Source organism: Pituophis catenifer, unplaced genomic scaffold, assembly GCF_029215685.1.
Source record: "Pituophis catenifer annectens isolate HBS135680 unplaced genomic scaffold, rPitCat1.0.hap2 SCAF_3, whole genome shotgun sequence".
Taxonomy (NCBI): Eukaryota; Metazoa; Chordata; class Lepidosauria; order Squamata; family Colubridae; genus Pituophis; species Pituophis catenifer.
Window position 1 is genome coordinate 167,939,326 of NW_027256883.1, and position 144,179 is coordinate 168,083,504.

The 144,179-nt window shown below is 38.0% G+C and overlaps 3 protein-coding genes across 4 annotated transcripts in view; all 3 read right to left on the reverse strand.

The window, feature by feature from the left end:
- Positions 1-37,388: 37,388 nt before the first annotated feature.
- On the reverse strand, positions 37,389-110,704 carry TFEB (transcription factor EB). Of its 2 annotated transcripts, none has more exons than XM_070939731.1 (10): positions 110,554-110,704; positions 59,208-59,323; positions 46,952-47,196; positions 46,075-46,323; positions 45,479-45,559; positions 44,959-45,079; positions 44,713-44,769; positions 42,053-42,128; positions 39,836-39,983; positions 37,389-38,348 (listed from the first exon to the last, which is right to left on the reverse strand). In XM_070939731.1, exons 3-10 carry the CDS (start codon positions 47,147-47,149, stop codon positions 37,896-37,898), a joined length of 1,383 nt encoding a protein of 460 aa, XP_070795832.1. In that variant the 5' UTR covers positions 47,150-47,196; positions 59,208-59,323; positions 110,554-110,704; the 3' UTR covers positions 37,389-37,895. The 2 variants fall into 2 exon arrangements, with proteins under 2 accessions (XP_070795832.1, XP_070795831.1); XM_070939730.1 differs by having other exon boundaries at positions 110,465-110,704.
- A 5,371-nt stretch (positions 110,705-116,075) lies between these two features.
- Positions 116,076-127,719, reverse strand: LOC139314180 (pepsin B-like). The gene is made up of 9 exons (XM_070939732.1): positions 127,661-127,719; positions 127,243-127,396; positions 125,953-126,070; positions 124,871-124,992; positions 122,754-122,944; positions 119,337-119,459; positions 117,581-117,722; positions 116,907-117,005; positions 116,076-116,228 (listed from the first exon to the last, which is right to left on the reverse strand). Exons 1-9 carry the CDS (start codon positions 127,717-127,719, stop codon positions 116,076-116,078), a joined length of 1,161 nt encoding a protein of 386 aa, XP_070795833.1.
- A 14,791-nt stretch (positions 127,720-142,510) lies between these two features.
- Positions 142,511-144,179, reverse strand: part of LOC139314181 (pepsin B-like) — a 9,423-nt gene continuing 7,754 nt past the window's right edge. Inside the window, exons 7-10 of the mRNA XM_070939734.1 lie at positions 143,641-143,782; positions 143,539-143,544; positions 142,966-143,058; positions 142,511-142,663 (exon numbers count right to left, since the gene is read on the reverse strand). Coding sequence (XP_070795835.1) covers positions 142,511-142,663; positions 142,966-143,058; positions 143,539-143,544; positions 143,641-143,782 — 394 coding nt within the window. The remainder of the gene's footprint in view (positions 142,664-142,965; positions 143,059-143,538; positions 143,545-143,640; positions 143,783-144,179) is intronic.

Below are 144,179 nucleotides of genomic sequence, written 5' to 3' on the forward strand. Positions count from 1 at the left end.
AAACACATCCTTGTGGGATACAATTAATTCTATGCCAGTAGTCCATTATTCAGAACACTTATACTATGGTCTCAGAAATTAATTCTCCTGTATCATGGATAAAGACGACCATTTCCTGTCCTCTTTAAAGACCAGTAGAATGAATGAGAACAGCTATCATGTCTTGAGCTTCCTTCCCAAATAGCTGATGTAATATGGTTGAAGTTGTTCTCTGCAATTTCATTTATCCCTCTATGGATTAGCAATGAACATTAGAAGCATTATTAAAACACTTATTTAAATATTCTTTTTATTCTTCCCCCTCCTTTTTAGAGGAACACTTCTAAATGTTCTTAATTATTTTTTTTTAAAAAACAGTTGTTTGTGTGTTTTACTCTTAACAAGCTTAATATTGGATTACAGAATTATCACTTTGGATTCTTTAGTCTGTGGAAATTCTAATGAAGCAATTCTAAAATATTCTCTTTTAGCACAAAGTTAATGTAGCAAGAAAAATTGTATTCTTATTAATGAAGGAATCACAATGCTGTTATCTTGAATACATTTGCCTTACTGCTAAGTACTGCAGTTCATGGGCATTTGATTCTATTGTCTATAAACTTAATTTTTTCTTCATATATGGATACCTGCCCAACTGCAGCTAAATAGTTCATGCATCTACCAGAATAGGTTCCAGTCTATGTAAAATATATTATATATAGATAGTCATTAAGTTGATGTAGATTTCTTTTGCTACCATAGACTAATTTGGCTGCTTTTCTGGAATTAAAAAATAATGCTTTTGATTTATTGATACATTGCTAGTATAAATCAGGAACTTCAGACAAAGATCAACCTTTTTCTAGTGGTTCTTCCAAACAATTTTAATTCCATTTTCTATTTTTCTTCTAGTCCAGCATTTTTATTAAATATTTTATATGTGCATTAAATATAGAAATGGACAGTATGTATACTTAATGCACTCATTTCCAAATTTGAACCATTTTGTTGGTCCATATTTTTTAAAAATTTTTTGCTTCCTAATCATTCTAAAAGTTATTCACTAGATAGTTGAGTTGTTTGGTACACCTATATTTTCAAGGGCTTTCCACAATTTATGGTGACCTACATAGTCAAAATGGGGACATAGTGGCTCAGTGGCTAAAATGCTGAGCTTGTCGATCAGAAGGTCGGCAGTTCAGCGGTTCAAATCCCTAGTGCCACGTAACGGAGTGAGCTCCCGTTACTTGTCCCAGCTTCTGACAACCTAGCAGTTTGAAAGCACGTAAAAAATGCAAGTAGAAAAATAGGGACCACTTTGGTGGGAAGGTAACAGTGTTCTGTGCGCCTTTGGCATTTATTCATGCCGACCACATGACCACAGAGACGTCTTCGGATGGTGCTGGCTCTTCGGCTTAGAAACGGAGATGAGCACCGCCCCTAGAGCCAGAAACAACTAGCATGCATGTGCGGGGGAACCTTTACCTTTACATAGTCAAAAGCTTTTATGTAATTAAATAAGCAAACATAGACTTCTTTGACATTACATTATTTGTGAAAAGTTATCAATATGATCTCGAGTACTCCTGCCTCTTATGAATCCAGCTTGTATATCTGGCAATTCTCATTCTATGCAAAATTATAGTCTAGATTGCACAATATTGTGCATTCTTTTAGGAGCATGAAACACAAGTGCTTTTAGCACAGGACAGTCCGTTTTTAATTTTAAAATGAAATTTGACTTTTCCAGTTCTTTGATGACTGCCATGTTTTCCATACCTGCTTACAGAATCACATGTAGAATTTCACTGCTTCATTGAAGTGCTGACAATCAATCATCTTATAAGATTCCAAACAATTCTTGTAGCTTTGTTCAGCAATGCTTTCTAAAATGCACTTATTTCATTCCCTAGAAATCTGTCTCTAGCTCAGTGAAACATTTGTAAATATTACTGATTATGGGACTTGTTTATTTACAGTTCTTTCATATATTTGTACATCTTCCATATTTTGTCTTCAGGATGAAATGTGCTCATCTTTGCATAATAAATTCACTTGATTTCTGGAATATTTTAAAATATATTTTCCTTTCTATATAAATTGTTATCCTTAATTTCTTTCAAACTGCATTGTTTAGATACTAATCCTTGTCTATATTTGCTCTTCTGGAACTCGGTTTTTAGTTGAAACAATTTCCTTTTCCCTGTAGCTTTTTATATGCCATTCTTCAGCTATTTTCAACATGTCACCAATTGCCATTTGTGTGTGGGAGTGTTGGATTTTGTTTGTTTTGGTTTGTTTGACAATTGGAGGCATTATAGTTTACTTTTTCTTTAATCATGTCACAAATCTCAGTCCAGAAACTTCAGGCATTCTAATTATTAAATCTAATCCTTTAAATCTATACTTTATAAAGAACTTAAGTCCTGTTAGTGTGATAACTTTATTTTTATTAGTTTTGATTGTAAATTACAAAATGGAAATTTTGTCACTTGAGATTTCAGGCAGTTGAGACAGATAATACTTGACTGCTCAGCTGAGATCCTAGGATGAGAACTAACTAAGAGAATGGAGCCACTGCAGGAATGTCCTATGAGAAGTGTCATATCTCATAGCAAAGTGTAGTTAAATCCTCTCCTATCCTGCTATGGTTCTCCACCTCCAAAATTGGCTACCAGAATTGGTTCCAATGTTCCTGGCTCAAAGCTTTATATACAACTTTGTGAAACCATGGTATATAAGGAGTTAACTGCTGTAAAACACATGTATGCAAGCACTGCACAGGAAAACATAGCAGAGCTATGAGTAAGAAAATGATAGAAATAGAAAAAATCAATCAATCATTATCATTCCGAGTTTGATCAAACAGTTAATCCTAACCCAGATCAGAAATGCAAAGGAAGTGTAAAATCTGGAACATAGTAGCTGAGGTCTGTTGGTTTTAGAAAGAGTTAATTAAAAGGGGATAGTATCCAGGCTGCATGGAGAACACCTGGGGGGGGGTTTAATTGGCCAGCTTGCCAAATTATGAATTTACTTTGTTATGTTGCTAAATCATAATCCTGTATTAATTAATTAATTAATTAATTAATTAGCAGCTGGAAAGTGTTCTAAACACCTTCTTCTGGTAGGCTGCCAACAGCTCTGTAGAATGGGAAGTCTCCTGAGCTAGAGCTCATCTTTCTGAATGGAAACCTTCAAACCAGCAGTAGCCAGGCTGAGGAGTATTAGATGGAGAGAGGAGGAGCAGCAACAGTCAGGGTAGGGCCTTTCTGAAGAGGGATTTACCAGCCCTATTGTTCTGAGAGCCTCTCTGCTACAAGAGGCCCTTCAGTTAAAAAGGCAACAGGAGGAGTGGGGCGGGAGAAGCGTGGTTTTCCTAATTAACAATTAGCACAGAGTGTGCTGCTAATTATGTGGTTCCGTGTAATTAAGAAGCTAATTAGTGCAGTGTCAATTAAGATTTAATTAGCACCCTTGTCAAAAATACTTGAAAGAGCAGTTTATATACAAGTACTTCAATATTTCAATAGCCATGATCTCCCTGGCGCAGGGAAACAATCTTCTGGCTAACCTCTGATTTGAGTATATGAGCAGCTCTCCAGAGTTTATTGATATTGTCCTCTAAAACTGCTGCTTGTATCTCTGTAACAGACACTTTTATTGATTCTGCAAGAAGCCTGCTCTCTGATGTGCTGAACAGTCGAGGCATAATTCCACTGACACGTCCGTTTTCCCACGACAGATGGCATTAGTAGAATGAGGTTTTCATGGGGTAATTGTTCTGATACAGTCTTGGTTTGCAGAGCCTGGAGGTGGGGCAGGGAAAACAGAGGGCTGTCCAAATTTTGCTTCTCAGAAAGCTCTGGCTGACAACACACCAAGACAATTGGAGGAATGCCAAACACTGACATCAAAAAGAGTGCGTAACAGCTAAGGGATGGTGCTGCATAAGTTGAGGCGGGCTCTGTTGTAGCTCATGTTGACAGGAATCCCTGTATGACAGCATTCCTGTTTCTGTAATGGAAATGGCTGGGAGCTTTGTTGTTGTTGTAGAGTAGCAGGGGGAGGAAGGAAGAAAAGAAAGTTCAATGTACTGATTCAGCACTTGGTCCATATCTTGAGATTTCCCTAAGCCAATTTGTCACTTTCTGAAAGAGTGAATGTTCAAGCTCTTTGTCCACAGAAAATCCTTTAAAGAAAAAGAGAAATGCAATCTCTTTGAAGATAGAGATAGGAGAATTCAATTCTAGCACATCCTATAAGGGAGGGACTGCCTTGCTCTGGAGAAATTAAGCCTGCAGTTTCCGATCTGGTACTGAACCAAACTAGATGGCTTTGATTCCATTAGTTCTGTACTAAATTTAAAGATTGGATTTTCTTGGATAAAAAATATTGGGACTTATAAGTAAACACGGAACACAAACTGGACTATAAATACAGTAACTTCAGAATTTATTTAGATGGTTAGTGGAGTTTACTAAGAAGTAACTTCGTCTTCAATTTCCCTGCTTGATACTGCAGAAGCTCTTATTGAAGCTGTACATGTATAACTTTAAAAACCATGATAACATGCAGATACAAAGCAAGCTGTTAAAATGATGCCTGGGAATCACAGCTTTGTAAATGTTGGGACAAAAATGTTTGTGATGATCAATCATGGATGAGCATGCCTTCACTTTTATGTCATGCCCTCTGCATAAAACATAGAAAGATCCCCTCATCCTCTGAAAGGTGGGACCTTTGAAGTGTGGACAATCAATTGCAATTCAATCAAAAAATTCAGTCAATGACTGGTAGCAATAGGGAGCACTTAGAGCAGCATCTGTTGTCACCATGTGCTGCAGAGTCTCAAAAGTGAAAGTGACACTTTAGCAGGTTCATCTTTTCTGCAAACGTGCATGTTCTAAATGTTTCAGACCTGTAGATCTTATCTTAAAGGCACAGACGCCTGAAATAACTTTTTTCAGCTGGCTAAAGTTTGCTAATCTAAAATAAACTTGGTTGTGCCAGTGCCAGTCTTTGCAAAAAGATCTTCTGGCCCCAAATGCATTGGGCCTTAAATACATTTTAAGTACCTTGAGGACCACTCCTCCATCTTTCTTAGCTTATATGTCTACATATTCATTTAGGACCAAATAATAAGTACACAAATGAAAAATAAAATAAGATATTCTCTTTCTTTTATCAATACTTGCCCTAGATGTCATCCACAACTTATGTCAGCTAAATTTGTATTGTTACCTGAGAGACATTGAAAGTAGGGAAGTTGTATCCTGCCTAGAAATTGTTACTTAAAGCATGTTTTACTTTTTTTTGTTAAAACTAGTTTTGGTTTATATTGCCCCAGCTTGGCTGTCCATAGCAAGCCATAGTGATGTCAAAATTGTAACATCTGTGTTATGGTGTCATTGTGACAGTAATTATGTACGTCTCTCATGATGTCTAACACAAGTAGGTAAATAGTCATATCATTTCACTCAAGACACATTTATTGTCGTGCCATCCACCTTTCAATAGTGACTTCTGAGCATTAAGGAGCAGCAATATATTCCTCCTTCTAACCTCTAGTTAACCATTTCCAGCTCTGCCTTTTCTCCCAATAAATATGCAAGCCTTCATTTACGGGAAATACTCTGGAAAAGATATTAAAAAAATGAAAGTATGATTGGGAATTACTAGTTAATGCAAGACAAAGCAAAGCAATTAAAAGAAAACAATACACATTTTTAAATATATTAGAAGCGTGAAACTCATCAGGGAGATCAGCACCTTCAGTTGTATAATCATAAGTTTTGCAAAATTGGCCTGCAGAAAAACCAGGCTCGGAATTAGAGTTGCAGAAAATCTCTCCCAAAGGGGATGAGTATAGATTAGTCAAGAAATTGAGTTAGGTGGAACACAATACCATCTATAACAATATAGAGAAGGGATTGGTTTAGGTGAAATGTGGAACAATTTTTTTCAGTGACTGTAATACATGTTAGCTTGGTTTATGTATTGTCTGAAAGACAAAAAGTGGGAAAAGCCATTTTGGCTAAACCAATATGTATACTGCAGCCAATCTATCTTTCCATTTGCTACAAAGAGAGCAAAAATACAAATAACAATTAACAACAAATGGATAAGGAGTAAATTATATTAGAGATAACTTTAAAAAAAGCTCTAGGAAAACAGCTAGAGTGCAAAAGAAATGCTGTTATTGCCATTGTTCATTGTATAGGATAGGAAAAAGAAAAGAATAAAAAAAGTAGACAAGTGAACTTTCAGCTTTTGATCAATAGTTTTGTCCTCCTATTTTATAATCAAGACTTCTTTCCCTCTCTTGGCTCATTTCTCTCTCTGAATTGTAACTTTTCAGGTTATCTTTTTGGAACATCTGATCTTTCAGTATCCAAAACAAGATGTTCTTATGAAAAGCGGAGTGAAAGAAGAGGACAACAGATGTTACCAACTATCCATGCAGAGTCCCATTTCTGTGAAGCCTAAAGACAACTTGGATGAGAAGTCAACATCAAGTTCCAAAGCTGAATTGATCTATGGGACAAGTCCAGGAAACCTGCTGCTTAAGGGATGTTGAATGGAACAAGGGCTAGTCCAAGATGCCATAGAACAAGGGATTTCTTCCCCCTCTTTCCCCCTCCTCCAATGTATGTGACTGAGCCGCCTGTTCTCCCACAACAGCTGCCAAAATACAGCAAGACAGGGTATAATTACAGACACTTACTGTGGCCATTACACCACCGGCACGGGCTGCGCAAAGTGACACACGACCCGTCAACTCCTTATTCACGCCATTAAGGAGACTCATTAGCATCTTCACTCAGAAGCAAAATTACCCTCACTGCTCATTTCAAGATGTCATAAATTTTAATTTAGGACCCAAAGATAGCACAATGGGAACAAGCAAGCTCTCTCTCACACACACAGCCATGTAGGCAGGAAGAGGGAGAGGCCAAGGGATGGGAAGGAAGAACAGAATTATGTGCAGAAAGATGGTGGGCTTTGTCTTGAGGAGATGAAATGAAGGAAGGATAGTTTAAAGTGAGTTAGGTGGAAGTGTTATGTCTATCCCAACACAGATAAAAACTCATAAGGCACTGCAGTTGTGCTTAGTAAGGATTTGTACCTCATATTTTGCATAAAACTTTGCAGATGAAGCTCTAGGAATCAAGGTTGCCCTTAAATGTCAGATGATTGACACAAGCCATCCTTAAGAGGCCAGAAACTATACTCTAATAATTTGTGCCTGAATCTTTCACTATATGAAGCATATGTACCCAAGATTGCTCATCATATGAAATTTTCATTTAATAATTTACAATGAATAAAGCTTTTTTACTCACCATGAATTTTAAGAGTAATACTGTAAAAATACAACCTGGTTCTGTGACCACTTAACCTTGATATACAAACACCATGTTTAATAAATATCTAGATTTGGCTAGACTACAAACATTATTTCTTCGTCATCAGAATTTTTCCATCACATTTCTTGTACTGTCTCTCTTTCTCTGGTCCAGTTAGCAAAAGATATCTCCTTGTCATTTTGGATACTAGTCTTATACAGTTGAATGAACGTGGAGGCTACCAGAGCAGCCCATTGGATATTGTTAATAATTTTACCCAGATGACTAGAAAAGATAAGATATTTACTATGTTATAGAACATAGAAGTCGAAACAAGTGCTGAAAGAGCACTTTATAAATAGCTCTTCAAGATTAACTATCCTATAACCTAGTATCCCCCTAATGTGTTGAGGCTATAGCTTCCAAAAATGTTAGTCGCACTAAAATCTGGAGTCCAAAAATCTGGAGGGCATCTGGTTGAAGAAGACAGTTTAATATCATTCATGTTAATACCATAATGATCTTGCAGTACTTTTTCACTTCCCCTATTGAATTAGTTTTAAAGTGAAAAGTGTAGTTAAGGAATTGGGCTTTCCTATTAATATAGTGCATATTTAAGAATCAAATCTAATTAAGTCATTAAGCTGAAACATTAAAGTTGAAGCTCATTGAGTGTGATTGCAGAATCAAGAACCATTTATGTGATTTCCATCTATATAGCCTGTCATTTGAAATCCAGTTATATAAATATCCAAAATAAGCTTCCAGCCACATTGTATTTGCTTACACAATTTATTTAAGATATTAATTCAATATCTGTTTATGATCAACTTTGAAACTAATTCATTAAGTGATATTGAATTCAATAGGATGTATTTCTAAGTAGCAATGTAGAACTGCTATATCTACAAAGCAATTTTGCAATTCAGTCTCTATCCTATGAAAGTTGTATGAAGAAGGTGGAATGTTGCTGTTATAAACCACTAATTACCTTTATGTGTCTGTTATAAAAAGGAAAAAAAAACTGCACAATATTAAGAAAAACCTTGAATGATGGAATAAGAAAAAAGTACAGCATAAGAAATATTGCAAGACAGAATACAGAAAGAGTGTGTGTAGAAAGTATTTACAAATGGGAAGGGAGATTTCACTTATTCTTACAATGATGCCATTTGTATCTTCAGAAAGTATTTTACACAGCAGTCTTCACAACTTCAAAAGTCTCCAATCAGTAATCATTTTTGCTGTCAGTCACAAAACAATCCTTGTTAATTTGTGCCTATTGTGCATTTAAAAATGGCTAAGCATCATATCTATTTTCCATTTTCCTCTTGTAAAATTATGGCTTTTTCCTTGTTAATAAAGAGGAACACCAGTAAATATTTCAAAGAAAGACAAGTTACATTGTATATGTCCGTAACCAGTCTTCTCATCCATTAGCAGATTCTTGAGAGAGCAATATCACTTGATAAGACATTTCTTTGCTTTTCAAACATATGTTTGAAAAATATTTATGATGAAGCGTTGCTAGAAAACTATTAAAATATGAAAATCTGACTGCCTTTGGATGTTCTTAAAAAACTTAGGGTCAGATCCAGTAAGGTCAGATCCTCTCAGTACCTGGATGGAAGACTACTGAGAAATCCCGAGGCTGTAGGCTAGACTCAGCAGCTGATAAACTTCCCAGGGAGAAAGCAGTGGTAAGCCATTTTCATGTCACTAGCCAAGTATGTGTCCATTGAGTCATTAGAAAATACCTCATCTTGAAGGAGAACTTACTATACTGACTACTCTGTGTGAAGAAATTGTTTGATGATTTAGTGCCTAGAATGCTAGGTTAGAATAAGTCTTCGGAGAAAGGCGGCATACAAGTTGAACAAATAAATAAATAAATAAATAAATGCTCTATATATTGCTAGGATGGTGAGCTAGTAGGTTAGGAGGTTCCTCCTAATGAGCATTCCTGTGTGCCTGTTGAATGTGATGCAACTAGATAGTTGATAAGTGCTTCACTGAAACGTGTGAAATTTTGTACTTTAATCAGCCATAGACCTTCAGTATTGTGCCACCTATATAAAGCTTCTATTTGATAGGTGGGTTGTCTAATGAGGCAATCGATTAGAACTCCTAACCCCCCACTTCCATGAATATTTGAATATTCATGAATTATAAGACATGCCCCTATTTTATCCCCATAAACCAGCACCTTCAGGACAGAGTACAATTACAAGCTCTTAAACTCTTATTAACTTCCATGGATTTATGATTAATGAGTTCAAATATAGAAATCGTTCTCTCTTTCTTTCTTTCTTTCTTTCTTTCTTTCTTTCTTTCTTTCTTTCTTTCTTTCTTTCTTTCTTTCTTTCTTAGAAAGCTTTATGAAAAAGCAACTCCAATTACAGTAGCTAAGAGATTTCCAGCATACTCCGCTACTTACAAGTATATATCTCTAGAAAGATTATGTTAAGTTTTAGTATACAAAGTTATAATTAATTTCACTGGCTTCTTGGATTAACTGAGCCTATAAATTCAGTCTGGCTTGGGCAAACACAAACTAATGCCAGGAAACATTGTGATACAAGCCATTTTGGTTTTAAGCATTTTCCTAGGTTTGTATAGTGGTTTAGAGTTGTATCCTACAGATAACAACATCATAATTAATGTTGAATGTATTAATTGCATATATGATATCCTTCTTAAAATATTTTGCCTCTCCCTTTTAAAGAGAAGACTATGTGAGGATATAAGTAACCCCCTTTTGAAAGGATTTCCTATCAAAGCTCAATTTCATGGTCACAGAGGAAATGAGGGTGATACACCAATTTCAGTAAAATGTTGCTTAAGTAAGACAAGCATCATTGCATTGTGGTCCCAGGGTATAAACTGCTAAAATGTGAATGCAACAGACAACCCCATGCTACCAGTCTTATTGACCTTGATGACCATACTATTTTGCTTTGAGTCAGCTGAAGATGCTGGATTGAAGGAGCAACAACCTGAAATAGGTACTTCGCTTAAGTCATTCCATGCCCAATGAGATCAAATCACTCTGGATGCAATTCTGAAACCATTCATTTCAAGGCAGTCCTGCATTCTTCAAGGAACCACCTTAATAGTCCCAGAAGCATTAAGCTTTCATATATAAATTAACAAGTTGCAAAGTGGAATTTCTCTTGAAACTTCACAATTTGTTTTTTTAAAAAAGAGGATGCTAGCAGTGAGAGAGAAATTGGACCTGGAAGACTCTCAGCCTGACTTATGGTCATGAGGGGCTAAGGTGAGATCAAGCAGAGCATATGGAGATATATAAATCATCATAAATATGAAGAGAAGACATTAATAAGATTCTGCAATATTAGAAAAATCGAATTGGATTGCAAAGTTTAAAATCAAAATGCAATCAAATATGTTTTCTTATGAATATTCCTTACTAAAATGCACCTTAATTAGTTCAGTTGTTGGATTTATCAATTACACACACATTTTTACTGCTTTGAAATCCATGCTTTGTAGATATGTGTAGATATGTAGATGTAAGGATTGCAACCTTAGTTAATAATCAGATAAAGCACATGTTAATATGTAGGTCTAAGAATTAAATATATAATTGTCTGTTGAAGCTAATAAATGGAGACAGTCTCAAAACAGACTTTAATTCTTATAGTGATGATGGTTTTGGTTTTTTATAAGTTTCTGCTTTCTACAGCTCAAAAATGCTTATATTGGGATTCTATGCAAATTATTCCAATGTAATCAATGAAAAGGGAGCGGTTTAATAAACCAAAACTTCAGTAAAAGTTTGAGTCCTGGGCTTGTCAGGAAGCCTAAAGGATTGGTCTAGGCTCTCCCTTTATTGGACATTATCTGCCACATGTGTATGAACTTACATACAGACATGTATGTATTATAATGTCTATATACAGTATCCATTTCTGATTAAGGCATTAATGTGCACACAGACACATTTCATAATGAGCTTTTGACCCACATAGTGATGGAAACAATGGCCTTTGCTTTGCATGGGCTTTGGTGCAATAATCATAATACTTTGCCAAAGAGCAGAAAGAAATAGATCCAGGAAGGCAGGGAGTGCATGGCCTTGAAATACAGTAAGTTTTTAAAGGAAAGAAAAGGCTCCATTATTCTTGCATTAAAGTGCCTCTCTCCCCCTTCCTCCCTCTCTCTGTCAGTCTCTTGCTCACTTGCTGACTCCCCCAGCCTCTCCGAAGACAGATCGCTCCCTTAATCACTCTGGAAAAGAACCCCAAGCCGATATAATATTATAATTAATTAATTCACTAAAAAGGTATTAAATTTCTTTTCCCCCCTGGATATTATCTGAATTCATTGACCTTTAGAAAAATCACCCTCTAATTGTAACCAGGTTCAAGTGCATTTCCAGCCTGTCCCTTTTACATTAATAATATCTTCCAGGACTCCGCTATGCTACTTAAATATTGTATAAATTTCAGTGCCCCCTTAAAAAGGGGAGCGAGAGAGAGAGAGAAAAGGCATGAAATGAAAACTCTGAGAGGTCTAAAATGGCTCTTGAATAGGGGAGGATTTGAGTTCAAACTGAGATTATATATAAGGATAGAAATGTGAACTGTGAACTCCAACATATATATCAAGGATAAAAAGACAGAGAAAGCATCCCCAGCAAGTTAAAACCCAAATTACCTAAAGCTAAACTGAATTTTCTAGACCCAGTTTCCAAGTTTTTAAGAACATGATGGCTCAAAAGAGAAACATCTTCACAGGTCTTATATGGCAAAACTAGATAGGTAACCTGAAGCACCATCAATTCCTTCTTCTTTACTTCTTCCCCCACCCCCTGATTAATTGTTGTTGTTCAAGATGAATACTCCAGGTTTTTACATTTCTCATTGCTCTAAAATTGAAAGCCCATTCTAGAATCATACAAGCAAAGATTTCTCTTTGAAAAACAAAGGCAATCTGAAAGCAGCATTACTTCATGTACCTGAAGAGTCATATGTGTCTTAAAGAGAAATGGAAGAACTACAGATTTCTAGGAGATACAAGCTGTTTTATGGTGAATATGGTGATAGGAAGAAGGGAGACCAGGTACCCTGATATGATAAAATATGTTTCTTCAGATAACTTAAGTCCAAGCTATCTAGCATATTACAGATAAAACTAGCATAGTATTGACTCTAGCCAAATAATATATTGTAAAAATGGTGGGATAATATCATGTTCTAGTACTAGTTTTGCAAAAATAAAAATCTTTTTTTAAAATCTTTAGAAAGCACTGGTTCAAACTCCCCCACCCAAATATTTATTTTATTTATTTTTATTTTTATTTGATTTATATGCCGCCCTTCTCCGAAGACTCAGGGCGGCTTACAATGTGCTCAGCAATATAACTGTTATGACTATCTTACAATTTAGTAATTCCATAGGTAGCTACTAAATCCATCCAGTAATCAAGAAAGCCAAACAAGGGACTTACTGGGAGTCCAATATTTCTAAAGGTAGGCCTTCACTTTATAAAAATATTCATGAAGTAGAAGTTTGATTTCCTCTTTAAATTTAAGACATTGATTTCCTCATTTAAATTTTAATTTACAATATATTCAGTAATATACATTTATTGCCTGCATACTATGAAATGGGACAACTAATGTTTCTGGGGAGAATGTTATGGTATGTGACACTGTATTGTTGGCAGGATCTTCACAGAGATAAAAATATAACAATCCCATGTTCCAAATGAACAGCCATCTTCCTCTCCCCCATTTTGAGAACTATCTAATGTAATCTGTTCTTCTCACAGATTTCTTACTTCAAAAATGTCCACCTCACCCCTGAAAATATTGTTTTTTGATGTTAATATTTGAACTCATTTAGAGTAATTATACTTTCTCTAGGGTATATGTGATCTGATCTGAACCATTCAAAGTTTTCTCCAGTGTCTCTTGGTCATCTGATTTTCAGTGAAATATCTATGAGCTCTATTGGAAATGCTTTTAAATACCAAAGATGGAAAATCAATATGGTAAATTTTTGGCATAACTTTTTTGGTGTAACTTTTGCAAGAGTATAAGAATGATCACAAAAAATGGATCTAATCTTATTGTTTTTAGATAAATTTCTGTCAATTAAATTTACATGAAAATATATTTTCCATCTTTTAAATTTTGAACTGGCCTCTTTCTATATTCCAGGAACCTGTACATAGGAACCTTCTATATACAGGAACCTGTAACCTTCAATAGGTGAACTCTGCTGCTTCCACAACAGTTTTAGAACTAATAAGTGATTATATATTTCTCAAGTCAACCAAAAGATAATATTGAGGATACTTATTTATCAGGACAAAAGAAGCTATGAAGTAGAAACAACAGTTTGCTGCTTTAGCATTTTGGAGCCAAATATTACAGTTTATTACTTAATCCCATTTCCATACGCCACTAAAACCCAGGTACAAACCAGATATCCAGTTTCAAATCCTTCTAACTGCACTACGTATAGAATTTAAAATAAATTATAGGGTATCAGAGTAGTTCCGCCTATTCTTGTTACAGCTGATTATAGTTGGCCAACATCAGAATCTAATATATGATTAGAACTCTTTCCAAACCTTGGCCTGCAAACCTACTACAAATCATGGTTATGAATTATGGTTTGAGAGCATTCTTGGTTATCAGTAATCTTTCTTGGCTCAAGATAAGGAAAAATTACAGCTAAGAAAAACAAAAAAGAATGAAAAAAATTGTTTAGTGAGAGAGAAAGAGAAACTGAGAGAAGGCACTCTATAACCATGTTTCATCTTGAACATTGTTCTATCATCTAAAATAAGCCATTTGGTCTTTTTCAAATACTCTTTTAGGAATATAATTATTCTAACTGCAAGTCTTTCAAAAGTTTATCCTATGAAGATAGGTCATGCTCTTTAGATTACAGATATGCTATAGATATCCAGGTCCTTATACTACACCGAGGACACTGTCCTTTCAGCAGGATGTTCTAGTTTCCATCTAAGCCAGGGATGTCAAACTCGCAGCCCACAGGCCGGATGTATCATGGCTGGCCATGCCCATGCCTGGTTTAGCGAAGGGGAGGGAAGTTGCAATACATCACGTGACAACGACATGGCGACGCGAGTTTGATACCCCTGATTAGGCCTTTTAGAGAACTTGTCAGGCTGTTTTAGAAAAAAAAAAAAAGCATCTTCTTTGGCATGTAATCCATGACATAGAATGCAGAGTAATCTTGTTTTTCTCTCTGTAGAATGCAGAGCGAATAAAAGTCTGAAACATTTCTACTGGCATTATATTCCTTGAGGAAAAAAAAATAGTTCTTTGCTATGCTTCATCCTATCACAGGTAGGATGTCTTATTGTCTTTCTCATTCCCAAATATAATTTGGCAAATAGTTGCCTTTACTGAAAATCTTCAAGCCCTCAAGATTCTTAGACTTTCTTTGAAAAAAAATATTTGAAATGTAAGGATGGTGCTTTCTCACTGACAGAAGTCAGTTGAACATTCCCCATTATCTGATTGCCTATAAATATGGAAGCTGCAATACCAAACTGAAATCTGAAGGAAATTCACTCACACAAGTGGTCTTCTGCTATGCGAAAGCAACCTTCTTCCTCTCCCTACAACCCTCAAAAGAGGCCAGATGCATCATTAGATGGAACAGAGCAGCTACCTGGAGCAGATACTGACCCAAGGACTAGTAGTTAAATGTTGGAAAGTGCAGAGCTATGGGAATAATACAGCTCATCTTATACCCTCAAAATTGCTTGTGCCCCTTGGCTTCAGTAAAGGATGTTCTCCCAAGTCAATAATGAAGTAAATTGTATGTTGGGCTGAATCTACTTTTTGTTACACATCCAAGCTTTCATGTCAGTAAATCTGTCTCAATTCATTAAGTAAGCAAGTGCAAAATTCTGGCTGTTTTTTCCTGACCTACTTTTTAAAAGTATTAATCATTCACATTTTGTAATTGAAATTCATATAATTAAGAACCATGTCCAGATTGCCACTAATGCAAATCCACTAAATCTGTCAGATACAAATGTCTCTGCAACCATTCAGTTCAGCTATGATAGCAGTTACTTAGTTAAGAATCAATCAAGACACTGTGTCTCCTCACTTTATTTTTCTAGTAACTATCTGGCTCTCTCTTGTGGCCATGGAAGTTCCATACAACCTTCCCTTCAACATCAACTTTCATTGGGGTTGATGAGTAGAATAAGAAAAAAAAAAAGTACAATCTATTTTTTTTCAATTTACTTCTATGTTCCTATGTGTAACTGTGGAAGCCGATCCTCCCAGAAAAGAAGCAATCCTATTTGGGACTATGATCATAATAAAATGACTTTGATTAAGTTAATCACTTTTTTCACAAGTTTTGCTTAAATCACAGATGGCTGATATGGTCATCTCCCCTGTTAACTTCATCTAGTCATGCTAACTGAGCTTATCTCAATGAGTATTAAGCTATTACAATCAAACTATTTGCTACATACAAAATGTGAAAAAGTAATCTGCAGAACATTTTAGAACTGAAAAGACTAGTTTGGAATGGGGGCGGTTGGAAGTAGAAAACTTACACAGAAAAGTAATATTATTTTTTCCATTTGTTAATTACATTAAATCTTTCTCTTCTTCTTTGTGTGCAGCCATTTTAAATAATGGGTTTTAATTTGTAATTGATACATCATGCAGCTGACAAGGCACTTAAATTTATATTGTGTGATGTCATTAATGTCAATATAAATCATTTACATAATGATGTAATTACACCAGTGATGTGATGCAAACGACATAATTTGCATCATTTGTATAACATTGCACAAATATCATCAATCGCCACAAATGATACATTTTTAGATTTAATGGAGATTGAGAAGTAACAAATCCAATTCCCCTAGTTAATCTATTAAATAGTTTACAGTAAATCATTCTGAGGGCAACATTTAGGAACAAATCATTTTAAGATTTGTAGTCAGAGGGGCAACTTTCAGGAAAATTGTGCATAACTACATTTTTCTTTAAATAATTATCATAAGTCACATACATTTAATATGAAAATTCAACATCATATACTGTACCTCTCAATAAGATTTGCAAATGAACCTTTCTCTCTTCCCTGTAAAATGACAAAAAAAAAATGATTTATGGGGAAAGATTTATAATTCAACTAAAATGTTTTTGATAAATTTACCCAGCACTATTGTTTGAATGGTATCCAATATGATGTGGCTATGGGCAGCAAATGAAATTCCTGAACATTCTTTTCAAAAAATATAAATATTAATTTAGTCAACTTCATGGTTTTCATATATCTACCCGGGGATGATAATTCCCATGTAGCAATTCTTAGTGTCATAGGTTGTTGGCTTATTCTGCAGAGTTAATAATGAACTCAACCCCAGGTAATGTTACCTGGCTTTTTATATCCTGCTTAGAGCTTTGACACAAATTTCCCCTCCTTGGGTGACTTGTATTCTGTAATCAACGGCCCTTCCAAACCTCATCCTTTGTGACCACTGTTGAACTGAAGGAAACCCCCTTTCGTCCTCTGTTTCTCCCTTCTGATCGCAAAGGAACGTTAGACTAGTCTTTTGCATTTCTGAGTTGGTTCTATTAATTGGAAGGAGGGTTAAGAATTTGCAAGGTCGTTTCAATCTACATCTGACCTTCAGAGTAATCCTTTATACCCACACCAGAGCATGTCATTAAAATGAGGCCCTCTACCATCTCCCAGCATTCTTTTATTCTCTCCTTGTGCACATTAATTGCTCATAAGTTGATTTGATCTCCCTATTCTGCAAGAAGTAAATTGGCCTCTTATTTCACCATTTTCATCCTGTTTTCTTAATTAGGCCCTTAAAAATCTCTAGGGCCTCAGCCAGGCCGCAGGCCTCATCCTGGGAATAAATTTTGATCTCTGCCTGATAAAGAGTGAGCAAACCCTGAGATTGAACAATGTCATTCTTTCCCTCCTCCCCTTCTTACTATTCTCCTGACATGAAAAGGCTATCAGTTTTTCCTCTGTGTTAATATAGGAAATAATTCACACTTCAGGCGTTGTTCTCTATTTAGTGTTCACTCTCCCCAGATAAATCAAATCAGGATGAGGGTTTTTTTTAAGTGTCTGAACACACACTCTCTCCCTCTTTCACTCTCTTTTTCTTTAATAAAGTTTCAAGATAGTCTGGGTAATTTTTTTACCCTTATCCTAGTGAATCTGTTTTGGAAGCTTGCCGACTTTTTATAAGAATAAGACACAGTTCACTGAACATTTTCTGCTTTTCCCAAATGGTTATATATGGTATAGGAATATCCCATAGTGACAATTTTGTGAAATAAAAAACAGAGTAATAAAAAGAGAGAGAGAGAATAAGTTTTAGCCTATGAATTTCAACAATTTGTCATTGTATCCCCATTAAAATAGAAATATATCAATTTAATATAATATACTTCCCATATATAATTTTTCCCAAGGAAATCTTTAATAAATAAGAAATTTAGTCCAGAGTCCATAGTATCTTCAATAAAAAAAAAAACAAGGAGCTTTTCATCTCAATAGTATTCCATCAAATTAAAACATTTTAAAACCTGATGCCTGGATTACACCTCCTATTGTCCGCAAATTAAAAAGGTGAAGTAGCAAATATTGACTGCTTCATATATCAGTGGTGGTGACATCACAATTCTGATGAAAAGCTACTACAGCAAAAACAAAAATGTTGGGAAAATAAAGTGCAGTCATAGCACTTATACTACCCATTCTTAAATGCTTTTATCCCAACTGGAATAATTGGCCGTAGGACTCCTGTTCTTCCTCTTCCCTGTTAAGAAATATTGTGATGGTGTGAGATCCATACATGGCTTCTCCACTATTTCTCTGAACTGTTAGTGTCAGATGTAAACCCAGTACATTCCCTGAGGGTTTAATTACAATACTGAGCAATTAATTAGAGGATTGTTACTGGGGGAAAAAGTTGTTGTCATGACTACAGCATCCAGGGCACTTCCACACCACCAGCATTTTCATTCCCCAATTTATCAGAAGCACTTTGAAGGCGATCTGTTACAGTCTTCACTTAGGTGGCCTTGAAAAGCTGAGAACAAGGAGCGAGAAATCACTGTCCTGCCCTGAGTTGCTGTAGGTCCTGCAGTTACAAAGATCCCCCCGGTTCTACACAAAAGGCAAAGAAAAAGAGGAGGGAACCATATGGCACTCTGGAGGGTGGTTGTTCCTCCAGGAAAGAGAAGGGAGAAACTAACAAAACACTTGTCAATTTCATCCCTGCTCTTTTGGTCCAAAATAAGGAGAGCTGCAAAGCTGCCAATGTCAAGCAAGCATTCCCCTTATAGGAGCAAAAGCTATAGGAGAAGAAAGAGGAGCAAGAGATCAGGAAGAGGAGCAAGAGTTCCCTCCAGTGGGGAAACTGAAACACAGTGTTTCCAAAACAAACAAACATCCCCAAATCTAACATTGCCACAGCTACAACTGTAGTGTAGCTGATTCAGAAATAAATCTGATATTGCTGATGATGTGGGAATACAGAGCTATGGGTCAGCTTTCAGACTGGTGCTGATTCTATCTATACACTAATAAAATTCTTGTTGTTATAACCTTTACCTGAGCAAAAGGTGCATTATAGGGCAACACTTTTTCAACATAGGTATTTGAAATGAGCTAATTTACAGAATGTCCAAAATCCAAGACCCATGTCTCCCAATGCAAATTGAGACGGTTGTGGCTGCTTCAGGGTAACGGCTGCTGCTGCATTGCTAGGCTACTTGCTGTGATCATGTGATCTTCACTTTCAACATTCTGTGACGGTTTCCAGCCAAGTAGTAGGTCAATCATCAGTAACTGAGTGTAAACATGCTTGGGATAAACACATGTCCATCACTCAACAAAAATTTAAAATTAAAATTGAAATAAATAAAAAGTAATAATTACAAATTATAAATACATAATTTTTTTAAAAAAATCAAAGGACAAAACTGATGGATCACAAAGTCTTTTTCTGACATCAGTTTTCTATGTTTCTAAAATCCTGAGTGATTTCTGGTACCTCTGTGGAAGGTTTGGCAGCTAAATTGCATCCTTTGACCCTTAAGCACGGGATATCTCTGACAAAGTAGATGTCAGGTAGAGAACTAGCTACTTGATATCCATGAGAAAATTTCACAAAATCAAGAACTATAAAGTAGAAAGTTTGAAACTGTCCATCCACAATTGCTTTAACAGCAGACATTAATGGCAGATGGAATAAGTATATTAATCATCTTCCCTGCACTGATTATTGTATTTCTAAGTAAATTACAGTAATTATTTCTAAGTTGACATAGTACAATATAAACTAGCATTTGTAAATATTATGCCAAGCGGTTGTCTTTTTCTCTTGTTTGTCAATGTATAAATGATCAACTTACATAGCTGTCAAACTATCCTTCACAGTAACTTCCCTAATATCCACTGCCAAATCTCACAAAAAGGATAATCAAGGTGTGTTTAATCAGTTCTGTCCAGTCTTAAGAAGTGTCCTCATTCAATTCCTCATTCAATAGATATTTGAGATGTTAGTCCTGATGTACATGGAGTGTGATGTGATTAGCTTCTATTCTAATAATTCTGATAATTCTAATAAAGTGTAAGTTGATATACTTACACAAGTATATCAACTAAGGACATGAGAAGTATGTTCCATATGCAGAAGGGAGTTGATGAGAATATCCCAATGTCTTTTGCAGATAGTGGCCTCAGATACTTTGCTCAAGTGAAAGCAAAAGTTCTTCTCCAAAAGTCCGACATAATGTATCTGAAGTAGGATAATTTGAACCTGAATTTATTCAAAAATCCATGTGTTTGTTTTCTTGGTTATCCATGGTATTCTCAGGAGTCTTCTAGGCATCAAGGTCAAATACATCCATTCTCTGCCTATCCTCTTTCTTCAAAGTCGGCATAGCAGGGTGGTGTTACAAATGGTGTAATGTAATAGGTAATATGTTGGACTAGGATCCAGAAGATTTCAGAATTAAATCCAGCCTCAGCCACAAAAGCTCACTGGATAACTTTGGGACATTCAGTCCAGCCTACCTCACATTGTTATGGGTAAAAACTGGAGGACTACACTATAGGTGGTACTATACATTCCTGAAGGAAAAGCAGTACATAAATATAACACATAATACAGAGATAAATCTATACCAGAGAAACTTCAGGAACAGTCCTAATATCATTGTTATTTCAATGTTGTTTTTTCAACCCATTGCTCACCTATTGTCTACTACTTATGGGTTTTCCATTAGCTCCTTTGGCCTAATCTAACACACGGTCCTTTTGATATTCTCAAATCAGGTGTGTATTTAAGTTATATAAAAACGAACAATATTCAGTGCATACTATTTTCCTTTTTTAGGGTTAGTATATGAAAATGATGTTTTCCTCTCGTTACAGAATTTAAAATTTAAAAAGGAATTTCTAGGTCTCACTTTTTTCTTAGAGCATGGCATCAGCCAATGTTACAATATTACAATCCAATTATTCCAATTTATCTAGATGTAAAGTGACTAGAGCATAAATAGATCCTTTTAGAACTTCACAGAGTCCCAGGTCACTTCAGGCTTTGAGTTCCTCCACCATGTCTATTAAAAGAAATGGTCTTACACAGAATAACATAAGAAATCAGAAAGAGGAAATGTCTAATATGAGACCCACCTGAGTTTGAGGTCCAGGACAAACCTTCCTCCTGGCCTTCTTTCTCACTGGCTCTCAGTATGAATTTCTGGACAAGATCTTGCTTCTCCAGGCAAGGGTGCATTGGTGATCCCAAGACAATGAGAAAAACATCCATGCATAGCCTCTTGGTTTAGGCTGAAGGAAGAGTGATTATAGAGCAGAAGGTTTTTTGAATAGTTCCCTCCTTAGCTATCAAACCCTTCCCCATTTTGGTATCCTATGCATGGCAATATGCTGAATATCCCCTTAATTAGAAAAGGAAGAACTGTAATATTCATCCTGTCTCAGCAGAAATCTGTATGATTTGAAAGACTTCCTACAATATTCAGAAGGTTTTGGCAAGAAGGAATACCTAGCGGGGCCATTTAGAGCTACAATAGTCAAAGCTTTCATTGCATTTAAAATAATTTATAATTATTCCTCAGGAACACCTGTATCTGTGATTATTGTAAGATAGTATAAAGTAATGCTCTTAATACACACTTTCAATCCCCACCCCCGTAATTTAACTGTCAGTATATCCGGAAGCATGCATTGTATCTTTCATGAGAATCTTCTCTTCTTCTCTCTTTCTCTCCCACAGTGAAATCACCTTACCTTTAAAAAAGGGGGTAAAATTATATCCTTGGAAATATTTGGAAGAATCTGATATGTTCAAGCTGAAGAGGAAAATTAAGGGAGACATCATAGCAGTCTTCAAGTATCTGAAACCTGTCTTCAGAAGATGGAACAGACTTATTCCCTGTTTCTCCAGAGTTTGACTAGAATTAAATTTCAGCTAATCATTAGTCTTATTCAGATATTACAGGTATTAATCACTGTAAGTGTGTTCAAATTAAGCATTACCCCTGCTGACATCATTCCAGCAATATCAGACACCTGTACACATCCATAAGTGCTATCCAGATGACAACAAGAAGAAAACATTTTTGTGCAGTTTGCATGCATCTTGGTTTCCACTTGAGTCAGAATCTTAATAAAAGAACTTCGAATTCATAGTATGCACCTAATACAGGTTCACTCTTTATAAAGCCACAGAGATGGTAAGGCAATCTCAACTGATCAAAGCAAAACAGAACAATCATACACGTGAAAAGTTAGCTCTAGCAGACAGATGTTCTGAATATGGAGTTGCTTAAAAGAAGCTGACTGGCTAAGTATCTTCAGAGAAAAGTGACCAATTCTTTCCCATTTTGTGTGAATGCGAGTGCTCATTAGTATTTTAATAATACAGTAGTGGCCAAAATTATGGAAACCTTTTGGGAAAAGTGTATTTTTGAGGTTTGATGGCTAATAACACCACTTTTTTGGAGTTTCAAGATAATCATATTCCACTGCTGGAATGGCCTGGGAATAGCCCAGACCTTAACCCAATTGAAAATCTACAGAGCCAACTAAAGAAACTTGTTAGTCAGAAGCGACCCAGCAATAAAACCCAGTTAATAGAAACAATCATTCAATTTTGGTTTCACATTATAACAGCTGCAGAACTAAAAGACTTGGTTCACTCCATGGGAAGACGTTGTAAGGCCGTAATTCATGCTAAAGGTTACCCAACTAAGTATTAACTGACGTGATAATTTTCGTGGATCTCATTTTTTCTATGGTAATAATTTTTATATATCTTGTTTTTTCTATGTTTTCACTTTTCTTATTTATACTGTAACTGCTATTCTAATAGCAAATCCTTCATAAAAGTTATTACATTACATTCTTGATTAAATTATCTTTCCATTGATATATAATTTTATGGTACTACTCCCAAAAAGGTGGTGTTATTAGTTAGTTTTAGAAAATACAATCCCACAATTTTGGCCACTAATGTATTTAGTAATATTTTCCCACAATATATGATTTGTCCTGAGCAGTAATACTGGCAATCCTGTTTTTAAAAAATCATTCCCAAAGTTAGTGAAACATTCATGTATAAATCTACTAGGTGGGAGTCTGCTTTTACAGAGATAACCAGATTAAATTGATCTTTTTCAAATATTTGCAATAATAGCAGCTAGAGTTTATAGAATAAAAATTAATAAATATTCCCCACCATATTCTGAACCTATTTTGCTTTAAACAGTTCAGATTGCCTTACCATCTCTGTGGCTTTGTAAAGAGTGAACTTGTATTAGCTGCATACTTTCAGCAAACACTCTGACTTTTAATGAACACATTACCCTAACAGAGTTTTTCTACAATTCTGAATTTTTTGCTGGAACTATTGATTGTTTAATAGTTAATGCCATAAAGTTGGTGTCAACTCCTGGTGAATATATAGATTTTCTCATAACGATCTGTCTCTAACCTGGTCCTTCCAATGTGCACCCTTCACCAGTGTAAGTCCATTCACCTTGCTATAGTTGTCCACTTCCGCGCTTTCCTTCCACTTTCCCAGCATTAGTTCCCCCTCCAGAGAGGTAGATCTTCATCTAATATTTTATTTTTATTGATTAAATTTATTCACTGCCCATCTCGTTTCAAAGCAATTATGGGCTAATATGTCCAAAGTAGTATATAATTATATACTTATATAATATATAATTTGAGCCACATAAATCATATCTCTTTGACATATTTATAAATATAGTTAGTTTCTTTCCTTCTGACATACAGCAAATAATTAATTAATTAATTGCTGTACTCTCTTTGTGGTCATATAAAAGCAAGTAAAGAGTCTCTTCTTTGTACCATACTACAATATTACTAAATATGTATAATAATATATATATAGCACAAGGAAACAGTTTTCTTTTATTTTTCTTACTGAAAATAAGAATTTTATTTTATCATTATCTTTATAGAATGGACTAACTCCTTCTTAGAGTTAGTCTTTGACAGTTTGGATGTGATAGAGTCTGCCATAAGTATTTGCTCATTTGTGTGAGTCTGGTGGGAAGAAATGACTCAGAATGATGCGTTTAACATTGCTTGAGCTGGGTAAGTAGTGAAAAATCTTTCAAATCAATTTTTCTGCTTTTGTGGTTTGGGAGCTAAGATAGGGAGGTCACAATAAGTTTGCAGTTGTTCCATCTATGGACATTCTGATGGATTTCTAGGAGTACTTTTTCTATACCACACAGAAGTAGTTGGCTGTCCAGGTGCCTTATTGACATCATGGGACAGGCTACCATAATTCCAACATGGCCAGCTTCTACTGCCATTTTAATCCCCTTAATTGCCATGGGGGATTTGCAGATCAAGGGCTTTTCGAAAGTTGGAGGAAACTGCAATGTCTCTTAGCTGTTGCATATAAAGACCAGAGTTTTGCAGAAAAAGGAAGACCTCGTGAAAAGATTGAATGAGTAGTTGGGAGGGGGGAGGTTAGGAGACTTGTTCCAGGGTGATTTGGGCTGAGTATTTTGGGAGACAGGGAGGAGGTCTGTCTTGTTACCGGGTTCTTTGTGTCATAATTTTTTAAATGAAAGGGGTCCTGAAGCTGTAAATTTGTTACTTACATTTTTTGTTGACTTTGTGGAAGGAAGATAGGAAACAATCCTCATCTGTTCACCTGTTTTGTTGGATTTATGGATCCCAATATCATTACTGGGGCTGGCCCAGATTCTTTTCTAGCCTCTGTGTGGCATTTTTGGGCCATAAGATTAAACCAAAAGAGATAAGACCTGTCACAAGATGAGGGCTTATTTCAGAAGTTGCTACTTTTTCACCATCTTAGTTCCCCATCTCCACAACCACCTCTTTGTTTGGCATCTTGCCTTGCCTTTTGGGCTTTCCAGCTTTTCTTCTTTATTACTCAATATTTATCTTTTCTTTCCATGCTTGCCTCTATCTCTGCTGTTAACAACTGCTTTACATAATTAGCTAAGTCAGCAGCTGTGATCCCTGTCCTCTGCTGAGCAGTTCACTAAATTGCATCCTTATTTTCCATCAGGTTCAGAGATTATGAACATAATCAATGGCTACTGGTTTGGAAAGTTATATATTACTACTAGTATCCAAGTTATTATTTCTCTAGATGTAAGGTACCAGGGAACACAATAAGAGGGATACTAAAGTAATTACATCCGTGTGAACTTCTTCACAAGTGCTTGGAACATAATAAGAAGGCTACTAATGTAATTTACTGTAAAATGTTTGGTTTACCATAATTGGAGGAAAATTGTAAATCTTTGGTCTTATTTAGCAGGGCTTTTTAAATATACTTATGTTAGCTGGAGAATGTTGTGGATTGTATGATGACATCATAGCCCATGTACTAAATTACCTGCTAGAGGCAAAGCTTACATGACCCCCATCATCACCCTTACCATGGGATGTTGACACTAGCTATCCCTTAGTGACATCGTATTTTAATTTGCTCCTAAAATAGATTAAGCACCCGTTGAAATGGGCCATTACTGAGTGCTTCTCTCGGTCCCGATTTCCTGCTGCTGAAGTTGCAGTGCATGTATTAATGGGGAACTTCTATCTTCAAGCAGTGAGTGTCATTGTAGTTGCATGTTGTTGTATCTTGTTTTATGAGTAATGTGGCCACTTGTAGAGATGTCACACATTCACTGTCTTGCAGTTCCTGCTATTCTAATGTGACAGGCTGAATGCACCATTGAACAAAAGCAATGAGGTACAGAAGCTTAACACTAGGAGCAGACAGAAAAATGCTTGAAATGCAGTTTCTTTTAGCTTTCTTTGAGGAGGGAGATTTGCATAACAATAGAACCTTGTTGGACAGGGTGATGCATCCTAGTTTTTCACCAGTTGCTGAGCAATAAATAGCTCAGGCATTTCTGGGCTAATTTGTTGACCAATAACTTGAAATTATGATTGACTATCAGTTTTCAGCCTGCACTGCAGACTTGAAGAATTAAACAAGGTCATTCCCATAGCATTCTCATAATTTAAGGAATCAGGACTTCAAGCCTGATTTCATTTCAATTGTAAGATCACAAGATTTCATTCCAGTTGTCTGGAATGCCCCAGAGTTTCTATTATATTTTGGAATTGTTTTTATTTGTTCTGGTCTCTAGTCTTTGATTGTAATAAACTTAATTTGATTTTGAATTCATCCTTAAACTGATATACTGTACTAGTTAACATTGATTGGTATGATGCTTTCAAAAACTCCTCACAATCAATCATGCCAGTAAGTGCTTCCTAAACTAGTATCTTCTGGTCTGTATTTTAGATTATACTCAACTGAAAAGCTCTAGACCAGGGATGTCAAACTCATGTCGTCACGGCAGCATCACATGATGTATCGGGATTTTTCCCCCCATCGCTAAACCAGGTATGGGCGTGGCTAGCACGTGACGCATCTGGCCCCCGGGCCAGGAGTTTGACAGCCCTGCTCTAGACAGAAACACAGTAAGCAACACTTTTCTACATGGGGCTCCCCTTGAAGAGCACTCGGAGGCTCCAACTGGTCCAGAATGCAGCCGCGCGGGTGGTTATGGGCGCACCTAGTTACGCCCATGTAACACCTCTCCTGCATGAGCTGCACTGGCTCCCAGTGGTCTTCCGAGTGCAATTCAAGGTGTTGGTTACCACCTTTAAAGCGCTCCATGGTATAGGACCAGGGTATCTATGGGACTGCCTTCTGCCACCAACAGCCTCCCACCGACCAGTTCGCTCCCACAGAGAGGGACTCCTCAGGGTACCGTCAGCCAAGTTATGTCGGCTGGCGACACCCAGGAGGAGAGCCTTCTCTGTCGGAGTTCCTGCCCTTTGGAATGAATTGCCCCCGGACATTCGTAACATCTCTGACCTCCGGGTCTTCAGCTGTGCCCTCAAGATCCTACTGTTCCAACAGGCGGGGCTGTCTAACTGAATGATTTTAAATTGGGTTTTAATTTTGGGTTTTAAAATTCGGCCAAAACTATTTAATGATTTTAATTAATTTTAACCATGGTATCTGTATATTTATGTTTTAACTCTGGCTGTACACCACCCCGAGTCCTTTGGGAGAAGGGCGGTATATAAATAAAATGATGATGATGATGATGATGATGATGATGATGATGATGATGATGATGATGCAATTGGCTTTAATTAGCTTACTCCAAAAAAGTACCTATAAGCTTGCAGCCACAGCTTGATCATTTCATATGAAATATGATATTCAGATTCATTCATTCATTCATTCATTCATTCATTCATTCATTCATTCACTCTGAGGTGGGATAGCTTATAAATTAAATTTGTCAATTAATATAATATTGCAAAAGACCAAAAGACCAAAGTCTGGCTTCCAGCCTATAAAATTTTCTCTGGAAACAATCTAATTAAATCCAATAGGACTTACTTTTAAGTAAACATAAAGTGTATGGAATTACTAACCTAAATCACCCTTCAGCTATTTTTCTTAAGGTTGTATTTGGTTAATTATTGATCATTCTGATAGTTGCCTCCCCATTCCGACCCTTATATTAACTTCTGTGGGATTTGGATTTATCTTTAAAATGTTAAAAGGGGAAAAATAGAAACTCATAGGCTAAATAAGCAACCTGTAATAAAGCAGTTTCAATACTTGTTTGCGCTTCTTTCTTTTTGGAAGTACAAGGAATGCAAGTACTAGTATGTTAATTTGATACGCTGTGCAGAAGATTCAGTTCAGCAAAATTATACTGAAATGTGGATAAAGGAAAATTCTGAGCTTGAAACCAGATGGCAAATAAAAACTCCTGGATACCATGCCAACAGCACCATCTGGTGCTCTTAGTCCATAAGCACAATTTGCTTAAAGCATATAAACCCATGCTAATTTCGAGATTTTCCAAGAAAAATATTCAGTTATGGCATCAATAAAGACAGCAACACTTTCCAAATTATTTCACATTGCAGATCTACTTGTCTCTCCTCCCACGTTATCACAGGCTGGGTTCCCTCTCCCCCATCTCATCTGATCAAGTAACAGGAAGGATTTTTAAATGTCCTCTTTTTTATGCACACACTTGCTTATTAACTATTTGTAAACAAACACGTGCAGCATGGAGGATTTATGAAACTAAATCATGAGCATAAAGGAAAATTTGCTACTATAAAGGTAACTAACAGACCAAAAGCAGGCATTTGTTTTTTGCTTGGTTGGTTCACTCCAACTATTCATTAAGGCTGCATTACTATTACTATTAGTCTTCTCACCGTTCCTATCACCCATCTTCTCCCACTTATGACTGCATGACTGCAACTTTCTTGCTTGTATCCTTACGATTTATATTGATATTGTTTCCTGATTGCTTATTTGTACCCTATGACTATCATTAAGTGTTGTACCTTATGATTCTTGACGAATGTATCTTGTCTTTTTATGTACACTGAGAGCATATGCACTAAAGACAAATTCCTTGTGTGTCCAATCACACTTGGCCAATAAAGAATTCTATTCTATTCTATTCTATTCTATTCTATTCTATTCTATTCTATTCTATTCTATTCTATTCTATTCTATTCTATTCTATTCTATTCTATGGTTGGTGAAGAAAAAACTTACGCCAACTGGATTAGCACCATAAATAAATTGAGAAAATTGATGATCCAGAGGATTGGTATATGTAAAGAGGCCCTCTTTAAGGCACTACCCTTCTATACTGTAAGTTATGCCTCATGTATCCTTCAAAATATGGCATTTGCCAATTTTTTGTTATATAATAACCCTAGAAAGCATATTCACAATGCAAATGTTCTGATCGTGGAATTCCCTTCCTGTTCATTTATAATGGGCACCACATTTAAGCATTTTTAGTATCTACACAAATATGTCTGTTTTTTTTTATTTTGACTGAGCTTATTATTGTTTCATTTTATGCAGTTCTTTCATGGTTATAACAATCCTGTTTTGGTGTTCTATTTTATTGATGTTATTGTTGTTTTATAGTTTTACAGCTTTATCTTTCAGCAAAACCAAACTAAAATGTTATAAATCAATAAAGTGATAAAAGTGGTGATAAAGTTCTTGAGATTGGAAGAGCACTTAACAAAGGTTGAATCCTGCCAAGATAGTCCAGTCCTCTTGAGTTTAAAAAAACGTCTGAATTGGGCTTCACCAGATCTGGTGACAGTAGTATTTAATTATTTGTTGTGTGAAGAAACACCTTTTATCAGTTCTGAATTTCTCCATTTAGTTTCAATAGGTACTGGTGTAACTTCTTGTATCTAGATCTAAGTTTTAAAACTTCTCTGTACATAAAATTCCCTTATACCATATACTTCAATCTTATTACATTTTGTCCATCTTCATTTCAAGCTCAAAATTCCCAGGTGATGTTGTCTTTCTTTATGGAGCAGCTGCTTTAGTACCCTAATCATTTTGGCTTATTATGTAGGGCATATTATGCATCTTTTTGATGCAGCACTTGATGAGCAACCCTGTAAACAGCACTTTCAAAGCAATCCCACATAATTATGTAAGAGTAATTCTATATTGACTGTTGATTTGTAATTCCCTTTCTAATGATTTCTTTCTTATTTGCCTGCACAAATAAGCATTTGTTTGTATTTCCTTGCACTGAACTGCATTTGCCATTTTAAGGCACATTCACTCAATATAAAGAAGATATTTTGGGAGCTTTTAATCATAGAGTTAAATAAGATTTGTGGTTCAGAAATACAGGTGTGACAGAGGGAAGCTGGACACACCTGTCCTGTATTCATATACTGCATGGTCAAATACCCCTCCCTCCTCTTTCCCCTCCTCTTCCTTGAGGAGGACCTTTGTCAATTGCTTGCTTCCTGCTATTCCATCAATTATAAGCCAAATATTGGGAGAGAAACCACAAGCATTTTGCTCAGTATTGTAGGCTAGATCAAAAGAAGAACATCTGGAGGTTCTTCTTCTCCCTGAAAGCTCATTGCAGGTCATTGGTTTCCAGCTGCTATTAACAGTGAGCTGAATCAGTCTGATCAGTTGGTGGTCCTGGAAAATGGAAAGAGGGGAACTCCCAGCACAGCTACCATTTGAAAGGTGACTCAAGGTAGATTTACCAAGTTTTTTTTAAATTTGTTAGATTTGAAGTGAAGGTTTTTATTTATCTCTGCAGCACCCACCCTTTGAGATTGGGCTAAGAGAGTGATGAGTTCAAAGTCATCTACTTTTCATGGTTATGGCTGCATTTGAATCAGGGTTCCCCTAAACCAGGGGTGTCAAACTGGATTTATTCGAGGGCCGGATCAGCATTGTAGTTGTCCTCTGTGGGCCAGCTGGGACAGATGGCCTCCTGCACATTCTGCTGGCCAAAACAGAGCATGGGGGGACAGCCCCCCCCAGTGCCCTGGTTTGGCCAGTAGAGGCACCGCAGGCCAGTCCTTTGCTATTTCCAGGCCGGCCACATAAGTCAGATCTAAGCACCCTGTGGGCCGAATCTGGCCCGCAAGTCTTGAGTTTGACACCCCTGCCCTAAACCAAGCCCAATTTTTAACCACTATAACAGTTACAGGTATAAAGGACTTTTTTTCTCTTGCTTTAGTTTTTTAAAATGATTCTCACTTTGCCACTTAATGTAAGAAGACCATCTTAATTATTGTCTCCTTGAGTTTGACTTTGAGGAGACAAAGAGATACACATGCACAGCAATAGGATGTGATTAACTCTAAAATTGAAAATGATACATTTATCCTAAATCTTTGAACCACAATCTAATCTACCCTTCTCCTTAGGGTTTATATAATGTTGAAATATTTTCCAATTGAAAAATACTGAAAGTAGATCAGGATATTTGTATGTTTTTTTTTTTTTCATTAGGTAAAGTATGTAGTTTGATAAGTGTCAAAAAAATCAGGAGAAGTACAGTATTTTAAAGCAAAAGATGCTTGCTGTAATAGGAACATTCTATACTTTCAAACAACAGAGTGGTTCTCATATCTTTTCTCTGGCCAAAATGAGCTCATTGTTCAAGTATTGCTTTTTCCTAAAATAGCAGCATTTAGGGATAACAATATAGTTCTTTTCAGGGTTTATTACAAATAATACCATTTTTCTCTTCCACGTTATTTTTATGACAAGTAAAGAAAACCGAAATCATTGGAAAGATATGTTTACAAAAGGTACCATTTTCCTCACACCACATGGGGCATTATTTTTCAGTGGTTAGGGTTAGGTTAAGAAGCAAATTTATAACAGAAGTGGTATTAATGCATTAATGAGCTCTTCCAACTCCAAAACAGGCAAATAATATATCAACTGATATTAAATAAATAAATTTAATGATTGTTTCCCCTCTGTTCCAGTCCATTACTTTAAACATTTATTTATAAAACAGTAGTAAGATTTCAGAATCAGAGCACAGTGCATTTTTCTTTTCCTTTTTCTTAAAGTAACTTTTTTTTTAACAATGATAAAAAGTATGATTAATTCTCATATAAGGATTCCCCGCCTCCCAGTTCTCAAAGTGAAAAATATTCTCCCCACTCCAGTTAGGATCTGCACACAATATGCATGTCATCCATTTATATTAAACCCTTGTGATTTCTAACACAACAACAGTATATACTCAAAGTATATACTTCCTTATGGTGCATGCTATCTTAGTGCTATGGGAAGAGAACATACAAATCTTTGACCTAGGTTTCAATGTTTTCTTTCACAAATTATATCACTTTTATGACTTGTACATGGAGGAGTTACAAACAGTTTTTAATCCTGAGGAAAACAAGTGTTTTAAGGCTTTCTGAACAACAAATCTTGGAAATCAGTGATACATACTGCACAATACATGTCTACATAATTACATAATGTAACTGAAGAAGCACCTCATGTCTATGTACTACTAAAACTCTTGTGTCTGCTTGTATGTAACTTCCAATTGGGCAAAATTGGGACATATAGGGCCACAATTATTGAACCAAGGTAATTCAAATGGGTTAATTTACAGAATGCCAGGACTCATGACTACTGTTGGAATGAAATTTGGGGGGGACTTGTGGCTACTTCAGTGCCACTATCCTTCTGATCACACTTAGGAGAAACTTGTAAATTGTATGGTACAAGGGAAGATGAGAGGGCTGGATCCCCACCCTCTTTCCCACCTCCCTCTAGTCCCTGCACCCAGTTAGCTGGTAGCAAGGACCAACAGGCAAGTGGCAATTGGCTGCTTTGGAACCCAGGCTAAACTTTGAAATTTCTTAATAGGAGTTGGCAGCAAAGGAAGGAGGAGGGAGTGATTTAGATCAGAAGTCTCCAACCATGACAACTTTAAGCCTGGTGGACTTCAACTCCCAGAATTCTGGGGAATTCTGGGAGTTGAAGCCCTCCAGCCTTAAAGTTGCCACAGTCAGAGACCCCTGATTTAGATGCTGCTGGCAAGATAGGGCTGACTGGGAGGCACTGACGATCAAAAGGGGAGCCCTCTTCCTCTCTAGAGGGAGGGAACCCTTGGGGATGTGCTGGGATGGGGAGCAGAGATGCAGGTTTCCTCATGGTCTGAATCTCCTTTTGTTATCCCTTCCCCTCTCCCTCCCCACAAAGTGGCAGGCAATTCTGAGGGTCAGCCAAGGAGAAGGAGAAGTGATTTCCAGCTTCTCACAACATCAGTGGAGAAACTGGCAGGAAGTTGGAAATCTCTCCCGTTTCCTCTGCTTTTCTGCCCATCCATGGTCATACTGTTTCTCTGTTTAGGTAAACAAGCATCTCTGAAAGGATGACCCAATGCATCATGAAATATTTGCAGAAATCCCAAACCACTTTCAATGAATTATTCATTTTTCTTATTCAGTTTTTTTTAAAGAAATACTGTCTGATATGAATTAGAAGTACAACAATATATCTTTTAGTACATTCCTTGTATGAAAAAATATTCTAGTACAAATTCACACATTCGGTGTTGTTTATGATGATTGAAGTGACTGAAATATGCATTAGGTGATTACATAACACTAATTCTAAACTTCTGTTATCCTGCATAAATTAATTTACTTTCATAGGCAGTGGGCACAAGGTTCCAAGGATGTCCTACACCGTACATAAGCACTAAACAGATCCATCCAATTTGCCATACATTTTGTTATAAAAATGGCGCTATTTGTCTATTTCCTCTCTAGCTCAAGACTACACAAACGCAGCCTCTCAGAGGATCTACAGTGAATTTATAGAATGACCATAATCCTTCCATGGGCACTTCATATAAATGTATAGCAGAATTTCTATGAGATATACTTTTAAATACCTGTTTCTGTTAGCACACAATGGAACATGGAGATCCTGGTACTGACAGCCTAGAATGCCATCTATTATCCTTTTTTTATGATTCCATGAATGATAAAATACATATATAAATATAATACTCTATCACTGGAAGTTTTCAAAAAGAGACCGAAATGGTATAGAATCTCCTGCTTGAACAGTGGGTTGGGCTAGAAATCTCAATGGTCCCTTCCATCTCTGTTATTTTGATTCTGATATTTCCTTATACAGTAATGAACTTCCAATTATGCCACCACTGATATCATGGTGGAAAACAATCTAAAATCAAATTGGATTTGGTGCCACATGACTGAATAAGTGTCTTCATATATGACTAAAATCATTACCAGTCCAACCTCTAAACTCCTTCCTAAAGTCTTCCTTAATAGAAAGGGGAAGTAGTAGTCCTGTGGAGTTCTTGGTGCTATACAGTAAGAAACAGTCTTATTGTGTAGAGTAACTAAAATGCTTTTTAGAAGATGGGGTGGCTGCAAATGTATGTGCAGACCTTAAGGAAGAAAAATATACTAAAATGGGAAATAACAATGAGGTATAGAGAGGAATATGCTGGCAAGAGATGCCTATAATACGTATGCAAGCTTCTCCAAACTGCTTGCTGTAGTCATACTGGATGAGAATTGAAGGATTTCTTAACTTAGCATAACCTGAAGACATCATACTGAGGAAGGCTGCATGACTGCCACAATATACCAAAGGAAAATTCCTCCACAGAGTAAAGTTGTACCTTATCTAAAATCTATTGATCAAAGTCTCTGGACTTCTATGTGTATCCCATTCATTGCTTTCTCAGTTACCAAAGATTCTGAAACATCACATGAAGGCGTATTTCATATATGGCCACATAGAAACATGGGCTTCCTAGCCTTAAGTATTCTGGGTTAAAACTAAAGTACATTAGAAAAGAAATAACAGAGCAAATGGCAATCTTGCATAACTTTATAGAAAATGCTTTGGCATAAAAGGCTTAAATATTTTCACAACACAGATATTTTAATGCAAAATTATCACTGATACTATCCAAACCCATAGAACTGAAAATATTCTAGTCATATGGGTCATCAAGCCCTCTCTTAAATTATGTTATTGGCAAAACTCAGCAGGTATTCCTCAATTGAAATGATAGGCTCTCTTCTCTAATCTCCCTGACCTGCATGTAATGTGTTAAAAACATAGAAAACTGATGGCAGAGAAAGACCTAGTGGTCCATCGAGTCTGCCCCTTTTTTATTTTTGTCAGATGATGGACATGTGTTTATCCCAACCATGTTTAAAATCAGCTACTGATAACTGGCCCACTACCTCCCCTGGAAGTTGGTTCCAAGCTTCCACTACTCTTTCTATGACTACTTTCTAACATTACATTTGAACTTCCATCCTGTCAGTGTCAGTGTTTGTGACTGCTATATGAAAGCTGCTTGCAACCACCAAACAAGCATATATTAGATTTTATTTACAATGGAATTAGTGACAATTGATTCTGCAGTGTCTTTTCCTAGCTGATAGAATTTGGTTAATTTGCAAGATGAAGATAATGTTTTCATTTCTTTGGAGGCTATATAATTTTTCTGCTGCACTTATGTATTTATCTAAATATCTAGGTCTCCATCCATCCCTAAAAACTAGACATATATATTTAGATGAGAATGCACATGTTGGAGATACAGAGCAGGGATTGTACAAATTCCAAAGAATAAAATAATAATAAACTGAATAGTTGGATAAAAATGCAAAATCCAGTGTATATATCTGGCTGTGTGACCAACCATAATAATAATATTAAAAGTCTTTAAAAAAAAGAAACTTGGTTTTCCTATTATACTGTTCCTTCTTGAATCAAAGTATCCACTCTCTTTATTTCTATTAAATGCAGATCAACACATCCTCGCTATTAAGAAACAAAAGAACTGCTACAGTTGCAATAATGACTTTAAAAAAAAGTCAGTGAGAAATTTTTGATAGCAAAAAGTATACTAAAAAGCTACAAATACCACATTCTAGGAGACAGAATACACTGGGATTGTTAGACTAGGAGTTTTTCTAGGAACAAATCCATATAGTATCTTGTTTGGGTGCAAGCATAGCATTAGCCCAATAAGGGATACCAATCTAACAAACCAAAGAAATATAGGTTAGGACTATTTTTATTGCCAGACCTTTTATAACGGAATCTTGCAAGTCTGAATGTGTTTCCTCTCCCTCACTTTATCTTCAGGTGAACTAATGAGGGTCTTGTCTAAGATACTTTCTCAAGATTTCTTAGCCCAAGCTCAAGCCCCACTTACTTTTGTAGCAGTTCTTCCTTCCTCCTTTCCTTCAACACCTCTACATTCCCTGTGGCCTCTACAGGTAGCTCACTAATCATGCCAACAGTCTAGCTCAAGGGTATATAGTACCCCAAGTTTGCATTGATGGATGGTATCTCCTGCTATTAACACAAAGATTTGCATTTTCAGGGTAACCGGGAAGGAGGGATAATATTGGTGTCTCCTAAGCTTTGGCATCCTTGGCCAGTGCCTACTTGGCCTTAGCCTAAAGCCCATAGCCCATCCTTGGCCAGTGCCTACTTGGCCTTAGCCTAAAGCTCATAGTACATATGTCACTATCTGGGTCTCACTGTTCACCTGAGGGTGAGGCAATCTGAAGATGACTTTAGCTACTCCATTCTGAAGATTATGTTCTCCATTCTATTCTGCTTCTGAATACTATGTGAAAGTATACATGATACACACGACATCTTAGAAGTGCAACTGAAATGATCCTCCACTTGTATTTCTATAGCCTGCCTGCCTCGGAAGGAATTCTGTTTCCAGTGATTTTTGGTCTTAGGAGACCTGGCTTCTAACATAATTAGTTAGATAGTATGCAACTCCTATACCAATCCCTATAACAAAATACCTTACTCAAACTTTAAGGTTTCAACAGCATTGGCCCAATAGTTGCACAATCTGGGCAATCACTCGATGGCAGCCAAGCAATACAAAAATTCTTTACTATTGTCATCTAGTGGTTGATAGTTGAACCATCCATCCATAATTTCAAGAAATATAGAAATGTTCATTCAGTCAAGAGTGTGGTGAAAAAGAAAAGGGGGGGGGGGGTTGGAAATCAGCACATGGAGTAATCAGAATATTGTGCATGCCAAGTGGAGGGTGTTTCTCATTTGATGAAAATGGTCAGGGCTGGAATATCAAGAACCATTGATCACAGTCTTTAGAACAAACTGATGTATTTCAGCACTGCAGCACAGAACTGTTCTGTATGCAGTATAAGGGTATGCTGTGGGGACAGCAAGAATTAAGGCAGCAAGATTTACTGCTGGCTTTGCTACAAATGAAAGGGCAAAGCAGCGGTGTGGATGTGGCCTAGGTCTCACCTGCTTTGATTTATACTGGATCTCCAGTCCTATTACAAGATAAATTTATTTGGAAATAGTGGTAATGAAACCTAGGCTCTTATGCATGCATCCTTTGTGTTTTACTACTGAGCTATGGCTGCTCTACTTTAAATAATCATATTAAGTGGACTTTAGACTTAAAGTATACATTCATCTATGTTTCTCCATAGCCCTAAATTCAGAAACAAAATAATAAGACTCTAAATCATACAAGCTGGAAGCTTAAGAGGAACAGAATAGACTAACAAGCTTAATATAAATCAAATAATATCACTTGATACTTCTCAAACACAAAAACACTACCAACCTATCAGACCACCCACTTCTTCCACTCAAATGCAAAAAACAACAAAAAGAGAAGTAAAATCTAGTTCAAATTAGCAAAACAATTTGCCCAGTCTCATGGATGACTGGTGGCAGTCATCCAGATGCTCATACATTTCTATTCCTGTATGGCCATTAAACTGTCAAGGATTGATAACCGAAAAAGATTCAGAAAAACGGAGAGGCCCAAGCCAAAATTTAGGTAAAAACTATCAAGGTCTAACAAAGTGCAAGTCATTAATTAAAGCTGTTGTATCCCAGCCTTAATTGAAACTGAAAACATTAAAAATGTTCTGTGAATGTTATTACAGTCTTCCTTTCTCAAAGGATTAAAAATCACCATCCATCATTACTCAGAGTTAACTAGTGACATCCCCCATCCCATTAAAGAACATATTGAGTGTTCCTGTTCAATACAAAAAAGAACTCCAGTATGAAAGTACACCTGAAGAAGACATTCGCACTGGCCGGTTGATAATAGATCAAAAGGTGGGAACAGACGCAGTTGACCTTAAGTTATTTATTGGACATTCAAATACCAAATCTTGATTAAAGCTGCTTGTCAAAAAGGGCGCACAGCTACCTGGATGTCCAGAGTGGTTCATAATCATATTGTTGTGAAAATGTTCTAACTGACTTTTGGGGCTGGAGTATGAAGAGCACAGGGCACAGGAGAGGTCTGCAGGAATCAGACTGACCATATTCATCGTGCAGTTATGGAAGATGAGGACAGATTGTTCATTTTTGGCAAATCAAGCCAGAGGAGAAAGTGAGGGATTAACATTTCAAGAACTATGGACAAACCTTTGTGCTAAGGGTTCTCCCATTCCCACCAAACCATTTCTGATTCAGGATCCATTTCTTATTAGCCTCATAAGTCTTTGAGGAATTCTAAACAGGTAAGTCAAATGAAGAATTTTCACTTCACAAATAAACAATTTTGAATTCCTAATATGCCTGGAAGGCTTCTGTCACAGCATATCAGTGTCTTCCATGCTGAAGCTGCTTCTCCGACTGCTAGCCTTTGAAGCCTCTGGGGACACAGTGGAAAACAGGGGGTCAGAAGCCACAGGAAGCATAGTATCCTCCATTAGCATCAAGTCTAACTCCTTCTTGGACAAGGAGGGGAAAGAGACATTTTGGCTAGGGTCCAGCGGGTCATGGAAACCTCTACAACTGTCGTCAAAGCTCAGGCTATGGGTAAAGTCCAGCTGATGATAAGGAGACTGAGGAGGAGGAGGAGCAAAGTGAGGCAGGTGCTGAGTTTCCTGTTCAGCTTGGAGTTGTGGTTGCTGTAAGAGCTCTGCTGTCCCCTCCTCTCCAGAAGTTTCTTGCTTCACGATATGCTGAGCTAGTTCAGCCATGTTTGTGCCAGAAGGTGAAGTGGTTGGTAACCCATGGACTCGAGCTTGCATCTCCAGTTCCTTGAGGACAAAGCACCAAAATAATGAATCTTACAAAATAAAAACATAGGATGTATAATCACAGCCACCATCACACCCCTGCTCTGTTCTACCGTGAATACACAACAGTGTGCAATAAATAATAATGCTATGATTGATGCTTGGGAACCTTCTACACTGGGTAAGTATAGTCTGATCAATAAACAACAGTCTTTACCTCCATATGGCAAATGCAAATTTTACAATACATACAGCTACATTAGTTTTTCCATTTTTTATTTTATTTTTCCAGTCTAACAAAAAATTGAAAAGAATTTATGTAAAGGGTCTAAGACTCAGTTTGTCAGCAGGATAATTCTCCAAAACCAGAATGGGACAAGATCAAATTCAGTAGACAGAGAGAAGCTGAAAGAAGAAAGACTAAATTCAAAACATCAAGATCTAGATTATAGTTGTAGAGGAGGGAAAATCCAAAGAAAACCCCCAGTGCTTCCTTATGGAAGAGACAGTTGGACAGTAATCAAGAATGTTGCCAACTTTTCCGTTTTTAAGTCTCCCTCCCTTCTGATCACCTGAACTAGAGTGAAGGTTCTGGGAAGGAGCTGGGAAGAAAATTCAGAAGCCATACTCTGTATCTCTTCCTTACTGGTTTCGTTTTGCATTTGGATTTATAAATGCTCTAAGTATTCATTTTAAGTGCTTTCCTGCACCAAGTGGAGTAAAGCATGGATAGGCAACTTTCTAAATTCAGAAACCATAACTAATTTCTCAACAGGTGAAAGCACCAAAAGTGGAATAGCTGATATACTTATCAACCATTTTTTGGTGTTTTCCTTAATTTTTAATATTAACCCTGAGTGGCAAATTGTCCCATTTCCAGTCTTCCATTCAGTTATGCAGTCTTCCACACAATCTCCACCCATTTGATGATCAAAGAGGCACAGTTTAACAGTGCAATTTCAAACTATTTGGAGTGGGTATGCTGAAAGAAATTTGTCTTCCAGATCATCTCACTTTTATTTCCACTTTTATTTTTGAGAACAAAACAAAAACGCTCATACTTTTTAGCTCATTTTCAGATGCTAGGGAACTGAAAATAGGGCACTTGGAACCACGTATAGCCCAGAGTCTGCCCACCCCTGAAGTTCAGGATAGAAAAAGAAAATGAAGCATTTCCATAAACTATTTTTCAACAAAACTATCTTGGATGCCACATCGCCATGTGAGAGCAGTGTTGGATTGAAAAAGAACACATGGTATGACTTTCACGCAATCACTGGATTCCATCAGTGAGCACACCGAAATGACTATTACTGTAAGAATGGGCTTTGTAGCCCATGTTTTGAATCTCTTCTATGTTTTTCCCTAGCATGACAACATGAATGAAGCAAGACTTTCAAATAGTAGAATTAAGCTAATCTATTTTCAGTGAGATAATTAAAGAAAGCAGTTTCTACAAGCACATAAAAATACTGCAGGTAGTAAAAAGTACAAGACATGGGGTTTACCTGTATACGAAGCCAAAGCTGTTTGTTAGCCATTTCCAGACGCCGAGAATGATTCTCAAGATCTCGTGATCTCTGCAAATCTTTCTGCATCCTTCTGATGTAATCAACAGAGGCTTTCAGGATTGTCCCTTTGTTCCAGCGCACATCTCTGGAATAAAGCATAAGAAAAAACTGTTGCCATGCCAAAAGATTACTTCCAGAGTTAGAAAAACTCTTGCTCATAATCTGTTTAATTTTTTGTTTGAGATTTTCAAACAAATGGACAAAGCAGCCAGTAGTTCAAGACACTATATAGAATTTATTACACTTTCTATGGCCAAATGATTTGACTTCTCTAGATCAGATATGCCACCTCCCCAATTGCTGGACTTTTAAGCTGCTTTATCAGCTTGGGTGGATGAAGCAATCTCTCAGAAAACAAAGCAAGATTGGTACCAAAAAATGTATCTAATTGTAATACAGTTTGGAGATGTCATATGGAACTCATAGGAACCAATAAACAATGTTCATAGCACTAACATTTCCAGAAGAAATTAAGCTGTGCCAATAACCAGCCATATTGCATATTTATTTGAATCACAGAACAATTTTTTTCTCCATCAGAACACACTGAAGGGCTAAAGCATCTACGTCTCTCATGATATGCACAAAGCAACTAGACAGCACTCATGGAAGCTAAAATCAAAATATATTTTTTTAAAATTGCCTCTTGTAGCTAGATATTTCGTAAAATATGGCAGTCTTGCAAGATTTTAGCATTTTTAAAATTCATTCATTCATTCACAATCAGTGGTGTGTACCACCTGCAAGTTTTGCCATAGCATTATTGACTACATTATTTTTCTATTTCAACATGGCTTTCTTTTTCTAGAGTGCCAGATAATTTTTAAATGTCTTTTCCAACATTATCAATTAGTACAGATTCAACTCTTCTCTGGCTATCAGGTCCTTGCTCGGAAACACTCTTTCCTCACCCAGCCTCTCCAGATGTTTTGGGATTACAACTCCAGGGTTCCCAACCAGTGTGCTTTTTGGCAATCACAGTTCCTCATTCTGGCTACAAACATTAGGGGTTGGCAAATGGCAGCCACAATCTATCCAGACTGAAGCAGGGTCATGTCACATAAATTGTGAAAAATTAGGTGGTTTACTTCACTGAAGCAATCAGTCCTTTGTTTTATACATATTTAAAAATCTAAACATAGCCATTGCAACTGCCTACTAAAGCTTGACGGTCTGTTTTCAAAAGTCAGTCCTGACAGATAAATAAATCCCATTCAGAGGAGCATATAAATTTCAAAGATTATAGTCTAAATTTTGAGTATAATATTACACTGAAGAAATTAAACAGAAGTTGTTTCATACAGATAATACATGATAGGACTTATTTTGTGGAGGAGGACTAATGTTCCTTTTATCTAAAATTCATATGAGGTGTCATCTTGATCACATGCTATTTTCAACCGAACCCTCTTGTTGAAATCTGAATGTAGCCTGTTGTGTTAGTTTGTTTATAAGCTTTCCATAGCAAAGAGCTCTGGTGTGTGAAGTATGAAGGAGCAGCTTTCACTCCTCACTCAGCCAATGGCTATTTAAGGGAGCACAACACTGGAGCTCCTTTCTGATGCTATTCTTATACAGCCTTGCTCCCTTGGTGCTATTTTGGCATTTTACAGCATTGTTACTCAGAACTCATTCTATCTATGCTCAGTGCAAAGGCTTATACCTCACTACAAAATGGGGGGGATTCAAATCACAGGGTGTGCAGGCATGAGGGAAAAACAGATTAGCCATATCTGTGGTTTCCTTCAAAATGGCTTTTCTTTTGCATTTTGTTTCTCTCCAACTGCAGCTCTTCGGTATAGAGCCTACTGGTGTAAAATAGCTTTAGAAACAGGGTGCTGCAGGGATTTTTTTTCCTGGAAGAAAGAGTAGATGCAGGGTAGAAGGTCAGCCTTCCCACTTATATTATCCCCCCGAGGTATTGACAGGGACAATAAAAAGGCAGGGATTTGATTTGGAGAATTTTTCATTTGAAATTTAAAGATGTTTTGTGTGGATTTTTTTAAAGGCAGAAATAAAATATAGTTTTCAACACAGCAAACATGAGAAATAATTTCCCATCCAACTTGTACTCTGGTTGCCTATTTCTCAATTTGGACTCTTGTCTCTCTTTAAGAGGCAACAGGAAAATATGAACCATTGACTAGAACTTACAGATCACTAGCTTTTGGAATCAGCATCCCTAATTCCTTAATACGATCATTAATGTTGAATCTTCGTCTTCTTTCAACTTAGAACAGAAAGAGAGAAAAAAATCCTATATAAGATATTAAACATTATAAAAAATATCAACTTTGTTCATCAAAAACAAGTATAAAGAAGGTAAAATAAATAATGATTAATCAAATAACTTAGAAAAGTCTGTGCCTGTAGCAACCACTTTTTCATTTTTATTTTTATTTTTTGCACCAAAGACAAATTCTTTGTGTCCAATCACACTTGGCCAATAAAGAATTCTATTCTATTCTATTCTATTCTATTCTAAACATTTTTCACACACATATATCACTTTTTAAATCAGTTTTCTCCATAATTTCATTTTGAACCTTTTTATTTTAAATTTCTCCCAAAATTCTCTGGCCTTTTGAGCAATATATAATCAAAAGTTGAAGATCCCTCTCCATTCCAACAGTCTGCTTCCTTTCTGCCTTGATTCAAGAAGTATTTAAAAATTAATATGCACACTACATTCTGTTGTCCATCTCTGTTTTCAGTCTTTTTCCTTAGTTTTATGATACCAACCGTTGATACATTGAGTTTTTTGATAAACCATTGTGTTTAATGATTTCATGTATTTTCCTTTGTATTTCAGTTATCAGAGTTGATTGAACTTCTGAGTAGATACCGGAATACATACAATATATATATGATGTTTTATAATAGACATCATTCCAAATGACGCATTTTCTGTATATTCTAATACAGAATTCTCTTTTTAAATGATTCATGTTGTGGTTTTAAAAACTTAGTATTAAGAATAATTTACACACTCAGGTAAAAACATTAAGTATATCCTTCTAACAATATGCAGAAATAACTATATATTTTTATGATTAAATCATCAAAGGTAAATGACCATTTACAAACAACTTAGATTTTTGATACTATATTTAAATATAATGAAAGCTTCTGAGTGATGCCAGCATTGTGTTCTTCAAGACATGTTTAGCATTAAGGATCAACTCAAATCTATCTTTCAATAGTTTTCTAATAAAAGTCATGCTTAAGTGAGGTCATTTCCACCATGTTCCTGCAACATAGCATTAAACCTCAGGAATGTCAACCTCACACTACTTTGGGATAGTCAGGCTCTGCAATATGACTGCAAACATCTGTAAAAGAACTAAAGATGTATCAACACCTTGCGCTAACTGATTTCTAGCTATCCATCCTGAGTTCTCTGTTCCATTAGACTTTTAAAAATAAAATGTTTTTAAAACACAAAACACAAAACGTTAAAACACAAAAATGTTAAAAACAAATGCCTCTTTTAATCAAAATGTTAATCTAATTAAAGAGAAAACAAACAAAACCTTAAAAAGAAACAAGTAGCATACTGAATCATCTGAGTAATGGAACTGAAATACTCTTTGGTCAGGGGTGAAATCCAGCACGTTCTGGAGAACTGGTAGCGGAAATTTTGAGTAGTTCGGAGAACCGGAAAATACCACCTCTGGCTGGCCCCGGAGTGAGGTGGGAATGGAGATTTTGCAATATCCTTCCCCTGGAGTGGGGTGGGAATGGAGATTTTGCAGTATCCTTCCCCTGCCACACCCACAGAACCGGTAGGGAAAAATTTTGGATTTCACCCGTCTTTGGTTCTAATACTCATTAGGGTGCACCCTATGTGCTCATTTGGGTGAGGTCCGCACGTTTGTGTGTGTAAGTACAAGGATGTAGTACATGAACTCCAGTACAAAAAAGAAAGGGTTTTGATATAATAGGAGAGCACAAGTGAATGGGGTAGGGGGAGGTCAAGTATTAGCAAAAAGAATGGAAGTACCTTGAGATATGTAATTTCTGGATATGTGCATAAAATAATTTATCTGAATTCTGACTAGAATGTCTATGCTAATTGTGCTCATTTTTGGTCTGCTGCTAATTTTGTAAATACCAAATATTACAAAAGCGTTGTAATAAACAGCAAGAAATTTTTCTTCTAAAGAAAAACAAAGTTGGATTTTTGCTGTAATCTTTTTATTACCAGCTAGTAATATAATAAGGAATCTCAGCAGAGATTAGGTCACTTCCCCACACATGCCCAGAAAAGAAAGGAAGGGTTCTTCATTTAATCCAAGGGCAGCAATATACTACAGTATTGTTTTATTTTTTACTATTTTCAATTTGTAATCATATTATCCTCCAACAAGAGGATGGTTTTTAAAATTAAATTTAATAAAACTATATGTGACTGCATTTTTCCTGACCAAGGCAGCACAATTACATGAATTGATATATTACATAAAAACCCCTCCTCTCCCTTGAAGGAAAACAAAACCAAAAAGGACATTTTAAGGGGGGGGGGAGAAATTTATGAATCAATCAGATAGTGAAGCAAAACAAATGATAAAATCAGTTGTATTAAAACATGGTTTGCAGAGGGTAGTAAATCAGCTTCACAGGCATTTCAATGACCATTGACTGTAGCTGATCTCTTTACATTCTCTGCATCAGAATAATAAATGGAGCACACTCATGCTTGTGCATAAAAATACTGTTTCTAAATCACTGACCACAAATTAGATCAACAAAAGGGCTAATGAGATATAGCAGAATGCATTTCAGCCACATGGTTTTAAGCAGCCTCTGCTTACTTAGATTATGATTGTCCTTCTTCTGGCGTTCCTTAGCCAAGGCACGGCTCTCGGCATCTAAAGATAACACAACAAGCTGTTATGAAAAGCAGTGGGCCAACCAGAACAAGTTTCATTTTATAAACACATACATACATGTGTATATATAGATTTGTTGCTGACCTATAGTCTGAGGCTAAGCAAGCACTAAAAATTGCCCTGACCATTTGGACATATGCACGCTGGCCACACAACCTGCCATCTTACCTGTAAGCTCTCTCTTTTGAGTGAGATCAGCAGGGCAGGAGCTGCTGGTAATGCCCACCACAGAAGGAGTCATCTGGAGGTCACTGTTATAGACATTCATATGGCTGCTGGACAGAGGCAACTGAAAAACAAAGGAAGGGAGACAAATGCACATTTATTTTAACACAGAAAATAGAGGATAAGAAAGTATCGGCCAATAGAGGACAGGAATATCCTGTGGCTTTTAGCACTTCACCGCTCTTCCCAGCCATGTATCTCCCATTCATTATATGCAGGTGGCTCAAATATTTACACCGTATGTGTGTCATCTAACAATGTTATGAAAATAGGTTTTACTATTTTAAAATGTTTGCATTCATAAATATTACTATTGGTCTCCTATAAAACAGTGTTTTATTTCCAAATTAATTATTTGGAAAGAAAGGAAGGATAGATGCAACCACTTTATGTCAGCTGTTTTATTCCTTCTCCCACGACCATTCTTTGCCTAGAAACACGTTTTTTTTAAAGGCATACTCACAGTATTGGGCATATGAATTTCTGGATTAAGACACCCCACAGTAGTTGTCAGCTGCATGATATCTTCAATGACATCATCTATCTAAAATAGGGACAAAAAGGCTATTAGACATAGATTTTTTAATGCATTTTGAGGGGGGGTTTCAAAAATGTATATAAATTTACAGACATGGAAATGTAAGATTGATTGATTGATTGATTGATTTGAATAGATGACACTTGATTCCAACTGACTCAGGGCTGCTCACCTCTAAGAACCGACCCCAAGCGTCTCTGATGGACTTGCTACGTCAGAGTCCAAATCAGAATGGATTTGTTGTTGCTTGAGCAACTTTAACTGACTAAGGCTTCAGCTGAATCACCCAAACTCCAAGTTCTCTCTGATAGTTTCCTGCAACAGAAGTGTGATGCAAAACACCACCTTTCATTGTGTAGCCCCCCCCCCAAGTTACATAATCAAAGAATCATGAGGTTGAATTACAGCTGGACTTTTCCACTTCAGATTACAGGATGAGGGTAAAGAACTTGAGTGCTTCCTAACCACAGTTTTAACCCAGCCTCTTCAACAATTCCTGTGTCCCCAAAGAACTTACAAACCTCTCTCTCTGGATTGGAGCTGATATTAAGCATTGCCATTGGACTGTTTGGAGTGCTGTTGCCTGCAGAAGAGGGCATGGCATGGCATGGTCTCACCCCAGGGGAGGCTGAAGGAGGCGGCTTGGGAGAAGGAGCACCAAGTAGCGGTGCAAACTTGTTCCCGTAAGTTTCAGACAGATATTCTTGGACCTTCTTGTCTCGTGACCTTTGGATATGGTACGTGGTAGGATTCTCTAAGAAGGACTGAACCTAAAAAGTATTGGAGAAATAGAAGAGCTATCATATAAAGGTAAACATAATTTTCAAATATATACATCTTCAGAAAGAAATAGACTGCGTTCATACTAAAAAAAATTCCATAAAATTAGTTATCCATAATATCACAGCCCCAGACCTGATGGCAATGCCAGATTTTCATTTCTTCAATCAAAGTTTGATTTCTGGAATGGAGTGGTTCCAGGGCAGGTGCTATGACACAGAAGGTCATTCTCAGGGACCCAGAAGATGTCTCTGCTGTTGGAGCTAATAGGCTGGCTAGGCACCATTAGGAAGAGATAGCCCCATAAATAGCCATGAAGAGCTTTTAAGGTAACTATCAGCACCTTGAATTGCACCTGGAAGCATTTAAACATACACAAATGCCTAATTCAAATGAAGGGACTTGCTGATTTTTCAATGTATTTTTCCAATTGATATATCAGATATATTGGTAAACTCACTCAATAGTGAGATGGGAGGCATATAAATGTAATAAATAAATAAAAAATAAACAGGCAAGCAAGCCAGCCATTCATTTCTTGCAACATAACAGTTTAAACAGATATCCTATTTGCCTCCCTCATTCTCCATTACCAAAGTTTTATTCACACGACTGTACCTTTAAGACTTCTCCTGGCACAGATGGTGGTGATTGGAAATGAACTGGTGTGTTGATGGCTGGGGTTGGAGCCATTGGCATTTGTTGCTGTTGCTGCATGTAATGCATCATTGTCTGCTGCTGTATGCGCTCCCGTTGTTCCTCCTGTTGTACTTGCTCTCGCATAAGCTGCATCCGCAAACCAATGCGAGATGCCATGGCTGATATTTGGGATGTGTCAAAGTTTGTTAGGGATACCTAAAGCCCTAAGAAGAAAACAAAGGGTTGAGGCTCATAGATTTAGCATTAAATGCTAGCTTTTGATCACTTGTACAAGGGATTAAAACTTGTCTAATGGCAGCAAATCTCTCAACATTAAGAACCTTCTATAATCAGTCTAGTAGAATAAGTGACTTACAACCTGTTATTTTGCATATCTTTTTTTTACATCTAGTTCAGACTTCCCAGCTCTTAGATCTCCAATTCCCAGAACTCTCAATTAGCAAGCTGAAGGACGCTTTTGCTTTTGAAATTGATATAAACTACCCACAACAAATTACAATTTGTTTCCACCAATATTTCCCAAATGTTAAAATACAAAAACACTTGTGTTCCTTTTCGCACTTTCCTGAGCTTTCGTTGCATCAGTTTTCAAATTAAGGAGAAAAAGGCAAAACAGAAATATGTACAAAAATATGTACATATGCTTGATCATATGTTTTTTCAATTTGTTTTTAATGCATTTGTAATCTTTAAGCAAGTGATTATTCATTAATATTAATGGGAGGTTTTGTGCATAAACAGTATGCATTTCTGTGTGTACTTTTTGAGTTACAAGCAGGATCTTAAAAATCTAAAAAGTGCAAATGCTGGTGCAAAAATGACTCCACAAACTGCTTTGAAAGGGCACATGTATATAAATAATGTATATAAATTTCTCTTCCAAAAATTGGTCCTCTAATATGATAGCATAACTTTCTTAAAAAAATTACTTTTTTAATTACATATACTTTTCATTTGTTATCTTTGTTCCTTGTGTAAGAAATTGTATTTATTTGTTAGATTTATATTTGCCTTGTGTCAAAGAGTTCAGGACAATATACATAGCACTTCCTCCTTCCATTTTTTCCCAACAATAATCTTGTGAGGTAGGCTGGGCTTGAAGAGAGTGAGTGGCCCAGCCACTCAAGAAGTTTCTGTGACTGAGAGTGAATTTGAACCTTTGATTCTCTGGGGCTAATCCAAAATCCCAAAACTATAACCCTCCTTAATCACTTACTTTCATTTTAAAAGGACGGGGGAGAATTTCAGATCAAAGTCAAGTAACAATCTTACTTCCCTCTATAGTAATATCTGTCATGTAGGGAATATAAAAAAAAATACCCTATTCATTCATTTCTTGTTTCTGTATCATCTCTGGGCAGGTGACCAAAAGCTCTGGCATGTGACATAAGTAGAATTCTAGAGGCCCATGATAAAAGAATAAGATATATATTTGGAAATTCTTTTTAAAAAGTCCAGAAAGAGAGATGACACAGAACAAGTTGCCGATTATCTCCTCCCTAATAATTTGCTTCATATTGCAGTCAGTGTTTTGCCTATCGGATACTTCAGAGTTAAATTTAACATTTAAAAAGTCTAGATTATTATGCTCATGTGATAAATGAGTGATAGAGGATGAGACTCAGTGGCTTAGCAAGTTCACAGGAGAAATGGTGTTTGAGATAGAAACCACTCTTTCTCATGCTTTTTCTACACATATGTCTATACATATAATTCAAACATTAATTTCTAACATTCTGGGTAAGCAGTTGGATTTCTTGCCATTCAGGGTATATCTCATGAGTTTTCTATTTATACTAAATCTTATATACCTTGCACCAAGCTTTCCTGCACCAACGCTCACTAATGTAACAGTTTATAAATCCCCCTAACTCTCAAACTCCACAGCCGTTCCTTGTACTGACCTGAGAAAGTGTTTGGAGAATGTCAGGTCAGGGAAGTCTGATTTAAGATTTAGGGGTGACAATCATAATTTGTAGTAAGAAAATTCCTACAATGAATAAGCTTCCTCGTGGATTTTTCAGACCTGTTCAACACTTCTAAGAATGAATGCAGCTGTTTATTTGGATTCCTAAATATGCATCCAAGAGTTTACACTCTGCTGGTGAAGCTGATGTCCTTAAAGTGCCTCAGCTCTTTCACAAGCTGCCTTCTTCAGTCATGGAGTGTGAAGAGCTTACAAACCCTATCAGGGCAGATTAAGCTGTCATATTTCTTGCTGTCATAACACAGGCAATACATAGCAACTACCATGCAAAAAGGATAAAGGGTATATTCACAGGCCGAAAACCCTTGTACAGAAATTGCGAGAAAAAGAAAATGTGTTTTACTGCATAATAAAACTCTAAAGAAAACTATCCCACATCACTTATATAATACCTTTTGATCTTTTCCATTAACTTCTTTCTACAACCCAGTGTCCCTCAAAATAATTAAGACATGTAAAAGACTGGAATAAAAACTACCTTAACCAGAGCATCTCAAGATTCTAATCCGGTGTCTAATCTTTTGTGTTGACAAATTTCAAGGGGTATAAAATGTCCAATGTATAATCTCTTATAGTATAATCACTCTTTGAATTCTACACGGTATATAGTATTAATCATTGTCCTTTAAAATGGTGCTATATACATAATTGGAAAAGATGGAGAAAAAGGGCTACAAAAATAATCAAAGCAAGAGTAGCAGCCCTTAAGAAAAGGCTTACGGAGAGATTTTTCAGTTTAAAAAACAATTAAAATGAGAGACGTGATAGATGTCTCATAACATTTTGTGCAGTATGGAAGAAAAAGCTTTTTTCTTCTCACCCATGATAACTTAATCCAGGAATGGCTTTAACTGGTAGGAGATTCAGAATACTTTATTATTATGTATTTATTTATTTTTTTTATTTCATTTGATTTGGAGTCCATCCAACACATTAACAACTCTGGGTAGCTTACAATTAAAAGAGGGGGGGGGGAATAGAAGAAACCACAACCAACCAGGAAGTTAGCTCAATACCAAAAGAATCAAAACCATAGCAATTCCACAACCATCCTATCCCAAGGCTGGGAGAACAACCACATATTTAATAGTTTCTTGATTGTCATTGGGGTGGGAATTATATGGCTCTCCTGGGGCAATGTCATTCTAGAGGACACCACATCAAAAAAGGCATGCTTTCTGGGTTCTAGAAAATGTTGTTGTTTAATCAATGGGACCCAAAGCATGCCAATTCAACCTGACTTTACCTGACAAGTAGAAACATTCGGAAACAAGCTGTCCTCCAAGCAGCCAAGCCCTATGCCATGAAGGCCTTAATAACCACCATCTTGAATTATACCCAGAAATCAACCACTTCGGCTAATGAAGCAGTAGCATAAAGCAGTGCACTTCATTGCACTGAAAGGGAAGAAAAATTAATTTGCCTTCATTTTTGATGCAACATAAACTTTCATGGATTACTGTAATGTTCATTAGATATATATTTACTTGGAGAAATACATGGACCTAAAGACATCCAAAAATTCCAAGGGAGTGAAAAAAGTAAACACAACAGCCAAAAGACCATGATATGTTAAAAAAAAAATCTGCCAGATTTCTATGCATACTTTATAGATATTTTAGTGGTATATAAAAAACTGTTTCCCTTTATTTTTATATAAAATAAAATCTCTGCAGGAGATATACAGACTGGAAATGTCATTCTTGTAAAAATTCTGCTTGTTGCTCACACATTCTCATAATTTGTCATTCGTTTTTGTTTCAGTTTATAAAATTATATTGTGAATCAAAATTAGCTATCAGCCATAAAAGAATAATGCTTCAATTGCTAACAGAATGAACAGTGCTTCATCCCTAAATCCAGAGTTTGGCTGAATCCCTACTAATACTGACAGATTATGTTATGTTTGTTATGTTATGTTTATTATATTTGTATACCGCCCTTCTCCCGAATGACTCGGGGCGGTGAACAGCCAGCAGATAAAATACAAAAAATACAAAATTTAAAACAATATTAAAATCCATCTTTAAATTATCTTTAAAATGATCAGAATTAACAATCCAGTAAATTTTCAGGAAAAATATTTTTTCCTTTCACTGTTACAATCACAATTGCTCTTTTATTGTCGCATGGTTTGTAGTAGAGAGGAGTATGCGGCAGCAGCCAAAAAAGCTAATAGAATCCTTGGTTGTATAAACAGAGGCAAAGAATTGATATCACATGAAGTATTACTACCACTTTATAAAGTCTTAGTATGACATTACAAAAAAGATGTTGAGACTTTGGAAAAAGTGCAGAGAAGAGCAACTAAGATGATTAAAGGCCTGGAGACTAAAAGATATGAAGAACTGGGTATGTCTAGTCAAGACAAAAGGACTAGGGGTGACATAATAGCAGTATTCCAGTATTTGAGGGGCTACCACAAAGAAGATGGGGTCAACTTATTTTCTAAAGCACCAGAAGGCAAGACAAGAAACAATGGATTGGAACTAATCAAGAAGAGAAGTAACCTGGAATTAAGGAGAAACCTCCTAACACTGAGAACAATTAGCAAGTGGAACAACTTGCCTTCAGAAGTTGTATGTGCTTCATCACTGGAGGTTTTTAAGAAGAGACTGAGCAGCCACCTGTCTCAAATTGTATAGGGTCTCCTGCTTGAGCAGGGGGTTGGACTAGAAGACCTCCAAGGTCCCTTCCAGCTCTATTCTTATTGAGTTAAATAACTCTTCCCATTATAAAAAGTACAATCACCAATATTACAGGTCAACAATTTATCAGGTTTTCCCCTTTAGGAAATTTATATCACAAGATCTTGATCAGAGCAAAGGGGGCTGCTTAAAAGACAAGGAGAACTTCAAAACCAAGATAAGTTTTAAATAGCTCTTCTGGCTCTGCTTGGCTTCACCCTATGTAATATTCACCAGCTTCTGCTTTCACTCTGACTCACAGGATGGGGGGAGAGAGAAGATAGGATAGGAGGTCTGAAAACCAGTGTGGTACAGTCATTAATGTATGACCCAAGTCTCCCCTTAACCAAGGAAGTTACAGGATGACTTTCGGTCAGTCATCCCAATCTACCACACAGGGCTGCTATTGTGTGGACAAAATGAAGAGTCTCGCATAAATGTTCTTGGATTTCTTTTGGAGGAAAGGCAAGAAATAAACATAATAAATGAATGAATAAACTAGTGGAAACACAGTAAACGGAAGAAGTCTATGTATGTTTACTCAGAAATGTTTTCAGTATTATCAAAACTATGGTACAGAAATAAACAAAAGAAGGAATTTTAAGACTCATCCAAAATGTAGATGGATAGATTTAAAAAGTTAGAAATTGTCATTGAAATTGGCCTTTAAGAAGTTGTACTTTCTTTCATATAATGTTAACACTCTGAATAGGAATATTCTTGATTTTTCCTTGTTGCATTTTGAATTCCTGTGAGATTCGGACATTGGTGGAAAGATTACATTGGGAAATTTTGGCTGCTTTTTACAAGTATTTTCTTGACTCTTACAATAAAAAACATGGATTTTAAAACAAAAATGGAGTAAACCAAAGGAAGTAAATAAAATATGCTTTCAGGCACTGCAATATTTTGGATTCTAAGCACTGGGATGCTTATGTACCATCTATAAACAATTCCTCAAAACAATTACAGGTAATCCTTGTTTAGCAACTGCCTCGTTTAGTAATTGTTAACAGATATAACAGTAATGAAAAAGTAACTTTGCAATCAATTCTCAGATTTACAACCTTCACAGTTCTGTAAAGCTAAAGAAAGCTGAAGTAAAATCATAAACACAGTTGCAATTTTACTTAGTGACCATTTTGCTTAACAACCAAGTTGCCAGTCCCAATAGTGGTTGCTAAATGAGGACAACCCTCCTCAGATGTAGTATAATCCCAGGAAAGGATGAGTTGTTGACACAAGCTGCATGCACACAGCCTCTCTCTCCAGAGTATATTTTTCCTTTGGAATCCAAAGTGTTGCATATCCCTATTATGCCTCTCTATTTATCACTACTCCAGCCCCTCAAGCAATTCTTATCCAAATACATAAATCAAGAGGAATCTCCATATAAGAATTTTTGCTAAGTTTAAGAATAGAATCCCTATAACCTCAGTGTTGGAGAACTAAACTGACCTATTGCCAGCTCAGCTTCAGAATATTTGAAACTACTACAAAATTAGCTTTCATTTTTGAGACATGATGCTCTTTCTCCATTGGAGGAAACTATTTCCCCCACTCTTTGTACTGGCTCCTAAACTTCAGGTCCTATAAAGCATTCCTATAAAATGCTGCTTGACAACTTTGCAGCTCCACCTCAGTAGCACAAATTTTATCAGGAGGGATGACACTGACAAGACTTTTATCAGTTCCCCTTTCTCTTCTGCACAGGATGCAGGCTACTGGTTCTTTCTTTCATTCTGTCCTTCCTTTTGTTTAGAGTATGACCGTGGGGATTTTTGTTGATGCCAGACAAAAAAATTGTTCCTTGTTTTTAGCATTTCAAGCCAACAGATGTGATAATAATCACAATTACTTTCAAACTGCTTCTGACAGTTTGGGGACGGAAAATGGTGGCGGTCTAAAAATCTCAAAACTGCTGCTTTTGGTCTTAATCTATTACTTCCTGATTTTTTAAAAAATCTATTAAAAATAGCCTCATTTTTGATGTGGACCTTGAAAAATTAAACTGAACTATCAGAGAGGGAGGGAGGGAACACAAAATAAAGGGTAACCCAAAATATATCAATGCAGTGGAGAAAAGGGAAAAGATTGCCAGAAAAATGTACTGGTAAAACTTCACATTCTTTGAAGCAAGAATATTTGCAAGGAGAGGTTTAAAATAAAGCATGACGGCCACCATCATGTACCTTGTCCCCGCCATCATGGACACTCTTATTTTTACATACAAATTAATGAAATGCATCTGGGAGCTAAACTTTCTAACTTCTAACATGCATTTAAGAATGTACTAAGAACACTAAAATGGAGATTACTATTCGAAATTCATCAAATAGTCCTATAGCATTATTGCAGAGCAGAACAAACTGTTAAAAGAGGTTGAAAATATATTATTCAAGAAATAGAACATGAAATTTATTGGCAAAATCCAAGATTCTCCAACATCATGAACAATTTACTGTCCCTTTCCCACTAGAATTGTAAATATGATAAATAGTGTATCTTTCATGGTGTAAGATGGATCATGAGGTTCAGGACAAGCAAGGCCTGTTTCTCTAACTTCAGGTTCTCGCAGGCAAATTCTTCTCATTTTTTTGCCTCGTGCTCCAGCTATTAGTTGGTGACTTTTACCTTTTACTTAGCTCTAACAGGTGGCCTATTTATTGATTTACTGATCAGAAAGCCCTGCTTGTACCAGGGTGATAGCATTCGGGAAAAAACTGTTCTTGTGGGTAGTTGTTCTGGTGTGCAGTGCTCTATAGCGTTGTTTTGAGGGTAGGAGTTGAAACAATTTATGTCCAGGATGCGAGGGGTCTGTAGATATATTCACAGCCCTCTTTTTGACTCCTGCAGTATACAGGTCCTCAATGGAAAGATTGGTAGTAATTCAACATTTTATTACATGTGAATTCAAGCAGAATGGTCAGTACACAGCCCCGTCCCTACTTGGGTACACTCCGGATAAGTTGGGACTGCAACTGTCATAATTTCCAAACATTACAGTATGGGTGAAAACTGTCACAACTGCCAGAGTTTTTGGGATGACTTTGATTATCTCCTCCCCCCCCCCCAAACAAATAAACAAAGCAGAGTTGAACCTGAATAGCACTTGATGGGAAATTACCCAGGAAATTCCAGGGTTATAGACCACCCTGGGAAGCAAAAAAAAAAATCCCAGAAGTGGGCAATGGCGTGTGATCCCCAGAATTGGACTCAACTACATTTTTATTTTTATGAGCGAAGACAGGAGGCTAGAAATTCTAAGAGACACTTTCCCTACTTTTTTGCAGGTTGGAGAAGGATAATATAGAACTGTTTTGAGAGCGGAAGCTGAAGTTTATATTTTTACTGCTTTTCCAGATTTCCTGATTTACAGTAAAATATCTACACCAAAACTGATGGCAAATGCTAGAAATGACTGATTTCCTACAATTTTAAACAAAACTTCCTTTTCATACTGATTGCAAAGTTATCACTTGATCTAACATTCATCATGTATGTATTAACTGTTATTATTAGCCAGTGATATAGACTATTGTTTCCCTCTCCCTCCCCCCCCCCTTACTCCATGTAAACTGAGATTGGAATTGGGGGATTTATTCTAAATATTGAGCTGTTTTAGCCTTTTATATGTAAGAAGAAATGAGTTAACTTGAGTCCTTATGTTGAGTTCCAAATACAAGGAAAGCCATCTGCTCTTATTCTATAGTAAATTCCATTGGATTCAGAGGATCTTATTCCTAAAGAGCATTGGTAGTGCAGTGGATGGAATGCAGTTTTTTAGGTTAGCAGTTCACTGTCAGCAGTTCGATCCTGACCAGCTCAAGGCTGACTCAGCCTTCCATCCTTCCAAGGTTGATAAAATGAGGAACCAGACTGTTGGGGGCAATATGCTGACCCTGTAAACCACCTAGAGAGGGCTGTAAAGCACTGTGAAGCAGTATATAAATCTAACTGCTATTGCTATTGCTAAATAAGTATGCTTAGGATCTCTAGTCCTTTTGTCTCCTTTCTTGATACCATTCATGCACGGAAGTGAAGTGTCTCTGATGGAAGCTCTCTTTAACCAAGGACCTTCCCTGCCCAGAATTTCAAAGTCCACTTAAATGAATATGTGCACTACAGAGGTATGAAGGACAATCAAAGGAGGGCATCTCTGAGTTGCTTGCTTGCATTAATTTTACCTTCTACTGATTTATTCACTTCTAGTAACATGTACTTTTGTCTATACTTTGTAAAAGTAAAGACAATTTCAATGCTTCCATGCAACATTTCTTTAGCAACATTACAGACATGATTCTTCTGGGTTTTTTCAACTTGCCACTGTAACCCATAGCCCTGGAACCCTCAAGTAGTACACATCAAAGTGCTAAACAGATCCCACTTGAGTTCTTAGATCAGTGTTGGTGAATCTATGGAACGCGTACCGGAAGCGGCTCCTCTTTTGCGTTCCTGTGCACACACATGCGCCGATCAGCTGGCCATCCCACGCGCGGGATCACCGAAACCCAAAGAGCAGTGTTCCATCATGCATGCACGAGCCGGCACCTGAACTTCCGGGTTTACATCACGTGCATGCACGATGGCTAGCTGTTCGTTGGGCACATGTCCATGCCGGAAACTGGAAGTTCGGGTGCTGGCTCGCACATGTGTGACAGAATGTGCTTTTCCGGGTTTCGACGATCCCGCATGCCCGACAGCCAATGAGGCTGCGTGGTCCAGATGGGATGGTTTCGCGTGACATTTCCAGCACACAGGCCGGCACACGGTGATGTAAAAGGTTAGCCATCACTGTCCTAGATCATACAGGTTTGTCTAAATGCTTTTACCTGATGAGGCCACCATTATTTATATTAAGTTTACTCACTTGCTTTCAAAAGCCTCTTGTTCTGTTCTTCAGTGAATGAGAAACAACCCCTTCCATTCACAAATAATTATTGTGGAAGCATTCATCCCTTTCCTTTAAACTTTAAATATAAATTTTATTTTAGGTGAACCAAGAAAAGAACTCATTAAGAAAAGTTATGTTCACAAGGCCAGTGTGTGCTCCCATGGGCTGTACAGAAAAGATAGCTACACATAACTAGCTAATCATGGGTTCAGGCTAGGAATCTTAATAGTACTGCTCTTCCTCAGATCATAGCTATGCCAATATAGAGATGAGATTGCATTATCCTGTTTTTTGTCATCCAGAATTCTAAACAGCTAACAGAGTAGCTGCTATAAATAGCTACATAAAGATTACATCAACCAACGTGCAAAAATATTGCTATGCCTATGTAGCACAGTTATCTACAAAGTCTTTGCTTTGGACTTTCCCTTCACTAGTTGGGAAGGAAAAATGAGCCATTTCTGTTCCATATGCTTCATTGAATGGACTCCACAATATTACCAACTGCGAAATGCCTGTTGTCACCTTTTCAAATGAAAGCTGGAAATTAGATTTAAAGTGATCTTGTAGAGTCATCTTGACTGAACTGAAAACCATAAAAATATAATAATGATGTATCTGGTAATAGAATGATTATTTCCTCAATTTATCTTTAAAGAACCAAGAGACTTAGTGACATTGCAGAGTGTTCACATCATGTTGAAAAAATCCAGGCTTTTGGCTCTCCACATGTTCTTCACGTAGTTGGGATTCCAAACCAGAATCTCATGTTGAACACAGTGTGCAAGATAGCGGTAAGAGAGGAAATAGTAGTTTATAAAGTGTCCATAGTCACCATTTAGAGCAATGTTTTTCAAACTTACAACATTTCAACTCCCAGAATTCCCCAGCCAGCATGCCCTGATCTTAAAGTTGCCAAGTTTGAAAAACTTTGATTTATACCGTTCAAGGTAGCAATAAATGTCAAGCAAATGATGATCAGTGCAATCTATGAACTCTATATACCTTATATCTCAAAGCAGCTAACAAAGTAAAGATTTTTTAAAACCTTATAAATAAAAACTATACACTAACATATCATTTATAAAGGGGAGCAGACTCATAGTCGTAATATAGACTATTTATGAAATAGTACAGGTAGTTCTCCACTTATGACCACAATGGAGCCCAAAATTTATGTTGCTAAGTGAGAAATTTGTTGAGTTTTGCCTCATTTTACGACTTTTTTTGTCACATTTGTTAACAGAATCATTGCAGCTGTTAAGTGAGTAACACGGTTATTAAGTGAATCTGGCTTCCCCATTAATTTTGCTTGTCAGAAGGTTGCAAAAGGGGATTAAGTGACTCTGGGACACTGCAACTGTCATAAATGTGAACCAGTTTTCAAGCATCCGAATGCAAATCACATGACCATGGGAATGCTGCAATGGTCATAAGTGTGAAAAATGGTCATGTCACTTTTTTCAATGCCGTTATCAGTTCAAACGGTCACTAAATGAACGTAAGTAGTGGACTATCTGTAACTGAATTTATTGTTCCTCCTTTCCTTCTGATTTTTTTTTCTCCCATTCCTTTTTCTTTTTTTTAATTATGTTCTATTTCACCAGGTACATATAAGTCACTCTGAAAGTCTTTCTGGATGAAAAAGATAAACTGCTTTTGATAAATGAATAAATATGCGTTTAAAAGCAATTAAATATAATTGAGAACTTGATAACCTTCTCCGAGGGCTATAAACACACTAACCTAGATACCAGTTAAGAAGGAAATTCCACAATTTGGTGCCATACTACAAATATCTTCTCCATTTACCTGCCTAAAGCTAGGAATGGAGCAGATATCTGATTAAGATATAATTTAATAAGCAGGTTTGTCCGAAAAATGTCCAGATCTGTCTACCTGTCCATAGCCTTAAAAGGCAAACCTCGTGTTTTTAAATTAACCACAGAAATGAATCAATAACCAGTGTGACTCTTTTATAACAAGCATGCTCACAACAGTCATTTACAGATTACTAACTTTTATAGCAGTTGTGGTTTCTGAAAATTTTTCAGGAGACCATATCTCTTACAGTGCATTACAATTTATCAATGTTCCACAGCTGTGAAATTTATCTTTTATGTTCTTTCAAAGTAAATCACAACAGAACCAGAAATTTATAAAGAAAAAAAAATGGCCCTGGAAAAGTTTTACTTAAGAGACTACGTGTGTGTGTGCATGTGTGTGTGTGTGTGTGTGCGCGTGTGTGTGCGTGTGTGTGTGTGTTGTGATATTAAATTTCACAAAATTTTGATGTTTTTGCCTGACATCTGAGGTCAGATTATTAAATAATGCCAGAGTTTGGCAATCCGTTTGCAATTTTTGCTATTTTTATGCTTGGATACAAATGGAACCAAGTGAATTATGTTAAGAATCTGTCAATACATGACAACTTAGCAATTCTTGCCATAAAGTAACATATAACGGTAACATAGAAATTATAGAAACACATAAATAGTAATAGCAAGAAAAGTTTTATCATTCTTTATCAAATCCTTGAAAATGATTATCCTTTCGGGTTTGGGCTCCCCAAATCTGGACAACCACTAGTTCCAACAATCAATGGTTTCACTGCAGAGAAAGATGCTAGAACTAGTAGTTACTCACCAATTTCAGTTGGAAGGGGCACCTGTAACAGGGCCTCTTCTGATGTTCTCAAGGATTGGGGAGGTACATATGGGATGATGTTATCTTTCCTTCAAATCTCTCTTCAATATGGCTTCCTACATTCATATAGGGAGAAAATCAAAGTCACTCATCTGACCATACTGAAGCATATTTTTAAAGACAGAAGTCTTATATAAAAATCTACACATTATATTATGTATTAATATATTATAGGGAAATTATAGGATGAAATCCTTATACTTTATAATATTTGTAGTCTATGTTTTTACGTGGCTGTACACCGCCCTGAGTCCTTAGGGAGAAGGGCGGTATACAAATTCAAAAATAAATAAATAAAAAAAATAAATATTGGAAGGTTTAATCTTCCTATTACAAAAGCATGATAATCATGGAAGGTCAGCAGCATTTGACCCAAGCATTTTTTTAAAAGTTAAAATCAATGAATACTACAATATAGCATTGAATATTAAGAAGCAATAAAGTTTGGAACAGGATAATGAGAATGAATTTATGGGATAGATAGGACATGTAAGAAGAGATGGTAGTGGATTTTTGTGGTTAGGAATATCCGCTGAGAAAATTCTAGCTATGCCACATATTAAAAGCCTATGTCAGAATAACAGTGGTAATTCCAGGATGAATGAATCTGTAATATCTGACTTGCAAATTTATTTCTACCAACATAATCAAAGCTAATCAAACAAGAGAGATAAGTTTTTCAGAGCCATCAAATGTTTGTTCACCTGTATTTATTTGCTGGTAGGATTTATTTACATAAATGCATTTCAAATTTCAAAACTTTAGCTCCTGAGTTTAACAAAACAAAAAGTAAGATTCCTTCAAGTTGAGCTTAATTCCTACTGACAGCATAGAAACATCAATGCAATATATCACATTTGTTTTTGTTTTTGTTTCTATTTCTTCTCTAAATACAAATAGCTCAAATGTATTGATTTGTTTTATACACCATTTCAAAACAATCCAGTTCAAACAAACAGAAACAGAACTTTGAAATAATATTGAAGAAAACAAACAAGCTTTAGTAATTTACTGGTATATAGAATATTTATGTCTGAAAAGGAAAGGATGTACTACTAACTTATTTTCATAACTGACTGGATGTGATCTTAAGACAAAGAACAATTTCATTTAAGCAGTCTTTCAATTAGCCACTATTTTAAATTGGACCTGAAACCATATTGGTAATTATCTATTCAGTAGGGGTGTGTCATGAACCACCAATGTGGCTTCAACAAGGAGTTGAGTAGTTTCCTTCTCAAACATATAAAATTCCAGGGCCATTTTAAAATAAACTCTCTCGACACACACACACACACACACACAGACACACACACAGACACACACACAACAATATTGACCTTGTTCCCTAAATTCAACCCACAGAGGCCTCTACAAAATGCCATAGCAAATGATATCAGAAGTCAATATAAGAAAGTTGAATATGCCAATGTCAGTCATCCCCAAGGTGGCCTATGCAATTTGCAGCCACAAACCAGGTCTAAAACAGAATAGAACAGAGTAAAATAATCAAAATCCAACAAGAATGGCAGAATTGAAGATATTGGTACTGCCTCAAGCATCTTGCTTTCATTTGGCATTCGATCATATCTTGAGCATATCTTAAAGACAGACTTAACTCTTGCATTTTTAATTCCCTTTTCTATTAGCATAACAAAAAAAGCCCTTTTTATTTCTTCCAACTTTGAGCAACATTTCCTTTTTGTGCTTTAGCATTTATAACCTAACAAGGACATGAATTACTTGAAAATTATAGTCACTGCCCGTATCCTATTAATGTCTCTTAAAACTTTTATCTCAGTTGAAAGTTCCTGTTGCATTCACAAAGGTTCCCGAAGTTTATTTGTGTGTTTGTTCATTAAATTTGTGCTGCCAAATTGAGAAGTATAAATAACATCCTGCACAAATTGAATGGCACTAGTTGGAGTTCGGCACTGGACGCGTTACAGGTATCTGCATTCAGCTTGATTTGTTCAGCAGCAAAGTATTGGGCCCCAGTATGGTTTAATAGCCTGTACACAAACAGGATTGATACACACTTGCATGAGTCAATGAGGATTGTTAGTGGGATGATCCGAATTACTCCCACATACTGGCTGCCTATTCTAAACCATATACCACCCCCAGAAGTAATACAAAAAAATGGCCTCTTCCAAGAATACCTGAAGATTATTGACAACTCCCAGCTGTTAATACTGAGCGACGTAGCCAGCTTGGAGCGAAACAGGTTGAGATTCAAATATCCTGCTAATTCTATTGCTAAAGTAATTGTAGAAGATGATTTGACATACACAATATGTGGAAACAGCATTGAATAGAAAATTGCCCCCACACAATGTCAAAGTTTGGCTTGCATCTTGAAAAAAACAGCTGGATTTGACCAGCCTCATGCAAGATGGACATCACTGAACCGAATTCACACTGGCCATGGAAGATGTGCTGACCTATCTTCTATAAGTGAAGCAAAATAGTATCACTGTGACTGTGGGACCAAAAATTTCAAACTATCCAACATCCATAACAATAGAATACTTTATGCTATCAGGCTCATAATCTTGGGATTAGACAATTTAGAACTATGTCACCTTCAGTTTGACCTAAGGGTAGTACACAAAATTATCTGCTACAACATCCTACCTGTCAATGACTACTTCAGCTTCAACCGCAATAATACACAATAGATACAAACTTAAGGTAAACAGCTCCAAATTTGATTGCAGAAAATACGACTTCAGCAACAGAGTGGTCAATGCCTGGAATGTACTACCTGACTCAGTGGTTACTTCCCCAAACCCCCATAACTTTAACCTTAGACTGTCTACTGTTGACCTCACCCCATTCCTAAGAGGTCTGTAAGGGGCGTGCATAAGAACACAAACATGCCTATCGTCCCTGTCCTAATGTTTCCTCTATTCATATCTATTTTATCTATTCAATTCAGGTTTATACTTTCTCTTTTTCTATGTTATCTTGAACTCCAACATGATATGATCATTTCATCAAAAAATTCCCATTCTTTCTGATACTTCAACAAGCTCTCCCCATTGATTAGAAGCAGACCTAGTTACAATTAATTCTCTTGTCTTCTCTTTAAGAGTTTCTTCAAGAAACTGATCAGGTTTTTTTTTTTCCTCTAAAAGATGAAACAGAAAGATCACTGAGGAATTTTGGGGATCTTGCAGTCTTGGCTGAGATGATTTCAACATATGTTTGGATAATTTATTTTTTATGACCCTATAATCCCTTGCTTCAGGATACAAACTGTTGTGCTTGTTCAAGAATTAATGATTATTGACTTCAAGAAGCATCTTTGCTCAATATCACATAATACATACAACTTACTTATACAGAACAACAAATGTGCATTACTCTTTTCAATACAGCAAAGAACAATTAACTTAACCAGTTTCAAATTAAACCAATTTTGAACTTTCTACTCTCCAAACATTTGATGTGAGAAGGGGGAAAAGAAGTGACTAATGACTATAAAAATATATTTATGAAGAGAGATGAAAATAAACTTCTAAGAAAACTGCAACTATATATAGCATATTCAAAATGCCTAGGGATGGGTTAGATTACAGAGCTTTCACCCTACTCAAGAAGGCAACATGGCTTATGATATTAAATCATTCTTCTTTAGGAGCTGAGAGAAAAAAGCACAATTTCTAGTTGTTGATCTGATTGCACTTTTTATTGTTAAAACACAGTGTGACATACCTATTTCAAATAAAGAAGCATATGGATTTTAATACTTTGAGAAATTCAATTCACAGTTGTATACATTGCTAACCGTCAATAATAGTATTATAAACTTTGTGGATGCAAAATTAGGGGTTTTGGAGGTTTTTTAGGGTTTGTTTGGTTTTTTTGCAGGAAATAGTAGAGAAGCTCAAAAAGATTACTGCCTTCCACAAATTTCATAAGTTATGACTATTTGCAAATGACAGATACATCCTTCTCAGCAACTGTTGGAGATCCCAGATATAGATGGTGGTTCAGGACTCCTGGAGGAAAAGAATGATGACTTATAGTTCTGAACTTGGACAGAGCAGGAGAACCACCACTGCTCTCTTACGTGGCCTTCAAGAATGTCCAGTATATTGCTTAGCTCAGAGCTGATGTTCAATTAAGCTAAATCTACAAGATTAGCAAGATGGGGATCAACTACATTGAGAAGCTTTTGCATTATTTCCAGAGATTATCAATGTGTAGCTACACTTGTCTTAGATCCTCTTGATCACAGCAGGGATGGGAATGATTGCCTCAAGATGAGATGATGATTATCTGTACAAGGACTGATCCAGCAAGCAATCAGATAAGGGTAAAGAATGGGATGAGATGCCTGCTCTAAGTGAGAACATATGTTCAGAGTTCTCTTCAATACACTCTTACTGCTCTAATATTCCCAGGATTCATACTAAAATTTTATCCGAGCTGCAGAGAAGCTCTTCAATTTCTAGTTGCTACTGTTGCAATTTGTCCAAGACAAAACAGATGTTGCAGAATACCAACTCTCACCCCCACATTTCTGATTCTGGAAGAATATTTGCTTTGAGGCTGACAAGAGATGTTTTATGAATGATAAAAATCAACTTCACCATCAGATCTATTTCAAAATTCTTTGCCAGCACAAAGGTCCTAGCAGGGGCCTAGTAATTACAGAATGCTGCAGAAAAAGGAAGGAAGGAAGGAAGGAAGGAAGGAAGGAAGGAAGGAAGGAAGGAAGGAAGGAAGGAAGGAAGGAAGGAAAATTTTAGGGGGGGGCAGAGAATCTTATTGTCATTGTTTTCTCTTTTTTTTGTTCTATATTTCCTTCTCTGAGTGCCACTAAGAAACAAGCAGAGAGAAAGCATTCTGGAGGGCAGCCTTCTCAAATGTATGCCAAAACCAGCACACACAACACTGCTGTGGAAACCCACTGATTAAATAAATAAATGCTCTAGCTTCTCACAGCAAGAAATACAGTGTGAAGGAACACTAGAAAAGCCACATCCCAGAATATCGAAAGAGAAACCCATTTTCTCTGTTCTCAGAACTACACTGTACTTGAAACAATATTCTAAGCAAAGAAATGCACATTACTGGAGAAAGTAACTTTCCCTTATAAGTGATCCAACTGTATAATCTCTTGTTGAAGTAGAGCACTGGTTTTAAACCTTTTCTTCACCACAACCCTCCTTTAAATACCTTTTGTGCCAAGGACCATGGGCACAAACTACCAAGACTTAACTCAAGATTTAAATCATAACATTTCTTCAAGCTTTCGCAGACCCCCTGTGATGACACCGCAGCCCCCCAGGGGTCCATGTTGAAATAGAGAGTTCCATTTCATAAAAATTTATAAACACACACACAAACACCCACATGTAACATTAAAAGGTTATTAATATTTGGGTGGAGTCTCTTTACACATAAAACATGGTATTTTTTTATCTTGAAAAATATAGGTTGGATTACTAAGAGAAATGCAATATTCCCCTGTTCAGTAGGTCATCAGTCAACCAATCCTATTGGCAGTCCAAATCTCATACACAGTCACTGTAAGCTTCACTATGACCAGCAGAATGCATTCCAAGCAAACAGACATAGGATTTTAGCCACACTGCAGGCTTCACAGCCAATAAAAGATGCACTAAAGGTGTTTCCACAATTTAGCTAAATTATTGGATTAAAAAGTTATTCTGCATGAATCAGTCACGTGGTTCTTTACCTTTAAGCATAAGCCTGCTGGGAGAACTTCACATGGAAGAAGAAAGATATTCTTATCAATCCTTTTAAAATTGTAATAACTTCAAATATGAATTGCTAATAGTTAGACTCATCAGGTTATCGCTCAACTTTGAATCATTTATCTAGGAAATAACAGCAAAGAGTTTGTCTTAGCAATGGATAACTTACATTTTTGCTTCTAAACACAGGAAAAGAGCCTAAAGCTTTGCAGTAGGAATATTGTGAATATTGTGAATTATTATGAGTTTTTTAACTCTAATTCTAATTCTCTAATTCAGGACAAAAAGAAAGTAGCTACCAGACAATATTGCCTTAAACAGAGTTCATGCTTTTAACACCAATCAGATAATGGTCCACATTAAATAATTTCTCAACAATAGAAAAATAAGACAAAGTTCTTGCTTCATTGAAAACATTGTTCTCCATATATTGTTAATTCATACAATCATAGGAGTATGAATTCAGGACTCAATTAGTGATGTACAGATTCTTGGTTAGCTGACTAATTCAAATGCACCACAATTTGTGATACCAAAATAGAAGACTAATTGGTTTGAAGTTCCTGACCCATACCAGTTACAGAAGACAGCAGATTTGAATGTCAGCATTGACCAAATTAAATTAACCTCTAAATTTGATATGAGGTTTTGGAAAACGTATTCATATAGTCAACTGTGACCCACATGCAGTAACCAATGTTTTGGTCATATAGCTTATTCCTATCTGCTGCTTTCCAAAATGAAGAAAACTGCTCCTGTGAGGAATATTAGAATTTCATGAGTTTTGAGAGCACTCACACGACTATCTCCTCAAGTTCATCAATAAGAAGCAAAAGCAAAAGTCATCTCGCAAGCTGATCTCAAACTCAACTATCATATTCATTTGACACTCATTTACCTTATTAATCAGAAACATAAGAAGAGATGACAAAATTAAAGAAAAGGAAGCTTTTATTTATTTCTTCGTCAAGTAAACTCTTTAATCTGAAATTCTCACCCAGAACCATTAATTTCCTCATTTTAGGAGCTTTTTTAAAATAATTGTTTAGCAACCATAGAGACAGGAAGTTGCAACACAGCATGGCTACTTAGCTCATTATCTTGATGTGATCTAAACTTACCAAGGAGCTATAAAACCACCATTTAGGAATTATGTTAGGAGTCACCAGCAAGTCTCCATATCTCCTCCTTCAAAATATCTAGCTACTCAATTAAAAGATATAATTTTCTACTTGCCAAATTTGTGCTTATAAACACACTGGATTTGATGTCTGTAGGGAATAAAGAAATAAAGCCAAAAAATGCTACCTTCGTTCTCAAATGCTGCCTGTACAGAAGTAGAAATAAACATTTATATTTCCCTAATGAAGATAGCAACCCTGTATTTGCTCTATTTCAGCAAATCAGTGCAACAAAAATACCCAAACAGTTCCCCACATACTTTCATGGCTACAGTTGTATTGCATTCAGCATATTGAAATCAGATTTTCAAGTTTGCCTCTATGGAATGCGAGAAACTTTCCATTTTAGAGTACCAACTGAGATTCTCACAATTCTATTAAAATTCTTTCTCCCACTCACATTCTGCCAAAGAAACATGACTCAGGTATTCAATTATATCCCTTTCATATTTTCTGTTTTAACAATTAGAGCACTATACTAAATACAAACTCATTTCCAAACTCAAGTCCAAAATCCTAAAGAGGTTTAGCAACATACCAGTATCAATCTGAGACAATTACTGAAAAGATGTAGATTGAGTTAAACAGATCTCGTAATTCAATATTCATTGAGTTCGTTTGTGCAAAACAAGTTATTCTTTGGGATTAAACCATTGTAGGAAGTTAGCACCCACCACTTTCCTAGAAGAATGAAATATTCTGGGAAATATTAAAAAGGCAGAATATTATGTTTCCCTGGATGAGAAATGGAGAAGCATGTTTTAAAGACAAAGCAGCTCCCACCTTCCTGCCCCCACCCTTTTGTTAATGGGCCAGAGGCAGAAACTCAATCTTTGTCAATGGACCTCATCTGCAAGACAATGGGACCCATCTAGGACAGAAACTCACCACATGGCACATGGGAAGATTACATCAACCAGCAAGGCTAGCTAAGACCCCCCCCACCCCCTGGGAGTCTGACAACCAATCAGGATACACTTTTGGGGCCCCAGGAAGTTCAAAGCCAGAGAGAGCATAAAACCCGGGGACTTAATTTAATTTAATTTAATTTAATTTCCAATTTATATACCGCCCTTCTCCCTGAGGACTCAGGGCGGTGTACAGCCAAGATAAAAAACATAGAATACAAATATTAAAACATTTAAAATATATATAAATTTTGGCCCGAAGTTAAGAATCACAAACTAATTAAAAGAATTTAAAAATTTGTTCTAAGCCAACCCGGCTTGCTGAAAAAGATAGGTTTTCAGGGAACGACGGAAGGCATTGAGGTCATGGATTCTTCTTATCTCCGGGGGCAACTGATTCCAGAGGGTGGGAGCCCCCACAGAGAAGGCCCTCCACCTGGGGGCCACCAGCCTACATTGTTTGGCTGATGGCACCCTGAGGAGGCCCTCTCTGTGGGAGCGCACGGGTCGATGGGAGGTCATCGGTAGCAGCAGGTGGTCTCGGAGATAGCTAGGCCCTATGCCATGGAGCGCTTTAAAGGTGATAACCAACACCTTGAAGCGCACCCGGAAGACCACCGGGAGCCAGTTTAGCTCGCGCAGGAGCGGTGTTACATGGGAGCGCCATGTTGCTCCCATCACTACCCGCGCTGCTGCATTCTGGACCAGCTGGAGCCTCCGGGTGCTCTTCAAGGGGAGCCCCATGTAGAGAGCGTTGCAGTAGTCAAGGCGAGAGGTGACGAGGGCATGAGTGACTGTGCACAAGGAATCCCGATCAAGAAAGGGCCGCAACTGGCGAATCAGGCGAACCTGATAAAAGGTTGCTGACTCTCAACCCTTTTCTGTTCAGGAACTCAAGCCATGTGATCCTGTCCACCATTAAACCATCTTTCCAAGCAGTCTCCATGTTTCCAGTGTCTTTTTCCACACTTGGAGCTGAACCCAGAAGGATATTTCTTCCTACACCATAAAAGATCAGTTTAATTAAAGGGCTAAATAAGCTCTAAATAAGAGCATAATTTAATTTCTTTAAGTCCTTAATAAATTATGAAATAAATAAGAGCATAATTTAATTTCTTTAAGTCCTTACTTTAATTAGCACCGCTTTAAAATACATACAAGTCAGAGTCCGCTTATTTCCCAATGACAGCTCAAATGCCTACAATAAGTGGACAGTTACTTAGAAACAGTCCTGAAACTTCCTTAACAACAGGAGAAATTGTCACTTTAGGAATGTTTGGCTTGGGGAAATGAATTAAGACCTCTACTCCTGCCCATTTTTTCTTCATAGAATTCTACCTCCCTTGTTCACATTTTCCTCCTTCCCCCTTCCAAATATGAACATCTTCTGATGTTGAAAAAGCAGGCTTCTTACCTTTTTAGTATCTCTACTGAATATTATTAAAGTCTACCCTCACCTGGATGGAATTATTTTCATTTCGAATTTTCAAAATAAAATTTGGACACCTGGCAAAGGTAGTTTAATATAGATAGACTTCCTCTTAGCCCAATAACGGTACAAATTTCATATACACTTCATATAAAAGCAATTTAGCAAATGTGGTCAAGCATTTGGTACCACAGATGTCCTCAACCTATGACTGCAATTGAGCCTGGAATTATGGTCATATATGGTCAGTCGTTAAGCGGGTCACCATGTGACTGTGCCCTATTTTACTACCTTTTTTGTGACAATCATTAACCAAATATGGTTGCTAACTGAAGGTCATAGTAATTGCACAAGCCCATTTTCTTCAATGGATAAAAAACATCCATGCTGGAAACCAGAGGTAAATAATGGAAACCGACCAAAAATGCAAAAAAAAAAAATGCAAAAAAAAAAATCACAGTCATGTGACCATGGGACCCTACAAATAACCTTAAATGTGAACTGGTTGCCATGAGCCCAAAATGAAATCACCTGAAGGAGGGAAGTTGCAGTTGTTGGAGCTCTGGAACCGGGTGATAAATAACTGGGGAGGTCTGTCCTAACTTTGAAAGGTCACTAAGCAAACACAATCCACATTCTGATTCATACTTATCTGAAGCTCCGCTGAGTTCAATGAGTCATAGTGCCAGGTAAATATGTATAGCACTGCAACCTAAATATGAATGGCTTGATGTTTGATGGTATTTATACGTAAGTACCAATGTTGGAATTTGACCATTTCCTGACATATTTTCATGTGATCTTTAGTAGCTGACGAGCATTTGGGACCTTGACTGAAAAGGTCATCTCCATTTACAAACAGGCCCCTGAAAATTCAACAACTGAATTCTACTTCAAAAGGTTGCACATTTTTTTATCTAGAGAGGAAATCAGAGTTGAGTTTAACAAGCTCAATGGTAATATTTGCCAACTGCATGACTTTGAATGATACAAAAGTGATCTCTCCTCCTATAAATGAACCAATAGAGAAATCCCTTACACTGAACACAATAAATAAATCTGTATAGCAATACCTTGTCCTGTCTACATTTTCAGCACCCTCTGAATGTCCTATTACATTCTGACAGTGAAAAAGCAAAAGATTACTAATTGGTCAGGACATAGTCGCATGACCAGAAAAGATCCAGGAAATTGTATTTTGTTATATTAATTCAATCAAACACAGATCTCTCTTTCTCTGTCTTCCTAGACCTAGGAAGATGTTGATTATTATCATCTGTGAAGAACATAATCACATGACTCTTATTTTGCAGGATTCTTCTTTGAATACTGCAAGGCTCTTATATACAGAATGAATATGTCTTTTTCACTTCCCTGTTGAAAGATATGCTTATCTAGTGGTGGGTTGCCCCCAGTTCACACTGGTTCTATGAAACCGGTAGTAAAACCGGTGGGAGGCTCCGCTCACTGACCCCGATGTCATCAGAACGCTTCTGTGCATGTGCAGAAGAGTGTGCACGTGCACAAGTGAAGCAAGCACGCACAGCCCCGTTGCAAACCCATAGTAAAGGTAAGTAGAACCTACCCTTGTGCTTAACCCTAATGCCAACTTCAGCCAAAGAATAATCATGATTGCAAATAATCATGTGGTTTATATAAGTAATATATCTGCTCTCTAGTTTTTAAAATAATTCACTCTTTCTAACATTTATTCCAAGTGATTTCCAACACAACTAAAATAAAAATAATTGTGCAATACATTATAAGCAAGACCCTTTCTTATTGTGCCAAATGTCTCACACACATCCTCTCAAGGACAAAGGACCACATGACCTGCCCAAATTTCTGAAGATGGGCACCCATACAAACCTTTTAAATAAATCATTAAAAATATATAAAGAGAAGAATAGAAACAATAATTGCTCCAAGATATGGTACAATGGCAATTCCAGAAGTCAGAACAACCATGCAATCAAACCACATGTGTTAAAACATTATTACACAAATCAAACCAAAACAATCCAAATGTACATTGGCTTGGAGAAGATAGCTCTTTGACCACCATTTGTAAATAGCAATATTGTACAAGAATTTTTATATGGGAGATAATCAGAGGTGGTATTCAGCTGGTTCGGACTGGTTCAGGTGAACCGGAACCACTGACAATCTGTTGGCCCCACCCGCCCACTCCCGCTTTATCCTGTCCTTTATTTCCTGCTTTGTAGCTCATCTCAATCGTGCAGCACAGCTGATTCCACCCCCCCCCCCCCTTTGCTGTTCTACTTGCCGTTGCTGACTTGGAAGATTAGCAGCTGAGTTTCTAAATACTCCATTTTCAGCGCTGCATGCAAGTGCCTTGAGTGCGCGCACAGACAAAGCACGCGTGCACGCACAAAGAATGCACTCACCAAACTGGTTGTTAAACCAGCAGCATTCTACCACTGGAGATAATTATTTTCCCATAAGTAGTACAAAACATCTCACATTCAGAAAGCCACTGAAAACCTCTCATAAACTGGAATCACAATCAAAGGCATCTGGAAGGCTTTGTCAGGAAAGGCATTTAGTAAGGTTCCAAGCAGTACCAAAACACATCAAGTAAAGATGTGAATTTCTGTTGCTGCTACTAAAAAGATGTTTTCCTGAGAAAACCAGAAAATGTTGAAGTTCAGTTCATTCAACTAAAGAGATTGTAGGTGCCTAAAATATCAACTGCATGAAGACATCTCAACCTAGTAAGTCAGTCACATGTAAAAAATACAGTCACATAGATATTTCTCCTTTACCACATTACACCTAATCCTTTGGGGCAGTTAATTGTGTAAGATGTGTTGCTTGTCATTCAGATGCAGATATCTGTACAAAGAAACACAAATGATTCCATTTAGCCACATGATTATTCACCCATAACCATGTTTGCAAGAAGTGAGTATAGGCTGCAATGGAGGCTCATCTTTTTTCCAAAGATCCTTATTATTACTTTTGTTTTAAATAGTGTTGTAAGTCATATATAAAGAAAATGGGGTGCCAGCCATGTCTTTAAAGCTTGAGATAATTATCCTGCTGCTTGAAATAATTATGTACTAAATAAATACAGACCACAATCATCTTTGTAAAAAAAAAAAATCACTATATGGCTGATCTACATGGCTCACAAATATACTGGATCACCGATAGCAAATATTTTGGCATGCCAAGCATGTCGGAGATGAGATAGGACTGTCTTGGCACTAGCCAGAAGCCTCATGCTCATAACCAGAAATGCAAGAAATTTGTAAAGCAGCCAGCTTAGTTTTATAAAAACGGGTGCTAAAGAGAAGTACATTTAAAATTAGTGCCAAAGTGAAGTACATTTTACTAGTTATCAGATACATCTCACATTTTCTCCTTTGAGTATGAGATTCAGAGGACACTCAAGGCATGCCACTCACTGTACATATTACAAGGACCAGCTGAAGAGACTATTTTTAGTTCTTCCCTTATTGGAAGCTTTAAATAACAGTGGAAAATACAGAAGGCTTCAGTTACTAAACTCAGAGAGCTCAGTCCTAATCAAGAAGGCATCCCCTGAAATGCCAACTTTCAGCAGATTGGAACTGGCTTCCATTAGTATCAACCACAGACAGACCAAACCCCAATTTCCCACATGGAATCAATTGTTTACTCATTCAAAGAAGGAATTGTTCATGCTGTAAATGCAGGAAAACTACTACTACTACTACTAGTAGTAGTAGTAGTAGTAGTAGTATGCCACCATTATAAGCTCATACTCATAAGGATTGTGTTTGCATATGCCCTGTATTATGCAGAAGTCTGCAGTACTTCTTAATTACGCAGTATACCAAATTGCAACAAACATGTCACCTCTCTCCAAAGGTGAGAGACCTTGAGTTTAATACTGCATTAGCACCAAAAAAAAAAGTCCACATCAACATGTACAATTATGTTCAGAAAGCAAGTATCTGCAACACTCCAGCTTTTGCATAATCCTACTTAGGGAAACGAACAGAAAACAATATCCCAGAAGTACTTGCTGAGAGGCAAGGCACCAAGTTGATTTCTGGTGACGTTTAGACTATTCTCAGATGCTGACAGATCTTGCTGAAGCCTGCATCACAAGAAAAGAATTCCAAGACTCAGGATTTAGTCGCAGCAGGCTGGTTTCTCTGATGTTCTTAGCCAGGCAAAATAGGTAGGGTTGGGGGAGCAGCTCTAAGTAGTCTCTTTTCTCCATGCCACCGTATCATTCGGACAAGCATACTTTTATGGAAAAGAAATTCTATTAGGTGGGGAGTCTTTGTCCTCAGTTTTCTTTAGAAACTGTACTTTCCTAATGGAAAGTAGCTATTTTATAAGATCACTAGTAGCTGGAAGAATATATCTAAGCATCAACTGTAATCTTCTACCAAAATTAGCCTCAAAAAAAAAAAAATCCTGCTGTAGTGGCATGTAATTGAAGCTGTGGACTCAACTATAGCTCAGTATACACTGGAATTTTCTCTAAACAAAAGAATTACCAAATTGTTTCAGGCTTGTAGGCGCTAGCTAGTTTCATTTTCTCACGAGGAACATATAAGAGACTATGTCAATCCATACATACAACAAATCCTTTATTAAAACCAAACCAATGCAATCTGTTTGCTACTTTGTTTTTAACGATTAAGATGATTTCCTTTTAACAGCACACAGATTTATTTATTAATGATTTTCATTCTACTTAAAAGTATTTATTGCACACCATTGCAATAAATGTAGTTCTTTACAAACACTTAGGTTTCAAATCTTTATTATCAGTGCACAACATATGTATAATGAGATTGGTTGAGCTCCCTCAGTGCACCCCCCCACAACACAATGAAGACAGAAAATCCCTAACCCAATAAATCATATTAACAAAACACCCAGTCCTATTTCACCAGTATGAACATGTTAACATTGCGCCGGCCCTGCAGTCCATCATACTACATAGTTATGATGTTATTTCTCATTCAGGAAACTGACAGCCCATGGATAAAAACTGTTCTTCAGCATGTTTGTGCGGCTGGCTATACTTCTATATCTCCTTCCCAATGGTAGGAGGGTAAAGAAGTGATGACCAGGGTGAGAGTCGTCCCTGAGAATTTTCCTCACTCTTCTAAGGCAACGAGCCCTAGCAATCTCATCTAGTGGTATCAGGGGACAGCCCACGATATTTTGTGCTGTACTCACCACCCTCTGTAATGTTTTTCTATCCACGGCTGTCAGACCAGCATGCCATACCGTGATGCAATAAGTGAGGACACTTTCTATTGTGGACTGGTAAAAGAAGGTCATCAGTTGTTGTTCCACCCTGTTTTTATGCAAGACCCTAAGGAAATGGAGTCTCTGTTGGGCCTTCCTGGCCACCTGGATCATGTTGTTTTTCCAGGAGAGGTCTTCACGGAGATGGACTCCCAGGAATTTAAAGGAGGAAACTCTCTCTACACAGCCCCCCTCAATGTAAAGTGGAGCAGGTTCCTTTCTCTTCCTCTGGAAGTCCAACACCTTCTCCTTGGTCTTGTTGAAGTTCAGGTGCAGGTTGTTTTTTAAGCACCATGTGGAAAGTTTTTGAGCCTCCCCCCTGTATGCTGTTTTGTCTCCAGGTGAAGCAATTATTTAGCTCTTCCTTTGTTAGAGATACAGAGCTACCTAATTAAGAACAATACAGGTTAAGATATCAGCTTTAGACCATGATGAATCTCTCTTAGATGAATTTAGTTAACTTTCTCTTAGTCTACAATCATTACTCTGCAGGTAAATTAGGGGACAACCATCTGTAAACCTGGAACTGTCAGATGTAAATGCAATAAATTAGCAAATTAACAAACAGGGCAAGATGAATTAAAATACACCATTAACAAACACAGTAGCTTTAACAGATCTGGAGGAGAGGGTGTTTGGGCTTTGTTTTACTGTTTGGCTATATTTCATTTGTAATATTTAGTTTAAAATGTATTTTATGAATCTTCTCAATAAAATAAATTAAGATGATAGCAATGAAAATGGGCTCACCATAGGTGAAGCAGTCTATGTTTCTGAAACAGTACAGCTTTCAGAGCACTGTTTACTGTAAGTTAAAACAAATGTTATAATTTGATCTCCATTCTCCTTATAAAATAGCAAAACGGACAACAGTGAAATCTTAGTAGAACAGCTACTGAGCTATGGGATCAGATTGAGTGGTTTTAAACTTTCTGCCTTTCACTTGCCTTCAGCATCAAGGATAAGGGGGATGATTTAGAACTAACACTAAATTCATGTGATTGCTGGACAAGCCTGTTGAGCTTCATTGTTACCTGGCATGAAAGGAAAATATGTAGCGCATTCTCACTCTCTTGTCATTGGACATTGCAGAAGAGAGTGGAAGTGGTATAATAATTCTTGTTCATGGGCATTTTTTAACTGTACATGATTCCTCCCCCCCCCCCCATGAGATCATTCTAAAAGTAATCTGTGGAGCAACTGAGGTTATTGGAATCTTTATAAAGCCCAAGAATACACAATAGAATGCTTCCATGCAGCTTTAGCCAGGTTGAAATACAGGTGAAACTTGAAAAATTAGAATATCGTGCAAAAGTTCATTTATTTCAGTAATGTAACTTAAAAGGTGAAACTAATATATCAGATAGACTCATTACATACAAAGCGAGATAGTTCAAGCCTTGATTTGTCATACTTTTGATGATTATGGCTTACAGCTCATGAAAACCCCAAATTCACAATCTCAGAAAATTAGAATATTGTGAAAAGGTTCAATATTCTAGGTTCAAAGTGTCCCACTCTAATCAGCTAAGTAAGCCATAACACCTCCAAAGAGTTCCTGAGCCTTTAAATGGTCTCTCAGTCTGGTTCAGTAGGAATCACAATCATGGGAAAGACTGCTGACCTAACAGTTGTGCAGAAAACCATCATTGACACCCTCCATAAGGAGGGAAAGCCTCAAAAGGTAATTGCAAAAGAAGTTGGATGTTCCCAAAGTGCTGTATCAAAGCACATTAATAGAAAGTTATGTGGAAGGGAAAAGTGTGGAAGAAAAAGGTGCACAAGCAGCAGGGATGACCGCAGCCTGGAGAGGATTGTCAGGAAAAGGCCATTCAAAAGTGTTGGGGACTTTCACAAGGAGTGGACTGAGGCTGTAGTCAGTGCATCAAGAGCCATCACACACAGACGGATCCTGAACATGGGCTTCAAATGTCGTATTCCTCTTGTCAAGCCACTCCTGAACAACAAACAACGTCAGAAGCGTCTTACCTGAGCTAAAGAAAAAAAGAACTGGTCTGTTGCTCAGTGGTCCAAAGACCTCTTTTCTGATGAGAGCAACTTTTGCATCTCATTTGGAAACCAAGGACCCAGAGTCTGGAGGAAGAATGGAGAGGCACACACTGCAAGATGCTTGAAGTCCAGTGTGAAGTTTCTGCAGTCTGTGTTGATTTGGGGAGCCATGTCATCTGCTGGTGTTGGTCCATTGTGCTTCATTAAGTCCAGGGTCAACGCAGCCATCTACCAGGAGATTTTAGAGCACTTCATGCTTCCTTCCGCAAACGAGCTTTATGGAGATGCTGACTTCATTTTCCAGCAGGACTTGGCACCTGCCCACACTGCCAAAAGTGCCAAAACCTGGTTCAATGACCATGGGATTACTGTGCTTGATTGGCCAGCAAACTCGCCTGACCTGAACCCCATAGAGAATCTATGGGGCATTGCCAAGAGAAAGATGAGAGACATGAGACCGAACAATGCAGAAGAGCTGAAGGCCACTATTGAAGCATCCTGGTCTTCCATAACACCTCAGCAGTGCCACAGGCTGATAGCATCCATGCCACACCACATTGAGGCAGTAATTTGATGCAAAAGGGGCCCAAACCAAGTACTGAGTACATATGCACGCTTATACTTTTCAGAGGTTCGATATTGTTCTATGTACAATCCTTGCTTTATTGATTTCATGTAATATTCTAATTTTCTGAGATGGTGAATTTGGGGTTTTCATGAGCTGTAAGCCATAATCATCAAAAATATGACAAATCAAGGCTTGAACTATCTCGCTTTGCATGTAATGAGTCTATCTGATATATTAGTTTCACCTTTTAAGTTGCATTACTGAAATAAATGAACTTTTGCACGATATTCTAATTTTTCGAGTTTCACCTGTAACAATGATAACTAGACATGATGACTGATAGAAAATGACTCCCTTGGCTCAAAGAGGAGAAGAAACTCATTAATAGCCTCTGCAGCAGCTTTGCAGTTTTACAGATCAGAGAGTAGCTGCAAATAATAGCAAGAGTTGTACAGCACTGCCCATAAGCAACTCAACTGTGAGAATGTTTTGGCCCAGGCATTCCAGCGATGTAGGCTGTTGTGTTGTTAACAAGTAATTGGGTCAGAGGCCAAATGTTTTCCCTTCCATGCTTCAAATACCACAGTTTGAAGAAGCTAAGATATTTAGTAGAGTGAAAACATTACCACTCTGGGTAGGTGGCAGATCTTGAATGATAACCCCCAAATAAAGTGGATGGGCTCATTTGAGAGACTACCAACATGCTTTTCCACAGAAAACAATTGATGCATTGGTTAATCCTATGAAGTTCTTCACATTCCTGCTTACTACCCATATATCTTATGTTTATTAGATTTTCATCCAATCAATGTTAATGTTTTCACTGACGATTTTTTTATTTTAACAAACTTTAAAAAGTTTAAGAGCTTTTCAACAACAATCAACAATGTATAATACAAGTTACATGAATGTTTTTAACTGGAATACTAGTGAATACTTGGGAATTCCAGGGAAAAATTTGGAAACAATACGAGGAAGGGACAAAGGAATTGAAAGGAAAAAAAAGGGTGATATGATTAAAAGCTAGAATAGGTGATAGAAATAAGAGAAGGGGGAATATCAATGTATACATTTTTATATAATAAAATGAAAGCAATAACAAGAGAAAACGTGGGATAACTGAACAATGATAGATTGCAATCTTAGACAAATGTGTATTATTTACTAGAAATATATAAGTTGTTTGAATGTGATAATTATGATTAACTTTGATAGTTTTATTTGTATTAGAATGTATGACACCCAGATGTCACACTGTTCACACATTCTACTTTGCTGATTATAAACCCAGACTTTGTCCCTCTAACTTTTTTACAGTTCAAAGAATCATTTGACAACACTGCCTGGTTTTATTCTCCTACCTTTTAAATTGGAAAATAGATGAAAATTGAAAAAAAATCCTAAAATAGATGTAACAGAGTTTAAAATTCCTGTTCCAAAATCAAATCAAAACAAAATCTACAAAGTCCTGAGTTCACCCACTTGTGAGACAGCTGTAGTCATTTCACACCACCATCTCAGCCTCTCCAGACTTTGGTTTCCTGACAGCACCAACATGCTAACTATTCCAACTGTACATGCTGAGGAATGTTGGCAAGTGTATCATGGCACAAAAGGATTTTGCAAAATATTCTTGAAATTAAAAAAAAAAATCTTGACCCCAGTTGATGTCTTTGATCTCTCAAACATGTCAGAATTTACTTATTTATATTTATATGCCATTCTAATCTGAAGACTCTAAGATGTTAAAAAAATTCTACATATTATAGTGCAATACATTACTACATAAACCGTAGCAACAGAGTTAAAAACAGCTATAGAATCTTGAATGGCACTTAGAAAATCTGTGCATTGATAAAATCAATTACAAAAGGCCACACTACTTGGATCTGACATATATTATGCCTATACATTATAACTTCCTAGGATTATTGAGAAAAACGTAATGTATATGAAGACCAATACTTTTGAGTTATTTGTAAAAATAACGTTATTTTTAAAAATAACTTGAATTTTTTTTTAAAAAAAAATCTTGAGTTATTTGTACAAATAATAAAGGCAGAATACGAAAAATAAAATGCCAGTTAAAGAACAGCCAGCTGTGAATTCACATTGTTATGTATATAATAATAATAAGCCAGCAAAATAGAAGACAAAGAACTAGCGGAAAAAATCACCAAATACAAAGATTTGCAAACAGAAGAACAATTGTGACAAAGGAGAACAAATATAATACCAATAATGATAGATGCTTTTTATGTAATCCAAAAACATCTGGAGCACACCTGAACATCATCAGCATTGACAAAATCACTATCAGTCAATTGCAAAAAGCAGCTTTACTTGAAACAGTTTACCTCCTGCAAGAACACCTTTAATAGCATCAAACAACATCTGCTTATCCCAGTTCTTTGGATAGGACTTGATAGCTGGATAAACATGCTATATTCTATCTAAACACTGGCTGACTATGTGATCAACTATAATAATAATAAACTATAGCGTTGACCAAAACAAACAGGACAATATAGGGAGTTCTTGATTACTGACTACCTAATTTAGCAACCATTTACATTTATGGTGATGAAAAAGTAACTTTACAAGCAATCCTCACATTTATTACCTTCTGTAAAGCAAAGGAAAGCTGAAATAAGATCATAAACACTTAGCAACCACTTTGTTTAACAACCAAGTTGCCAGTCTGAATTGGGGCTTCTAAATGAGGAGTATCTGTACAATCAAAAGAAATATAAAAGGTAGCAATGTAGTTAATCACCAATGATATATTAGCCTATTATTATATAAAATGAACAAAAAAATTAAAATCTTCAATTTATAGTACAAATCTAAACAATCTTGCAACTAATTGCTATACCAACTGCATTGAATTGTGCAAGTTTGCTAGATGTGATTACAGTATTCACATATTCAAGGAGAAGAATGGGATATTTGTCACGTACCTTTCCATGATAATTGGATAAAAGACAGTGTGAATAGAAAGGACAATGCAGAAGGATAAGGCCAACAGATTCATTTTTCTCCATAAGGCATGTATTAAGAAGCTATTGCAGCAGCTCATGGTACCGGTAACATGTTATATTTGGTGAAGATAAAGACTCATCTATATTTGAGGCATTAGATGCTGGCATAAGTAGAAAATTAGAGACATGGTTGAAAACGCCAAACAAGGTCATTAGAAATTCTGACTGAACAGTTTCAAGAAGGGCTATACAGTAGAATGGCATTTACATATTTGTGATCCATACATTAGGAATAGAAAAGGATAAGTGCCTTAAGATTTCTTAGATCTACTAAGGGCATACAGAACATAATTGTATCATCTATACAAAACAAAACCAATGCAGACAGGCCTATATGGCTGGTCTAGACATGGCTTGTACTACTGGATTCATATAGGATGGAATATTTGTCAAATGGAGTGTTTTTCCTAAGATTACCACAAAACATGGATTTTACCACAATTCATTTCCCTTTTCTATTTTATTGTCTCACTGCAGGAGGGACTAACAGTACCTTTCTTCTATTACACTGCAATCCTAATTCAAATTATAAAACTTTCGTATAATTATCAGTTTTATTATTGATTTCTTTAATGTCTTGACATGCATTTCTGCCAAAACATCCTCGCCCTCAAAACCCAAGCTACCTTCATATCCCTGTTTGATTCTTTTTCCCATAGGCAAAAATGTTTCTATACAGAAAAGCTTTTGACATTTGTTATCTTGTTGTTGAAATAAACTTAAATATGTTACTGTTTTTTAATATATTTAGTTTATATTTCTTAATCATTTAACTTCATTATTTTATCCATACTTCATTGTTAGCCATTTTAATAATTCTAATTTAGACAAAAATCTGATTCAAAGAACAATAAAATAATAAATTTTTCGAGACGCAATTAGGTAATTAAACAAAATATAGTGAGCTTTCCAGCACCAGAAGTTAAAACTATTCTACTGATACAAATAAACAATTTGTCTGTAGAAATACATGTGTTAATTGCAAACCCAGAAAACTGAATGGCAGCATCCTTAACAAAAAGATTACCTGAGACCTCACAAAGCACACAAGAATGTATGAAAGTTTTATTAGCTTCCTCTTTGGCAAAGGCTGGCACAAGTAGCAAAAGCCTTTTTATTTAATATTAAAACTAGATAAATAAATCAAGTCTAACAATAGAATAGAATAGAATAGAATAGAATAGAATAGAATAGAATAGAATAGAATAGAATAGAATAGAATAGAATAGAATAGAATACTTGGAAGGGACCTCAGAGGTCTTCTAGTCCAACCCTGTTTAGCAGGAAACCCTACACCACTTCAGACAAATAGTTATCCAATCTCTTCTTAAAAACTTCCAGTGTTGGAGCATTTACAACTTCTGGAGGCAAGTTGTTCACTGATTAATTGTTCTAACTGTCAGGAAATTTCTCCTTAGTTCTAAATAGCCTCCCACCGGCCAGTACGCTCTCATAGAGAGGGACTCCTCCAGGTGCCGTCAGCCAAACAGTGTCGACTGGCGGCCCCTAGGGGGAGAGCCTTCTCTGTGGGGGCACCTACCATCTGGAATGAGCTCCCCCCGGAGATACGGAGGATCCCGGATCTGCGCTCCTTCCGCCGTGCTGTGAAGACCTTTTTATTCCATCAAGCGGGCTTGGCCTAATCTCTTCCCTTTTTAAATATGTAAATTTTAATCTGTTTTTAAATTATTGGGGTATTTTAATTTGTCTGGGCCAAATAATTTAATTTGATTTTATCGGGTTTTTAAATTTTGTGTATTTATGTATTTTATTGCTGGCTGTTCACCGCCCTGAGTCCTTCGGGAGTAGGGCGGTATACAAATCAAATAAACTAAACTAAACTAAACTAAACTAAACTAAACTAAACTAAACTAAACTAAACTAAACTAAACTAAACTAAACTAAACTAAACTAAATTGCTTCTCTCCTTGATTTAGTTTCCACCCATTGCTTCTTTTCCTGCCCTCAGGTGCTTTGGAGAATAGTTTGACTCCCTCTTCTTTGTGGCAGCCTCTGAGATATCAGAACACTGCTATCATCAGAATGGGACTTTTCAGCTCGAACCCTTTGCCTTGCCTGTTTCTCCTCAAGGTTTTCGCCTCTGCATAATAACCGCAAACTTTTCTCCTCGGCTGGCCCTCCCCCAGCGTTTTGCCCCAGCACATCAGCCACAGCCCCTCTGTCCCAGTCCCTTCACCGCATCCCATTCATTGAAGTACAGTTCACATTGAGCTTTTGGCCATCCAGGACAATTTGCAGCCAGTCAATCGGTGCAGGGACTCAGGGGTTTTGGGAGTGGAAGAGCAGGGGCTGCAGTTCAGAGGGACGCTCAGGAGGGCCAACAACACCCCCACTTTATCCAAAGTGCCTGAGACAAGGGCTGGTTTGCATCTCTTTGCCACAAAAGACGGGGGGAGAGGGCTATAGAGTGCAAGGGATCCATCAGGTGGGGTTCCCAGGGCCTCTCCCTGTAGAAGACAGGGCTGGGAGGGAGCAAAGGTATTTCATCCCCGACCGGGGCCACCCTGGTTAGTAGCGTTTGGGGCTCTGCCCCCACCCCACCCCAGCCACGAGCTGCTCGTGTCAGTCAGTTCAGAACCTCCCGAGGCTGCCGAGAGCAGTGTGAGGGGTGGGGGAGGGGGGCTGTAGAGGATGAGGGATCCATCAGATGGGGTTCCCAGGGCCTCTCCCTGTGGAAGAGGGATAACTAGACGTAATTATCCAGATGATCATAATCCCGGTGTTGTTATAACTAGACGTACTGTAGCTTCAGGCTGTTGTTGGCCCTCCTGAGCCTCCCTCTGAACTGCAGCCTCCGCTCTTCCACTCCCAAAGCCCCCGAGTCCCTGCACCAATTGGCTGGCTGAAAATTGTCCTGGGCGGCCAAAAGCCCGACACGAACTGTACTTTGACGAATGGGCCGCAGCGAAGGGCCTGGGATGGAGGGGCCGTGGCTGATGTGCCGGAGCAAAAGGCTGGGGGAGGGCCAGCTGAGGAGAAAAGTTTGTGGCTAATAACCCATAGACAAAAACCTTGAGGAGAAACAGGCAAGGCAAAGGGTTCAAGCCGAAAAGTCCTAGACCCTGCGATCATGTCATCCCTAGACCTTCTTTTCATAAGACTAGATATATCCAGTTCCAGGAACCGTTCTTTATATGTTTTAGCCTCTAGTCCCCTAATCATCTTTGTTGCTCTTCTCTGCACTCTTTCTAGAGTCTCCAAATCTTTTTTTACATTGTGGCAACCAAAACTAGATGCAGATTTTAAGCGTGTGTTTATTCAGAGGTTCAACTAAAGTGACACTTTGTGCTAGCTCTTTAATAATCCTGTGTTTGGATTTTTGCATGACTGTTCACAACAATTTTCTTGTCTTTCTCAAATTATGACAAAAATATTTTCTGTATATAGATGAAGTGACCAAAACTGACTTATGCAAGTTACTTTGCTTTATCAACAGTCACTTGTGGACTCCAATAACATAGTAGTGTTAATCAGGTTGAGCACTGCATATAACTTAATATCTCTTTACTTTCTAATCAATGTGCTGTACCAATTAATTACATGACTCTCCCTTCCACACTAAAGACTTAATTTTACTACTACCTCATTCATTCATTCATTCATTCATTCATTCATTCATTCATTCATTCATGCTTTCTCTGGGGCAAATTCATCAAAGACTGCTTTCAGCATGTAGAAATTACAATTAAACTAGGAAAGAAAATCAGTAAAGCATAGAACATTATTTTCTACATACAACAGAAGCCTGCCAGATTTAATTTGTTTTTTCAAGCAACTTCTTGTACTCCAGACCACACAAAAAACATTTGTTGCTTAGTGTTTATGTGCACAGAACCTCTGATTTACATACAGTAAAGACAGTGGTTGGCCATCCCACTGTAATATATCATTACTATATGTCAGAAACCTTGCAGCTAGCCTAGCCTGTGGCCTCAGGAATAATGCTGGATTGAGCCAGCTTTACTTGTTATCACTTATTGGGGGAGGTAGTATCTTGAGTGGGGAAAGTTTCTTTTACTGTGGAGTTCTTGGTGCATGATGAGTTTGGTTGTTTTCCTGCAGATGTTTCAGTACCTAAGTAACACCTTTAGTACTAGAAGGCAGTAGATATGTGGACAAGTTCTTTGTTTATATTGGCTTGTCCTGTCAGTATTGGTGGGGGTGTTTTTCTCCTAGATAATTCCTTGTAATTTACTGCTTGATTGTTTGAGTTGATAGTTCCTTGATTAGAGCATTATTTACTACTTGTTTTTCTAGTGTTAATTCCTGCTTACCTGGGTGTCAATAATTGGTGAGGAGGTGTTCTGATCTTTTTGTTTCCTTTTTAGCTTTTTTATTGTCTCTCTTGAATGGTGTGTGTGTAAATGTTGCTTATCTCTATAGACCTGTTAATGGCTGATTTCTCTGAGTGCCAAGTTTCCAGGAATTCTCTAGTATTTTTGGACTTACCTTGATCTAGGATGCTTACAGTTTTCTATTTGAAACTATGGTGTACTATCCATGTGATGTAAGGTTAGTGAGTTTCATCACGTCTTCTGACTGCTAGTTGATGTTCATGGGTGTACTCACTAGAGTTCTGCCTCTTACATAGTGGCCCTTCCAATCCTTACAGTTTACATGGGCAATTGGTACTCCTCTTTTTGCGGGTTCAGTGAGGACTTTAAGGCAGCTTCAAATATCAATCCAATTCCTTTATTACAATTCTCTTTTAAATTTACAAATACTACAAAAGTGCGCATTTTGTTACATATACAAAGCTACAAGAGAAAATAATATCCCAGCTTGCATATGCCATGAAATGTATGTCCACTCATCAGATATAGCTTAGAAAATAAGGAGTTATAAGCAGCATCAGAATTTAGAAATGACGATTCCAGGTTTCAACCACATCCCAAGGCCAGGAAAATGAGCTGAAAATATAAGAATCTTTTATCGTGTAATTATCATAATCAGAAATGAATTGAAATGATCATTTCTTATAAAGTACTACTAAGTAAACTTCCTTAACATTTGCAGTATAACATATCCCTCAACTTATAGTACAATTTTGTCTTGCATTCAGTTTCTTGAAAGAGCATTCATACTAGTTCTATACCAATACTAAATTCACAAGTATACAAACCATTTAAAAACTTACTTGGGAGAAATTAGACTCTCTGAAATTATAGACTGTCTCTTTGTTTCTCCTGGTTTATTTGGCAAGTATGCCACACAGTTCTAGGCAGAATATTTATAAATATGCAGTTCTCTTCTGGGAGGGCTACCATTATATAATTATTTCAGTGGCTGTATTAATCTCTCTTGTGTACAGGGGCTGCAGCTGTCCTTCATTCCCAATAATAAACAAGTGAAAAGAACAGACTGTGACTTAACTTCCGAATAAGACCTCAACTGTTGCTGAAATCAAACTCACAAGCACTTCTCCTTTGCTCTTCATGACCTCTTCTCATGACTATACATTTACAAATAACAACTGCCAATAGATTTATAAAAAAAATAATATAAGAATTCTACTGACCACTACTTTGAAACATTTACATCTTCTAGAAAATTTCATGAGGTTTACAGATAAATTACTATCATGTTTCAGAGCAACTAAAGTTCATTCTCAGCTTTCTCTCCTAATATTTACATTACAATTCTTTATCAAGGAAAAGAAAGAGGGTCTTACATAGGTGAAACACTAAAATAACATTTTACTTTAATCCAGCAAATCAAGGAAAGCTTTATTTCACATGACATTCAGCTCCATAAAGTCTATGACATAATAAATGTATAGGTGCATGTCAGAGGGTGAATGAAGATAGGAACTGATCCAGACATATCTGGAGCACAGAGGTTAGTCAAAGTGACATTTATTACTATTTACAAAGGATTACAATAAAGAATTAGCATAGTTTGTGCATATGTGAGTACAGAAGTGAAGTTCTGAGTGAAGATTATTTTATAACTAAGCTATAGTCAATTTTAAATGTATCTGGATTTAAATAATCGTAAACCATATAACCAGATTGGCTGGCTTCATACAACAAGGATGGAAAACTAATCAAATTATGAATCAATGCAATGTGTGAATCCTGTTTTGTGTTAATGCCACAGCGTAAGAAGTTTCTCCAACCTTGTGCCGTTCTGAAGTACTGGACTATCAGTAGGACAGGGCTCACAAACTCCTGGCCCGCCGGCCGGATGCGTCATGTGCTGGCCACGCCCACGCCCGGTTTAGCGAAGGGGGGGGAAATCCCAGTATGTCACGTGATGCCACCGTGACGCCATGAATTTGATACCTCTGCTCTAGGAAGCCAATAGTCAATGTGACTGAGAATTATAGGCTTGAAGTTCCACGTATAAAAAAGTCTTTAGGTTATTACGCAGGAATGCGAGCACTGGAGGAATCCATTTTATTCACTGACCTGGTTTGCCCACTCACAAAATCATAGTTTACCTAACAATGCCTCACTGAGTATGACATAAAAAGCAGCTCAAAGAAAAACTGCCACAATGTAGTGGCTTTACAAGCAAAATACTTGCTCTTCTTTGTCTACACATGCATTTCCCAAGTGCAACTGCCTTTTTTCTTAATTTCAGTGTTTATTAGTGACACCATAATATTCAATCAGCAATCACCATTTTCACTGGAAAACCAGCACAGCTGCAAAAGGGATGAGCTTCTTTCAGCAACCACAGTATGAAAAACTATCCTGGGTCAAACATTTTCCTGAACCAGACAGTTGAGCAACATTGTAGTAGAGGAAGATTTATTAGGATTTTTTAATTGATTTAGGAAGCTGAGCAACTCTCTAACACAATGACTCAATCGCTATATTTTTTTTTCAATTAATGTGAAAAAACAAAAGTACATTACTATACATAAATCACAAAACTCGCTTTTAGACAGACTCATATTTATATGGCCTTTTCAAAATTTCTGTTGGCTTCAACTTTGCCAACTTCTGCTACCATCATCTGGTTCTTTCCTATTCATAACCTAGGCTCATTTCATAGCTTCCTTGCTCTAAGATGGCCCCTGACATTTAAAAAATTTGGAAAGAGATGTTTTCCATCAGAAAACAAAAGTCAGTATGCTACATAAACCTTTTGTGCTGCACAAGGGAGTCATCTCAGGGAGGCCAATGACCTATAGTTGGCTCACTAAAGAAATGTTGCCCTCTCTTCCTGCTAGGCAGGGGTGAAGTGCTACCGGTTCGGGCCGGTTCACCTGAACCGGTAGTAAAAAAAAATATTAAAAAAAAGATCTGACGATCAGGTGAGTGAGCGATTGTCGGAACTTTTTTTTTTTTTTTTTTTACTTTTTAAGCATTTTTTACTACCAATTTGGGTGAATAGGTAGTAAAAAAATACTTTAAAAAAGTAAAAAAAAAATGGTTCCAATGATCGCGCAGCACAAGCTGTGATCATCGGAACCTTTTTTTTTTTTTTACTTTTTTAAAGCATTTTTTACTACCTATACACCCGAACCGGTAGTAAAAAATGCTTTTAAAAAGTTTTTTAAAAGGTTCCCAAGATCATGCGCCACAGCTGATTTCTCGCCCCCTCGCTGTTCTACTTACCTTCCCAAGCCTCCTTTTGCTGTGTACTGTGCATATGCGTGCACAGCGCATGCTTGGCACGCAGCGCACATGCGCACCCAGCAAACCGGTAACAAACCGGTTCAGATTTCACCAGTGCTGCTAGGTCTATACTTCCATGACCACTTTTGGCTGGGTTGCCAAAGAGCCAATACCCTTTGACAATTATTCTTTTCTTTTTCGTTTGCTCAGGAACCATCTTCATGGAATACCTTCCACAAACCTGTAACTTCTGCACAGTCCACCACCTTCCATCACACCAATCTCAGCCTCTTTCCTATCCCACGTCTTCCTTCTCCCACTTGCATATCTGTCTGTACCCCATAGGCACGCACCCAGGCCAAGCTGCAACACCGTTAGGGGAACAAAGATCAGGTTTCTTCTGTTTCTTCTGTCCCTCGCAGCACAGTGGTATATCCATTCCTTTTCCTCTATCATTCACTGCACCTTCTCTTACCCTCTGCACTTACTGGAGAACATTATCAGCCCTGGAGGGATCTGCATTTATTTCCCGTGTGATGACCTGCTGCTGCTACTGTTGGGGCCATGGTCATGCTTTCTAGCCAATGCAGGGGTAAAGGAAAAACTAGGGAAAGCAAATGATCCACACTCAGCCCATGGATGAAGAAAGACAGGCACAGAAAAGAGTGTCTGCCTGCTTTTTACTCCTCCTCGGACAGCAGCAGCATAGTGAAATGTCACAATTGCAAGAACAGCAGTCCTCCTGCTCTTGGTTCCTGAGTCACAGCAAGAGGAAAGCCATGGAGACAGTGGTTCTCAAATTAAGGCTCTTGTCTCAAGGATGGGAGGAAATTAGATCCACAGAGATTTGTGGTTGAGGTCTTACAACATTTCCTTGCCTTTGGATGTGTATAACATGCCCTATTATTGGTATAAGCACTTGGCCCTTCTGTCTCCTCCAAATCGCAGACATTCAATTTAACTGTGAAAAGAAGGAATGATGATGCAACAAAAGCTGTCTTCTAATACCTTGTAAGAGAATGGAGGCAGAAGAAGAGAAGGTGTGTATTCCTGCAGCTGGATAACATGGTAGAAAATATCTCCTTTTCAATGTCTTTTTTTCAACTTATAAAATAAATTCGGTGACTCTGATATTGGCTATAATTGATTTAAGTATTGTGGAAAATACCCTAAAGCTTCTGTTTAAAAAAAGAATAATAACTGAACAGGATTTACTTAGGGAGGAGACAAAATATTCCTTCTCATCCAAATATAATGAGAGTATTTTATTATAATTTTAAACAGTTTAGTATTTAACAGATACTCAACAATATAATCAGCTGAATAAAATTTGCTTGTATTTTTTGTTGGATGTTAGATCACAAAAAATCTGCAGTGATTCTGCAATCTAACTGACACATAAAAAAGTAAAACTGCAGAAAAGGTTTGTGCCCCAATTTAATTTCTTATTAATAATGATTGGCTAATAGAAGAGGAAGGTCAAAGAAAATCTAGAGCCAAACATTTCAGGAAGACCTGAAAAACATTAATCTTTAATGGAAGGGTGTGGAGACTGTAGCTGTGGATTGAGAACTGTAGAGTATGCTAAACCCAATGGGATTAGCACAAAACATGAAAAAAAAAAATAGAAGAGAATATATGTATCTCAGCATTGAACTGTGGAGTCCTCTCTGAGCTTGGTTGTTTGCAGATGTTTACATCAGGGCAAGCTATTGTCTATAAACAGGGATCAAACCCTGTACTCACCAACACTAATGATGTTACATAGTCAGGTAATGAATGTCTGCAAGTGGGGGGGGGAACAAACTCAGAGAGCACCAAGGATTCTATAATGATTGCCTAACTCCACCATTTCCAGAATATTTCTTTCTGCAACAGCATTCAGCAAAAAAGTGTTTAAATATTTATGTATGCAAATATACATCAGAAGAACTTGGGTCAAATTCCACACATTGCAGAAATGGACATGTCCAAGAGCTTTATAGGATACTTCAAACTGTAGTTTCTGAAAATCTATGCCTTTTCCTAGGGATTATATTCACAATGAAGTGTTGTGGTGAATATATGGGAACATTTTAAGAATGCACCAAAATTTGGTGTTTGTTTGTTTGTTTGTTTGTTTGTTTTTACTTGAATTTGTATACCGCCCTACTCCCGAAGGACTCAGGGCGGTGAACAGCCAAAATAAGATACATATAATACAAATGTTAAAAATCATTAAAATACAATTAAATAATTTAATTTAAAAAATTTAAAACAAAATTTAAAACAACCCAAATTTATAAGACAAATTTAAAATTAATTTTTTTTTAAAAAAAATTTTAAAACAGTTTAAGAGAGAGATTATGCCAGGCCGGCCTGCTGGAATAGAAATGTTTTGAGGGCACGGCGGAAAGCGCGCAGATCCGGGATCCTCTGTATCTCCGGGGGGAGCTCATTCCAGATGGCGGGTGCCCCCACAGAGAACTCTCTCTCCCTGGGGGCCATCAGTCGACACTGTTTGACCGATGGCACCCTGAGAAGCCCCTCTCTATGGGAGCGTACTGGTCGGTGAGAGGCTACTTGTGGCAGAAGGCGGTCTCATAGATACCCAGGTCCTAAGCCATGGAGCGCTCTAAAGGTGGTAACCAAAACCTTGAAGCATACCCGGAAGACCACCGGGAGCCAGTGCAGCTCGCACAGAAGGGGGGTCACATGGGAGCGCCACATTGCTCCCATAACCACTCGCACGGCCGCATTCTGGACCAGCTGGAGGCTCCGTATGCTCCTCAAGGGGAACCCCATGTAGAGAGCATTGCAGTAGTCCAGGCGGATTTATAAGAAAGGGGTTGCCAAAACAGAAAGGGCTGAAAGTCAATGAATAGTAAGGATTTATTTAATATACTACGTTGTTCTACCTTAATTTTCTGCAGGGAAAAATAAAAAGAACAATTTCCCTAAATTCTCCAGTGGTAGGATGAACTGTTCAACAATTCATTGGCCAATCAGTAAAGGGGTTTTGTTCATATGTGTGCTTATTTAACTTAACATAATACTTATTTATTCTGTCACTATTGCAAATGGCAGCAACAGAAAACTCACTGGCATATTATGAAGAACATAAAATGGAAACCAACTCCTTAGATTTTGCAATTTTTCTGGGTCGCACAAGGAAGTGATGAAAAGGACAGAATGATAGCAATAAATCTTTTTATTTGTATATTACATCTCACAGTACAAGCTTAGGCACAGAGCGGAAGCACTTTCTCATTATATGTATGCTTTTACATTCAACTCAAATGATTGAAGGGGAAACAGATGGACTGAAAGGGGAAATCCCCTGTGTATCAGGCCAGCAAATAGTGAGATAGAGAATAGGCCATCAGCATCCTACTTTGATGTTTCTCTGCTGTCATATTTACAGAATGTCTTCTTTGAAAACAGCCCTTAATTCACTATTAAGTGACTGGCAGCATTTTAGCGTAAGTGTAATGTACTCTCAATATTCTGTATCAGTTAGCAGCATGGCTGCTATCATTTTGCTAAATTTCTGGACATTCTTCAAGTATAGCCTTAAAGAAAGTACATGTCCTAGAGCTTTGTAGGATACCTCAAACACTGTGGTTTCTGGAAATCTATGCCTTTTCTGGAAAGTCAGGATGCAACTTAGCATGGATAACTGACTTAGGGGCAGCCACATCTGGTGCTCCAGACATAATTGAGCAAATGAACTGCTTGCAATTTTATTGTCTGAGAAACCATGCACAAGTACCAGCCAAAGATTGCTCCCATACCTCCTCTCTCAATGCAATTCTGAAAGTCATGCCAGAACTTTGCTTCCCAACCAATAGTAGCTTTATTTGTCTCAATCTAATATCAGTTTCTTCATCTTAGCTATTGTTCAAGGGAAATGCCTACATTCTTGGAGTTACAGTAGATGGCAAAAAGCAGTAATGCTATAAATCATCCATAGGCTCTTGACCTCTCACTCAAGAGCTAGATGGCTTCTCACAACTGTTTTATATAGCTACGGAAGGCAACCAGGGAGGAGTCTACTAAAACCTCTTCAAAGGTTTTTACTATCTTGCTTCCCAGGACTTAGGGAATGTTTCAGCCCTTCTTGCTTATGTAAAGTTATCTATTTTCCTCAAGGGAGTAATCAGGGAATCATTCCCCTAACTCTCTGTCATAGGAGATAAGATGTTACCTTCTGAGATACCATAGGTTAATGGCTTAGATATTAAACATTACATAAACATTAGCCAGCTTGGTCCAGTGGTTAAGGCACCAGCCCAGAATGCAGGAGATCATGAGTTCAAGTCCTGCCTTAGCCATGAAAGCCAGCTGGGTGACTTTAGGCCAGTCACTCTCTTTCAGTCCAATCCAACTCTCAGGGTTGTTTTGTGGAGAAAATAGGAGGAGAAAGATGGATACCATGGATAAGTGCCAAAATGGTGCAGTGGTTAGAGTGCAGCACTGCAGGCTACTTCAGCTGGCTGCTAGCTGCAGTTCGGCAGTTCAAATCTCACCAGCTGAAGGTTGACTCAGCCTTCCATCCTTCTGAGGTGGGTAAAATGGGGACCCAGATTGTTGGGGGTAATATGCTGACTCTGTAAACCGCTTAGAGAGAGCTGTAAAAGCACTATGAAGCGGTATGTAAGTCTAAGTGCTATTGCTATTGCTATGTTCCATCACCTTGAGTGATTTATAAAAATAATAAAGGTGGGATACAAATTAATTAAATAAAGTAAATGTGCTAGTAAATAAATAAGTAACTGAAAACAGTCTGATAGGAAGGACGGCAAACCCTGAAAAACAGTGTCTCCTAACCTCAGTCAGAAAAATAGACAGAAAGATATTGTGATTGATAATATTGAAAGGTATTGAGAGACCAAAAAGAACTAGCATGATTTTTGGGGAATCTGGTTCCCAGCTTTGGTCAACCATTAACACAGCCAAAGAAGACTCAAGTTTATACAATTCAAATCAACACAGGGAAAATTAAGCAGGTATACGAAAGAGTAAAACTGGCAATTGCAATTATAAAATTTACAGAATTGGAATCTTCATACGTCATGAAATTGATTTGAAAACAGAGATTCTCAGGATACGTTATTGAAATTTGCAGCCAAGTAGCCTAGTGTATCTACCAATCTAACTGCAATCCTCTAATTCTATGCTCTAGTCTAGGCACTTCCAAAAATGGAAGAATAGAAATAGCTACTGTATTTACAAAAAGCAGTTTTGCATTTCTTCCTGGGAACACCCAGGCAAAAAGAAGACAATTGTCTCATGCTCAAGCCTTAAGCAAGCAGGCATCATATTCAAAACATCAGAAGAGGAGTGGGTAGAAAAGGAAAAATATACTATCAGCTTGAAAACATTTTCTTCATCCTAAATCAGTCTGTTTCACATATATCATTTCTCTTACACCATTGCTCACTTAAAGCAAAGTGAAACTAAACTTCATGTTACATGAAAACAAAGCAAGTGGCTATCTTTTTGTTTATATGTTTTTGTTTATATCTTGTTTGTTATGTTTACAAGCATACTTAACTTGGTTAACACTTTTTTGAGTCATAACAAACAAGCTGGTTTCATATACTACCTGCTAAATCACACACAAAAAAGCCCTAATCAAGTTTAACACAAATGAAACTTGACATGCTGTGCAAATACATCTGCTAGATATTTAGTTGACGTGGGTAAGTGTGCTATGTGTCCATAAGAGGAAATTCTTCCATATTCCTAGCACCAATAGATGGACTACCATGAGATGTGGTGTTGGTTACCAACTTGGCTTTCTTCAAAAAAGAAGAGGACAAATGTATGGAAGTCATATGGATTAATAGCTATTAGCCTGGATGGCAGCATGACTGCATCTGAAGGCCAATTAGAAGACTAATGGGCTTCTTTGTGCAGTTGGTTGGCCACTGTGAGAACAGACTGCTGGAATACTACTTGCATGCAAAAAAGCAACAAAAGAGCTACATGCTATGCATTTATGCATTACAGAGTTTAATTATTTCAAATTATCATAATATAATTATAGTTATACTATGGATTAATGGCTTAATATAGGTTAAAAGTGAAATGCAGATAAAGTAATGTATGGAATAGTTTAAAAAGTCAAGGCTACTAGCTATTTGGATCTGCAGATAATCATGTTTCCTGTTTAATTTTTGCCAGACTCTGTATCTCAGTTATAGGAGCTCACTAATTTGGTCTGACCTTGATCCCTAAGTAGCAATATAATGCTGTCTCATTGTGAACATGAAATATTCTACATTTGTAAGGTAACCCACAAATTTCCCAACCTCAAACAGCACAGTTCTGAGACTCATCTGGATGCGACCTCCCCAAAATGCAATGTGAATTATACTAAGGGGAAAAAAATCAGCCAGTTTGGTTGCACTTTTCTTGCCTACAAACTATGCAAAGTCTCAACCCAGTCATGTATGTGAAGTGAACGGCAATTCATGCTGCCAAGTAAAAAATATGTGTAGCAAACATGGCCAAAGATAGAGGAAAGTTGTATTCTTTTCCAAACATTACCACAGAATTGCTATACCACTTCAAACATCTTCCTTCTATTTCCTTTCCATTAACTTTAGCTCAAATTTCTCTCATTATCCCACCATTCTAAAACAGTTTATATTAAACTTTGTAAATCTGAGGCTATTTACCCCGTTCACTTACAATGTATTCCAGCATCACTTAATCAATGAAGTTATATAAATCTCATTATTATTATTATTATTATTATTATTATTATTATTATTATTATTATTATTATTGGTTGATCTTTAGTGAGATTCACAGCCTTTGAGGCTGGTTAATAGCTTAGCAGCTCGAGCCCTAACCAAGGACCTAGGAACTGTTAAGGTATTGTCGGAGGATATAAGCTGTTCCGAGTAAGGTGGTTTTATTATTATTATTATTATTATTATTATTATTATTATTATTATTAGTTAATCTTTAGTGAGATTCACAGCCTTTGAGGCTGGTTAATAGCTCAGCAGCTCGAGTCCTAACCATTATTATGATTAGGACTCAGCAGCTTGAGTCATAATAATAATAATAATAATAATAATAATAATAATAATAATAATAATAATAATAATACTGTTGTTACATCAGAAAAATGATGACATGATAATACTGAAGGAAGCTATAAATCTAAAATGAGCACATGGTTCTAGCAATTATTTTCTGGGAACTAGTTATTCCAGTGTTCTGGAAAGAGGCTCAAAGTTTCAATAATGTCTATGGAAATAGCATACTTTCCATACATATCAGATCAAATATGAATTATGCTTAAGTCCTAGCTTAGTATACAGAATCATAACTTGAGGCTCTGTTATCTGAAATCACAGAATCATAGTGTTGGAACAAACTTTCAGGTCTTCAGCAAATCTCAAGTAATGGATCAACTCATATCTCTAGGAAGCAGGCAGTTTCATAAACTGTTCAAACAGCCAAAAATTCTTCATTTTGACTTTGGTAAAGCTTTCACTCATTGGTTCTGAAGGCCACTATCTTGTCTCCCCTTTACTTTACTTTTTTAAACTATGTGTGCCCTGTTCCTTAGTTTAACTGTTCTTCTGAGATCCTCATTACCTTTGCTGCTATTTTCTACACTGTTTCTGCACTTCTTCAGCATTCTCCTTGAACTGTGGCAACTGGAACTGGATGAACCGGATTTTTAAATTGATAAGTTTTAAATTACGGGCCAAATTTATTTAATTATTTTAAATCTATTTTTAACTTTATGTATAAATGTTTTTTATCTGGCTGTTCACCGCCCTGAGTCCGAAAGGAGAAGGGCGGTATAGAAGTTTGAATAAATAAATAAATAAACCTATGCAGCATATAACTATCACTTCTCAATATACCTCTCTTGATAAAGCTTAAGATTGCATTGCCTGGTGACACGGCAAGATCAGTGATGGGTTGCCCCTAGTTCAGACCAGTTCGCAAGAACCGGTAGTAAAACCAGCTCCACCCACTGACCCGGACATCATCAAAGTTGATCTGCGCATGCGCAGAAGCGAGCGCACATGGGCACAATGTGAACCAGTAGTAAAGGTAAGTAGAACCCACCTATAGACAAGATTACATCTACAGCATGCTGTAGTTCCTGCTTAATCTGTGTTCCATAAGGACACTAAATCCTTATCATAAGTACTATTGCTAAGCCAAGTGTGCTATATTTCATGCATGTGCATCTGATTTTCCTTATCTTTACATTTTTCATTACTAACCTGCATATTGTAGAATAGGGCCCAATGTTAAAATCGATCAAGATTCTTTTGAATCTTGAGTCTATCTTCTGAAGTTTTAGAATCCCCCAAGTTTTGTGTTACTTGCAAATTCGATGAGCATCCTCCCATCCAAGACATTTATGAAAATCTTGGAATACTGGGCCCAGGACAAAAGCTCAAAGAACCCCACTGTATAACTCCTTCCATATAGATATTAAGGACTAAGTGTTGGCTACAGATGTTCAGCTAACTGCATTTACCCAGAAGGAGGTTATGGCCAGTTTTATCAAATGTCTTACCAAAGTCAAAGTGCACTACACCCACAGAATTCCCTTGGACTACTAATTTACTAATTGTCCTCCCCAAAAGCAGTAATATTTGTCTGGTATAATCTATTTGTAACTATCCTATGCTGGCTTTTATTAATCGTTTTGTTCCTTTCTTAAGTGCTTACAGTTTCAGGACCAATGTCTTTCACTATTACACCAAACTGTCTCTCAATTACTGGTAAAAATATGGTGTATGGGAAATATTGACATCATCTTCCTCTTTAAAATACAATACACTTTTCATTTAAATGGTATACCTCTAAATACAGCATCATAGGAAAGTGAGATGATATTTTCTCAATGGGACAAACCCAAGGCCCTCTTGAATTTTGATTCTACAGATTACCTCACATGTAAGAGATCCATAAGTTTTCCTTTTGCACATTAGCAGGAAGGTAAGTGATCTACTTTCCCATCTTCTTTCACTCTATTATAAGGAGAAGTGATCCATTTGTTAAAATCTGTTGGTAATCTGTAAGCAGCAGTTGTTAAGGTTTGATAGTTCATCAGAAATGGGCTACCAAAATGCACTGGAAGCATTCTGTTTTATATCAATATATGTTAAAACAGGGACAGCTTTAAATGAAATGAAAAGAATTTTGAGTCTCAGGCCTGTGAGTAGTCCTTGACTTACAACAATTGCAACTGGAACTTCCGCCTGTCGTATAATGGAATGGGTGGATGACCTTGGGGAATGAAGGGAAGAGATGCTGCCTAGGAAACAATCAGACAAGAGAGAGGGGGGGGGGTTCTCTGTAGTTTAATGGCCAGAAAAAGAAACTTAGGAAAGTTCTGCCCTAATTGATCAAGCAATTAAAAGTAAGGTTGGGAAATTCGTACCTTCACACTTGCAAGATTCTGTTAATGCAGCCTTACAATAAAGTGAAATCAGCTCATCTAGTGGTATTTCTGTCTGGTTTACCTGGGAGGACTGATTGTTGTGACCCAGACCCACATAGTTGATATTAAATGCAAAACAGTTCCAAAAAACAAACAGATTTGATTAAAACAGTTGAGAATTAACTCATTCTCAGCGTATTCTAAATGAAATGAAAACAAAGTCCTTAAAACACCAGTATTTAGTTTATCTCTGACCTTGGGATAATTAGGCAAACTGCCAAAGGCTTTTCTTGGCAACAGTCCAGGAACAGAAGAAATAACTACAGCCAAACAAGAAGCAATTCTCTCAATGGTTGTTTTCCAGCAAAGAGGCCAAGAGCCGTTGCTGGTCTTTTAAGCCTTATGGGAGGGGCCAATCATCTCTTTGCTTGAACTGCTCTTGCCTTCTGGCAGCTCTTCTCATGCGTTCATTAGGAACAAGCTCCTCCTGTTCCTCTGCCTCTCTACTGTCAGCCTCTGGAGGCTCCGAAGTCCACACATCACTCCCTGATGGCCCTGGCCCCATCTCTGCTTCCGACGCAGAGCCCTCATCCGGGCCTTCCCCAGCCTCCAGGACTGCCTATGATCTTCCTCAGCCTCATCGCTGTCTGACTCCACTGCCAGCTCCGCAGGCTGCTGGCAGACCACAACACTGACATTAAGCAAGACAGTCATTAAGTCAGTTGCAACCAATTTTATGACATGACATAAGTGTTGTCTTGTTTCCCCCATTGACTTTGCTTGTCTAAAGCCAGCTGAGAAAGTCGCAAATGGCAATCACGTGACCCCCAAGATGATACAACTGTTGCACACACATGCCAGTTGTCAAGTGCCTGAATTTTGATCTCATGACTGCAAGGATGTTGTGACAGTCGTAAGTGCAAAGACCAGTTTACAAGTTACTTTTTTCAGTGCGGTCATAACTTCAAGCCATCATTAAATGAATCCACTTCCCTTCCTACATTTTGTTCAGATTAGAAACCAAACATGCTATTGGCCAGAAAGATTTATCTTTTTTTCATCATTTTATATACATACTATTAGAATACTTCATTTGGCCAAGAGTGATTAGATAAACAAGGAATTTGCCTTCAGTGCAGAAGCTCCCAATGTGCATGCAAAGCAACAGAATAATGATGAAAATAATGATTAATAATAATAATAATAATAATAATAATAATAATAATAATAATAATAAGAGTAAGGAGGATAAGGAGGACAAATAATAATGCTACAGCCATACTACTTGAGTAGTATAGACAGTACTGCAAGAATTAGGTGTTTAGCAGATTGAGGGACTGTCCTGTGTTTAGTTGTTTTGGCCCACAATGCCCTACAGCGCTGTGCCGAGGGGAGGAGTTGAAACAGTTTATGCTCAGGATGTGAGGGGTCTGCAGATATCTTATCAGTCCTCCTGCAATAGTGCAATATATACATATCTTCTATGGAAGGAGGCTTTTCATAGACAATTTCATAGACAAGCCCTGCAGGATCTAAGAAAGTATATACTTTTGCTAACTAAAACACCCTAAAATAACTTGCTTTAAGAGAAAGCATATGTCAATTTCTCAAGATAAATATCTGGCAAGAACTCCCTTGTTATCCTTCATTTTGCAAACAAGACTTTTGATAGTTAATCAATAAACAGAAACCTGAATCATAAGAAATCGCTGCTGTAATATCCTGGATTTTGATCCACCTTCATACACACAGAGGAGATACACTTTGAGCCATCCAAAGTCACTTTCGAAAGGCGCAATGTCAAATCGCATAAAATAAATAAATACACACCTAATGTTAGTGGAACCTCACTACCATGTCCATTAACAGTTCAAGGCTTTGCCTGAGAAAAAGCTTGTCTATCCAATTTAAAAGAGAGATTAAAGTCAATTACTCTAAAACATGATGTCCATGTCTCGGTCAGCCATTCACCCAGTAGGCTTTGTGCCAAATGCACTATACAGCTGCTAGGCAACTCTGGAAAACTCAGCTAATGCCATTAAAGCAACGAACAAAAATCATTAGGCTTCACCAAAGCCTGCTCAGCACTACAGATTTCTAAAGTTTGTACAATCTGGGTGGCGAGAGAAGCTTGCCATCCTAGTCCTTGACCAGATATTGTATTTTAAAAGGATTCCGTAGAAAGAAATGCTGCTACAATATCAACGTTACAGGATTACAACAATCCTGGACTGCCTTTTCCTGTCAAACAATATAATTGATTTGCTCCACTTGTGAACCCAGAGGTATGATTTGTAAACCTGATTTATGGCTTAGTAAATTGTGTGAATCTAGACAATGGAAGCTGGTTAAATATATTTTCACATGGCATATAGATCAGTTGGTTTGTGCATATACTGTACATCTTTTGATTGAATGATGTCACAAAGTTCAAGTGAGATCAAAACTACGTGGAATCAGAAGTCTGAAGGAAATTGCTAGTTATCAAGTACTAAAATAATAATTATCAACACTTGGTAATTTTGTTGATAGCAGAGAAATTATGACAAGAGGGAGAATTGATTATTAGAAAAGGTTTTTCCCCCCTTGAAATCATTTCATGTTCCCCACTTTAGTACTAATTTATATTACAACTGATTGTTATAAATTGGATTTTTTAAAAGAAAGTCTTAGTGAATGTAGCCAGGAATATTGTTCGCACATAAATACTAATCATTCTGGGTTCTGGGAAGGAAATCAAAACATTTGAGTATCCTCTTTATTTCCAAAGAACAGCAACATTAATTTAACAAATCTACACTGAAGAATGAACCAGTCTGGTTTTTAAGTATCACATAATACATTAAGATATAACTATGGACGCATGGAAAGAAAGGGGAAAATGAAATTACATTTGCACCTTCCTACAGCTTCCTGCAGATAAGAATTCCTGGATTTGAGCCATCCAGTGTCACTCGGAAAGTATCTCAATATCCATATACTGAAAGTGGAAGGCAAATATTTGCACGTACCAGGAACACACATTAGATTTTTTTTTAAAGCAACATTTACAGTGAAACAATAGAAACAGTCTCACAAAATAGAAAGGAGATTCTGCAAAGATTGGTGTATTTTATGGGACTGTGAATTTATGGAATGGAAGATACAAGTGAGGCTGCAGCAAAATATCCCAGTATGGATACTTGATACTTTGTGATCTTCTTTCTCTTCAGTCGAAGATCCCGATATTACATCAATTATCTACAATTTATTCTTTTCAGTTAAATCTGGGTATTACTTATCAGTTTGTATTTGGAAATCCCACAATTTATTTATTGTTTTGATGTTTTATTGTCTTTTAATGTTTGTAAGCACTCAGTCACCTCTAGCAGAGATAGGTGGCATACAAGTCAAACAAACAAACCTGCTCACTTTCAACTCTATTTCACACCAATTTTTCATTACTGGCATATTATGTTTACAGATGTTCCAGTGAATCATTCTGGTGACTGTGTTATGTCATTGTTTGTAATCAGTTTGTGCAATCTTCTTATACAGAGTGTGTGATCTACTGCTTCTTCTGCCTATTTGTACTATCTGTATTTTGAATCATTTGATGATTTTTCAATTCTGCCCTTGATTGCATTAGTTTGAATAGCTTGCTCTTGAACAGCCAAAAATCAGGCCTTCGGTTTCTTTTTTTAATGTTCCAGTTGTATGCCAAATTTTATTTTGTATCTCTTTATCCACTTTTCCCTCAATCTTTTGTAGAAATTGTCTGTGTAATGTTTTCCTTACCACAAGGTATTTATTATCATTACTATTATTATTCCTTCTGGGTTCTCTACTATTCTGACAAGAGTACTCTGCTCTGTTCTTTTCTCCTTTGTTTTTGCAGTTAGTATTGACAAGAAGGAGAGATCAAGCCAAAAGCCCCTGATCTATAAGGTACCAGAATGTTTAATGTTCTTAACCCTCCTTTTAACATCTACATGAGATCACTGGGTGAGGTCATCTGTCAACTGGGGTCAAGTATCACCAGTACTGTGATGATAGCTAGCTACGGTATACATTTCAATCCCAAATTGATCAAGTGATGCTGTCAAAGTCTTGTCCCAATGCCTGGAGATTGCTGATGTGTTGATGGGAGGGAGGGGGGAATAGATTCAGGCTTAACCCTAGCAAGACCACTGCTATGTTGGGGCACTTGAATCTGGAGCCCTTGACTTTTAGTTTTGGATGAGATTGAACTTCTCCACTTGGAAATGGTGCACAATCTGGGGGTCCTCCTGAACTTTCAGATCCTGCTCAAAAAATAATGGAAATTGTAGCCAAAAAGGGCTTTGCACAAATTCAACTTGTGTATCATTTGAGTCCATTCCTGGGATCACTCATAGTCACTCATACTTTAGTCACCTTGTGTGCATGGACTTTACAATGTAGTCTACATGGTACTGCCCTAAAGATTACTCAGAAACTGCCACTGGTTCAGAATGCCACAGTACAAGCAATAAGCAATAGTCCTTTTTATATCTGTTTTGTTATGATACCTCCCCTCTGGAACAATATCCCCCACCAAAGGTCTGAATGGTCCCCATCCTGTGTCCTTTAGATATGCCCTTAAGAACTGGCTCTTTTCCTAGACTTTGGACTAGGATGGGGGGGGGGGGCTCAAGGATATGATAGTGTTAAAAGAATATGGGGTTTTCCCCTCTGGGCTGATCATTTTTTGCTGATTGGGTTGTTTTCTTTCCTGTTTTTATTCTTGCACACTACACTAAATTGTTTGGAGTTGAGAAGCTTCATAAATGTATTTTAAAACGACATAAAGTCTGATAAATACATAAAATCAGCCAAATATTTTCTTCCAAAATACTCAATTATCTTTCCCATTTTCCACTCTCCTAGCAGACACTCAGTATTCCTTGTCCATAGGCAAAGTTCACTTCTTATTGGGCAGGCTTGCCCCTCAACAGCATCTATTGCTTAAATATTTCTTTTTTACTTCTTGAGAGCATCTGCTTCTGAAAATATGCCAGTGTTTTTCTCTAGTCAGGGATGCTATTTTGGTTATATAAAAAGCAAGGCTCACCACCAAATTCTGAAAATAGAATGTAATATTAAATTTAATATAAGTGCACCTCTACAATAATTTTTTTAAAACTATTTTAGTCCATGGCAGAGAATGTTAACCAAGATAAAAAAAACTGAGGCACCGAAGAAAGAGGGATTCACAAGACATAATAGGATAAGGCACAGAATGAGTCAAAGTTCTAGCATGTAGTGACAACACTGTGCTGTATTTGAATAATCGTTGCGTAAAATTATATTGGTGGCGCAGTGAATACTTCTGGGACGAATAATATACCCCCGGGCTTATTGCAGTAGAGCTTTAACACAAGTAATAGCAAGTTTTATTTTGGGAGATCAAATTAACACTGTCAATTACCTATCATTTAGTGAGTCAACATTTAAAATCATCTCCTCTTGTCCCCCTTGTAATAATTTGACACTTCTCCTTTGATATCAAGATAGCATGAATAGTTGCTTTGGTCATATAATATGTGGCTAATGAATCATGTAACTTTTATATATACATATAAATAAATATACATTAAGTCACTCAACAAGAAAGAATGCCAAGGTTGTTCAATAATATGTATTTTTTGAAAGGTCTCTATATATTTAATATCATGCTCTGAAATAACACCAAATAAAGAATAATGAATATATTCGTGCATCCATTCAAAATTCCACTAGCTGTCCCATTTTATTTCAGTTATGTAAGAAATACTATTTCTCTTGGTGACAAAGAGGAAAATACCTTAATTCTAAACATTTTTTTCAATACTATAATTAAATCACACTGTCCTTAACTGCAGGTTGTTGAACAACTCAACATTTTGTTGGTTATACCACAATTTATATATAATAAGAAAGCCACTGTGGTGTAGTGAATACAGTGCTGGACTAGGAGAGGAGATCCAGCCTCAAGTCTGTGTCATCAATGGAAATTCATTGGGTTACTTTGAGCCAATTAATCTCTCTCAGCCCAGCCTTTTACTGCTGTGGGAATAATAATGGAGGATGACCCCTATGTAAGCTAGCTTGAACTCATAAAAGAACTATGAGTTTAAATCTAGCAAAGAAATACATGACAAATCAGGCTTTTCAAACCTCTGCAACTGGTCCATGCCCAACTTTAATCAAAATCCCACCCCCTAAAAACTCCAACCGCACTTTTTTTTAAAAAAAAATGGAAGATGTCTATCAAATTCCCTCTCATGGGTCTTCTCAAAGCTAAGAATCTTCAGTTCTTTCAATGTCTCTTCATGGGATTTGGTTTCTGGTCTTCTAATCATTCTTAGTGCTTGTTTCTGAACATTTTTTAAAGTATGTGGTCCAGAGATGCACAGAATACTGAAGATGGGATCTCGCCAAAGTAAAATAAAATCACGGGATTAAGTTCTGTAATTTGGAGACTATACTTCCCCTGATGCAACCTAAAATTTCATTTATCCCTTTCGTAATCATATTATATTGCTGGCTTATATTCAGTTTGCAAATAAATTATTCCAAGATTTTTTTCCAAAAGTACTACTGTATTATCAAGCAAGATACCATGCACCATATTCTGGTAAACCTGATCTGTTTCCTAAGTGAAAAAAATTGAATTTCTCTCTGTTACATGTAATTCTGCTATTTTCTAGCTAATTGAGATTTATTTCTCACTGTTTAGCTGTTGACTCTTTTTCTCAGTGTTGTGCCATATGCAAAACTGACACCTCCCTCCAGTTTGATGAGCAAGCAAGAACTGATGATGAGCTATCTACTTGTTACACCATATCAGTTCATGCTTCACTTGAATACACTTCCTAGCTACCTATGGGGATCTAAGTAGCACTTAAATGCAAAATTGATGAAAGGTGTGTTCACTCTAGCATTATTCCATGCTATATGCTTCTAAAGGTCACAAAGAAAAGGTCACATTTTTTCACCATTTAATCTAGACACTGTGAGTAAGAGGAAAAATAAGTCATCTTTTAGTTTTAAACCATTCAGCTTTTTCTGTCATGTGGAAACATAACAAGAACATCAGATGGATTTCTCTTTGGTACAACAATTGGGCAGTGTTAGCTTCATGCTAAGCTACAATTTGTTTAAACAGAGTTTACTAAATAAACACAATTTTATATCATGGTTAAAGTATTAATAATTTATGTAGTAATATAGCTTGGCTGCTTTTTGCTTAATACATTGAACAAAAAATTTTAAAATACAAAAGCCATGCTTAGCAGTTCCACCTATCTAAGATTAGATTTATACATCACACTAAGGTTCACTAAGGAATGGGATTTGTTCACTTTAGCAAGTTTTTCAACATACTGCATAATGGCAGCCACTATGATAGATTCAGTAAACCATAGTTAAACCATGACTTAATTACATGCATGGCCCAAATTTAAAATCATTGAATTTGCATATTCCTGCCAATTATTTTCTAGTACTACTGAATGTAAACTTAACTTTTCAAAATTAGTTTCATAACTGCTTTTTTAAAGAAGTGCCTTTGAAAAAAACTTCATCCTTGGCAAAGTATTTATCACTTTTAATATATACACAGAGAAGCTAACACTAGAAAATTTCCCAGAACACAATGGCCAAAACAGGCTGTAGGTTTTAGCTCTTAAGAGAGCTTGTCTTCATTCCCTGCTTGTAAAAGATGAAAAATGGCTGTATAAAAAAATGGCAGCTTACAGGAGGACGAACGGAGCCGGTTTCTATCATTGTTTCACTATCGATGGGATGTACCTTCTTCCCCATGGCGAGTTGTCCAACCATCGTGAGAGGCTGGTTGGACGATTACCCTCGAATTGGTTGGAACATTGGACTCCTCCACTGCCGTGAGAGGACAGTGGAGACTCTTCCGCTTATGGTCAACCTGCCTTTTTCAGGACAATTTGGACTATCATGGAGCCCTGGGCCATACCTTATCACTACCTCAGAGCTTAGATGTACCGAAGGGCACAGCTTCTTGCATTGCGAGACTCCCCCCTCTCGCAAGCCTGGCCCTCTACGTTATCGAGGGCCTACCTCAATGACGGGTCTTGGGACCCAGAGAGGTGGCATGCGGCGAAGAGGGGGTTGAGGGGTTTTTTAAGTAAATTTTTGGAAAAAATTTTAAGGGGTCCCAGGGGGGGGGGAGGTAAAACTGGAACTAGGGTAGTGGGTTTGGGGGATAACCCACCAAGGGGAAGGTCAGGCCTGGCCACTATATGCGGCGGGGGGGGTGGGAGTTCCGGAGGAAATGGGGGGGGTCGAGCTTGTCCAGATTGTGTTTTTACCATCGGTACTGTGAGGGGGAGGGGTAGATATGGCGGGAGCAGGGGGCCATATCATGTTAAGGGAGCGCGCACCCGCTGTCTCCATGCGGTAGCGTGCTCCGGCCCCCAAGGCTCCACTCGTTCTCCAGGTTGCACAGACCCTCAGGGCCCGGGCCTTCGGCTGATGTTGTGCAATGCCAGGTCCGCAGTAAATAAAGCCCCCCTCATTTGTGATCTTGTTCTGGAGGGGGGAGTGGACCTGGCAGGGCTTACGGAGACCTGGTTGGGCCTGGAGGGAGGGGTCCCTCTGGTAGAAATGTGCCCACCAGGCTTCCACGCATTCCATCAACCGAGGTCTCAGGGGAGGGGCGGGGGAGTAGCGGTTATTATTAGAGAAGGTTTTAGGCCGAGGGAGGCCACTGTTCCTCAGACGGCCGGTTGTGAGACCCTCCTTGTGAAGTGGGGTCACGGGGTTCAGATGGGTTTGCTGATCACGTACCTGGCTCCCTGCCACGTGGCAGCAGCCCTGCCCGAGCTACTCAACGTTATCGCCGCGGTGGCGGTTGATACCCCCAGACTTATGGTCATGGGGGATTTCAACCTGCCGTCCGTGGGTGAGACGTCTGAGGTGGCTCGGGAGTTCATGGCTTCCATGACGGCTATGGATCTGACCCAGCTAATTCATGGCCCTACGCACATGGGGGGAAACACACTGGACTTGATTTTTGTCTCTGGACAGTGGCTGAGTGATCTCGAGATAGGGGACATAGCCATCGAGCCCTTGTCATGGTCGGATCACTCTCTCCTTCGCCTTGATCTTCGAACCGCTGCTCCCCGCCGCAGGGAGGCGGAACCGATAAGATGGTACCGCCCCAGGCGCCTGATGGAACCTGATAGGTTCCAGACGGAGCTTGGGCCAATGCCTGAGGTCCTGGCTCACGCCTCGACTGGAGACTTAGTGGCCGCCTGGGATAGGGCGGCCGCTGGAGCTCTGGATCGAGTCGTGCCTTTGCGGCCTCTGACCCGGCGCCGATCTCACCTGGCTCCTTGGTTTACCGAGGAGCTGAGGGAGATGAAGCGCCGGAAAAGACGCCTAGAGAGTAGTTGGAGGGCCAGTCGCACTGAATCTGACCGGACACTGGTAAGATCTCATATTAAGAATTACCTAGTGGCGATAAAAGCAGCAAAACGTACTCATCTTGCTGCTCTTATTGCGTCATCAGATAACCGCCCGGCCGCCCTGTTTAGGGTGACCCGCTCCCTGCTCCACCAGGAAGCGAGGGAGGACCCCTTGGAGGGAAGAGCCGAGGACTTTGTTCAGTATCTGTATGACAAAATCACTCAGATTCGGGAAGATCTGGACTCCGACTGGGTAGATCCAGTGGGGGTGACGGAGGCAGGTCCTGAGAATGTTATCTGGGATGAGTTTGACTCTGTGACCCCTGAGGACGTGGACAGGATTCTGGGTAGACTGAATGCGACCACATGTTTGTTGGACCCGTGCCCCTCCTGGTTAGTGCTGGCTTCCCGGGAGGTGACGCGAGGCTGGCTCCAGGGGATTATAAATGCTTCATTGAGTGAGGGTGTCTTTCCCGCTGCCTTGAAAGAGGCGGTGGTGAGACCTCTCCTCAAGAAGCCTTCCCTGGATCCGGCAATATTGGCTAATTATCGTCCAGTCTCCAACCTTCGCTTTGTTGCGAAGGTTGTCGAGAGTGTGGTGGCACGACAGTTTCCCCGGTACCTGGATGAAACGACGTATCTAGATCCGTTCCAGTCGGGCTTCAGGCCTGGGTACAGCACGGAAACGGCATTGGTCGCGTTGGTGGATGATCTCTGGAGGGCTCGGGACAGAGGTTGTTCCTCTGTCCTGGTCCTATTAGATCTCTCAGCGGCTTTTGATACCATCGACCATGGTATCATGCTGCACCGGTTGGAAGGGTTGGGGGTGGGAGGCACCGTACTGCGGTGGTTCTCCTCCTTTCTCTCTGACCGGTCGCAGTCTGTGTTGACAGGGGGGCAGAGGTCGACCCCGAGGCCCCTTATATGTGGGGTGCCACAAGGATCGGTCCTCTCGCCCCTTTTGTTCAACATTTATGTGAAGCCGCTGGGCGAGATCATCCGTGGTTTCGGGGTGGAGTACCATCAGTACGCTGACGACACCCAGCTGTACATCTCCACCCCAGACCACCCCAACGATGCCCTTGAAGTAATGTCCCGGTGCCTGGAGGCCGTACGGATCTGGATGGGGAGAAACAGGCTCAGACTCAACCCATCCAAGACCGAGTGGCTGTGGTTTCCGACGTCCCGATATAGTCAGCTGGTGCCATCGCTGACTATTGGGGGCGAAGCATTGGCCCCCACGGAGAGGGCTCGCAACTTGGGTGTCCTCCTGGATTCACGGCTGTCTTTAGAAGAGCATTTGACGGCCGTGACCGGGAGGATTTTTCATCAGGTTCGCCTGATCCGCCAGTTGCGTCCCTTTCTGGATCGGGACTCGTTACGCACGGTCACTCATGCCCTCGTCACCTCCCGTCTGGACTACTGTAACGCTCTCTACATGGGGCTCCCCTTGAGGAGCACTCGGAGGCTCCAACTGGCGCAGAGTGCAGCTGCGCGGGTGGTGATGGGAGCGACGTGGCGCTCCCATGTAACGCCCCTCCTGCGCGAGCTGCACTGGCTCCCGGTGGTCTTCCGAGTGCGCTTCAAGGTTTTGGTTATCACCTTTAGAGCGCTCCATGGCTTAGGACCTGGTTATCTACGGGACCGCCTGCTACCACCAATAGCCTCCCACCGACCAGTACGCTCCCATAGAGAGGGGCTCCTCCGGGTGCCGTCGGCCAAACAATGTCGACTGGCGGCCCCCAGGGGGAGAGCCTTCTCTGTGGGGGCACCTACTATCTGGAACGAGCTCCCCCCCGAGATACGGAGGATTCCGGATCTGCGTACCTTCCGTCGCACGCTTAAGACGTTCCTATTCCAGCAAGCCGGCCTGACCTAAACTTCTCCGCTTTTAAATGGGAATTTTAAATTTGGTTTTAAATTATTGGGGTTTTAAATATGGTTCAGCCAAATTTATTTAATTTGTTTTATCTCTATTTTAAATTTTGTATTTCCATGTTTTATTTTTATGGCTGTTCACCGCCCTGAGTCCTTCGGGAGTAGGGCGGTATATAAATTTAATAAATAAATAAATAAATAAATAAATAAAAATATATCTAGCAAGAATAGGAACTGGAGACATATACCTCCAGTTCCAAAAATCTAGGCCATCCAGACTGAAACAGATTTTCTTACATGTAAGCCTTGGAAGCTATTCAAAACAAATCTACAAGGAAACTCCCAAGAAGCTTTATCTTCTGAATGAAGTTGCCCCAACAGGGGACAGACCAAAACAATCAAATCCCAGCTTTACAGAGGTTTTACGCCCAAACTAGTCAATGATGGCCATAAGGATTACTCAACTCTCCCACTTGTCACATTTCTTACAACAGTACAGAAACCAGACCCACTATATTTCCTGTTGCATGTGTTGAGACAGATATAACTTGAGATTAGCCTATACTAGCCATAAAATCCCAACTACTCCTCAGCAGGTGATTTTATGGCCACTGAGAGGTTGTATACGTGGTATATGTCTTGGTACCAAGCCCTAGGAATCCTCAGGACTCCGTGTTTTGTTTTAATTCTTCTCCAAGGGACAGGTTACTTGCATCTGCTTATCCAGTACTGTGTGACCTGCATATATAGCATCTGTAAACAGAAAAGGAAAGCAATAGACTCAAGAAAAATCAGGCAGAGACCTGTCTTTCCAGCCCCCATACGGGTGGTGGAAGTAGCCATGCATGAAGTTAAACAAATATGGTAGAGGAAATTAAAAGCACAACGAACAGTAAGATGTGTCCACAGAGCTACCATCTGTTCAAGGTTTTTTCCCCCCCTTATGTTCATTAAGAAAAAATGTACAAGCCGCAAAGCAACAGGCATTAACAAAATATTCTGAGTATAGTACTTCTCAGAAATCTAAGGATTACGCAGAGCATTAAAGCATTGCAGCAACAATAAATTACAACTTGTATTATAACCAAAGCTATAAACACATTCACACCTTCTTTAAATTTACTGCCATTAGAAAGTTCATGGAAACGCTTTTAATAAATATATCATATCAGAGCTGCATAAATACAGTAAAATAATAGATGGCAATAATGTTTTAAGATGCTGCATCCTTTTTTCTTTTTTTTCTTTTTTTTTTTTTTTTTGCTACCAATGATGATGATCGTATCTTTTTTTGCAGCCCAGGTATACTATTCATAGGTCTAACCTTTGATCTGCCAGGATATTTTTGATACGCGAAAGTTCTGATAGAAGTTTGCCACCCAGTCATTTTTTTTCTCTCCCTTGTACAAACTTGTAAACTCCCTTGTAAAACAAAACCTCCAAGCAGCTACATTTCCAGTACAACCACCATTGCTAAACAGTACTAAAGCAGGAGACCTAAAAGAGAAGCTGGCACCTTCCTTCCTACACCAGCAAAGGCTGATATTCTGTTTAATCATCGGCAGGTTTGGGGCGCAGGGCACATGGTAGAGCTTCCCCAGCACGAGGCATTACACCTAAAGCAGCGCTAACTCCCGAAGAGCGCCGGAGGCAGGCCGGGCGGTGGATGACGCGGCTGGCATTTTTTTTCTTTCTTCACACCTCTTAACCCCAAAGCACGTGGGAACTCCCCGAGACTTTATCCCAACCATAATAAACGTCAATTAAAGCTAACGAGGAGCCTTCCAGCACTTCTCATCGGAAACTTCCGTTTCACAAGCAGAACGAAAGAAATTCGCCTCTTCGGGATTCGTCCTGAAGGCAGCGAAGGGGACGAACTGAGGCAAGAATCCTCCTATTCCTAGACCAACAGCAAAACTACCAGAACCTCGGTAGCTTCCCCCACCGACCCCCACCCCCGAATTTCCCCACTTTCTGAAGTAACAGTTATGTAAAGCTTCCCTGGATCCCAGTAATCTCCTGGCGGCGCTGCAGAGAAGGCGAGGCGGGCCAGCCCCACCTCCAAGCCCCGCTTCCTCCTTTCTCCAATTTGAGCGCGCCCCCTCCGCCTGGCAGCGGGCGAAGTCAGCAGCTCTCGGCTTTTTCCTCCTCTTAATTGCTCTGCCACCGGCTCGGAAGTGCAACTCTCGCCGCCTGGGGGGAGGAGGGGGGGCAGGTCCAAGGAACTTTCTTCCCCGGGTTTCCTTCCCACCCACCCCGTCTCCCTGTCGTCACGCGTGGCCCCAAGCGCTCAGTGGGAGTAGGACTCCAAGCTCGGGGTCCATTGAAGTTGGGACCCCGGGGGGGGGGGGCGCTCACCGGAGACGAAGCCGGCGGGTCCGCCGAGCCCGAGCCTTTCCGCTTAGTCCGCCGGTTTCCCCTCCCCGTCGTTTCCCCGGACTCTCACGAACCGCTTAGGGTTGTTATGCCCCCCCCGCCCCCGCCCCACGCGGCATCTTCTTCCCTTTCGGCCTCTTGCACCTGCTGGTTTAGGAATCCCGAATGTCTTTTGGGTCAAACCAGGCGCCGGACCCACCGCTGCCGCCCCAACCAGCGGATGTGGGGTGGGGGGGGGGAGAGAAAGAGAGCGGCGGCAAGGGTTACTGTTACTTTTGCCGGCCCCGGTTAACACCGGCTGGAGGCACTGCAAAGCGTTCCGCCTTTCTGCCTGGCCCGTCTGAAACGTTTCCCACCCTTCCTTTACTCACCCTGCCGTGAAGGTCAGGAAACCGCTGTAATCTCTTAAGGGAGAAAAAGTAACCCCGCCGCTACCGTCAAAGCCGCTTCGCCAACTCACTGAAAGTTTTTGGTCTCGTCTGCTGCTCGGCTCCTCTTGGGCGCTACTTCTCGGCAGCAAGTAGTCCACCTGTTGCAGAAGTTTCCTTCTACAACTTTCACCGCCGTCCCGGGACCCCTAAAAGTCAGCTCTCTGTCCCCCTCATTTACTGTCACCTTCTCGTTTCTCAACTTCCTAGGCATACCCAAAAGAGGGCAGCAGTCAACCATTTCTGACTCCGCCCCTCTTGCGTGGATCGCTGGGAACTGTAGTTCAGAGAGTTCCCGCCTTAAATTTGCGCTGTTCCCAGAAAAATTGAGTGCCTTTGGAGTTCTTTTTTTTTTTTTTATTGTTGTTGTTGTTATTATTCGCCTATTCCGTTTTTTAAGCATCTTCCGGGATTTCCAAGATTTCTGCTATGGGTTCTTTTCTGCATATAATGTAACACTTTTAACAATAGTATCTTGTTCCAGTTTACAAACAATGAAATTAAATCGTTCCAACGCTAGGCTAAAATGTTATGCCTTCAACCTCTTAAAATACATAATATAATTATTTAATAGGAATAATTCGCATTCTTAAAATAAGAGGGAAGATTCGGTGATTGTTTAAAAACACAATTCTTTGGTGTAGAGTTGATTGATCAGTGAGGTAATGGGGAGAGGCATGGCTGGGAAGCAAGAAAAAGTTTAAAGGGGACTTCAGATTTAGGCCTTTGCTTTTAGTTGAGAAGGACAGTCAGTTTACTTTACTTAGATTTTATATGTTACACTTACATTGTTTTTTATTGTGGGCATGAGTTTGAAAATGAAATGGATTTTTGGAGGGAGTGGAGAATGGATAGTATAAGAAAAAGAACATAAGCTACTGAAAGAAAGTTGATATTCTGAATATTAATACATAAAGTGCCAAATATAAGAATATCAGTACATATAAATTGAATCCACCGTTATTAAAAGATTATTAATTTAACAATGCAAAACTGTACTTGTATGCTCAGAGGAATGCCCATAGATTTCAGCTGGATTACTCCCAGCAAAATTCTCATAAAGCTCTTAAGGGTTGGACAAATTCAAGAAAGAGAGATTATGAACAAATAAGGGAAGATTGTTCTCATTATTTGACTTTTATTGGCTTTGAGCAAAACAAAAATATGAACTGCCTGTCTTAACCCCGTGGATGTTATGCATTAGAGTTTATACTGTAGCGTGCAAAAGTTAACTATTGTGGCTTTGATTGTAGAAACAGAAATCTCTACTCATTATGGGTTGGTCCTTTATTTAATCTGAGGAACTTGGTGAAATCAATGGGGTATTAATTATGACAAGCCTTTCATATAATGCACTGTTCTATGCTCATAAGGGAAGTTTGGTTAGTTGTGTTCCTATAACAGGAAAACAATACGTTGCTCATTAAATCAGTTCCTTTGATGTTTTCCTCTAGTAGCGCTAATAGGACCTGATGTAGTGCTTCTGAATAAAGAGTCTCTGATACTTATCAACATCTGTTTATAGTGACATGTCATGCACTTGAATTCACTTAAATAGTATTGAATCTGCAGGTGACTCATGAATTTCTTGTAAATCAGTTGCATCTTTCCCTAAAGCACTTGAATCATCCTTTAATCCCAAGGATTGGGATTTAACATGTCCAGGTACAGATGGGTGGTCATATACTGACCTCATTGTGAATCATGAGCCCCTTCCTCTAAGTACCTGATGATCTTGCTGTGAGCCCCTTCCACATGCAAAGGGCAGAGCCAAGTCAGATTTGCAAAACCCCTTCAGCCTCATGATGTTGTGAAGCTTCTAGGGAATTTGGGATTAATTACTGGTTCACCTCCTCCAACAAAAAACACAACAATGGCTATTCTGCAGCAATTCCTTTGAAGGTGTTTTGTCAAGATTCCTAGGATTTCCCCCTTTGTGGTAGATGGAAAGGCCACATGGTGCCTTGCTACTATCTGAATCATCTTTAATGTTGGTGTAGTGAGGGGGAATAGCTTTATCATTATCCTTTGCCATGACCAGTTAGTTTCTTTTAACAATAAATATTGCAAGAAGGAGGAGGAGGAATAATTGAGGCTGGGGTATGGCCAACAATATGGGAAGATAGAATTCAGCAAAAGACACTCATCCAGTGTGTGAAGATACTGCAGAGGATAAAAAGAAGGAGACTGGTGGCTATGCAGAAGTATCTTTCCCCTAAGACATACCTATACATCTAGAACACGGGTGTCAAACTCGCCGGGTCACATGATGTATCGTGATGTTTTTTTCCCTTCATGGAGCTGGGGTGGGTGTGGCCTGCGCATGATGCATCTGGCCAGTTTGACACCCCTGATCTAGAAGAATACATGGGTGGTACACTAACTTCACTGTAAATCCATAACACCTTCCATTAACTACATGGGTGATCTTTCTTCAATCTCAACTGTTAAATTTACCCATGCAAGTCTAAACCACTAAGCCAGTGTTTACGGTATGAAATCAGAAGACTGTATCTATCAACCAGTATTTCCCATATGAAATAATTCTCTGCCACATAAATTTAAGTGTAAATAATCTCCTTTCAACAAATGTTACTCTTTAAAGGAAACAGTAGCAAGAAGCCGTAGACCAAACAAATAAAATTATATTTTTTAGCGTTTCCTGATTACCAGCTTCTCTATCTGATTATTCCCTCTCTCTTTTATGTATCAGGTAGAGGAAACAGGAGTGATGCTCTTTCCTAAGAACAGATGTTTCCCAGCATTACTTCCATTTCTCCCCAGATGTGGCAAATGCTGTTCATTGCTCCCCTCTATTTGAAGGCTCCAGTCCCAGACATTTCAGAATAATTTTTCTTCCTGGCTTCATGTATTGCAGCTTGAGTAAACTTAGACCATATTCAGGAAAATTCAGATGCATAGTAATCTTACGTTCTTTTTATTTCAATAATCCAACTATCAGTTGCTCTGCATCAGGCCCAATGTTATATGGTGTGCAACAATAAAATGAGGCTTCTGACAAGAATTTAGGCTGCAGCAGATAAGCAGTTATTTTTAAAATCTTCCAACATTAAATGTGCCCATCTAATAATTGGACAGCAAAATTAAAAATAAATGTTTCAAATATTATTGTGCGTGTTTTTAACAAATGTACTGATATTTTTCTTTAATGGACATTTCACACTTAGAGACTTGTACTTTTTTTATAGGATCATCCTGCTGTTTTGAAATGATAGAAAGTCTTTCTTCATTGCTGTATTTTGATATAACAATGGTTGATGACCTTAGAAGATATTTTAAGTTGCTAGTGAGAAAATGCTAATGAGATAGTACTTCCTATATCATATGAGTATGCCCTATAAGAAAGGGGAAGTATATTTTTCATTTCACTAAAGTTTTTAATCTACAGATTTATGGTTATATATTCAACCCAAAATATACTGATAGACCTGTATATACTGTATATAATTCACCCATAAGGCCTCAGTCAACTAACAGAATGATGTCATGATGTCTTGAAAAGAAAGATCTCAATTAAGAAGTTGGTTGAGTGTATGAAAATACATTTCAGTACTACAGCTGTTCTAATAGGTTTCCTGTATGTTATGTGTTACAATAAAGTTTTGGACACCATTTACAAAAACATGTCTCAATGAAACAAAAGATTAATGAATAGGTGTGGTAATGTTGTCTCTAATAAAATACCTAAGGTACATAAAGGTATCAAAGTGCCAATTACTGAAGCATAGAAGAAATTTGCCATGCCTGCCGTACTTTGCAAGCATTGTTTAATAACATACAGAAATATACAAGGGAGGTGTCAGGCTCAAACTGAAAACCAGACTGGAACAACTTAAGCTAATAAGAAAAAAACAGAACTGAGAATAAATAATATCAATTAAAGAATGCAGGAAATATTACCAAAATAAGGTTATCAATTGCAAATATTCAAGAAGTTTGCCTCTTTATTAAAAAAAAAAACACTTTCTACTTTTTTTTCTGTCCTATTACATTATGTGGCACCTCTTTTGAACAAGCTATGGGATATATAGGGTAGCAATACCAATAACATTTAGTCTTATATATGCATTACAATGCAGTGAGACATGCATTACAATGCAGTGAGACAATGTACAGATCTGTAATCTTAACATTGGAGAAACAAAACAGTCACTTCACAAAACACATGGCACAACACAGGAGAACAAACCCATCAAGATAAGATTCAGCAGTCCACCTGCATTTGAAAGACAAAAGGGCATTCTTTTGAAGACAGCATAGTCCACATTCTGGACAAAGAGACCACTGGTTTGAAAGAGGGATCAAAGACACCATCTACATTAAGACTGAACAGTCCTCTCAACAGGGGAGGAGGGATATGACACCACCTATCTCCTGTTTACAACACAATCAGCAGTTCAAGAAGGGTCTATAACAACTCGCCACAGCCAACTCACCACAACCAATTCACCATGGCCATCTCATGACAGCCAACTTGCTGCTGCCAATTCACCTTGGGACAACTTGCCATGCCAACTCACCACAGAACAACTTGCCACGGAACAAAGAGTTACACTAATATCGAAGAAAATGTCCGATAGAATAATTAAAGAAAGGGTGCCAAAGGAGGGACCAAATAAATGTGAATGACAAAAATTTAAATAACTTTTAAAATTATTTTAAATGAGCAAATGGAATTGTGGAATCGTCTCGTAGCAAGCTATCCCACAGCGAGTTGGCCGTGGCGAGTTGGCCAAGGCGAGTTGTCCCATTCTGCCCAATTCTGCCCTAAGGTTCATTTGCACTATTCAGGTGATCCCGAGGGCACCAATAAACCTTCAAGTTGCCTCAACAATCTCAGAAGGAGTTCTAACGACTGGATGGTTACAAGGAGTATAAATCCTTACATCCTTTGCCATTCAGTCCCAACTGAAGAAGCTTCTTGGATGAAAAGTGAAATGTCTTCAAAGAAAAACAAAGTCCAGTTGCCTTTTGAAAAAGCACCTTTGGGACACGGAAGAAAAGATTCTTATCTGAAATAAATTCAAACTTCTGATCCAATGAATGGGCCAAAGTCCATTAGGTGGCAGTATTGCAAAACATGTTTCCTCCTGGTAAAACTGCTTCTTGAAAAAACTTTTATTACCAAAATGCTTTATCTCAATTTTGACATTTTGCAGTTAATATGTATTATTTTCCATTTTCATTTCTCCCATATTTTGAACCAGCTTTCCCCCCCCCCTTTTTTTTTTTTTTTCTTACCACAAAAAACAATTGAGAAAAGGATGAATTTCATTGTGGACAAAAAACAGTGTATATTGTGGAAATCCAAAATATATACATTGTTAAAGAATGAATATTACAAACACCAGTTTGGCATGTTAGAATTTATTTCTTTGTAGCAATGGATCTTAAGTAAACAAACTTCATGTAAAGGGGCTAAGATTTGATGTCAGTTGAGAAACATACAATTTGCTGTACAAATTTAATTTGAAATATTTTGTTGGAATCCAAAAATCAGCTCCATTTATCCAGAAAGAAATTTAGAATTCATTTAGGCTGATGGTGCCAAACCAACCCTGTTGTTTCCCATGTCAAAAATAGAATAATACTCTTTAAGGAAGACATCACCTAGGATCCATAGAGGTTGCCCAGTTGAGGAAGGCACATATGTTGGCTCAATTGCAAGCGAACATTGACCCTTGTTCTGTAAAAGAATGAAATTGCTTCGGATTGTGCCCTTATTGCAGAAAAGAAAGAACACCAATCATATTTTAATGGAATCTGGATTTGGATTGTGATTAAATTACATGACATAAAAACATTGTCTAACTCAAGCTCTCCATTTTATTATGCAATTGCGTAGGAGTATAATTTTCTATGGTTTGCTTGAAAGGACATGGTACAAAATCCATATTATATATGCTTCAATATGTGTCTGATTCTTTTATGTAATAAAGTACTAAAGAAAATACTAGACTGTGCCAAAATGGACAGGTTAATGATGAAAATTAAGGGTAAAGAGGAAACAGAGTACTATTTAATTTGGTTAGAGAATAGAAGCAGCAGTTAGTAATTTATAATTAAGGATGAAACCTTATGTATAACAAAGGAAAATGCATAATAAAAACATTTTTTAAAAAATAATATGCAGCTGATTCTTCAAGAGCAGCCACCTGTGTCATCTGCAAGTATTCTGACTGAATTATAGAAGGAGGATTACAGATCTGATAGCTCCAAATTAAGGGACATATTTTCTTTATAAATAAAGTAGCATCAGCCTAATGCTATTTCTACATGACGTTATTATTGAGGTATGGGACATCAATTCATCTTAAAATGAAGTGGTTTCCAATGCACAGAGAATTTAGAAAAGCATACTTACATTGAAGACATAAGCAGAAGGAGGAAGTGGGAACTGGGAACCATTAATGAAAAAGGTAATCGTAGGCATATTCTGGATATTGTTGCAGTCCACCGTATACTGTGAAAGAACAAATGTAAGGGAAGGTTAAATTGAGGCAATAAGGGAGGTTGGCCAGGTTACAGCAGCACTATAAACCCTTATCTCTTTTCTTCAGTCTGTCAAACATGCCTTTAAACTGTGCATAAAATGATATTCAGATTATTTATGGCCACTAGAGTAACAGGAAAAATAATTATTTTTGCATTTTTTAAGTAGATTTAAATTTTATACTTCTGAGCTTACTTACCAACCGCTAGCAAAACTCCTTTTTTGCAATTTTAAAAATTGTGTTTTATATTGTTGTAGCTCAACCATGTTCAGGTGTGCACAAAAAGGTACATTGTAAGGAATAGTATGCAACACCCACACACCCCTGTTATTTTGGAGTAAATACCCCAAAATGCATATAAATGTTCATGTAGATTAAAAAACAAAAACAAGTTCACATTTCCTATTGTGGAAATCAGCCAAAACAAGCATAAGAACAAGAAAACAAACTGCATGAAATCAAACTTAATAGATTTCTCTAGTCGTAATGGTAACAGTTCCCTGAACAATCACAAAATTTGTTAAAGATTCTTTCCTCTACTTACTGAACCATCGTTAGCTGCATTCACAGCCTGAAGGAACTCCGTTAAATATTGTTGTGGGATAGTTAGCAAAAATGTTCCCGTGTCTACAATGCCCTGGCAGCCTTCACTGCACCAACCAGTAGCCTTGTTGCCAATAGTAAATCTATAGAAACAATAAGGACACAGAATATTACTAAAACCATTACAAACAACTAAAACAGACTACAATTGGTAAAATAAATAAAAGCCTATGTATTCTTAATTTACATACAGCCTTTAATCAGCCGTTACTGACCAGATAGCCCACAAAGGCCATGATGGAAGGCATCAATCTGAGGAAGGCTGATCAAGACTGTTACATATGCCTAAGAATCGATGGGACACTTAAATGCAGATGCCATACTTCATGGAGGATTGCCCATAAATATTGGCACCATAGTTATGACCATGCCTATTGCATAAATATTGGTCAATATTTTACAATTAGAATGTCCACTAAACATTCTGCTGTATTTATAGAAGCAGGCATGAATATTGCAAGTGATCCTTGGAAAGATCTCTACTAGAAATTTTGGAAGCCAATTCCCAGCAAATGTAACAACAACAAAAAAGCAAAATGAATGAGCTTCAAATATTAGATAGCTTCATGTGTGAGTGAATGTATCTTCTAATCTAGATAGATTTCATACTCCACCGCATATTAAGTTATTTAACATATTTGTTCAGCGGTATAGTTGCTAAATTCAGCAGCATTTTCTTCTGACCAAACATGCTTAGGATTGAATTGTTTATGGGCTTTTATCAAATTTTCTTCATAAATGTGTGCCAACACTCATAAGGCGTTCCATGTTCTTGATGAATGGTCGATTTTATTTATTCATTATTGATATTTAAAGCCACCTTTTCTTTTCTTTTTCTTTATTTTTTATTTAAACTTGTGGCTTGCAATACTAGGTCTCTGAATACAGTGATGAAAGTAGTTACAAATTTCCGTAATAAGAGACTCACTTGACACTTACATCTCATTCTTTTCTATGATGAAGCCTTTTTTGATAAGTTATTTTAAGATATTTTATTATTCTTAGAAATAAAACATTACTACTCTTTATATAATTAGATTTATTAAGATGATTTGATATTATGAATATTGTTACTATTATTGTTGCTGCTGACTTGCTCAATGGACTGTTTGTTGGTTTTATATTTACAATAAGAGCCATGGTGGCGCAGAGGTTGGAATGCAGTATTACAGACTAATTATGCCAACTGCCAGCAGTTCAATTCTGACTGGCTCAAGGCTGACTCAGCCTTCCATCCTTCTGAGGTCAGTAAAATGAGATTGTTGCTGGCAACATGCTGACTCTGTAAACCGCCTTAGAGAGAGCTGTAAAGCAGTATATAAGTCTAAGTGCTATTGCTATTTACAATATGTTTTATAGTGATCTGTACTCCGCCCAATGATGGCAGATACAGTACTAGCCAATTGAGGATTTGGCTGGCTGGCTGGCTAGCTAGCTGGATGGGTGGATGGTGAGAAGTGATATGCCCATCTGTTTTCCAAATTTGTATCCTAGGCAGAACAAGGCCTGTTTTCCTTCCCACAAACATATTTAGAAGTAGAAAAATAAGTATTGGATTAATCAGTTCTGCCAAAACTCTAATACACCTAACCAACAGGTGAGAGGAATATCCTTCCATTATTTATAAAGGGTGAAGAAGCAGCTCATTTAAATAAAATAGAATCAGATATAAATCAGGAAGAAAAGATATTACTTACTCTTGTATACCGATCTGCCAGTAAGCCTCTTCAGTCACAGGGGCCCAAGTAATTTCCCCAGTGTACAACTGGGGGTCCGTTCCTCCCAATATCAGTTCTCCTCCATACTGAACAGTTGGTTGGCTGAGAAGAAAGAGAAAAAATGGGCAAAAGAAAGAGTATTAGCTATACTTTCTCATCTGCTTGTGGTCTTTTTGTATAGAGTAAACAACCCTAGAATCATTTTCACCAGAAAATATGGCCAGAAAGCGAAAGTAAAAAAAAAAAACCAAAACAGTTGTGGGATAAAATTACAAAATAACAATGAAGTAAACTGAGATTGTTGTGTGTTAATCCTAAATATCCACCCATCTCCGGTTCCCCCATTGAGGTACACACCCTTCACTCAACTGCTCACTCCACTGAGAACCATGTTTTTAAAGGCTGTGAAAATTCAACTTTTCACAATTCCAACTGTGAGATAAGAATATAATTCGAGGTACAAATGAGGGTACAAATCTTCTTCTTACACTTATACTGTGAATAAAGTAATCCTTAGTATATGTGGTGGAATCAACTGAAATGAGGGAAGTCCCAATAGGAGGAGTTACAAGATACACTACCTTGGACTCTTTTTTTTTATTTATTTACAAAGTTTATTTCCATTTTTAAAAACAATGCTTTCCATATATACATACAAAATTATTGCAACTAACGTATACAAATATGCGCCTATACCACTGATGAAATCCGTTTCATTTCCCTCCCTTTCCTTTCACCCAAATATACCATAAATTCCAACATTCATAATAATCAGAATCTTTTTGGTTCCTAAGTAATTTCGTTAACCGATCTGCCTCTGCGCATTCTGTAATTTTCCAAATCAATTTATTCTCTGTGGGTATTAATTCGTTTTTCCATTCTTGCGCGTATACTATCCTAGCTGCGGTAATAATGTGGTGGATCGAGTACCATTTTTCCTTAGATATTTTATCTGGTTTCATTCCCAATAAAAAAGTCTCTGGTTTCAGCTCTATATTATATTCTGTAATTTCCACTATCCAATTCTGAATCTTGGACCAATATTTGCCTGCTTTGGGACATATCCACCATTGGTGATAGTATGTCCCGCTACCATTCCCGCACTTCCAACATGCCGGGGAGGCTCCCGGAAACTTTCTTGCTATTCTTGCCGGGGGGATATGCCAACGATAGACCATTTTATAAATGTTTTCCTTGTAGGGGGTTGACAAAGTAAGTTTCATATTCCCATTCCATATCGCATCCCATTCATCCAGATTTGGGGAAAATCCAAGATTCCTCCCCCAGGCAATTATGGTGTCCTTAATCACCTCCTCACCAATCCATCGTGATATCAAGAACTGGTAGCACCTTGAAAGTAATTTCTTTTCAATTCCCAATAAGGTTTTATCTAGCTCCTGTAGTGACCTATAAATTCCCTCCTTTCCTTTATCCCTTCTGACTCTTGATTGTATTTGGGCATACGCCCACCAATCTACCTTCTTGCCCTGATTCATAAGCTCTTCATGGGTCTTCAAGTCCCCTTGAGGGTCAAGCAAGTCCTGATAAGTCCAAGATGTTTCCTTGTTATATAGTGTTGAGTGTGTTACCACCTCTAATGGGGCGAACCAAATCGGAATCATTGTGTAGTGCTTGTTCCTAACCCCTTCCCAAGATTCTAATAGGATTCTCCGAAGGTAGTGTCTCTTAAAGTGTCCACATTTCTTGCCCCTCTCTCTCCATAGGAAGTGGTGCCAACCTTGACACAAATCATAACCCTCCAATGTAAGAGTCCTCTTCCTTTTTAGAAGCATCCAATCTCTAATCCAGTTAAATTGGCCGCTTCGTAGTAAAACTCCCATTTTGGTAAACCAAATCCCCCTCTACATGGAGTCTCTTGGAGCATTTTAAGTTTAATCCGGGGCTTCTTTTTCTGCTAAACAAATTTCCTCACATAACTATCTAGCAGTTTGAAAAAACCACTATCCAGTCTCGTGGGGGCAGTCTGGAATAAGTAATTCCATTTTGGAAGCATGTGGGTTTTAATCGTAGCTATCCTTCCCAGTAAGGAGAGTTGCACTTCTCTAGGTCTATCTTTGTTTGGGCTAACAGCTTTGTGTAATTGTCTACTATAATAGACGTGTTTTTGGAAGACATCCAAACACCCAGATATTTAATTCTTTTCGTCACTTGAAAGCCCAATTCTCTCTCCAATTCACTCCAACAATTCCGTGTCATATTCTTTGTTATAATCTTCATCTTATCTCTGTTAATTCGGAGACCTGCAACTCTGCCATACTTCTCTATCTCCTGGAGCAAGTTTTTATCTGATTCTACTGGATCCTCTACAATAAAAACCAAATCATCCACAAAAGCCTGGGTTTTATATTCTTCAGATTTCACCTTCAACCCCTTTATTCCCTGATTCTTCCTAATTTCCCATAGAAGAGGTTCTAATACAAATATAAATAGACTACACTTTCCCACAACCTTGGTCTCTATAGGGGAGAGGAAGTACATGAGATTAAACATTTAGGATTAAATCAGGCTTTCCCAAGGGAAGGTGGGAAGTTTGGTAAGATCTTTGTTGAACTGGTAAATCAACAATAAACAAACTTCTTGACTTAAACCTTGGAGCTGTTCTGGTTGCTTGCACTTAACAACATACCGTATATACTTGAGTATAAGCCAACCCGAATATAAGCCGAGGCACCTAATTTTACCATAAAAAACTGGGAAAACTTATTGACTCGAGTATAAGCCTAGGGTGGGAAATGCAGCAGCTACTGGTAAATTTCAAAAATAAAAATAGATACCAATAAAATTACATTAATTGAGGCATCATAATAAAATATAGCAGACTGAGTACAGTAAATAAACGTCACAGCCCTGGAGAAGAGCGGGAGAAGAAGAGCAGCTGCAGGTTCTTGCCCAGTACGGCATGGACAACACAGAGGCGGCTGGCATGCAGGAGAAAAGAAGAGCGGTGATATCAATAGTCATTGGACCATCCACAGAGGCTGCAGGCGCCTGCAGATGAGCGGGAGAGACTGGAGAACACCCACACTGCATCGGAGAACAGGTAAGTGGGACCCTCACTCGAGTATAAGCCAAGGGGGGCTTTTTCAGAATAAAAAATGTGCTGCAAAAGTCGGCTTATACATGAGTATATACGGGTAAGTTTTTAAATCAGCAATGATTTAATTCAAAAATAATTTTAAACCTCTTTCTTATCCTGATGCTTCTCCTCTCTTTCAATATCATTCATTACTGGAATGTTGAACTCGATTATATTTGTGATGATGGGATTGAGCCATGGAATACAAATAAATTGCTTTATTCCAGGTAACACATTCTGGAAGAAAACCATAATTATACTTACATGCTATGGCACAAATATAATGTGGTTAATCTTACCGTGAGAAGTAAAAGCTAAAAATGGGTTCGGAAATCTGGTTTTGACTCATCATCTGGTGCAAGAGTGATCCCTCGGTATTTGGAATAGGATTGGTCAAACCCAAAATCCCATCAAAGTTGCCATAGTAGAAGAAGTTGGCTTCCTCCACACTCAATCCAAACTGTTGGTTTTGAACTGCAATATTCTGGATCTGAGAGAGAAGATTGAAAAACAGATTTCACTTGTAGTTCATAGCATTGCAACAACTCTGCACTTTCTCTTGAAATTCGCATCTCTTTAACATAAAGATAATGAAAATCCATACAGGAATGAAATGCTCCCGGTTCAGACCAGATCGCCCGATCCGGTAGCGATGGTGGCAGGTGGTTCGGAAAAATCCCTGCGCCTCCCCACACACACACAACATGCCCAGCTGAGCCGCACGATCATCAGAGGCTTTTTTTTTACTTTTAAAAGCATTTTTTCTACAACACCTTCCGAAGAAAAAATGCTTTTAAAAGTAAAAAAAAAAAAGCCTCTGATGATCACGTGGCTCAGCTGGGATCATCACAGGCTTTTCAAAGCATTTTTTTCTGCAACCTCTTGGCTGTAGAGGTGGTAAAAAAAGTGCTTTGAAAAATCTCTGGCAACTCCCAGCTGAGTTGCCTGATTGACAGAGGCTTTTCAAAGCATTAGAAGAAATGCTTTGAAAAGTTAAAAAAAAAAAAGTTGGCCACGCCCACCCAGTCACATTAAACCCCCCCCACCAAGCCACGCCCACAGAACCGGTAGTAACAAATTTTACATTTCACCCCTGCTTCCGTATCATTTTCTTTGCAATAGCATGGGGATGGTTTGTCACTGTCTAGCAAGGGCAGTGGTGGCTTGCTAAAAGTTGAGGTTATCCATATGTGAAAATGGTCGTCCATGGGAAGCAATAAAAGAATCAAGACGTTGTGTTTTTGTTGCTGATCACAAATACAAAAAGGGCAGGGCTTTGATCACATTGCTGCAATTCTGTTATATTGCCTTTTTTTTTTTCTTACTCCTCTGAAGATGCTGATGAGAGATACCCCGGTTATATGATAAAAATGTGGAAGAATCTCATTAAGGATCATTGTCCCGAATGCATTCTATCGTCTTTAGCAAATATGCCAGCTATGACCACCAATGGTAGCAGATATCTGATTGCCATAATTCATCCTTACAAGATTTCAAGGTAAGTTTATTTTATTGACATTATACCCCAAAGAACATAGAGCTGGTGAGTACTACAAGACCAGACTTTTTGTAATAGCACCCTCTCCCTGAAAACTTTGCTAGTCCCTTCCTTGCATCCATTTAAGAAATAGTGAAGGTTAATCTGATGTTGGACTTTCAGTGTTAGATTAGTATGTTATTTTAATCAGAACACTATTTCTGTAGCTTTTATTATGATACCAATTTACTTCCATTATGTTTATTCTCTTTAAGGCAGTGTTTCCCAAACTTGACCCTTTGAAGATGTATGGACTTCAACTCCCAGAATTCCTCAACCAGGCATACTGGTTGGGGAATTCTGGGAATTGAAGTCCATGCATCTTAAAATAGCCAAGTTTGAGAAACACTGCTTTAAGGTAAAGGTAAAGGTTCCCCTCGCACATATGTGCTAGTCGTTCCCGATTCTAGGGGGTGGTGCTCATCTCCGTTTCAAATCTGAAGAGTCAGCGCTATCCGAAGACGTCTCCGTGGTCATGTGGCCGGCATGACTAAACACCAAAGGCACATGGAACACTGTTACCTTCCCACCAAAGGTGGTCCCTATTTTTCCACTTGCATTTTTTACGTGCTTTCGAACTGTTAGGTTGGCAGAAGCTGGGACAAGTAACAGGAGCTCACCCCATTACGTGGCACTAGGGATTCAAACTGCTGAAGTGCCGACCTTTTGATCGACAAGCTCAGTGTCTTAGCCACTGAGCCACCGCGTCCTTTCTTATTCTCTTTAGACATGGTCATTTTAATGCTTATTTTATGCATTGGTCCCCTAAAACAGTTATACATGTAAATGTAAATAAGTAAGAGTTAATTTTAATGAATTAATCAGTGTAGCATAGTAGTAAGGAATTAATGACTAAAAACTTGGTTAAAATCCACTCACCCGCACAGTATCATAACCTAACATTATACTCAAGCTACCAGATCCATATCTCAGGATGTAAGTTTGTTGATTATTGCTGTAATAAGTAGATGACTGTTTTGGGTCAAACAGATGATGGTTTTCTACAACAAAGCAAGAAAAAAATAGAGAGTAAAAGCTTTGCTCTATGTGTAGTGAAAGATCATTTTCTCTATACTTAAATCACAACAGTCAGTACTTTACTTCACTAACATTCTCTCATGTTGTAGGAAAAGTCCACATCAAAATTTTAATTCTTTACACTGAAATGGCAAGGGGATAAAAGCATTTGAAAGAGGCATTTTTCAAAAAGACATGCATAAGAAACATCCTTATTAGTACAGGTCAAGAGGTCCTCTTTTGTGGACCCAAATCAAAGCAAAACTATGGGCAACATGACAACTTTCAGCATTTTAAAATACCCCGCCCCAAGGTATTAGGAAGTGCACTTCCAGTGAAAAACCTTTATATGTAGAGCTGATCATGACTCTGGTCATTTTGGCCCAGTGACATACTTAGAATTTTGATTTTTTTTTTCTCATAAACTGATTGTCATTTTTGCCCTGGCAAATGAAACACACAGTTATGAAATGGGAAATCCAGTACTGTATTGTAGGCACCAACTATTTTCTATTTTGTAAAAAATAATAATAAGGGTGCAGGAAAGAGCAAATTCAGGTGAAATTGTTTAACCCCCTCAAAGCACCCAAAATGATGGAAAAAGAGCCCAAATTTTCAGCTCTGCTCCCTTCAGTGATCCACTCACTGACTGGAAGGCTGAGTTGGGGTCTGCAACCCAGAAAAGTTTCCTTACCAATGGACAAGGTATAAATGGTTTAAAATAAGGGGAAAATATACACTGCTCAAACAACTAAAGGGAACACAAAACTACTGTATGTAAAGAACAAAGTATTTAATAAGGCTATTTCATTCATTCAGATCTCGGATGTCTTCTGCTTGTGTTCCCTTTATTTTTTTGAGCAGTATATTTGGTTTTGACAAAAGTAAATATTTTCCCTAGAAGCATATATTCAAAACCTTCAGCAAGGGAGTGGACTACTCACCACAGGCCGGTGATCTGCAATATGTAGAAGGTACCCACAGAACACCAGAGCCAGTATCCAAAAGAACAAGAAAATCTTGTGGTGGAGTTCCAATGGTTATTTTTCCAAAGTAAAAAGACTGTCAAATGAAAATAATTATGAGACAGGTTTCACAAAAACTTTGGAGTAACTAAATAGGTAAATAAGTAGGGAACTACCTCTCCCTGACATTACCTGCCTGTCCTTGAGATCAAATAGGAGAGACATCCTCCAGTCCCTTCTCTGAAATGTTGCCATCTAGTGCAGGGGTCTCCAACCTTGGCAACTTTAAGACTTGTGGACTTCAACTTCAAGAATTGAAGTTGAACTCTGGGAGTTGAAGTCCACAAGTCTTAAAGTTGCCAAGGTTGGAGACTCCTGATCTAGTGGGACCTCAAAAGTATCTCTGTGACTACAAGAACCTGTTCTAGGGCTACAAACATTCAGATGACTACAAAATGACAGCAAAGAGGCACAGTGCACTATTTTCTGCCATCTCACAATCTCCAGATTTTTGCAGCCCAAAGCTTGGCAGCCCTAGAAAACTGGATTTTTTTTCTACTTCCACCTTGCCCATTCTCCATGAAAAAGAAAAAAAAAACATTTTAAAATCTGAAGGGTTATTTGTCATTTTAATGAGTATAAAATGAATAAATAAACCAAACTTTGGTTATATGTTCATGGAAGAGTGTACACTGTACCATATGATGCTTTAAACCAAGGCTTCTTGTTACTATCAAACATAGTGTTTGGCTCCAATGTGACTTACTCAGAAGTAAATGGATCTATTATTCCAGTTGTAAACTACCTCGCTTCTTTGGGAGTAAGTTATGCAGTTGCTGTCTTTTATTCATTCGGAGTAAAGAGAAATTGTAGCCCTAACTCAGAATGCTCACCAGTCATAGTAAAAAAACCTATCCCAAATACATATTACATTAAGTTGCTCTTTAACAAGGCGGGCATATCTAGGTATTATTGTCAGAAAACAGTGGGTCCAATCACATGAGACTTAAAAATACAGAGAACTATTTTTTCCTGAATAATAATCAGAAAAAATAATAATCAGCAAAAAAAAAATAATTGCAAAATATGTTGCTGAATAATCAGGTAGCATCAAAAATTGATTTAAATAAATAAATGGATTATGTTCTTTCCTGAATTCAGGCATCAGCAGTCCATTTACAGTTGTTCATAGGAGAAAGATTAAATGCTAGAGTTACAAAGTCAGATGAAGGAGAGGAAAATACATATTTCTGTGGTTTAAATACTTACGTTCAAATAATTGGTCATTGGTTCATATGTAGCACTGAATTTATTGAACTGATATTTTAATCCAGGATCAATATGGTATTTTTCCAAAAATTCTTCCAACACTCCATGCTCTCTCATATTTTCACGAATGGATTTTCCTTTCTTCAGAATGATTCTACATACCAAGAAAGATAGTCAGAATATCCTTCACTATCACAACTATCTGCATATTTTTAATATTTTTGTTACTAAAAACAATAATATCCTATCAAACAAGTACTACACAAACAAGAGATTAAGCGAAGAAGCAGAAATACTGAGGGTTGCCATAGAAATATAAAAACATAATTTTGCCACCATTTTTTGACTAAAAGCAATGTGCTTTAGATTGTTTCAATTCTATTTTCATTTAACGTATGGTCTTAGCTGAGATACTCACCTATTGAGTCCACCTTCTGACAGGTGGACACAAACTAATGCCAGGATCAACCACTTCATGATACTTTGCATCTTGGGGAATTATTTCAGGGAATCCAAAAATTTTGCCAACAACTAGGCTGCTGTGACTCCGCTTTTATATCCAAGGCAACTGTTCTCTGCTATTTAATCTCTTTGTTCTTGTGTCCCATATCTCTCTCTTTAATCTTATTATACTAAGCCAATACTAACATACCTTTTCTTATGGATAATAGGAATTAACTTTCCTCTGTTTGAATTACTTTCAATTGAATTTTTGCCCTTGATGTTAAATAAAAGACTAATAGAATTTGGCTTCACAAAGCATTACCTGATAGCAATATCTGATATATATATATATGATAATTTATCGAAATGAAAAACTATAATCAATTTCTCCTTGGAAGCTGCTCCCATTGTTTTAAGAAATAATGCAAAATGAATGAATAATCCCAGTTGCTCTAATAAGGATCAGTTGCTCTAGTAAGGTTGGACAAGGTTACTTTTGATTGAATTACATTTTAGAATTCTCAGTTTATGCTTGCTAATTTTTTTGTTGAACCTTGGAAAACTGCATGGTGGTTCTGTCCTGCATGAAAATTGACATTCCAGAACACGACTGTGTCGATTCATCCTTCCATTCCCAGTTGTGAAAGTAAAAGAACCCCAGATTCTTAACTGGAGCCATGTGCCAGAGACGTTTCCAATTTACATTTTCTGCTAGTCCTTCATATATTTTATAAAAACATTTTTCCCATTTCATTTATCTGTGAAATAAGGAGCTTCTTGGATGAGAAGCAAAACGTCTTCAAAGAAAAACAAGGAAGTCCAGTTGCCTCCTGAAAAAGCACCTTTGGGACAACCATGACCTGGATGACTCAGAATCTCTACAGACTTTTAGCTCTGGAGTTCTTTCTGAAAGGATTAAAAAGCGAGAGCCTTAAACCTTCAGGGAAGATTTATAAAGTCAGGTTATTTATATAATTATATGATTTCCATTTTTCATATTCTGGGGAAATTATTCTCTCACCATCTTTCTTTATGAGCATGGCCTCGCTCTCAGTTCTACAATACCTGTTGTTCAAAAAGATCTACTGGGAAAATAATTCAATGCATGTCAATAATATCCAGGAACACATCGTTTTTAAATAGAACAAATTGTAATATGGAAATTAAATCCATCTTTGATATCCTGTGTTACCAGTATGTCAATCTGACTAGTCATATAATATCAGAGACAGAAACAATAGTTCAATTGGAGTGTCATAGAGAAAAAAAAACCCATCACTGCTATAATGAAAACAGAAAAGATGTTCCAGTGACGTCAATCTCTGAATGCATGCAATGGTTATTCAATTCATTTTTCTGAAAACTAACAACCAATGGCTGATTAGGAAAGAAGGGAACTGTTGTTTAATACATCTGGACACTGTCAGCTTGTAAAATCTTATCTCATGAGATAAGAATGAGATTTTTTATTTATTTTATTTTATTTGTCAAGAACATATTAGGTAATATATGCACTAAGTAATATATCACTATATGATAGCATGTGCACCAAGACAAGTTCCTTGTGTGTCCAATCGCACTTGGCCAATAAAAAATTCTAATTCTAATTCTAATATTAATATATAAGCATAAATTGAATACATAAAATAGATACGAATAGAGGAAACATTAGAATAGGGACAGTAGGCACAGTGGTGCTCTTATGCATGCCCCTTAGGAACGGGGTGAGGTCAGATGTGGGTTTCAGCAGGTTCTGACCAGTTCTGGAGAACCGGTAGCAAAAACTTTGAGTAGTTCGGAGAACCGGTAGTAAAAATTCTGACTGGCCCCGCCCCCATCTATTCTCTGCCTCCCAAGTCCCAGCTGATCAGGAGGAAATGGGAATTTTGCAATAACCTTCCCCTGGAGGGGGGACAGAATGGAGATTTTACAGTATCCTTCCCCTGCCACGCCCACCAAGCCACACCTACAGAACCGGTAGTAAAAAAATTTGAAACTCACCACTGGGTGAGGTCAACAGTAGACAGTCTTAGGTTAAAATTTTGGGGGTTTTGGGATGAAACCACAGTCAGGTAGTGCATTCCAGGCATTGACCACTCTGTTCCTGAAGTCATATTCTCTGCAATCGAGTTTGGAGCGGTTCACTTTAAGTTTGTATCTGTTGTGTGCTTGTGTATTGTTGTGATTGAAGCTGCAGTAGTCATTATCTTTGGTGAGTTCAACAACTAATTAATAAGTTCATTTATTTCCTAAATTACAAAAATCATATTTTAAAAAATGGGTATGAATCTGTATTTTTTTTTTAATATTCACAAACATTTGTTATTAGTTAATAAGAAATGCCAGTTCAAATTCAGTAGTATTTCAGAGCAGGATGAACCATTTATTTCTTTAGGAATTACTCCAACAGGCCTTTTTCTTGAAAGATTACTCCTTCCTTCTTCATTCCTTCCTCCAGCATCCCTTTTTTCCTTCAGGGGGATCCTGGAGGGATTTTCCTTTCTTTTGCACAGGATACAAAAAAGCCCCTTTAGGATCAGCTAGAAGCATATATTCCTTATCCTGTTTGTATTACTCTTCCATCCTTTTTTATCACCTCTACATTGTCACTGAAAATCACTCATGTCAAAACTTGCTATTTGCTATTAAAGCAAGGAACTGTGTGAAAGAGGAGAAGTACATTCACAAAGCCTTATGCTTTAATTTTGACTTAAAAAGGTAGATTATGACTGTATTTGTCCTCAGTTAGCCAACCTTGATAGATCCTTAGTCCTGTCACAATTGACTGAAATACACCCACCCTCCACTTCCTCTGATAGGTGGAAATACATCAGTATCAGAATCACCCACTTCATGATGTACAGGATCTTCATCAGTCGTGAAATCCAAATTTTTTTACTACCAGTTCTGTGGGTGTGGTTTGGTGGAGGTGGCTTGGATACTGCAGGGGAAGGATCCTGCAAAATCTCCATTCCCACCCCATTCCAGGGGAAGGATACTAATGTAAATGAAGCGGACTCTGATAGATGACCATTGGATAACTTTCTATTCACTCTATTCTAAAAAGCAATGCATCCGGTTGGAAAAAGTACAAACTCAGCCAAAATCCTTTTGGTACCTCTAGGAGGCCTCTAAGTTGTCAGAAGAAAGGAACATTCTAATGACATAAAGCTTAAAGGTTGGTTAGGTCAAGGGGATCCACATGAGTTAAAAGTTGTCTATCGTCAGAAGATGATTTGAGTCTATGCTTCAGTAATCTACAAAAAGAATTATAACTGTTTTGCAAAGAAACTCAGTAATAAGGAAATATCAATTAAAAATGACAAATGTATATGACCATATGAATTGCTGAGTTAACAGAATCCTTTGTCTAGAAGGGTATAAAACCATTGTACCTAATTTCTGTCTTTGTTCAACGCTTCATGTACAGAGCCTTGAACCTATTGCGCAATATACAAATTGTCTCTGATTAATCCAAAAGTTGTGTTTGTCTTATTAAATCCACAACAATACTGCAAAATCCCCATTCCCTCCCCACTTCTGGGGGAAGGATATTGCAAAATCTCCATTCCCATTCTGGGCCCAGCCAGAATTGGTGTTTGCCAGTTCTCCGAACTACTCAAAATTTCTGCTACCAGTTCTCTGAACTGCTCATAGTTTTCACTACCGGTTCTCCAGAACCTGTCAGAACCTGCTGGATTTCACCCCTGGTCTTCATCAATACAATCCAGAAATTATGTGCAGAGTTATTAATGTTGTGTCCCTAGCTTTATATTCCCAATAGCTGCCCTCTAGTGATTTTTTTTTTGTTTACTTTTGGTTACCTATGTCATTATTCATACCAAAAATCTACATTTGTTTTGTTGGGTAGGATAAAAGAGCAATTTTTTAATTAGTTTTAAATACTATTTGCCCTTGATTTAAAAAAAAAAAGAAGAAGAAGTTGAATGATTATTAAAATTTTGCTAAGAAACTAGCAAAGAAAATCAGTGATAAGTTATCAATCAGCCATAATATATTCAGTATATAATCTAATCTCAAATGTTTCAGAAGTAATAGAGGACAAGTTAGCAATCTCAGCTGCTGTGACAAATGCTTAGCAAGTTCAGTTTCTCTTTGAGTTCAATAATTATCAAAAATAAGAAAGTCAAGGCTTACTTTCCATAAAACATTGGCTCATTTTAACAGATAACCTTGGGAACTATGCTAATAAATAAAGAGTTGGATCCAAGCATAAGTAGAACTATTGAAATCTTAATTTACTAAATCCCATTAATTTGAAACCATCAATTCATTCACTAATGAACTGTTAATAAATACCTTTTCGTTAAAACAAATTTCAAGGCATTTTATTGTAAATGTTTGATATTAAATTGTGCTAAATTCAACCCTAGTCTTTCTGATTGATCCATGTTTGAAAGATGAGATATCTTATTTAATGTGTTCATTAGTACATAATGAGAAAGAGAGAGGGAGATTATAAAGCCACACTTTAATTGTTTAAGTATTTTTTTTAAAAAAAAATAAGTCCATATTTTCCGGCGTATAAGACGACTTTTTAACACAGGAAAATCTTCTCAAAAGTCGGGGGTCATCTTATACGCCGGGTATAAGCCTACAATATCTACCTTGACAGACTGACGGAAGCGGTAAGAGCGGCTACTACCATCTCTAGTCATTGCTAGAGATTTCTAACCCGAATCTGAGTTACCGGCGCTGACCGATGACGCTACGGGAGCACCGACAACATTGAAGGAAAGCTGTGCCGATCTCGTCAAGGCTGCATGCCGCTGAATGCTGGACCCAGCTGGTTGCTACGCGGAGCTTCCCCCACCGTCCGAGGCATCCAGGTGGATATTACCGACGCTCCGACTTCCCCAGCTGACCCCCAGTGATGGCGAGCCCCACCTGTCTGGGGAAGTCGGAGCGTCGGTAATATCCCCCTGGATGCCTGGGACGGCGGGGGAAGCTCCGCTCAACAACCAGCTGGGTCCAGCATTCAGTGGCATGCAGCCTTGACAAGATCGGCACAGCTTCCCCTTAATGTTGTCGGCATTCCCGTAGCGTCATCGGTCAGCGCCAGCAACTCAGATTCGGGAAGCTGTGCCGATCTCGTCAAGGCTGCATGCCGCTGAATGCTGGACCCAGCTGGTTGCTACGCGGAGCTTCCCCCGCCGTCCCAGGCATCCAGGGGGATATTACCGATGCTCCGACTTCCCCAGACAGCTGGGGCTCGCCATCACTGTGGGTCAGCTGAGGAAGTCAGAGCGTTGGTAATATCCACCTGGATGCCTTGGACGGTGGGGGAAGCACCGCGTAGCAAACAGCTGGGTCCAGCATTCAGCGGCATGCAGCCTTGACGAGATCGGCACACCTTCCCCTTAATGTTGTCGGCACTCCCGTAGCGTCATCGGTCAGCGCCGGCAACTCGGATTTGGGAAGCTGTACCGATCTCGGAGTGGAGCGAGTCCGTGCGGGCCTATCCTGCTTCTGAACGGCGAAGGTGGTCCAGCCCTTCCCTGAAAGGGTTCCCCAAGGGACAAGCCACCCCCAGCCCTGCCAGAAACCTTCCATACTTCAGCCCAGGAAATAACAGCCCAGGGAAATACAACGCAGCGGCTGGCGGCTTCTCTCCGGATTTAGGGAACCCGGGATGGTATACACCAGCGTACATGAACTACATCCTTCTGTCCAAGAGGCAACATTTCTCAGGACTGCCTAATCATTAAAGGGGGGCGGGTTTCAGCCACCCCTGTCCGTGAAAATGTTGGAAGTGAAGGAAATTTTGGATGGTGGAATCCTTTGATGGGATGGTTTTTGTGACCACTTTTAATTTATTTATTCTTGGAAGAGGGGGCTGCTGGAAGTAGGGGGTGGGGGAGAAAAAGCATTCCATTTATACCAGATCGTCAGAATCTTGTAATTAGGAAGTTAAACCTGAAAGGCCTCTGCACAGCTTCCCCTTAATGTTGTCGGCACTCCCGTAGCGTCATCGGTCAGCACCGGCAACTCAGATTTGGGAAGCTGTGCCGATCTCATCAAGGCTGCATGCCGCTGAATGCTGGACCCAGCTGGTTGCTGAGCGGAGCTTCCCCCACTGTCCCAGGCATCCAGGTGGATATTACCGACGCTCCAACTTCCCAGGACAGCTGGGGCTCGCCATCACTGGGGGTCAGCTGGGGAAGTCAGATGGTGGGGGAAGCTCCGCTCAGCAACCAGCTGGGTCCAGCATTCAGCGGCATGCAGTCTTGACGAGATCGGCACAGCTTCCCAAATCTGAGTTGCTGGTGCTGACCAATGACGCTATGGGAGTGCCGACAACATTGAGGGGAAGCTGTGCCGATCTCGTCAAGGCTGCATGGGTGACAGGACAGGGTGACAGGAAAAAAACCTGGTACGAAATACCATATTGAAATCAAATCTGATATTTTTTAATTTTTATTTGGTGTGCGTTGGAAGAAGGGTAGTCTTATATGGCGAGTATAGTCCAAACCCTATATTTTAACTGGAAAAGTAGGGGGTCGTCTTATACGCCGGGTCATCTTATACACCGTAAAATACGGTATTTAAGTATTTTAAATACTTCTAACTTTAATGCACAAGTTTTAGAAACTGTTAGAAGATACCTGTCCAATTGCCATATATTTCATTTAGACATCTGTGAAAACATACTGTCATATTTGCTGCAATGTGCATACTGTAAACTTCCTTCTGTGAATTGGAATCCTGCTTTATTAAGGTCTTTGATTGTATGGGGTAGTTTTGGGATAGTGTTCTCATAATTAAATAATGTAATAAATATTACTTTAAATAATAGCGCTACAAATAATAAGCGATTTCTTCTTACACATCATGTTCTTTTTCTTATCTCTCTCTCTGGGATTCTATTTTTTCTTCTCTGTTGTTACATTTAATCGCCATCAGGTGGCGATCTTCCTCCTTTTGAAGTAGTTCTTTTCCCCACTACTTTCTCTGGAGGTCAGTTCCTTCTGCCCCCTTTTCTTTTCTTTTTTTTTTTCTTTTGCTTCTGAACTTCTCTGTTTGCCTCTCCTTCTATTTGTAGCTGGGTCAAGGTTGTTATTTATTGGCAATTCTGCCCTGCAGAACCTGAGGGAAAGGCTCAAATGGGAGGGAAAGAAAGAAAGTGCATGCAATTTCCACAATTCCACAATTTCCACTGTATCTTGGAGTTGTGGGCTCAACTGGATGGGCCATTGAACTAAAAAATCCCATTTAAATGTGAATATGTTTAAAATCCAAATGTCAAAATATTAAATTTGCTCCTTAAAATGCTGAAATGTCAAAGTTCTGCATCTGAGGCTTTTTTTAAAATAAAAAGATGGTTGTTAATGTGCACTAAAGCAAGAAAGGCTAATTTGAATTGGAAATCTTTTCCTGATTTCTGTCCTGATGTTTCTTGAATAACAAGTTCTGCACTTTTTCCATGCTATGTTTTTAGCTGGTCTGAAATCCTACTGCTCTTGTAGTCAGTGGAGCCTCCTGAAAAGTCATGAATAACTAAGGTGACCAGATTTTAACATTGGTAAAGCGGGACACCATTGTGGGCATGGCTTATTTTGTGGGCGTGGCTTGGAGGTCATGTGACTAGGTGGGCGTGGCTAGCAGGTCATGTGACCGGGTGGTCATGGCTATGTGTATAGGGACTACTCATAGGGCTGAAAAAAGTCATTTCTGACAGGTCCTCGCACTTTCGACTGGTCCTCACACTTATGACCATCCTCACATTTATGCCCGTGCAGCATTCTTAACAACTGTGTCACTCATTTCACAACTGCTTCTCTTCACCATGGTGATAAGATAGGGCAAAAAACGTAAAATGTGAGGACAGTCGTAAGTTCGAGGACTGGTCAAAAGTGCGAGGACCAGTCAAAAATAACTTTTTCAGCCCTCTGAGTAGTCCATATGCATAAAAGGATACAGCAATAGAGAGGGATGAAGGAAGGGAAGGGAAATTAGAGTAGGAGGGAGGGTAAGAGAGGGTGGAAGAGAGGAGGAGAAGGAGAAAGGAAGAGGAAGTAGGGAGGAGAAGAAGAGGGTGGGGGTAAGAGAAAGTAAGAAGGAAAGAAAAGAGAGAGGTGGTAGGTTTGAGGAGAAAGATTGCTGTACAATAAAAAAAGATGAAAGGGAAGAAAGCCAATACCAAACAAATATAAAGATATTAAGATAAAGAATGAATTGTTAAACTTTAAAGAATAAAAGAGAACAAATATGAATAAATAGCAATAATTAGAAACACACATACAAACATACAATGTATTTTCTTTGAACAGAATATTTGGCTGGTTCACAAGTTTAAACAGTGATTAGTCATTTCAATTAAATTTACAATTTCTATATTTCCTTTTTGCCATATTTATTCCTCATCTATTTTTTTAAAAAACCAATATTACCCTTCATCCTCATCTCTAATCTTAATCAAATTCAATTTTTCCCTTCTATTCTATATTATACCCCTTCCCATTGTCATCTATTTTTACATCCATCCTCACATTGGTTAATTATGTAATTATGTAATACAGTTGTTTAATACAAATTCAACATTTTAATATAAATCAATTAGTTATATAACTATCTTTTTTGTATATTAATCAATATGAACATGAATATTCCAATTATTTCCATGCAATCCAATTTCTTACAAATCAATTAATTATATTTACCAATAATAATAAACCAAATAATTTCCCCCATATATTCCTCCAAACCACAACTTAAACATTTCTGCTTTCAACACAATATACAATTAATAGTATCTCAATTATTACAATTCCCTAGTTAAATAGAGCTTTTTTTCTTTTGTGTTTTAAAATCTTGAACCTCCTCTTTTGCCTTAAATTTCCCATTGTTTGCAGTTTTGCACCTACCTTTTTTGGTGAGGAAAAAGAAAAAGAAATCTCTCTCTGCCTCATTTTGTCATGTTGCAGCAAAGACCCTGCTTTACTTTCGCTTTCGCTTTTTCAGCATGGCTAGGGAGAAAAAAATCTGCTCCAGGAACTCTTTGCAGCTAGCAACAGAATGGAGCCCTGAGCAAAACAGCTGAGAGCAAATCAGCTGAGAGTCAGGAAGCCGAGCTAATCAACTTGTGCTAATTAACCTATGCGGAAGCTGTAAGGGGCTGTTTTTTCTATTTTTGCAGGCATCGGTCTACTCATTTGTTTTCTTTTAACACTGATCAGCTGTAGGGCAGCCCTTTGAAGCCCCGCGGCAAGTGTTTAAACAGTTTTTTTCCCTCTAGCCATCAGCTGGGACTCAGGAGGCAGCCGGGAGCAACCCACCACTGTCCTGCATTCTTTCCAAAAATTGGGACTTTTTTAAAACGCCGCGGGATGCGGGACAAATTGCTAAAAATCGGGACTGTCCCGCCAAAAGCGGGACGTCTGGTCACCTTAACCTGAAACCATATTGGTAATTATCTATTCAGTAGGGGTGTGTCATGAACCACCAATATGGCTTCAACAAGGAGTTGAGTAGTTTCCTTCTCAAACATATAAAATTCCAGGGCCATTTTAAAATAAACTCTCACCACACAAACACACACACACACACACACACACACAAACTAAGTACAATATTGATCTTGTTCCCTAAATTCAACCCATAGAAGCCTCTACAAAATGTCATAGCAAATGTTATCAGAAGTCAATATATGAAAGTTGAATATGCCAATGACAGTCATACCCAAGGTGGTCTATGCAATTTGCATCCACAAACCAGGTCTAAAACAGAATAGAACAGAGTAAAATAATCAAAATCCAACAAGAATGCCAGAATTGAAGATATTGGTACTGCCTCAAGCATTTTCCTTTCATTTGGCATTCGATCATATCTTGAGCAGTCTAAATTTTTAAAGACAGGCTTAACTCTTGCATTTTTAATTCCCTTTTCTATTAGCATAACAAAAAAAAAACCTTTTTATTTCTTCCAACTTTGAGCAACATTTCCTTTTTCTGCTTTAGCATTTATAACCTGACAAGGATGTGAATTACTTGAAAATTATAGCCACTGCCCGTATCCTATTAATGTCTCTTAAAACTTTTGTCTCAGTTGAAAGTTCCTGTTGCATTCACAAAGGTTCCCGAAGTTTATTTGTGTGTTTGTTCATTAAATTTGTATGCTGCCAAATTGAGAAGTATAAATAACATCCTGCACAAATTGAATGGCACTAGTTGGAGTTCAGCACTGGACGCGCTACAGGTATCTGCATTCAGCTTGATTTGTTCAGCAGCAAAGTATTGGGCCCCAGTATGGTTTAATAGCCTGTACACAAACAGGATTGATACACACTTGCATGAGTCAATGAGGATTGTTAGTGGGACAATCCGAATTACTCCCACATACTGGCTGCCTATTCTAAACCATATACCACCCCCAGAAGTAATACAAAAAAATGGCCTCTTCCAAGAATACCTGAATATTATTGACAACTCCCAGCTGCTAATACTGAGCGATGTACCCAGCCTGGAGCGAAACAGGTTGAGATTCAAATATCCCGCTAATTCTATTGCTAAAGTACTTGTAGAAGATGATTTGACATACACAATATGTGGAAACAGCATTGAATAGAAAATTGCCCCCACACAATGTCAAAGTTTGGCTTGCATCTTGAAATAAACAGCTGGATTTGACCAGTCCCATGCGCGATGGACATTACTGAACTGAATTCATCCTGGCCATTGAAGATGTGCTGACTACCTTCTATAAGTGGAGCAAAATAGCATCACTGAATTGTGACTGTGGGACCGAAAATTTCAAACTATCCAACATCGATAACAATAGAATACCTTATGCTACCAGGCTCGTAATTTTGGGATTAGACAATTTAGGACTTCAGTAACAGAGTGGTCAATGCCTGGAATGCATTACCTGACTCTGTGGTTATTTCCCCAAACCCCCATAACTTTAACCTTAGACTGTCTACTGTTGACCTCACCCCATTCCTAAGAGGTCTGTAAGGGGCATGCAAAAGAGAACAAACGTGCCTACCATCCCTGTCCTAATGTTTCCTCTATTCATATCTATTTTATCTATTCAATTCAGGTTTATACTTTCTCTTTTTCTATGTTATCTTGAACTCCAACATGATATGATCATGTCATCAAAAAATTCCCATTCTTTCTGATACTTCAACAAGCTCTCCCCATTGATTAGAAGCAGGCCTAGTTATAGTTAATTCTCTTGTCTCCTCTTTAAGAGTTTCTTCAAGAAACTGATCAGGTTTTTTTTTTTTCCTCTAAAAGATGAAACAGCAAGATCACTGAGGAATTTTGGGGATCTTGCAGTCTTGGCTGAGATGATTTCAACATATGTTTGGATAATTTATTTTTTATGACCCTATAACCTCTTGCTTTGGGATACAAACTGTTGTGCTTGTTCAAGAATTAATGATTATTGGCTTCAAGAAGCATCTTTGCTCAATATCACATAATACATACAATTTACTTATACAGAACAACAAATGTGCATATTACTCTTTTCAATACAGCAAAGAACAATTAACTTAACCAGTTTCAAATTAAATCAATTTTGAACTTTCTACTCTCCAAACATTTATGTGAGAAGGGGGAAAAGAAGTGACTAATGACTATAAAAATATATTTATGAAGAGAGACGAAAATAAACTTCTAAGAAAACTGCAACTATATATAGCACATTCAAAATGCCTAGGGATGGGTTAGATTACAGAGCTTTCACCCTACTCAAGAAGGCAACATGGCTTATGATATTAAATCATTCTTCTTTAGGAGCTGAGAGAAAAAAGCACCATTTCTAGTTGTTGATCTGATTGCACTTTTTATTGTTAAAACACAGTGTGACATACCTATTTCAAATAAAGAAGCATATGGATTTTAATACTTCGAGAAATTCAATTCACAGTTGTATACATTGCTAACCCTCAATAATAGTATTATAAACTTTGTGGATGCAAAGTTAGGGGTTTTGAAGGTTTTTTAGGGTTTGTTTGGTTTTTTTGCAGGAAATAGTAGAGAAGCTCAAAAAGATTACTGCCTTCCACAAATTTCATAAGTTATGTCTTATATGTCAAATAGTCATATAGTTATGACTATTTGCAAATGACAGATTCATCCTTCTCAGCAACTGTTGGAAATTTGCCATGCCTGCTGTACTTTGCAAGCATTGTTTAATAACATACAGAAATATACAAGGGAGGTGTCAGGCTCAAACTGAAAACCAGACTGGAACAACTTAAATAAGCTAATAAGAAAAAAACAGAACTGAGAATAAGTAATATCAATTAAAGGATGCAGGAAATATTACTAAAATAAGGTAATCAATTGCAAATATTCAAGAAGTATGCCTCTTTATTTAAAAAAAACCCCTTTCTACTTTTGTTTCTGTCCTATTAGATTAAGTGGCACCTCTTTTGAACAAGCTATGAGATATATAGGGTAGCAATAGCAATAACATTTAGTCTTATACTGTATATCACTTATATATGCATTATAAATTACAATGCAGTGAGACATGCATTACAATGCAGTGAAACAATGTACAGATCTGTAATCTTAACATTGAAGAAACAAAACAATCACTTCACAAAACACATGGCACAACACAGGAGAACAAACCAGTGCTGAAATCTAAAATTTGTTACTACCAGTTCTGTGGGTGTGGCTTGGTGGTGGGGGGTAATGTGACTGGGTGGGTGTGGGCAATTTTTTTTTTACTTTTAAAACCATTTTTACATGTAAAACGATGTAAAAAAATGCTTTCAAAAGGCTCTGACGATCAGTTGCCTGATCGTCAGAGGGTTTTTAAAAAACCCTCTGATGAGCGTTTTTTAACCCTCATCAGCGTGGCTCAGCTGGGCATGGGGGGCGGGGGCAATATGCTACTGGTTCTCCGAACTGCCCACTGCCATCGCTACCTACTTGCTCGAACCGGGAGAATTTCACCCCTGGAACGAAACCATCAAGACAAGATTCAGCAGTCCACCTGCATTTGAAAGACAAAGGGCATTCTTTTGAAGACAGCATAGTCCACATTCTGGACAGAGAGACTACTGGTTTGAAAGAGGGATCAAAGAGACCATCTACATTAAGACTGAACAGTCCTCTCTACAGGGGAGGAGAAATATGACACCACCCATCTCCTGTTTACAACACAATCCTTTCAGCAGTTAAAGAAGGGTCTATAACCATTATGGCGAACCTATGGCACACGTGCCACAGGTGGCACGTGGAGCCATATCAGTGGGCATGCGAGCATTGCCCTAGCTCAGCTCTGGCACACATGTGCATGCTGGCCAACTGAGTTTCAGGCCTTCTGGGCCCACCAGAAGTCGGGAAACGGGCCATTTCCGGTCTCCGGAGGGTCTCCAGGGGGGTAGGGAAGGCCCATTTTTCACTTTCCCCAGACTACAGAGGCTTTCTAGGAACTTGGGGAGAGTGAAAACAGCATTCCCCATCTCCTCGGATGCCCTCTTGAGGCCGGAAACGGCCCTTTCCCGACTTCTGATCCCACCCCCCAAGAAAGCCTCTGGAGCCTGAGGAGGGCAAAAAACAGACCTATCAGGCCCATCATGCCATCGCGTGCCAAAAGCGGGGGGGAGCGTGGGGGAGTCACACATGTATGTGCGAGGGTGGGGCACATTGAATTATGGGTGTGGGCATGCGCGTGACATCACCACCCCCGCACGACCCCTGCTTTCGGCACAAAATGGCAAAAAGGTTAGCCATCACTGGTCTATAACAACTCGCCACAGACAACTCGCCAGGACCAATTCACCATGGCCATCTCACGACAGCCAACTTGCTGCGGCCAATTCACCTTAGGACAACTTGCCATGCCAACTCACCACAGAACAACTTGCCACGGAACAAAGAGTTACACTAATATCGAAGAAAATGTCCGATAGAATAATTAAAGGGTGCCAAAGAAGGGACCAAGTAAAATGTGAATGACAAAAATTTAAATAACTTTTTAAATTATTTTAAATAAGTAAATGGAATTGTGGAATTGTCTCGTAGCAAGCTATCCCATGTGCCGAGTTGTCCCATTCTGCCCAATTCTGCCCTAAGGTTCATTTGCACTATTCAGGTGATCCCGAGGGCACCAATAAACCTTCAAGTTGCCTCAACAATCTCAGAAGGAGTTCTAACGACTGGATGGTTACAAGGAGTATAAATCCTTACATCCTTTGCCATTCAGTCCCAACTGAAGAAGCTTCTTGGATGAAAAGTGAAATGTCTTCAAAGAAAAACAAAGTCCAGTTGCCTTTTGAAAAAGCACGTTTGGGACACGGAAGAAAAGGTTCTTATCTGAAATAAATTCAAACTTCTGATCCAATGAATGGGCCAAAGTCCATTAGGTGGCAGTATTGCAAAACATGTTTCCTCCTGGTAAAACTGCTTCTTGAAAAAACTTTTATTACCAAAATGCTTTATCTCAATTTTGACATTTTGCAGTTAGTACGCATTATTTTCCATTTTCATTTCTCTCATATTTTGAACCAGCTTTCTCCCCCCCCCTTTTTTTTTTTTTCTTACCACAAAAAACAATTGAGAAAAGGATGAATTTCATTGTGGACAAAAAATAGTGTATATTGTGGGAGGAAATCCAAAATATATACATTGTTAAAGAATGAATATTACAAACACCAGTTTGGCATGTTAGAATTTATTTCTTTGTAGCAATGGATCTTAAGTGAACAAACTTCATGTAAAGGGGCTAAGATTGGATGTCAGTTGAGAAACATACAATTTGCTGTATAAATTTAATTTGAAATATTTTGTTGGAATCCAAAAACCAGCTCCATTTATCCAGAAAGAAATTTAGAATTCATTTAGGCTGATGGCGCCAAACCAACCCTGTTGTTTCCCATGTCAAAAATAGAATAATACTCTTTAAGGAAGACATCACCCAGGATCCATAGAGGTTGCCCAGTTGGGGAACGTATATATGTTGGCTCAATTGCAAGTGAACACTGACCCTCGTTCTGTAAAAGAAAGAAATTGCTTCAGATTGTGGCCTTATTGCAGAAAACATTTTTTAAAAAATAATATGCATCTGATTCTTCAAGAGCAGCCACCTGTGTCATCTGCAAGTATTCTGACTGAATTATAGAAGGAGGATTACAGATCTGATGGCTCCAAATTAAGGGACATATCTTCTTTATAAATAAAGTAGCATCAGCCTAATGCTATTTCTCCATGACGTTGTTATTGAGGTATGGAACTTCAATTCATCTTAAAATGAAGTGGTTTCCAATGCACAGAGAATTTAGAAAAGCATACTTACATTGAAGACATAAGCAGAAGGAGGAAGTGGGAACTGGGAACCATTAATGAAAAAGGTAATGGTAGGCATATTCTGGATATTGTTGCAGTCCACCTTATAATGTGAAAGAACAGATGTAAGGGAAGGTTAAATTGAGGCAATAAGGGAGGTTGGCCAGGTTACAGCAGCACTATAAACCCTTATCTCTTTTCTTCAGTCTGTCAAACATGCCTTTAAACTGTGCATAAAATGATATTCAGATTATTTATGGCCACTAGAGTAACAGGAAAAATAATTATTTTTGCATTTTTTAAGTAGACTTAGATTTTATACTTCTGAGCTTATTTACCAACCGCTAGCAAAACTCCTTTTTTGCAATTTTAAAAATTGTGTTTTATATTGTTGTAGCTCAACCATGTTCAGGTGTGCACAAAAAGGTACATTGTAAGGAATAGTATGCAACACCCACACACCCCTGTTATTTTGGAGTAAATACCCCAAAATGCATATAAATGTTCATGTAGATTAAAAAACAAAAACAAGTTCACATCCTATTGTGGAAATCAGCCAAAACAAGCATAAGAACAAGAAAACGAGGAACTGCATGAAATCAAATTTAATAGATTTCTCTAGTCGTAATGGTAACAGTTCCCTGAACAATCACAAAATTTGTTAAAGATTCTTTCCTCTACTTACTGAACCATCGTTAGCTGCATTCACAGCCTGAAGGAACTCCGTTAAATATTGTTGTGGGATAGTTAGCAAAAATGTTCCTGTGTCTACAATGCCCTGGCAGCCTTCACTGCACCAACCAGTAGCCTTGTTGCCAATAGTAAATCTATAGAAACAATAAGGACACAGAATATTACTAAAACCATTACAAACAACTAAAACAGACTACAATTGGTAAAATAAATAAAAGCCTATGTATTCTCAATTTACATACAGCCTTTAATCAGCCATTACTGACCGGATAGCCCACAAAGGCCATGATGGAAGGCATCAATTTGAGGAAGGCTGATCAAGACTGTTACATATGCCTAAGAATCGATGGGACACTTAAATGCAGATGCCATACTTCATGGAGGATTGCCCATAAATATTGGCACCATAGTTATGACCATGCCTATTGCATAAATATTGGTCAATATTTTACAATTAGAATGTCCACTAAACATTCTGCTGTATTTATAGAAGCAGGCATGAATATTGCAAGTGATCCTTGGAAAGATCTC

Excerpts from the sequence above, each read along its gene's own strand:
- LOC139314180 (XM_070939732.1), bottom strand. The coding sequence starts at position 127,719 with ATGAAGTGGTTGATCCTGGCATTAGTTTGTGTCCACCTGTCAGAAGGT. Across the intron at positions 127,397-127,660 it reads TCAGAAGGTGGACTCAATAG|AATCATTCTGAAGAAAGGAA; the intron begins GTGAGTATCTCA and ends CTTGGTATGTAG. Across the intron at positions 117,723-119,336 it reads TGGCAGATCGGTATACAAGA|ATTTACTATTGGCAACAAGG; the intron begins GTAAGTAATATC and ends TTGTTTCTATAG.
- TFEB (XM_070939731.1), bottom strand. The coding sequence starts at position 47,149 with ATGGCATCTCGCATTGGTTTGCGGATGCAGCTTATGCGAGAGCAAGTA. Across the intron at positions 45,080-45,478 it reads AAATTCATATGCCCAATACT|TTGCCTCTGTCCAGCAGCCA; the intron begins GTGAGTATGCCT and ends TTTGTTTTTCAG. Across the intron at positions 44,770-44,958 it reads TCAAAAGAGAGAGCTTACAG|ATGCCGAGAGCCGTGCCTTG; the intron begins GTAAGATGGCAG and ends TGTTATCTTTAG.